The sequence below is a fragment of the Malaclemys terrapin genome, chromosome 2 (assembly GCF_027887155.1).
Source record: "Malaclemys terrapin pileata isolate rMalTer1 chromosome 2, rMalTer1.hap1, whole genome shotgun sequence".
In the NCBI taxonomy this organism is placed as follows: domain Eukaryota; kingdom Metazoa; phylum Chordata; order Testudines; family Emydidae; genus Malaclemys; species Malaclemys terrapin.
The window spans coordinates 93,170,124-93,314,302 of NC_071506.1; the positions used below are offsets into that span (position 1 = coordinate 93,170,124).

General features: G+C 41.0%; 1 protein-coding gene across 1 annotated transcript; it reads right to left on the reverse strand.

The window, feature by feature from the left end:
* Positions 1-5,767: 5,767 nt before the first annotated feature.
* CDH19 (cadherin 19) lies at positions 5,768-110,022 on the reverse strand. The gene is made up of 12 exons (XM_054020937.1): positions 109,903-110,022; positions 68,752-68,978; positions 57,273-57,567; positions 44,476-44,595; positions 42,857-43,021; positions 35,588-35,772; positions 33,979-34,232; positions 31,161-31,297; positions 22,396-22,517; positions 15,360-15,477; positions 13,121-13,372; positions 5,768-6,859 (listed from the first exon to the last, which is right to left on the reverse strand). Exons 2-12 carry the CDS (start codon positions 68,947-68,949, stop codon positions 6,447-6,449), a joined length of 2,259 nt encoding a protein of 752 aa, XP_053876912.1. The 5' UTR covers positions 68,950-68,978; positions 109,903-110,022; the 3' UTR covers positions 5,768-6,446.
* Between the last annotated feature and the right edge of the window lie 34,157 nt (positions 110,023-144,179).

The following is a 144,179-nucleotide window of genomic DNA, read 5'->3' on the forward strand; positions in this document are numbered from 1 at the left end:
TCTGGTACCACTGAGAACAGTCTAGATCCGTTCTCTTTGACACCCCCTTTCAGGTAGTTGAAAGCAGCTGTCAAATCCCCCCTTATTCTTCTCTTCTGCAGACTAAACGATCCCAATTCCCCCAGCCTCTCTTCATAAGTCATGTGCTCCAGCCCCCCAATCACCCCCGTTGCCCTCTGCTGGACTTTCTCCAATTTTTCCACATCCCTCATGCAGTGTGGGCCTAAAACTGGACACAGTAATCCAGATGAGGCCTCACCAATGTCGAAGAGAGGGGAATGATCACGTCCCTCGATCTGCTGGCAATCCCCCTGCTTATACAGCCCCAAATGCCGTTAGCTTTCTTGGCAACAAGGGGACACTGTTGACTCATATCCACCTTCTTGTCCACTGTAACCCCCAGGTCCTTTTCTGCAGAATTGCTGCCTAGCCATTCAGTCCCTAGTCTGTAGCAGTGCATGGGATTCTTCCATCCTCAGTGCAGGATTCTGCACTTGTCCTTGTTGAACCTCATCAGATTTCTTTTGGCCCAATCCTCTAATTTGTCTAGGTCCCTCTGTATCCTATCCCTACCCTCCAGCATATCTACCACTCTTCCCAGCTTAGTGTCACCTGCAAACTTGCTGAGGGTTCATTCCACGCCATCCTCCAGATCATTAATGAAGATATTGAACAAAACCAGCCCCAGGACCAACCCTTGGGGCACTCCGCTTGATATCGGCTGCTAACTAGACATGGAGCCATTGATCACTACCCGTTGATCCCAATGATCTGGCCAGCTTTCTATCCACCTTATAGACCATTCATCCAGCCCATACTTCTTTAACTTGCCAGCAAGAATACTGTGGGAGATCATATCAAAAGCTTTGCTAAAGTCAAGGAATAACTAGGCCACTGTTTCCCCCTCACCACAGAGCCAGTTATCTCATCATAGAAGGCAATTAGGTTAGTCAGGCATGACTTGCCCTTGGTGAATCCATGCTGACCATGATCACTTTCCTCTCCTCTAAGTGCATCAGAATTGATTCCTTGAGGACCTGCTCCATGGTTTTTTCCAGGGACTGAGGTGAGGCTGACGGGCCTGTAGTTCCCTGGATCCTCCTTCTTCCCTTTTTTAAAGATGGGCACTACATTATCCTTTATCCAGTCATCGTATCGCCATGAGTTTTCAAAGATATTGGCCAATGGCTCTGCAATCACATCCACTAACTCCTTTAGCACCCTCGGATGCAGCGCATCTGGCCCCATGGACTTTTGCTCGTCCAGCTTTTCTAAATAGTCCTGAACCACTTCTTTCTCCACAGAGGGCCGGTCACCTCCTCCCCATGCTGTGCTGCTCAGTGCAATAGTCTGGGAGCTGACCTTGTTCATGAAGACAGAGGCAAAAAAAGCATTGATTACATTAGCTTTTTCCACATCCTCTGCCACTAGGTTGTCTCCCTCATTCAGTAAGGGCCCACACTTTCCTTGATCTTCTTCATGTTGCTAACATATCTGAAGAAACCCTTCTTGCTACTCTTAACATCTCCTGCTAGCTGTGACTCCAAGTGTGATTTGGCCTTCCTGATTTCACTCCTGCATGCCTGAGCAATATTTTTATACTCCTCCCTGGTCATTTGTCCAATCTTCTACATCTTGTAAGCTTCTTTTTTGTGTTTAAGATCAGCAAGGATTTCACTGTTAAGCCAAGCTGATCACCTGCCATATTTACTATTCTTTCTACACATCTGGATGGTTTGTTCCTGCAACCTCAATAAGTATTCTTTAAAATACAGCCAGCTCTCCTGGACTCCTTTTCCCCCTCATGTTATTCTCCCCAGGGGATCCTACCCATCAGTTCCCTGAGGGAGTCAAAGTCTGCTTTTCTGAAATCCAGGACCCATATTTTGCTGCTCTCCTTTCTTCCTTGTGTCAGGATCCTGAACTTGACCATCTCATGGTCACTGCCTCCCAGGTTCCCATCCACTTTTGTTTCCCCTACTAATTCTTCTCTGTTTGTGAGCAGCAGGTCAAGAATAGCTCTGCCCCTAGTTGGTTCCTCCAGCACTTACACCAGGAAATTGTCCCCTACACTTTCCAAAAACTTCCTGGATTGTCTGTGCACCACTGTATTGATCTCTCAGCAGATATCGGGTGACTGAAGTCCCCCGTGAGAACCAGGTCCTGTGATCTAGTAACTTCTGTTAGTTGCTGGAAGAAAGCCTCGTCCATCTCATCCCTCTCATCCGGTGGTCTATAGCAGGCTCCCACCACGACATCACCCTTGTTACTTATACTTCTAAACATAATCCAGAGACTCTTGTTTTTTTCTGCAGTTTCATACTGGAGCTCTGAGCAGTCATACTTCTCTCTTACATACAATGCAACTCCTCCACCTTTTCTGCCCTGCCTGTCCTTCCTGAACAGTTTATATCCATCCATGACAGTTCTCCAGTCATGTGATTTATCCCACCACGTGAATTAGGTCCTCTAGTTTAGCAGTTCTCAACCTTTTCCAAATTGTTACTCTATGTTACAAAAGAATATATATATATTTGTCCTTTATAGACATGAAGAAGGGAAGAGTGGTCATGATTCCACTGACACATGTTTATAATTTTCCCATGGGTCATGAACCCCAGACTAGGAACTAACGACCCCCTGCCATTGAAGGATTGTTTGTTATAGCACCTATTTAACTGAATTGTCCAGTCTGAGTTTAGATGGCCTAAGTAATAGAGGTTTTCCTTAGGAGGACTATTCCATGTGGTGTTTTGATGACTAAGTTGGAATTGCAAGGTATCGTTTTAAAAATGGGGGTGATTTCCTGCTCATGCTTGCACAATAGGGGGCTCTATAAGAAAGCATGCAATCAAACTCATTATGCAAAGAGACAGCCTAGAAAATGGTGGGGTGAGTTGTCTATCTCTGCTGTAGGCGGAAGCCTGATCTCTCTGTTTGTTTTTTCATGTGTTATCGTTCTGAATTATAAGAAATAGTGTTAAGTTGCAACTTTTCCATCATATTTTTTATCCATTTATGTTTTTATCTAACTTCTCTTTGTTTATGCTGTGAATTTAATATTCCACAGAGTAAGAGATCTCACAATCAGGAATTATTGCCTGGTATTCAGCCTACACTTTCTTTTTATTAGTTGTATCCCATTATCCCTTATTATATATCCCTTTCATCTATTTAAGTAATTCCTGTCTCTTCTTGGTGTGTACATTCTTATATTTGTAGACATCTAACAATATCCCCTTTAGTCATTGCTTGGCCAAATTAAACTTGGTTTGCTCATATACTGTTTGATCATGTCAATGTAGGAACACAGGAATTGTTACATTTGATTGGACCAGTGATTTGCTGATTTTTTTTTATCATATATAAACATGAGTCCACAAGGTTGACATTGGGCCTGATTATCAGAAATCTTGCTGAAATCCACTGCAGTGCCAACTTACTATGACCCCTGCTTTCCATGGAATTTAACTGCAGGATCCTCACTACTAGAAGCATGGTCCTCTATCAGCTGAACTAAAGGAGTAATTTCTTTATCTGGTAACAGTAGTAGCCTCTTATCCTTTTATGTGGAGCAGCTACTAGAAGGAGATATACAACACAATGAACCAATAGGACACAGTTAAACTGGATGATATATGGAGCACAACCTCAAGCAGAATCAAAGGCAATATCAGCATAAACATGGATTGTATCCTACTCCTCTGTCTGAACAATTGAACAGTGATCATTTTGTCACAATCCATGTTGAGATACAATGGCTCACATCCTTCTTCATAATGAATGATATTCCATTCCACAGGGGGTTTAATTAAAGTCAATGGGACCAATTGTGGAGTATGGTACCTCTTACGGTTTCAGAATCTGGATGTAGATATGTACTCTCTGTAAAAGAGCCCCCTTTGATTTTTCTCCCAGATGGTGGAAGACACTCACCACACCCAGTTATTTACATTTATTTACACATGGATCATGCTCAGGGCCCAGTTTCTTACTTCTTGCAAGGGGACCCTCCCCTTTGTGGGCCTTCTTAAGTGCCTTCTAATGGAGGATCATAAGGAAAGTTAAACACCTCAGCATACCCCAAAATAACTTTTTACTGGGGCCCCTCAAATGGAAAAAGTCCAACAGTACAGCATCTGTGCAATGGTTTTCAAGGAGTCCCTCTGGTTGGCTCCTGTCATGCTTGGCCTGAGAGTTTGCTGGACTCTTGATAGGATAACAGTGGAGATTTTCTGGTTGGGAGTTCCCCCCTGTGGAGCTGCTCCAGCAGTTTCCTGCTGAGGGTGGTCTCTCTTCCCAGCTGACTGCAGTTTCTTCCTTTTTAAAGGTCTTGTCCCTCCAATACATGGTTGACAGGACCAAGGGATGGAACTAGCCCCCCACACAGGGACTCTGGTGCTTTCCTCATCTGTGTGAGTTGTATATAGCCCGTCACACTCCCATCTCACCAAACAAACAAGCTCATTTGTTGTCTGATTCCTATTCTTTTCCATGGAGCTAATGATTGATATGCACAATATTATCTAACTAGAAACCATTTTGTCACATCTGTCTGAGTGCCATTGAATACAAGCATTAGATCTATCATTGCAATGCTTCATTGACATGCATCTTTTAAAGTTACTCTGTGGCAACTCTTCTATCGAGGAACCTTAGCATTGTTGTCACCAAAAAACAACTTTTCCACATTATACATGTGTTGGTTCATTGGCTGCTAATCACATGCTTGTCAATATTGTTTCAAGAACAAATAGCATCCGTAGCTTTTCTTCTCTGGACACACCCCCCTTTGTGTCCTAATTCCCTTACTTTCTCGTGTGCTTTATTTTTAACTTGCAGGCATTTACAGTGTCTCTGTGCTGGCATCTTTCTGCTTAGCCAACATCCCTTGTTTTTCTTTAATAAACAAATAATTTTACAAGCTCTGTGATGTTTGCCAGGCTTCGTGCATTTTCATTTCTTGTATAAGATTTGTCTAGTCTTCTGTAATTCAGTGGAGCTTACCTGAGAGCTTAAATAAAAAAGCTAATTGCTCTGTTTTCCTTATCCTGATGCCAGCTTTCAGCTGTTGAAATGTTTCAATTGATTACATGTTGCAGATACTGTAAAATAAACAGCTAATGGAAAAATGGTGAATAAATATAAGGCAGAGCCTTCCATTTTTAGCCAGCCATTTGAATATATTTGATGATGTTTAGAACATTAATTTCTGTTGATCCGCCATACAGATAAGTGAAAGGGAATAGTTCTGAGACAATTTTATTTTCAGTACAGACTGTGTAAAAAAATACAGTGGGAAATTAATTTTGAAGTCTGACTCGATTCCTTCAGAATGATGTGGGATCATTTTCTGAAGAACTGGATTAACATTAAAGTGTTTTACTGTCTTATTATCTAATGTTATACATCAAGTTTTATATCCACCAGCTTAGCATTTTAAAGATTTTTAATACTGTTACAATAAAATTGAGTACTGCAGCTAATTTTATATTCCATAATAAAAAATATCTGTGCTGGGAAATCAGTCATCTTTTAAGCTCTTAATAAAAGGGAAAAAGCCCAGACGTGAACTGTATTTGACGCTGTGCACAGTAAAATGTAACATGGTTGATACTACTGTATTTAAGTTGAATATTCATTCAAACTTGAATCTAATACTTTTTGTCCTTTATAATTTTTGAATGCACTAACTGAGAAATTAATTAGGAATTTAACACACTTCCCAACAGTTTAATAAAAATTCGAATTTAATAGTGAATAAATGTTGACTGTAACAGGCCTTTATTTCTACATGGCTAAAAACTGCATTAGCTTTAGTTTTATCCTAAAAAAATAAATAGAAGACTTTGTAAGTGTTTTTGACAATCCTGTAAAAATATGTCTGGTGTCTACATTTTTTACACAATAGTATTTATATTATGAAACATAATACAAATATGCAAGCATTAACTTTGGTTAATTAATATGAACAAAAAACCCCAACCAAGTCAGCCTTAACTTTGGAAATAGTTGTAAAGCCTAAGCTAGGACAAATATTTCCAGGAACCATAGTTATTTTGTTTTGTTTTATCCTGTACTTGTGGGACCTGTTTTAAGCACCCACCATTGGAACTAGATTTTCAAAGGAGCGCAGCTTGTATTCAAGCACCTGAATAAGAGTTGACTTTCAAAAGGGCTGAGCATTCAGCACTTCTCAGAGTGACACTTACGGGCAAATTTTCAAAAGGTTTTCAGCATCCACCACCTTTTGAACTGCTCTTCTTGAAACCTGGCCACTTATTTTGATGCTTAAATTGGTCTCATTTTCAAATACAGACTTGATTTTGGCTGCTGAGTACTTTTGAAAATGCGGCCCCTAGTGGCTGCTAATCCCTTGCACTCTTATTGGGGTCATACATGAATACTAGTTGTTTAAAGTCCAGCCCCTGCTCAGTAAGGCAATCTTAATTCTCATCCACATCTGACATGCTTGATCCTAAAGAGCTGAGGGATCCAGCCAATGAGCCAGTCCCCTCAAATGCATATGTCTGAAGGGAATCGTATGGCAGAGCAGTAGGATCTGCATTAGCTTCTTTAAGCTTTTCTAAAATGAATTCCCTGAACACAGCACTGTCAGGACCAACTTGCAGAGATTGTCTGTAAAGGCTTTGGATTTCTGTTGTGATGTTTCTTCTAGACTTGTGCTCTCTCATGACAGTACGAGTCCTGAGTGCTGAAATATCAAAAGCCTCTGTGTCCTCCTCTCCCCCTCCTTCATCATCATACCTGACAATGTTCTCTCTGAACTCTTCAGGCTTGTCAGGAAATAAGGACTGCTTCCTCCTCTGCCTTAAAACCAGCATTGCCAAAAAAAACACTGACAAGAAAAAAGAAAAGAACCAGAGACTTTTTATGTGTTTGGAAAGTCTTAAGGGTGGTAAAACTTCCTAATGTTGAAGCACGTGCAAACTCAAGCAATCTAGGTGGATTTGTAGAGCTGTGATTTTTTTTGTGGATTTATGGTTGTAAGATACAGTATTTTTGGTGGGGAAATGGCTACAAAGGGACTTATAAAATGGGTTAAGGAAATGGAGCAATTTGTTTGGCCAATGAGAGTTTGGAGCAATGAGGGAATCACAGGTTATTTGTGCTGTTTGAAACTAATTTGTTTTATTACATAATATATCAATGCTCCATTCATACTTTCATTTCCCTCTCCCAGATCAAAACCACTGGAAGGGCTGGGAAATAAAAAAGGAATGTTATTGGGTTAGATCCTCCTCAGTTGGAGTCAATTGGTTCAACTCCTTTGACTTCAATGAAGCTAAGCTAAACAAGTGAGGAACTGGTCCAATAGTTTCTAGTAATTGGTTTTACACATTTGAGAATTTCTGGGGATGTTGTACCTCATATCTGTGCACCAACAAGCTCTATCTGTAAGAATACCTTGTTTGTAACTGACATAAAAGCTTGGATTGTAGAACGACTGGCTCAGATAGAAAGGATTTTTCATTTGTCTATTTTTTTTAATAAGCATTCATTCCCCCCTGCCACCTCCCCACACCAAACCCTGGCTCGCTTCATCCCAAACCGAAGTGTCCATTTCAAATACACAATGGGATCCAAAACGATGCATGATTTCAGTTTGTAACTAATTATAGCTGGAAACTGAAAACAGTTTTAAGCTTAAAAAATAAACCAAACAAATTTGATTGACAAATTTGATTCAAATATTAGAAAATATTTATCCATACAGGTTTGGGTTGTTAATTTAAAAAATGCATTGGAACTTTTTATAATTATTTTTCTCATTTCTGATGTTACATCTTTAGCGATAGTTTTCTTAGGAAGAATTCTGAAGGGTTGAAGAACAAGTACAATTCATGCCATGGCTGCATGATTTAGAATGGTAACACCTCTTCATTATCATGCCCTTTGTAACTGGTGGAATCAATTTTAAATTGAGATTCTACTCATTTTTTTAATTAAAATTTCACTTCCAGTGAAATAATTATGTTTGCCTAACTTATGACTTTTAAATCACACCATCTGTGAAATAACTCTAGTGCTGGTGAATTTATATAGTTCTGATAGCAGCTGATAAGGAGGCATTGAAAAAGTTGTCCTTGCTTTTGATGACCCACATCTTTAGATGATGGATGATGTTTTGCCCATGTCGTGCTATCAGAAAGTGTAGCATGTCAAATGGTGTGCTATGCCAATGTTACCATAAGAAACAAGCTCTTTAACAAGCTCACTGGGGTTGATGCATACCTCTAAGGGAATGCTAAATGAACACTCTAGAGCTAGCAGGGATTACTGTGCATTACATTTAGATGGCGGTGCAATGGCTGAGTGGTTAACACAGGGTTTCATAAATTATTTGCCTGTGTGAGCCTATTTTGAGGCTTATTGTGTCCTTTCACTCAAGATAGCAACAAAGCACCACAGCAGCCAAGGAATCCAAGGAATTTTCACATTAAGTACATTATTTAATGCTCTGTGTGATGCATGGGCTTGCATATTGTGACACAGCTTCTTCATGTCTGGCAGTGAGGTAGAAATTACACATCTCTGATGTGACATCAATGATAGATCGATACTGAGACTTGATGGACACAAGCGTGCTGAATCCAGCTTCACAGAAATACTCGCAAATGGCACTACCAGTTCTGAGGTGCATGTTGAGAATGCAGGATATTCATTCTTGACCATACATAAGAACATAAGAATGGCTATACTGGGTCAGCCCAGTATCCCGTCTTCTAATGGTGGCCAATGCCAGGTGTTACAGAGGGAATGAATAGAACAGGTAATCATCAAGTGATACATCCCCTGTCACCCATTCCCAGCTTCTGGCAAACAGAGGATAGGGACATGGTTTTGCATCTCTGCCCATCCTGACTAGTAGCCATTGACCGACCTAGCCTCCATGATTTATCTAGTTCTTTTTGAACCCTTTTATAATCTTGGTCTTCACAGCATCCTTTGGCAAAAAGTTCCACAGTTTGACTGTGTTGTGTGATGAAATACATCCTTTTGTTGTTTTAAACCTGCTGCCTATTAGTTTCATTGGGTGACCCCCAGTTCTTGTGTTATGAGAAGGAGTAAATAACACTTCCTTATTTACTTTCTCCACACCAGCCATGATTTTATAGACCTCTATCATATCCCCCCTTAGTTGTCTCTTTTCCAAGCTGAAAAGTCTCAGTCTTATTAATCTCTCCTCATATGGAATCTGTTCTATACCGTTAATCATTTTTGTTACTCTTTTCTGAACCTTTTCCAATTCCAATATATCTTTTTTTTTTTGAGATGCGGAGACCACACTTGCACGTAGTATTCAAGATGTGGGTGTACCATGGATTTATATAGAGGCAATATGATATTTTCTGTTTTATCTATCCCTTTCACAATGATTCCCAACATTCTGGTAGCTTTTTTGACTCCAGCTGCACATTGAGTGGATATTTTCAGAGTGCTATTCGCAATGCCTCCAAGATCTGTTTCTCTTTAGGCCCCATCATTTTGTCTGTGTAGTTGGGATTATGTTTTCCAATGTGCATTATTTTGTATTTATCAACATTGAATTTCATCTGCCATTTTGTTGCCAGTCACCCAGTTTTGAGAGATACTTTCGTAGCTCTTTGCAGCCTGCCTGGGACTTAACTATCTTGAGTAGTTTTGTATCATCTGCAATTTTTTCCACCTCACTATTTACCCCTTTTCCCAGATCATTTATGAATATGTTGAATAGGACTGGATCCAGTACAGACCCGTAGGGGACTATTTACCTCTCTCCATTCTGAAACCTGACCATTTATTCCTACCCTTTGTTTCCTATCTTTTAACCAGTTAACGTTCCATGAGAGGACCTTCCCTTTTATCTCATGACAGTGACACAGAACTCTGGGAAAGAACATTGAGTATATGTTCCTTGCAGGAATCGATCACAGAGAATTTCGGAGCTGTTTGATTTCAGCTGCTGGCAAACCAATGGCATCAGCCTTGCACTGAACGGGGCTTCATACCTAATCATACTTTGTCATGTCCAAGTCGGGGAAAAAGGATACAAACTGGTCCTTCTGTCATCTGAAATACTCAGCCATTACCTGTGTGTCAGCCAGTAACTTGCAAAGCTTCAGGAAGGATTCATAGTTTGTCTTCAGCAAATTATTCTTCCAGAAAACAATTTTCTTTGTGACTCCTGTGTTGTGATCACTCAGTTGAAGTATGTGGTGTTCTTTCCTTGCAGACATGAATTCAATTCATTCAGTTTCCAAAATATGTCTGTGACATAGGCAAGAAGGCATATCTTCCTTTGGTCACCCAGAAAAATCAATGAACTCAGGCTTTTTTTGCAATCCAGTACATAGGCACGCAGCTTGTCTCTCAGTTAAAAAAATCATCCCAGTACTTTTCCTCTCAAGAGCCAACAAGCTTCACTGTCAAAGAACAACACATCAGGATCAGATTCCATGTCTTCACACAGGTTTGCAAAGAGACACACATGAAGAGGCTGTCTTGATGTAGTTCACAATAGATGAGACCTTCTGCAAAACTTCACATAGCTCTGGACTCAGAGCTTTAGATGCTAGTTTTTCACTTTGAATCATGCAGTGAGTTCACACAGCAAATGGAGCTAATGTCTCTACCCAAGGCATGCACACCTGCTTTGTGGCTTGCCATAGACAGAGCTCCATGTGTGCAAAAGCCCACCAAGCAATCACACCGTAAATTTTTGTTTTGCATGTAGCTGGGTAGCACATTGAACCATCTTGCACCATCTTGTGTCCGGGAAGAGGAAGAACAGAATGTCTTCAAAAACTGCACCATCTCATGTGTATTTCACAAAAGCCAAGAAGTGTGCATCACAACCCTCAGTGTTCATATCAACTTGAAGAGCAAAAGAATCTGTGTTTTTCAGATACTCCATCAGTGTGTTTTATTGATCTGCTGCTGTCACTTTGATCCTTTATTTCACTGTGTTGTTGGAGAGTGGCTTTGAGCTTGTTTGCTTCAGTTGCCCCAAACATTATGTTCATCGCATCAATTGCAACTGGGAAAAACAAAGTGTCTCCAATTGTATGAAGCTGCTTGGCCTGTGCAGTGTGGTAACTCACCACAAATGATGCCTTTTGAGCATGGTCACAGATGGATATGGCTCTCTTGAATTGCAATTGTTGATGTGAAAGTTCTTCTTTCTGATACTGGAAAAATATTTTTCTGTGTGTTCCTTGTGAAAGGTTTTTCTATGTGTTCCTTGTGAAGAGTTTAAGTTTATTAGGCTTCATGCTTTCACTAGGTGACACCGTGTTATAGCAGGCATTTTGGCCTTTCATCTTTCTTGATGAAATCACTGGTGAAGTCATAATCAAAGAAAGCCTCATCATATTTTCAAGCAGGTTTCTTGCACTCTTGTTTTTTGTTCATAACTACACCATTAGATTCACTGCTGGAGGCTGAAGCAGATACTCTGGGTAAAAAATGAGTCTTCTGTGCCTCTTACCACAAATCTGAAAGAGGAATTCACTTTTCAGCAAATGAGGCCAGGATTTAGGAAGGCCCTGCGTGGTGATACTAGGACAGCAAAATGATTCTTTATCCTCAAATGACAAGGGTACTCAGGGTGGCATGAAAAAAAAATATGGACTTCGTCTTAGTGCAGATTCCCATCTCAGAAAAGACTAGCACAGGTTCCTACTAGCTCAAGCAGAGAGGAGGCTCTCTTGATGAGGCTGCTACCCACAGATAAGGATTTTCTGCATTCAAGTCCCTCAAATGGATACTTGCACAGCTGCATGGTGCAAATGGCCAAATTGGTGTCCGCACAGCAATCTCCACACAGCCAACGTGTCTGAACCTGCTCCACAAATGCTGCACCAAGAGGCCACTGTTTTGCCCTACAAAATGGTGGTCTCCACACCATGTGACCTCACACACATCATATATGCTAGGTTATGCTGCAAGGCTGCCATTCTGATCTACAAAATGGCAACCTCTGCACAGCATGACCCTGCATGCACTGTATGCATGAGGTTATGCTGTGTGAAGGCCTCCATTTTGTAGATCAAAATGGGGACTTCCTGATGCAGTGTTTTTGGAGCAAGTTCAGACATGTTTGGGGGCAGATGGCATCACAATTTGGCAACCTGTGAGTTAAGGCACTTGATTACAATCCTGAAGGTCTGGATTTGAGTCTTGCTCAAACTCACACTGAAAGTTTGGATGGACCAGATTGCTTCCCCTTGTGTTTTAGCTCTACTCTGAATGGGGATGGGCTGAGAAGAGAGCAGAAGCAAACAGTTTCTGCACTCAGAGTGCAAGGAGTGCACAGCCCGTTACTGTGAGCAGTCCTTTCACAGCAATGCCAAAGGAGAAGCTTCTTGCTTGAACCTTCATCCCTGTGCAGGCATAAGGGGTTAACTCATACTCTATCCCTATATTTATAGGGAATATATCTCAAACTAGTAGAATCTATCTAAATGGAGGAAACATTTTAGGTGCAAAGACTGCATGTGTGACAACAAGCCTAGCACTGTGCTTCCTAAATTTGTATCGACATGGGGAGGTCGCGGGGGTGGGAGGGAAAAGAGTAGCATAAGAGTGTTTGTATTTGAAGAAGTGACTATGTAAATATATCACTTTATTATTCAACAGATCAACTCTGTATTCAGAGTCATAGCTGCCTCCTTTATGACAAAAATAAATAAAAAGAAACAGTAACAAATTATCTTAGCTCTAGAGAACCACATAGTTATGATGGAGAGAATTGGATTCTATTCCTTCTCATGCATCATCAGTAGAACTGTCAGCTAAATTTCAACGGTAAGGCTAAATTCTGCTTTAGTTTTACGTGTGCTAAGACAAAATTTTAGCCTTCCACATCTTTATGACAGCTGATGATAGATGTGCATACAGGAATACACCTACACTTTGGCCAGATTTTCAGGGCTGGCAGTTACAAAGACATTTTTTTTTTACTTGTAAACAGAACCGATTTGATTTGTAATCAGTGAAACACAATAAATACAACAGCTTAAATAGCTCAGACAATCCAAGGAATCTCTATTCAAATGATCAAGTCTAGCATATAATAGAAGAGGGCAGTAGGACACATAAATATTTTTTTTCTTACCTAATATTACTAGTATGCAGGCCAAAACTGCAATTAATGCTTCTATGCTGAGACCCATGGAAAACATGAAAGCCCCAAATCGACAAGACTGGGCACTAGCTTCAGTATCACAATCACAGACGCTGACAGTTAGGGTGTTTGTGCTGGTAAGTGAGGGGGTTCCATTGTCCACAATTAAGACTGGCAGGAAGAAAGCAAACTGCTCTTGTCGACTGAAGCCATTTTTTGCTGTAAGAATTCCAGCCGTGTTATCTAGAAGATGAAGCATCTGTATCAGATATTTGTCACTTTAACAAAATTAAATAAATAAAAAATCTGGCTAATAACTTATCCTTATTTGCAATCAATGACATTCTGAAAGGGTGTATGTCATTGGAGAGGAAAGAGAAGTGTGGGGAGGAATATACTGATTTAAATGGGTGTTAAATCAGCAAAACCAGGTAAAATGCAGGATGTTCTGAGCGGAATGAGGCATTTCAGTTTTGATAGATTAAAAAAGCATCAGTTACAATACACCATGCATATCAGCTTCCAGGGACAACTCATGACTGTTTATACCGCATATTTTTTTAGTAAATTAATATAAACATGGGCCTAATACAGAGCCATTTATCCAAACCTTCTGAACTTTGGAATATTGATATGGTTCATCAAAACAACCCCCAGTTTCAATTTTGTAAAACCAGCTTTTCAATTAAGTATGCAAAACAAATGAACAACCCAACCCACTCCCCAACCCCCCCACACAAACATTCAGTTTTGTTTGTCCGCATATCTGTGTTTGTTGGTAACCTAACCGGGGGAGGGCAAATTCTGCTCTGTGTTACATCAGTAAATCCAGAGTAACTCCATTTACTTCAGTGAAAGTACTCCAGAAGTGATGGCAGAATTCGATCAAAGGACTTTGTTTTAATGTTCAAACCCGAAAGGGGAAAAAAACACCTAGCCCATATTCAAACTGATTAACTGATTCTTTGAAATGGACCCATGCAACCAGCTGCCATCCTATCCAGCTGTTTGTAGAGCATATTGTATAACTGGCTAATCAAAAGGTTCAACATTCAAAGGATGGCTTTCTGATAGATGTGTGTGTGCAGGGGGAGACAGACAAACTTGGTTGTGAGCATCCACAACCTCAAAACAGGAGCCAAGTGTGCTCCTGCTACTTTGGCCAGGGAACATTTCATCTTAGAAACACTTTAACTATGTAGCTTGTTGGAAAAAGATGTGGGGCAGGTGGCAGGGGGGCAGGGGTGTTTGGTTCTGTATGATTAGAAAGTTGGCAACCCTATATAGCATTCCACCTCCTGGCAGTGGGTCAGAGGTAAATGAAAACCAGGAATTTAAATACATATTAAAACGTTGCCTTTCCTTTTGGAGACATTAAAAAAACTAGTTTCCTATAGAGTGAACTTTCCAAAAGTTAGTCCCATTGATTTATTCACCTAGCCAGACCGTTAAAATAATTAGCAAAGCCAATGTAAGTAATGTGTATTTTAGTTGAGTTTGAAAAAGCTCTTCTTCTAAGTCTCAGAAGACTGACTTTAACTGGTCATCTTTCCTATAATATCACCAGCTGTTAAACTTAAGTTTTCCCTTCAGATTAGTTTCGATTGGTGACCCCCTAGACCATTCTTTTGAAGTATCTGGATCAATACCAAAATGGTCCAGCATTAGGATATGCAGAGAAGTCATTCATATCATGCCATCAGTAATCAATGCATACAGTTCTAAATGTATCAGGATGCAAAGTTACATAATTGTGAATTGTGCTTCTGTTTATAATTCTATTTTGCTGAACTGAGTAAAGGAGAGGACCCTTATTAACAGCATTTCTCTATTTTATTTGCAAAACATTCTTTTTTTCCCCTTAACACCAACATGTGACAATTTAGGAGTTAAAGTTATGTCCCATAACACATGCTATATTTAACTATCTATTAAGCAATATAAATCTATTTTTCTTGATTTTGTGCTAAGTATTTTTCTCTCTTCTGTAATACTATCTTTTGTTGATTAAAGTTATTTGGATTCTAAAAGAACTATTCTACATGAGGTTATTGAATTATTATTATTATTATTAAAGTTTGCTCATGATAACTCTTTTGCCCTATTTCAAACTTAACACCAAACATTTCTCTATATGGGTGGACAAGTATACAAAACTGGTGATGTGAGCACTATTAAAGCATGAATCTTTCATGAAGGGATTTTTAAAAAGCTACATGAATGACACTACCTTGATTATCTCTGACAGTAAAATTTGAGTTGTTTGTGGCCTCCCGAGCCAGAGTGAAGTAAAAATGATGGCCTTCTACTGAATCATCTTTATCCACTGCACTGATGGTCTGGATTAGCTGCAAACAAACATTGACATACATGACTGTTTAAGAATAAACACTATTTACTTTCTTTTAACATAATACATGTCAGACATTATAATGAATTGCTGAGGCTACAAATTCTGTAGCAAATAAATGTATATAATTGCAATCTTGTTGGGGTTATTGGTTTTCTAATGTATTTTTAGTGTCCTGCCATTATGCCATTTGATTTTATGTTGATTTGAGGGAGATTAAGCATTAAAGACCTAGGATAATGTAAATAGCTTCCAGAATCAAAATGCAAAGGGTAAATAAAGTTTTGATACGCAAACAAGAATCATATATAAAATATTTTGCCCTTTCCTTTTTCCCGCAAGGTGAAAAATATATCATTCTCCATTTGAACCAGCCCTCCAGTGCAAAAGCTATTTCCTTCCAGCCCACAAACACAGCAGCATCATTCAACTGATGTATTATAGTGGCAGTAAGTGATGGTGACAAATCCATGTGTTGAATTGTTGATTCTGGAAATTATGATAGACTGATTATGGAAGTTTTTGTTTTGGTTTTCAAGAAAACAAAATAGGCCTTATTTACAAATGTGTCAAAGCAGATTGTCATTTGCAAGAGAACAAAGTCAAAATTAACATCTTAGCCCTGAAAATAATATCTGCCATCTTCATGAATAAACAACCAAGATTAAGTTAATATAATGAGCAATATTTCTGCTTGCAAAGAGCAAATATTTATCACTATTATCAGTTCAGTGAATCATGCATCATCAAGTACAACATTCGATGAAGATCTTCACAGATCTCTACAAAAGCCAATTTGTTTCTTTCATTAGCAGAGACGGGTTTCTTAAAAGTATGTTTTAATTGGATAAGGACCCAAACCAAAAATCCAGACCTGAATCTTTGATACTTTGGAAAATGTCATGTCCATTTTGAATAACGTGACTCTATGTTATCAGTCATTATGTCTTCATGTTGTATATGGATTTGAGCCTCCAGGACTCTGAGTACACTCAACTCCCATTGAAGACAGTGAAGCTGAGAGACCCTCACTTGTTTGGGTGCTACAGTGGAGATTTTCAAAGTCACTTAGCCAATGGCACCTAACTGCCATTTGTCTTTGAAAATCTCCCCCCAAACAAATATTTTCCACTCAAAGTTCTAAGTAAACATAAATACCATTTCCTTTTAGGCAAGATAATAACCATGGGAGTATCATGATATCTGCCTTTTCTGCCACGATACTTAAGGAATGTACAATGAGGCAATTATAAAAGCAACAGGATATGCTGCTGTTGTGCGTGCCCCATATTCTTGGTACTCCCTCTTGTTCATGTGAGGAAGCCATCTTCCATCTGTGTAAAGATCCCATGGAGAAAGAGAAGTCCTATGTAGCCTTATTGTGGCAGTGCTAGAGCACTGATTGCTAATGCATCGGATGTCTCCCACATCAGACAAAAGGGTGTCCGCTACATATGTTTCCTCTTTTCTCAGAACTAGAGAGTATCCTGGGTGATTCAAATATGCAGAAAGGGGGGAGTGAGAACTAGCCCCAATCATAGCAGGGAAAGCTACTCCCTCAACACTACTATGAGAATAGATGCAAGATTATCTTCTGAAAAGTGAATGTAATTGTCACAGACAGTGCAATATTGACAGAACTAGAGAATGAAGCCCTTTGCTTCCCATGCTATTCTATCATGTACTCAACAAACTAAAGTGGCTTTTTCAGCAGGTTTGATGATAATGCCTATAGCTGACAAAACTATATGGCAGTGTGTATTCTGCAATATTTGCTTAAATTTAAAAGCAAATTACAATTCGGTTGTGTTCATGGCAGTTTCATGGTCATTTTCCATTGATTTTTGAACTTTACTAATGTGAGTTTCAAGAAAAATGAAAGTTGAGCCTCAATGTTTGACTATTTGATTGTAAAATTGATACCTCATAATTATCAACTTGTGCTTTATTAGTTAGTTATCATGTCATACGGCATTCTTTCAGTCCCATGATTGGCTAACTATATAGCTAACCAAGATACTGATACAGCGATGAGTCCACACAGACAATGCAGTCTGGTCACGTGGAGCTCATTGAAGATTGACAACATCACACAAACTATTAATTATATATTAGATTGTGATACTCTCAATTTGCAATTGCATTGTGCTGATTAGTAAAATAGCCATCTAATCAGGAACCAAAACATTACAAATCCATCATGTTTGGAATTCTCAAAATATCTGCAGTTTCAAATCAATGGAGCTGGTTTGCTATTTCACTATTAATTCATGTATAGATAACTAGATAAATAAATAATATATAAATAAATGTGTGCATCTGTATATATATTATTTTTCCCACACAATATCAGTTATAACTAATCAAAATTAATACTTCTTTGACAAGTTCATTTTCAGTCTGGAATAATAACAGGCTGACTTTGTCCTTGTTTATGTCTGTGCTATTTTAAAAAAAGGAGAGGGGAAAAAAGGTGTGGAAAATGGGAAACCTGCCTCTTTATGACTATTCTAAGCATATGCATGTACCTTGTGAGTTTCATCCTAGAACTGAAGGAATACTGTCAACATACAGGTAGGGAAATGTCTTAATCTTTATTTCTTATTGGGTCATTTCTACTAGGAATCAGCATAAACCATATAAGTCTATAAATGATTATGAGTGCAACAGACAGCTCTGATTTTTCTAAGTGTGAAGTAAAAATGATCCAGAAAGAAAAAAAAGATATCTTTTTCCCGTCTCCCCTAGACTTGTTTGCATCTAACCTGGGTCAGGCTGGCACCTCAGTAAAGGCAGTGTCACAGTTTTGCACTAACTGCTTGTGAATCAAGGTCTACAAAGCCTATGTGCTTGATGTGAGAAAAAAAGATAAGGAGGTTAGGTATTGCTTTTATAAGATTGTGTCATCTGATTGGATTTAAATCTAATTGCCATGAAATGTGTTACGTTGAGGCTCATTAATCTGGAAACTCTAATAGTCTAGGAGCCAATTTGAAAATGTGCATTTGTTATTAAACTGAGATGTATCCATTATTTCTTCCCCTAGAGATGTGGTTTGGGGTTTTCCTTGGAGTGGCCAAGCCCACTGATTCTTTACACATTTTTGCCAGATTTGTCGGAGGTAGATGAAGCTGTCAGTTTGGGAAAACCATGGGTATGCCGGAAGTTTGCTAAATGTTCACAACCAGTTATCCACTGAATTCATTGTTTGAAATTATTCACAAGTTGCATCCTTAAAATTCATTGAAATTCTTTCCACTTTTGGACAACTCTTCTATGAGCACACTCTACCGGATCAGCCTCAACTATGTGGTCAGGAAAACCTCACGCTTTAGCTAACTATAATTACAATACGGCCACTTGCGCCATAGTACACACCCTCTCAAAATACACCTCTACCCTGATATAACGTGACCTGATATAATATGAATTCGGATATAACGCAGTAAAGCAGCACTCCGGGGGGGGGGGGGGGGAGGAGAGGGAGGTTGTGCGCTCCAGCAGATCAAAGCAAGTTCAATATAACGCGGTTTCACCTATAATGCTGTAAGGTTATTTGGCTCCTGAGGACAGCATTATATCAGGGTAGAGGTGTATCAGAAGCTGGATTCCCATGCATCAGCAGATGCAGTTAGGGCAAGCGGAAATTTAAATCCCTACACACTACTTCCATTTTCTTTTATTCTCTATGGGGGTATCCCCGTTTCTCTTCCTCCCTGTTTTCTTATCACTGCTCTTTATGTGCTACTTGTACATGATCAATAGACATACCAAGGTAAAATAATAAATGTGGTCTTACTCATTAATTTCTTTCTCCTGATTTCAAAAATTCTTTTAAAACATAGTTTGTTATGTCTATTGCAAACTGCTCATTTTCAACCTGAATCATGTACATCCAGTTCTATATACAAGTTGGTATATATCTGTGAGGGTTTTTTTTATGTGTGTGTGTGTGTGTGTGTGTGTGTGTGTGTGTGTGTGTGTGTGTGCAACAATTCATATTATAGGGAGCTAATATCACATAAATTCTCTTCACTTGCACTGTAACTGCTGGCTATTTTATTATATGCTAAGTAGTTGGGTAAATGCATGGATTTTTTCTGATCTCTAATTCAAAGTGCAGATTACATAGTCTCTGCTTTTGGATCTAATAAGTAAAATTACAAAGTAAACTGCAACATCAAAGTCAGTTCATATGCAATCATAAAATTATAGGAATTCATGCAAAACAAATATACATTAGAGAAGACAGCACTAATTCAAAATGTAGATGAACTCAGTGCAGCTTGTCTTCAGCTGAAATCTGCTTCTTGCTTGATATGAAGAAAGACTAGGAGTCACATATAACTGGACACATTCTGGATGCTCAACTCACTTACGCTATCCCAGAAAGTCATTTGATGTAGTACATTTAAAGCTCTCAAGCTGCAGTTTGAGCTAGAGTCAATTCATTAATGCCCAGTAAATAATACTTGCTGGGCCAAATTCATTCTTGGTATGACATCTGTGGTCTTACACCAGGAATGCATTTGGTCCATTTTGCTTACTGGCCATTTCTATAGATTTTGGTATAGAATTCAACAGAGTTTGTAACTATTGTAATAAAAGCAACAAAGAAAAACTGTCACACTGTGGTCAACAAGTTCCTAAAACGGATGAGCCTATGATTCATATATATATAATTGTAAGGTCAAAGAGATCCAATGTGAATCCAAAGAGAATCCAATAGCTACATGGTTTACTAATATTGTTCTATTAGATCTGATGATAGAAATAGCTATAATAGGATAGTATTCTATTTTATATAGCACCTTTCATGCTCAAGTTATTTTGAAAGTAATGGATTTAATACTGGCAGTGCAGTGAAAGTGGTTTCTCAATGTGCAAAAGGAAGCCGCCTTCCTAGATACTATGCAGTTGATGTGTGGATTATAGGAAGGTGCAGAACTATAACATAAAATGGATAATGAAAAATCCATTCAAAATGTCTGATAAACCTGATGGATGGATTTGGACCATAGCCAAAAATATCCATCTTCTTTTACATTCATTTTTATTGTCAAGCTATCTTTTCAGATGATAGTCCCAAGGACCCAACTGCAATTCTTTTATTTGAACCACTTCCAGGGGCTAAACCAAAGATATCTGTAACTCTCACAAGGAAACAAAACATAACAAAGGAAAAATGAGAGCAAAAGTAATTTGCTAAAAATAGACTGAGAACTTTTTAATAATCGTGTGGGGGGGTGGTTTGGCGAAAAGAAAATGTAATTCAAGGTTAGCATTGTTCTTAGATATAAGCTATAGTATCATCCCATTGTCTTTGATTTTGGCTAAGCAAAAGGGCATTTTTATTTTATTTATTGTTATAGTTCCTTCATTTTCTAAAATATGGCCATTTTATGATCTTTAATCATTCACAAATAATGTATTGGTATATGTTTGCTTTTTGTTTTCACTTACGAACTGGACTGGCGTCAAAAATAAAATCCCCTAAATCCCACAGCATAAGGAACTTTTCCCCTTCAATAATTCCTCCCCATCTTGAAAAACCTGAGAATATAGATAAATTTTGCAGTGCCCCATGAAAGTAAACAAACTCCAGCTCTGCCAGGCTAAGGAAAGAAGCAATTTCCAGAGGTAGGAGCCCCTCACTGAAAATACCCCTTAACACCTTTTTCAGACATAATTAGGGGGGAAGATACCTCAAGCACTCCAGCTTATCATGACGGCCCCAGAAGTCCTGATCTACAATTGACAATGTGTGGACAACCCTGGGCCATCATAGAGTTAGTTGCAGAAAGATGGCCAAAAAGAGGGGTTGTATTTGACTGACTGATCAAACTCGACTGAAATCAGTGGAAACCTTTCCACTGATTTCAGTGGTCTATCTATCTATCCATCCATCTAGCTATCTATCTATCTGGAAAGCCTACAAAAACAGTCTGTTAAAAGTCAAGGAAGATAAAATTTATATTGCACATCAGCCATAACAATCTCTTTTTTATACCATTAAGCTAAGTAAAACATCATCATAATTGACTGTGATAATTATGCATTTCAGTAACAGTTTCTTATTATTCCTTCCAAGAGTGTTTGGTGTTGAGCAAGTGACTTAACAAATCTGTTCTATAGTTTTCCCATCTGTAAAATATGGCAAATAATATTTTCCTACTTCAGATAGGTGTGGTGAGATTTCACTCATTAATGTGTATTATTGCCTTTCTTCCTAGAGGATTCCAGATCACTGTAGAAATTATATGTAAATTCAGAGATTTCTTCACCTACTCCTGAAAAGAAGTAATCCTTGGGGCAAAACACAACAGCAATTCATCAGCACACAACATTATTATGCAACAGTAGTAACTTTAGAAAAGGAAACAAATGTCATTTTGAATTGTGAACAAACGAAAAAATTATTGATTATATAAATCTTTGTTTGTACATTGTATTATTTACTACAATTATATCATTACATTTTTAGTTAAAGCATTAAAATATGCTAACAGGACCTGAAGGACTTCAATTTACTTCAATGGGCTTTTGATCAGGGTTCATAATTAAAGATTTAGACCTAATTGTATTCCAAAAGACAATGAATAATCCTCTCAAAATGCTATATACAATTGCTGCGAATCTCAGTCCCAATAGGATTTTGTCTCTGTGACATTAAACTGTATTAAAATTGTGGTGTTTTTTTAGCAGTTTCCTTCTCTACCTATCTAAGATTATTTCCTTGTTTAGTTGCCAGGGATATTGCTCTTATTGTAAAGAAATATTATATTCTATACTATTACCCTGCATTTGTAATATAGAAACAAACTGGTTAAAGCAAATAGCAATACCCTATGCCAAATGTCTTAGATCACTGTAAAGGGAAACAATATGGTTACACAACAAATTTTCAGCCTCTTACCTGTCCAGATCTTGCATTTTCACACACATAAATCTCATAGTGTTTTGGAAATTCTGGAGCATGGTCATTAACATCAAGAACTTGAACATACACAATTACTTCAGAAACTTGTTCTGGATTTCCTAAATAAAAAGAGGAAAGGACATTAAGAATCAATAGTTACAGTCTAACCCATTGCATATTTTCAAGAAACAAGGCTATTAAAATTTTCTGTTAAGTGATGAAAATCTTCAGCTGAGAAGGAAATCCTTACTGATGCCCACAGATACTGCCCAAAATATTACATTGGTTGGGGTATTCCAATCCATTGTGCTGTAAAATTATTTTAGCAAGGTAACATTTCTGATTATAAGATTATAGCTGCAACCAAGAAGAATTTCTGATATCATAAGTCATTTGGAGAAGCAGCCAAAATTGTAAAGCAGAATCTCTTTTAATTATTATTATTATTATTATTTTATATTCTGTTAATTCATTGTCAAAAAAACACCCTCCCACAAACCACCATGTTTTTAAAAAAGGCAATTAACTCCAAAGCTCTTTTTAATCATCCACAATGCTTTCTATTTAAATGTTGGATTTGTTAATTCATCCATTGTATTATGAATTGTTTTATTTTTTAAAAGGAAACTATGGGACCTGATCCTACAAGCTGGTCAATGCACGCCAACAGTTGTACCAGCAGAGAGCTCCATAGAATGTAACAGGGCTTTGCCCATGCAGAACACCATAGAGTACTGGAGGCATGGATGCCATTAAAGCTGGTCTTATTTGACATTTCATAAGTTTGGGCAAAAACAAATTTCCCCAAAATTCCCACTGTTTCAAACATATCCAGCCAGCTCTAGCCATAAACCAATCAGGATGAATGCACCATCCTCTGGTTCATGCCCACAGGTTGAGAAACTGTATTCTAGAGAAATGAGGCCCGTGGGTAACAACATATCCAGAAGCCTCCAAGCACACATATGGGTGCAGAAACCTGAATATTTCCAAACTTTCCCAAACTAGCACCTTTGTCTCCCAATTCAGCTTTGTTCAAAATATGCATACATATAAAAGGATGAACTCTTAGGTCTTGTCTACATGCATACGTTGTACCATTTTAACTATATTGATACAACCCCCATAGTGTGAATACAGTTATACTGGTGTAACTGTTCTTATACCTTTTTCTGGTATGGAAAGGGGATTTAACTACACTTGTATAGGGCATCTTTTATTGGTATAACTTTGTCCACACTAGTGGGTTGTGATGCTTCCTAGGGGGTAACCAGGGTTGTGAGACACCTCGCTACCACTTGCCATTAGCATGAGGAAGCCTTGTCTGTGCCTGCCATGTGTCACCTCCCTGACTCCATCGGCCACAGGAAACACAAGCACTCCCCTCCTAGCCAAAGCAGGCTCTACTGTCTCCAAGTAGGTTAGTGATAGGGCTGCTACAACCCCTCTGAACATCTCCCTAGAATGTCCAAACTTTGGTCCATTAGAAACAGACTTCACAGATTTGCTATTTCCAAAGTAGCAGCTTACAATTTTCCTCTTAAGCTCTCCTTAACACACAGCACTTAGATATGTTCATAGTGAAAACAAGCAAAAGTTTATTTAACAAAAAATAAAGATTCAAATGATAGCAAGTAGAAATATTGGAAACAAATGATGATTACATATAAAATAAAATCATAACTCACATTCTGGAACTTAGATTTATTTAATTTCCCACTTTCATGTTTTACAGATCAATGCTCACCCCAAAGACCTTGCAGTGATTTTCAACCAGGGTTGATCTTCCATTCATGAGATAAGTCACACTGCCAGTTTGCCTCCTCAGTGAAATATGCTAGGGGGTGCCTCTGCTCCCCCGAAACACTCCAATAATCCACCGTCTTTACTCATAAACAATATTCCCTCCTGCTGCTTTATTTCTTCCTGTAAATATCCTCTCTCATATAGTTCACAATCTCTTGTTTCAAATTTTAGCTCAGTATGTAAATAGAGCTATAGTGTGAAGCAGACAATACACAATTCCCAGCCAGTGAGATAGTGTCTGTCATAAACAGATAGTTAAGGGTTAATGCCTCTTTTACCTGTAAAGGGTTAAGAAGTTCACCTAGCCTAGCTGACACTTGACCAGAGGAACCAATGAGAGGACAAGATGGTTCAAAGGGAAGGAGGGAAGTTCCCTTTGTCTGTTGAGTTTTCACTTTGGACTGGAGTGGGAAAGCTCCAGAATTCAGCCTCTTATTAAGTAGTGAGTATTAGTGAAAGAAAGAAATAGGTTTATGTTTATTTCTTTGTAACCTGTCTTGTGCAATTAGAGGAATAGTCAAACTGGGTATTTGGGTATTTTTTGTGTAAGTTTTTGCCCAGGGGAACATCCTCTGTGTTGGAATCTGTTGTCTGTGAGAGTAGCTGGTATGCTAATCTCTCCCAGAGGGTTTTCTTTTACCTTTCTTTTCTTTAATTAAAAGTCTTTTTAATAACCTGATTGATTTTTCCTTGTTTTAGATCCAAGGGGGTTGGATCTGGATCCACCAGGAGTTGGTGGGAGAAAGGAGCGGGGATGGTTCATTTCTCCTTGTTTTAAGATCCAAGGGGTTTGGATCTGTGTTCACCAGGAAATTGGTGAAGTCTCTCAAGGCTACCCAGGGAAGGGAATTAGTGCTTGGGAGTGGTGGCAGCCAGACCAGATCTAAGTTGTTAATTGAGCTTAGAGCTTCTCATGCAGGTCCCCCACATCTGTACCCTAAAGTTCAGAGTGGGGAAGGAACCTTGACAGCGTCTATTACCCTCTGCCTAGAAGGAACTGGTATGAGGCATGTCACCATGTTTACCTAAACTCCAAGGCATTGAGAACATAATTTCCAGTATAGATACCCAACTTCTTAGCTATTATCTGTACATTCGTTTTGAGATAATTATGATGCCAAGTGAGCTACTGGCTCTCAGTAGAAATCTCACATGTCATACTTTTGTGAATTATTGTGCATATATTTGACCCAGGGGATCCCTGTAAAACTCCATAGATCTGCCTCCCATTCCCTCACCCAGTTGGCACAAATAAGTTCCTGGGTCACAGGGTACTGGTATAACTATTCCAGCAAAAAAAATCACACCCTAATCAAAATAGTTATACTGGTACACAATCTGTATGCAAATCAGACCTAGACATATTCTTGCTCATTTATTAAAAGATTCACAGAATGTCTCCTATAGTCAATAAGAGCGGGGCAGTTGAGGGTGATCAACAACTTTTGGAAGCACTCTTCACATTACTGGATCAAACCTCTACTGAGAGAAAGAGATGTACTCAGAAACAGACATGTCACAGGCACCCTAATAAACATACCTAGTTTGGCCCCAATACAGCAAAGCATTTGAGCACATAAATAGTCCCACTGAAGTCAACAGGAATACTAAAATGCTTAAAGTCAGGTGCTTTATTGGATTAGGAGCTTAAGCATAATATTTTCCAGTTAATAGAACCATTGTAGTACATTCTTGTTGACGAATGGCACAACCTGGTCTGTCTATGCAGCATGATTGATATTGGCAAGACCCTTCACACAAGTTGACAATGCAAACTGTTGTGTGCTAGCATAAGCTGCCTGCTGACCAGCCTTCCCACCAGGCTGCTTCCTCTACTCAGGAAAATGGGTCAAATGGATCAACAGCAAAAACAAACAATCAAACAAAAACCTATTTTTAAATGTGCAGCTCACTAGTTTCTTACAACGAACATTGGAATCTGAGCTGATTACTTCTGAGTCTTCTGCAAGAGGGAATGGTATCAGAAATAACAACTGTAAATAAATTAGGTCTGATCTGGCGAGTAGAGGCAGAGACCCATTGAAACCAATGGAGCTGGGGTGATTTATGGTAAGCCTTAATTGGAGGCATCAAAGTTCATGATAACTCTTTATATTAATGCCTTCATATCTTTCTTGAAATATTTCTTTTTGAGATGAAATTTCTCATGCTTAATGTTAATAAGAATTGATCCAGAATGTATTAATAAAATTGGCTGGGCTATTTTTTTACATAATATAAGCATGGAAAAAAATAATCATGTATCTTAAATACAATTTTGACACTGCAGCCCTCACCCTATTTGCTACAGGGATGTGGTGAGGAGATTTGGTTGAGATGGCAGAGGAAATACATCTCTGAGTTCCTGGCTAGTTTGGGAGGGAATAGCCTCTCCCCACCCCCACCCCCATCCCTCCTGGCAGTTTCATGGGCAGAGCTTGAGTGGACTAGGGGAATTTTAGTTCCTGCCCTCAGAGCCTGATTTGCCCATTTATAGACTGCATGGGCACCTCATTGGCCTGCAAATGTGAGTGTGGGAAGTTTATATTGCTCCTCCTGGCCATGAACTACCATTCACACCTGTTTTCTTTTCCCAGTTAATTACCCTTCCATTGGGTGTTTTTAGGCATTTATCTGTTTCTACTGGTAGATTCCCAACTTTTCTCTGAGCTTTTGGCCAGCACCATCCCACTTTGCAGTTTGGCAGTGAGCCAGAACTAGTTAGCTAGCTGGTTCTCACATTCCTCAGAGAACAGAAGAGGTTTTTCCTGAGAGGAAGTATTGTACTATTGAATTATTTGTCACAGCTGTGTAATAGCTGTCCAGGACAAGTTAACTTAGGTAGCAGGGGGCACAGAGTTGCTTCTGCAGTCCCAGGCACTGGCCAGGTGGTATCTGGCTAGACCATTGAATGGTGAGGGAAAGGCTTCAATACCTATGCAGAAAGACACACCTCTTGTCTCACCACTTATCCCTTGCACAAGAAAATGAGGATATCTGGATCTGAGCATAGGTATATTACTCAGCTCCTATGATACGATAAGCAGAATATTAACTAAGCAGAACACAGTGTGCAGGAGAGAAAGAGAAAGCTGAGAGACAGCTAGATTCCAAGACAGTAGGCGATCCACAGTAACAGAGTGGCTGGGGTCCAGGAAGGTTCTTTAGGAAAAAAATAAGGTTGTAGCAGTAATTATTGGAGACAAAACTGGCCAAATCATGCAGAAATCAAAACAAAGTTTGCTAACATCATAATGTGATTGCCCCTAGTGATAAAATCCTATCCAATAGGTGCAGAGAACTAAAGAAATTCTGGACTCTCAAAGGCGAATCCAAAGTGAGGTAGGAGAAAAAAACCCTAGGACTAATCATGATGCCAAAAAGAATATGCACTTGGGAAGAAACAGAGGGCTCTCAGGAAAACAATAAGTCATTTATACTCAACATAACCAAGTAAAGGTACCTCAGTCATCTCTGTGTAAACCAAAAAGGATCTCAAAGTAATTAATTGCTATTAACAGAATCTGTAAGAAAGAGAGTGAAACAAAGTTGTGACACTGCTGATTCATTGGGAAGAGTATGTGATGGATTGTAACAATTTAGCAAAAGCAAAGGGAGTGGGCTTGCTTCAGAGTAGCACAGAGATGCACCACACCATGGCTGAAAGAGGATGTCCACTATTGTCCAGAGTCATTCCAGAGCCAGAAATAGTGTGAAAGAGAAGAGCAATATGGGTAAAACTTCCCAGAATCCTCTCTGTTGCTATGACTGACTGGAGTCATCCTATGTGTTAGCAGTGGCATTTTTTATCAGACTGGGAGGAGTGAGGTGTGTGTGTGTGTGTAAGTAATAGGAAGCAAACAGAACAGTGTTGGGCTAAAAGCATGAATAAAAAACAAAGAAAATGTTACAGATGGAATCCTGGCCTGACTGAAGTCAATGGCAAAATTCCCACTGACTATTATAGGGCCAGGTTTTCACGCTGAGTATTGGGCTGGAGGGAGCGGAGAGTGTTTCAAAGATAGAAGCATGATTTAAACAGAAAAAAAAATGTATTTGGAATTATAGGAAGATGCCTAAACTTAGTCTGAGTAGTTTGGCTTTTAGGAGTACTGAGCACCCAGCAGCTCCTATTGACTTCAATGGGAGCTGCTGCTTACTCAGCCTTTTTGAAAATCAGGCTATGCATTTAGGGGCCTAACTATGAACTTAGGAGCATATCTGTAAGCATCCATTTTTGAAAATATTGACCTAAATAATTATACTGTGTGTTGAATCAGGTAGTGAAATGTGAACATTGCTGGGAGAAATGCATTAAAGTGCACCATCAGGGAAAAGAATTCCTTGGAAACCTAAAAGACAAAAAGAGAGAAACCAGGCAGTGAGTATTTCCCCCCCCCACAATAAGCTCACTTGTAAATAAAATTTAAATGGAAAAAAAAATCATATCACTTGCTTGATTAGGCTGAGCGAGGTTGTGACTGTGTGTTCTCCCACCTCATTTCCTAGTGGAGATGAGCAGGAAGGAAGTATTGAATGGTAATGCTAAAAGGTAAAAAATATAAAAGAACTGTATATAAACTGAAAGGCTAATCGCGATAAAATCACACTTATCAGACAAAACTGGAGTGGTGAGTTAAATCCTTTAGCTTCCACGCTTAAGAGCTGAAGAGAGTTGTGAATTCTGTAGTCAAAAGAAGATTCTGAAGCTCAGTATAAAAGGTGTGGTGTGCTGAACTATTCAGGACAGATGGTCCTTTCTGCTATCTCTTACTGGTAACTACTTAGAGCTGGTAGTGAACCACACCTCTGGACATCCAAAGAAATAACAAATTAGAGTCAAAGTTGTCCCATGTTTCAGTCAGCTGTTACCATCAGAAGTACTTGATGGAGATTTATACTTCAATTGACAGAAAGAGGAGGCAGAAAACATTTTGGCCCCTAATGACCTTCCTTTTGTGAATGAACAAATCACCTTCAAGTCAGTCTGGTGGCTCAAGTTTTCTTGTTCTGTTTGCATTATTTGAGTGCTATTATTTCTGTTTGGATTGTGTACTCTATGTAGGCAGATTAACACCTACCAAGAGACAGATAATATTGGGTTTGATTCGCTCTTGAGTTGGAACTCCACTCAGCTCACGATAGAGGAAGCGTCATTAAGCAGCTGGTTTTGGCTCTGAGAATCTCAAGGTCAGACCTGATGGAGGCCTGACTATGGTGCAGATGCCAAGACACTTATGGGATTTGAAGCTGGATTTATGCCACCTAGTTGGTGCAAAGGAGCTGTAACCATACATGGTCCATATGGGATGAAATCCGGGTTCCACTGTCATCAATGGTAGTTTTGCCATTGGCATCAATGGAGCCAGAATTTCACGCATAGTTTCTTTGTTTTTCAAGCAAAGATTGCTAAGTACACAGGATAGACATGATGATTATATTTCACGTGTTAAATGTTATTGATTGATAAAGCAAATCATCTTCAAGCATATGCAAACCAATGTGAAACACCTCTGGATATCATCTTATTAAATGGTGACCTTATTATCATTAAAGAGCTGGAGAATAAATATAGCAAAATGAGAAGGGCTCCCTCCTCTTACAATACATATCTTAATATTTCTTGACATTGAAAGCCTGGGCATTTCTTCTGGTTCAGGAGACAATTATTCAATTGTAACATCTGGTTCTCTCCCTTTTTAGTGTTTAGCTAAACAGAAAAGTCACAATCCTAGACTGAAGTCATCCTGCAATGTTTCCATAGACCTATTCAAGGTATGACAAAAATATCCCAGAGATGCTTTCCATTCCACCATATCACCTACCAGCTGTCCAACAAAGTGAAAAAGAAGATACATTTGTGTTTAAAAACTCACAGATAAACCAAGAAGTCAAACAAGACTATCAATTCACAAATATAAAATGAGGATTGCAGTAAATATTGCTACCAACTTCACTATATTAAGCTCACTATTGCATCTACTATTCTGATATATATATATATATATATATATATATATATGGGGAATGCTTTCTTATGGGGAATATATTGGATTAACATATTTCTAAAGATTGTCTCTTTCACCAGAGATGAGAAGCTGGTCCAATAAAAGATATTACCTCACCCACCCTGTCTTACTCATAGTCTAAATAGTCTAAATAGTCATCATAAAAAACAAATGTATATGACACAATGTCTAAAACACATGCTAGTTGTTAAAAGTACATGGCAATAAGTAGTTGATCCATTGATATCCTCCTATTTTGTTGACCTTGTCTCTTCCTGTGGATGATGTGATTAATTTTAACTAAGAAGAAACACATTTTGTCACATCCAGTTCCAAATTAGCAAGCAAGCATTTTCCATAATGTTGTCCCAAAGATAGGGCAGCTGGATAACTGAAAGCACAAACAGAAGCAATTTGCATTTGACTTTCAGACAAAACTGACAGGTGAAATCTATATAAAGGATGCTTCCCAGATTTAATTGTCACTGTAGAGAAGTCTAGCTGATTTAGGCCTGACATTAACCATTAATTTGAAATACAGGTTTCTGACTGGTGTTAAATTAGACCCTGGCTAATTTTACACTAGTCAAAAATCTGGTGTGAAATTAACCAGGGTCTAATTTAACATAAGATCTTGCACCGGGGGAGCAATTCATATGCTTCAGTATAACTTGAAAGTGTTAAGAGTCTCCATCTCATTACAATTTCTTTTTTTTCTTCTTTTTTTATAAGGTCATCTTTTATGAAAGAGCACAAGACCTTGGAGCTCAAAAACATCCTGCTTCCACTGAACTCATCATTTTAATAATGCTCCTTAATGTAACAAGAAACAGCAATATAATGAGAAAGTAGCATGTATTCTCCATTTAAAAGAAGGGATGTTCAGATGATAATTACACTAAGTGCATGCAGGATATAAAACATAGTGTTCCTTAAATTCTTACTCACTCATTTCTGTGGCTGTAACAGTTATGTTGTGCCAAGCAGCTGTCTCTCGGTCCAGAAGCTTAGTTATAATGATTGTTCCATTGTGTGCATTGATGCTGAACAATCTCTTTAAATACGTGCTGTGGACAATAGAATACCTGCACCAAAAAAGTAAAGAGATTGCCTAATACTGAAATGTTCCATCTGAAACAAGGACATATAAAGCTATTGTCAGTCGAGAAAACAGAGCTGTGGATATATCCATATAAATGTGTGCAGCAGGAACTCAGAAATTATGAAAAATGTACACTTATAAACATTTAAAATTCACTGCTGCCAAGATCAAAGCTCTTCTTTTCATAAAACTAAATATGCCTCAGATCTATATTAATGTGAACTGAATCTAAAATGCATTATTCATTCTTATTTCTAAGTCGGTCTCACAGCAGGTGAATGACTTGGTTGAAAAGAAACAGCAAAAATGCCACTTGTGAAATGAATAACACTGGCAACTAAGTAGAGGTATAATGGTAAATCTATTTTATTGTTGCTGACATGTTATGATGTCGAAGGAATGAGCATTAGGGAAAAAGAGAGGCATCTGACTATCTATAATGAGATGTCTGCTAACCCCAGGTACAAAATCCAAAAGTGAGAAATGATTGCAATGAGCCCAACTTGGAGCTCTACCGCAATAACCATCATTTGAAAAGCTCTGCATGCCATGTTCATATGCACACATACAAAATGCAGGTGGAATGATAGTTAAATTCTTATCATTGGCCACATATGAGTGACTATGAAAAAGACAGAGAGTGAAGTCAAACATATAAATTAGAATGGCAGAGATTTTTAAATGATTGGATTTTTTTAAAAAATAAGATAAAACTAAATATGTGGCTTTATTCATAAGGCACAGTAGGTGGCTCTATCTTGGAAGTGAAATTTGCGCATACTCGGAAAGTCTGCATTGGTCCTGTTTAGAATACCTGTACTTAACAATTCCCTCTTCTTCTCCAGCTTTCATTTTGCTTGATAAAGCCTTTATATTACAAATTGACACTTAAGACTCTTCGCTGATAGCCCTTATTAAATGCCAGTGACTGGACCACTCTCTAACTTTTAATTTATAGTTACCATGCAGCCTGCGTGAAAAGCAGCAAGATACTAAATCCGAGAACTACTATAATAGATTGTCATCTGTTCACTTCAGTTTAGCAAGAGGCTTGTCAATGTCTCCTTTATAAACTCTTATTTCATGGATTTATAATTTAGCTTCCAACATATTTCATTTATGAAAGTATCCTCTCATCCCTCCTCCCCACACAATCTTTTCTTGTTGTTTCTGTTTTGTTTTGTTTTGTTTCTGATTTCAGACATTTGTTTGTTTTAAATAAACTGTATTTATTATAACATATATTGCTGTTTGCAAACTGGTGTCCATAATGGCAATCAGGCCTGGTTTTGTTTTGTTTTGTTTTTGTATGATAAGAAAACACTGACAGCTGAGTTATTGTTGAATAATTGGCTGCATATGCATATACTTTCCCCCAAACATACATATATATGTTTTAAAATCATAGTTGATGCATGCTGTGAAATGAAATGTTCCATCTTAAAGGAAGTCTATGGTGCAACAAACCTGCTTAAACATTGCTGGATTGGGCAATAGACACACATATACATCACAGCAACCCCTAGAGAAATATTTTATTTTGAAAAAATATACTATACAAATGTTATAAATATTCACAGTATTTACATGTTTTGGTACAGATGCTATAATTCTCTAAGCAAAAAAAAAAAAAAAACAAGTGTTTTGAAAAATTCTGTACATATATTTATACTTTTTAAACTTAATTTTACCCCAGGCTAAGTCAATATAATAGGAAACTAGTATTTAAAAAGACAAAAAAAAATGGAAATCTATAGTCTATTGAAGCATAGATGATATTAGAGTATATCAGATACTAAGAAATTGATAATTTAATCCACACTAGTGGATTATTTTGCACCACACTAGTTTGTCCTGTATCTTAGGTTGTCTAAATTAAGTGGTGTTCAATTATGTCAATTGACTCTACAAGCTATTTTAATTATATATCATAGCTAAAGATGAATCAACTGTGTCCTGCCTTAAGATACAGTGAAACTATTTTGTGAAATACATAGTTTGTAGAATTGTTGACTACAACATTTCACTGTGGGGCAAATACCAATCCTGGAAGGCTGAAAGAGAAGGGAACTGGTACAGTTATGTTACCCAGAGCTGGCTAGATTCCGGCTGTGGGAGTGGACACTGTTCCTACCCAAATCTAAAACATAGCCCTGCACTACAATATTTCCCTCTGCCCCTCTGTAAAGAAGATTTTGGGGAGCAGGCTGGAGTAGGGATAGGGGCATAGCCAGTGGATCAGCAGTTATGCAGAACACAGTGACATCTGTGCTACTGCAGACCTGAGGTTTTAGCTGTGGACATGGCACCACCGTTCTGCTGTTGCTCCATATACTCTACAGGGCCACTATTTGATCTATTTTTCCATCTGCTGGGTACTATGAAGAATTGATTTACAAAACCAGGCTTTGTGCAGGGTCAGGATTAAGCCCAGAGGGAGGGAAATGACATTTTACTATTCCAGACTATTTGCTTTAAGGATATCCAGGCTATCACAACGTAGGTGAACTTTAGTTCATTCATGAAGCACAGACCTGTGGAATGGAAAAGAGTCCCCTGGAAATTTTTCTCACTTAAATAGTCTTGGGGCCCCTTTGAAAATCTCAGCCCTGGTTTTTAAATCACTTTTTCCTAGCATACCTATTTACATTTTACAGTGTGTACCTGATGGGACTGTTGGCATTGTCTGGATCTCTGGCAGTTATAACACCAACAAAGGAGCCATTTGTGGCCCCTTCAGCGATTTCCATCACATAGTTCTGTGAGGTGAAAACTGGAGGCTCATCAGCATCTTCCACACTGATCTTGATAATGGTTGTGTCTTCAAAGGGCCCTTCTTTCATAAAATGGTCGTCCATTTGCCTGTTGATAGCTTTTACTCTAACACTGTATCTCCTTTTGCTCTCAAAATCCACTCTCTGTAGACAAACAAAGTGGGAAGTGGAATATTCCTTTTTTTTTTTTTTTTTAGAATTTGCAAATTAATAATACATTAATGACTGATGTAAGATTAAAGACAAGAAATAGTGGTACACTTCTTTTGGGAATGTTTTAAAAACAGTTACACACACATATATACACACTGCAATAACAGTTTAATTATTAATCTGTATCTTACTTTAATTTGCTTTTACTATTAAGGATTGATTTCCTTGGTTTGCTCTGATGTTATGATTTAATAGTATTGTAATGGATACTTTACTTTATTTTATCACTTATGTTTAATGTAGGTTATGCTCTTAATGCCTTTATTTCACATGTAGAGTTAACACTATACAATATACCATATGAATTTTCATGTAGAATAAGGGGAATTAGTTACTTTTCAGATGTTCAAACTGAGTTTATTACAGTTTAGTCTTCAGAAAAAATAACTCTGCCTCCCCTTTAAGAAAACCAATGAAAATAACTCACTGATCACACTGTCTGTCTTACCATTTGTTTAGTCAGGATTAGTAATACAAACTACAGCAGGAAATATTAGCGAAATAGCTTCCTTTCCTTGTAACTGTTCCAAATGGGCAAAAGACAGCAACATCAAATTCTTTAGTCTCCCATACTTCACTGAAGTGCTGACATTTTCTGAGTAAATACCCTGTGCTCTCTAGCTCCATCACAGAATATTGTTTTGGCTTCCCATACCAACTGAGAACATAGGTAACCAACTGAATGAACTTACTTTCTGTCTTTTCCCTCCCCTGCAAGGTTTAAATGAAACCTTGTCATCAGTTCAGTTCTAGTAGCTAACTCTTTTTCTCCCGATGTGATGCTAAAATAAGTCCTATATACACCTGAAGCTTCCTGAGTGTGTTTCACGAAAGAAATCATAACACTTTTCACTTATACACAGAAGTACCTTCCATCTCAAGATCTTAACATTCTTTACTAACAGTGTGTTATGCCTCAGAACACTCCTCTCCCATTATTCTTCCCATTTTACAGGTGAGGAAACAAGGCACAGAGAGGCTAAGACATTTTCCCACAATCACATAAGGAGACAAGTGCAAAGCTGGAAATAAAACCCAGATATCCTGACCCCGATTGCTTGAGCCACAAACCAAAAATATCAATTTACTTTCTAAGCTAGTGAGGTTGTTTTTCCCCACACCATTCCAGATCCTATTTTCAGTCAGATTATTAGTGCTTAAAGAAGCCAGATAGAAAAAAACATGGAAACAACAACATGAAGTGCTGTTGTTTTAGTAGCAGTTGTTGTTATTATTTTAAAACATTAATTATATGTTTCATTTTAGTGGGTTTCTTAATGTCTCACCTCTTTTAATATAACAATTCCTTCTTGGGTCTCATTGTTAGTAATGATGTCAAAAACAAGTGATTCCTCTCCTTCGATGACATAATTCATGGCTGCATTCTCCCCTATGTCACTGTCCTCTGCCATGATTTTGCCTATGGTAGAGCCTGGTGGTGCTGCCTCAGAGATATTCATGTAGTAGAACTCTTAAAGAAACAGCCAAGTACCATCACATTAAACATCAACTTTGTCAATGATCTATAACAGTTGAAAGCAGTGGTGTGCAACCTATGGCCAGGGGAATAGTAGTGGCCTTTGAAACACTCACCTGAAGCCATGGGGGTGGGGGGGTTGTGACTATTTAAGAAAAAATGTTTGCCTGAATATAAACTGAAAATATGTTTCCTGAGCTGGGTAATGTGAGTATCAAAGGGAAGTGTTTGAACCAACCTCATTCCTGTGAGGAGGCACTAGGGGGCAGCACCTCCATAACTGCATCACAACTGCTCCCCTGCTGCCTGAGAAACAGCTCTGAGGTGAGCTGGGAGCTCTCTGAGCAGATACTGTCATATTCCTGCTACAGCTGCTCAGCAGTGACCCTATTGGTAGCCTGCTACTTTGCAAGGGTAGGGATAGGGTATCAGGATAAGGCCCTGTCGCTGCACCTACTCAATATTCCTGACACCCTAATGAGCCAGCTAGGCTGCCTGATGGACTGCCCTGTCCTGCCCTGCCCTGATTGTCTGAGGAAGCCAGCAGGCCAGTTCTTAAGCTCAGCAGCTGCAGTAGCTCGCTGGCTGCTCAACGCCCACACCCTCACTGCCTCCCTGTTCTTGCATCTCACCAAGTCCTGCTCTGCTCATCCATAGCTCCTGCCCTTCACCCAGCCTTGTTCCCACCCAGTCCCAATCTTGCTCCTGCCTCAGAACCAGCCCTACTCCTGCTTTCCCTGTCTCCTGGTAATCTGGTTCCAACCCTCGGCTGTGATTCCTGACTCCAACTGTGTCTCAACCCTGGGCTCTGGCATTCAGATTCTGATTCCATTTCGGAACTTCAGCCCTGCTTCTGTCTCGATCCCTGGCATTTGGACACCGACCACGAGGCCAGACTGCCTACACCCATTCTCCTGACAGTTTGAGCAGCCTGAAACTAAAACAGAGGGAAACTGGGCTGACAAGGGGTCCAGAGCACTGGGTAGTAAGGATCCCTCCCCAGCCAATCTTTCCCTGCTAAAGATAGGTGTTGCCTTACAGATCCTGGAAGCCCAAATTGCTAACCTGCAAGCCAACGTCACTGTCCTGCAGGCACAGAATGTAGCACTGCACAGGCAGGCAATGCCACCCCTGACTCTGCCTCCCACTTGGTGTGAGCCAAAGATTCTCCTGCCTGATAAGTTTAACGGTGATCGGGGCATGGTTCAGGGGATCCTCAGTCTATGCTGGCTCCTCTTTTTGCTGTGCCTGCAGTCATTCCCCACTGATCAATTCAGGGTACAACTGATTCTCAGCTTGCTGACTGGGGAGGCTCTGGAGAGGACATCCACACTCCTAGAGAAAACAAGCCCAATCCTGGGCCAGCTTGAAGACTTCATTCAAATCATGGATGTGGGTCCTCAGTGACTCTAATCATAAGTGTACAGCTGAGGCCACCCTGGGAGTGTTGCACCAGGACAGATACTGAATGGAATAAGACTTCACAGCATTATCATTTCCACTTCGACCTAAATGATGACATCAAGAAGAGCTGGCACAAGTGGACTGTCCACCGACTCTGGATGCCTTGATGCCTTGATTGACCTAAAGCATAAAAACTGTCAACCATCTGATGGAACGCTGCCAAGAAAAAAGGTCAGCTTCCCCACTCCTGCCAGCCCTGCCATCTCTGGCTCACCAACCTTCAGCACCTTCCCCACAGCCCAACCCACACAGCTCAACACAGAGAAAAAGCAGCGTTGGGCATTGGGGATATGCCTATACTGTCGAAGACCAGGACACTTTGTGTCAGGCTGCCCTGCTAAGGTCCAATTGGCACCCTGGTCAGGGAATGCCAAACCCCAGCCGCTGATAGCAGGGTCTGGGTTGGGGTGTTGCTCTCTGCCTCTCTTTGGTACCCAACATTAGTATATGTCTGCTGGTATCTTGGCAATGAGCAAGCGATCCCAACATGTCTCCAGCTTCCTCTACAAGTCTGACACCTCTCCATCTCCGAGGTCCACCTGGAGTCACTTGTGGATTTGAGTGTCTCAGGTAACTTCATGGATCAGGACTTTGCATGAATACACCATATTCCCACCTAACGCAAGGACATCCTGGAGTTGGTGGAGTCTATCGATGGCTTGCTTCTTTCATCAGGCCTGGTTACTCACTACTGAATCACATCCACACCCTGGATCTGTTCTGGACATTTCACAGAAACCAGGCCTGGGGTACCTAGAAGATGCCCTTAATGAGAGGTACTGTTAGAGTAAGTCCCTGTAGCTGCAGCTGCACCTGCTCAGCACTCCTGACATCCTAACAAGCCAGCTGGACTGCCTGATGGACTGCCCTGCCTGATTTGTTGAGGAAGTCAACAGGCCAGTTCTTAAGCTCAGCAGCAGCAGTAGCTCACTGGCTGCTCAATGCCCACACCCTCTCTCTCTCTCCCAGGGCTTGTCTCTCGCCAAGCCTTGCTCCTCCTCTGCTCCTCCACAGCTCCAGTCCAGATCCTGCCCTGCAGTAAGCCTTGTTCCCCTCCTCTCCCCCTCCTGTCTCAGAACCAATCCTGCTCCTGCATTCCCTTACTCCTAGTAAGTCAGTTCTGACCTTTGACTCTGCTTCCTGGTCCTGGCATTCAGACTCTGACCACTAGACCTGACTCCCACTCCAACCACTAGGCTAACTGACTACAGCTCAGTCTCCTGGCAAAGGGAAGGGAGGAGAGAGAAAATTAAGGTTCTACACTGCCTGTTTCCTTGCTAGATTGAGGGATCCATAGGGAGGCCAGCATAGCAGCTCAATTTCCTGTGCCTGAGCACAGGGAAATAGAAGATTGATTGGTTTCAGAGTAGCAGCCGTGTTAGTCTGTATCCGCAAAAAGAAGAACAGGAGTACTTGTGGCACCTTAGAGACTAACAAATGTATTAGAACATAAGCTTTCGTGGACTACAGCCCACTTCTTCGGATGCATATAGAATGGAACATATATTGAGGAGATATATATACACACATACAGAGAGCATAAACAGGTTTTTTTTCTCTTAATTAATTGGCCTCTCAGAGTTGGTAAGACAACTCCCACCTGTTTATGCTCTCTGTATGTGTGTATATATATCTCCTCAATATATGTTCCATTCTATATGCATCCGAAGAAGTGGGCTGTAGTCCATGAAAGCTTATGCTCCAATAAATTTGTTAGTCTCTAAGGTGCCACAAGTACTCCTGTTCTTCTTTTTGCGGATACAGACTAACACGGCTGCTACTCTGAAACCTGTCATTATGCAAGGCACTGCATTTAGCCGTATGGAATGGAAATCCATCAACCTCATGAAAAAACTCGTACAGATACAGACAGACATCATCTTCCTTTCCAAATGCAAGCAGATGGACATCATACCAAAAGGACTAAAGGTAAAAAATCCATTAAAATCTACATATCACACAGACTATGCTGAGAGACTGTGTCACACACTCTCAAAGAAACTGAGAAACCACCTGATCAGCATCCTATACAGCAAACAGGGAAAGATTAAGAATGAGCTCTCAGAACTGGATATTCTCATAAGAAACCAACCTTCCACACAAACTTCCTCATGGATAGACTTTACAAAAACTAGACAAGCCATTTACAAGACAAACTTTGCCTCTCTACAAAGGAAAAAGGACACTAAACTATCTAAACTGCTACATGCCACAAGCAGCCACAACAGTAGTTCCCTTAACCCACCCAGCAATATTGTTAATCTTTCCAGCTATACTCTTAGCCCAGCAGAAGAGTCTGTCCTATCTCGGGCCCTCTCCTTTTGTCCCTCCAGACCCATGAATATGATACAGTTCTGCGGTGACCTAGAATCCTACTTTCGACGTCTCCAACTCAAAGAATATTTCCAACATACCTCTGAACAGCATACTAACCCACAGAATCCTCCCTACCAGCACTACAAAAAAAAGGATTCTGCATGGACTCCTCCGGACGGTCGAAACAACAGACTGGATTTCTACATAGATTGCTTCCGTCGACGTGCAAAGGCTGAAATTGTGGAAAAGCAACATCACTTGCCACATAACCTCAGCCATGCAGAACACAATGCCATCTACAGCCTCAGAAACAACCCTGACATCATAATCAAAAAGGCTGACAAAGGAGGTGCTGTTGTCATCATGAATAAATTGGAATATGACCAGGAGGCTGCTAGACAGCTCTCTAACACCACATTCTACAAGCCATTATCCTCTGATCCCACTGAGGATTACCTAAAGAAACTACACCATCTGCTAAAAAAACTCCCTGACAAAGCACAGGAACAAATCTGTACAGACACATGCCTAGAACCCCGACCAGGGGTATTCTATTTGCTACCCAAGATCCATAAACCTGGATATCCTGGACACCCCATCATCTCAGGCATTGGCACCCTAACATCAGGCTTGTCTGGTTATGTAGACTCTCTCCTCAGACCCTACGCTACCAGCACTCCCAGCTATCTTCAAGACACCACTGACTTCCTGAGGAAACTACAATCCATCGGTGATCTTCCAGAAAACACCATCCTGGCCACTATGGACGTAGAAGCCCTCTACACCAATATTCCACACAAAGATGGACTACAAGCTATCAGGAACAGTATCCCTGATAATGTCACAGCTAACCTGGTGGCTGAACTTTGTGATTTTGTCCTCACCCACAACTATTTCACATTTGGGGACAATATATACCTTCAAGTCAGCGGCACTGCTATGGGTACCCGCATGGCCCCACAATATGCCAACATTTTTATGGCTGACTTAGAACAACGCTTCCTTAGCTCTCGTCCCCTAACGCCCCTACTCTACTTGCGCTACATTGATGACATCTTCATCATCTGGACCCATGGAAAAGAAGCCCTTGAGGAATTTCACCATGATTTCAATAATTTCCATCCCACCATCAACCTCAGCCTAGATCAATCCACACAAGCGGTCCATTTCCTGGACACTACTGTGCTAATAAGTGATGGTCACATAAATACCACCCTATACCGGAAACCTACTGACTGCTACACTTACCTACATGCCTCCAGCTTCCATCCAGGACACACCACACGATCCATTGTCTACAGCCAAGCTCTAAGATATAACCGCATTTGCTCCAATCCCTCGGATAGAGACAAGCACCTACAAGATCTCTATCAAGCATTCTTAAAACTACAATACCCACCTGCTGAAGTGAAAAAACAGATTGACAGAGCCAGACGAGTACCCAGAAGTCACCTCCTACAAGACAGGCCCAACAAAGAAAATAACAGAACACCACTAGCTGTCACCTTCAGCCCCGAACTAAAACCTCTCCAGGGCATCATCAGAGATCTACAACCTATCCTGAAAGATGATCCTTTACTCTCACAGATTTTGGGAGACAGACCTGTCCTTGCTTACAGACAACCCCCCAACCTAAAGCAAATACTCACCAGCAACCACACATCACTGGACAAAACCACTAACCCAGGAACCTATCCTTGTAACAAACCTCGATGCCAACTCTGTCCACATATCTATTCAAGTGACATCATCATAGGACCTAATCACATCAGCCATACCATCAGGGGCTCGTTCACCTGCACATCTACCAATGTGATATATGCCATCATGTGCCAGCAATGCCTCTCTGCCAGGTACATTGGCCAAACCGGACAGTCTCTACGCAAAAGAATTAATGGACACAAATCTGACATCAGGAATCAAAATACTCAAAAACCAGTGGGAGAACACTTTAACCTGTCTGGTCATTCAGTGACAGACCTGCGGGTGGCTATATTACAACAGAAAAACTTCAAAAACAGACTCCAACGAGAGACTGCTGAGCTAGAATTGATATGCAAACTAGACACAATCAACTCCAGTTTGAATAAGGACTGGGAATGGCTGAGCCATTACAAACATTGAATCTATCTCCCCTTGTAAGTATTCTCACACTTCTTATCAAACTGTCTGTACTGGGCTAGCTTGATTATCACTTCAAAAGTTTTTTTTCTCTTAATTAATTGGCCTCTCAGAGTTGGTAAGACAACTCCCACCTGTTTATGCTCTCTGTATGTGTGTATATATATCTCCTCAATATATGTTCCATTCTATATGCATCCGAAGAAGTGGGCTGTAGTCCACGAAAGCTTATGCTCTAATAAATTTGTTAGTCTCTAAGGTGCCACGAGTACTCCTGTTCTTCTTTTTTTAGAAGATTGATTGTGGCTCTTTGGCTTTTTTAAACTATTGGATGAAACCTTAGCTTAGTTGAAATCAATAGCAAAGCTCACAATAACTTCAGTGGGACTAGGAATTCATCTGTTAAATTTAATTCTACTGCTGAATAGTTGGACCCAACTGATTTACAGCATTTGTATGGTGTGCACTTGCAACATTATTATTATTTACGGTAGGTTTCTGAATAAAAAATATCTAAATCCGAATTATTTCCCACCACTTCATTCTGAAACCACCTTTGTTTTCCACACTTTTATAATTAATCTTTATTTCAGATTAGTGACCACAGTATGCAGAAAACCAGTGGTGTGAAACCTCCTCTCTACAGATGCACACTTTGGGAAGACTGCCATTAAAATATAGATTTCTGTATTAAACCAGCATAGTGTGATTATTTCTCCTGAATGCAGCTGCATGCTAGATAGCAGTGGCAATGCATGGCTTCCCTACTAGTTCAGTTTGTATTTATCGTTTAATTAGTAAGTCCTGAAAGAGAATTTTTATCCTTTGAGAAACATAATTTTACAGTTGTCAATATATTAACAGTAATAAAGAAAAATTATGCTCTAAACCCCAAGAGAGAAAATATACTTTTTTTGTATTTAACTTCCCTAAAGTAGGTATCTTGTTAGCTCAAAACTATAACAAAACATAGCACTTGCTTAAGCTCTCTAGCTATTTAGTCCAGGCTTTTTTTGTGTGGAAAAGTTATTGGTTTATCAATCTTTTATTTGATATAAAAGGCAAAATGTAGATCTGATGTAAATGGGTATACCACTGAACTCACTGACATTGCACTAGTACTAAATTTTCCCCACAGTCTCATGTGTAATAATAAAACTTCTTGCCATTTACTCACTTTGTTGAAATATGGGTTTGTTGTCATTGATGTCAGAGAGGTTGATGGTTACAGTTGCTGTTCCTGAAAATCCACCCATTTGCCCAACCATATCTTTGGCTTGGATAATGACAAAGTATTGCTCCTTAGTTTCTCTGTCCATTTGGGAAGAAATTCTAATGACCCCTGGAAGATACAGTTAGCTAAGCACATTATTTACAATAACTGACCAGACATTAAGAGTACAAAAAGAAGCATCAGATTTAGTACCACTAAGAGGTTTCACAATTCATAACATCTGTAGGCTGAGCTTATTCTTCCATTCCCACACTCCCACCCATGTGACACCCTCCCATTGTCATTTATTGCAGGGGTTCCCTGCACCCTCCATCCTTTCGCTCATGCCACGGGCTCTGTGTGACTCCTTCCCACCATGCCAGAGTTTCCTATTACACCATGTCCTGGCTCTATATGCATCCCCATTACCCCATGCTAGGGATTCTATGTGCCCCTCCCATTTGCCCTTTTCCCACACAATGCCCCGCATCCTCTGCTCATGCCATGTTAAAATTTATTGGGAGGATGGACAGAAATGGGATATTGTTATGCTCAAAGGCATTAATTGGTGCTATCAACCAGTGGTTTAATCATTATACAGTTGCATAGGTACTTGAAGCTGGGTTAAACGGAGTAAAGGGAGCTACACATGTCCCCCATGATCCCCCAAATCAATAGGGTTCTGCTCATTGGTTCCTAGAATATTCCCTGAAGTTTTGGAATTGATCAGATGCTGTTTTGAAAGGTTGTTTTGTTACATACAAATTGACAGACAGACAAACAGACAAATGCCATCGAGTTTTAAGTCTTTGGCCACAACCAATAATATACACACTGATTAGTTCATAGCACATGTGGCCTTGTGCTGGAAGTTAGGATTTCTTGTTTTATATGTTCCTGGGTATCCCACTGTCTCACTTTCACCTTTAGCAAGTCCTTTAACTTTCTGTGCTTCAGCTTACTCATCTCTGAAATGAGAATAATAATATTCCCTACTTCAGAGAAGTACTGAGGTATAAATAAATTATGTTGATTAAATTTTGTTTGAGGTGTTAAACATAAAATCTTATAGACTTGGGAGTATTATTATTATATGTCCTGGAATTTAATGTTTGCATCGTGACTATTATTTGAACCAGTTTTATATATGTCTTAAAAATAGGGAGATATCTGAAATGTCTCACAGGCTGAAATTTTCTTAGATTTATGTGAAATATATTCCATTGAATTTAATGAAGTGACTATGGGCGCCATCCAAAAACAACTGAAGTAAATATGACTCATTCTATTGACTTAAATGGTCTCCAAATTGGGCCCTAAGGGCTTGATCCTGCACTAGTCAAGTCAATGGGAGTTTTTTCCATTGACTTGAGCAGGAGCAGGATCAAGCCCTAAATCAGGAGACATTCAGATACTACAGGTGTGGGTACTAGATAGGTAGGTAGATTGTTTGATCTGAGGACATTATACTTGTGCTGTCTTGAGAAAATAAGATTACAATCTATTGTAATTTTTACCTGACACACAGATATTTTAGGAGAGTTCATGAATGAAGCTCGGGTTATAGGAAGACCTAACAATACCTGTCTTTGGCTCCACTGAGAAGTAGGGCTGTCCTTGCAAAATACTATAAAGCAGTCGGGCACTATTGCCATAAGCAGGATCATCTCCATCTGTAGCTGTAACCTGTATCACCGAAGTACCTGAAAAGAAAAAAAGTGCAATAAGAAATTTCTTATATATATTTGTTTAAAATGAAATGACTGTTTGCCATCTAAATAACATATAACTCTCTCTTGGCATATCTATAGCTTTTAACCAGTGTCAGATTCTCTCTTCTTGTCTCGTCTTTGTCTACATCTATTTTTTTACCCATTTCATTTAATATAAATCAACTCATACTGTATGAATATATTCAGTACTGGCCAACTACCACCCAGTGTCAAACGTCTCATTCTCGAGCAAGCCAACTAAATGCTCATGTAACTAAAGCTAACATTCTAAACCCTGCATAATCTGGATTCACGCAAGGACTTGGGACTGAAACTGCCTTAATTGCACTGATGGTTGATCTTCTGCTGTCCATGGATAGAGGACAGACATCCATTCTCATCCTCCTGGATCTCTCCGCGGCATTCAACACTGTTGACCACAAGATTCTGCTATCTTACCTGAGAGAGGTGGCAATTGTTCAGGGTAATGCACTAAGATGGTTTGAGTCCTTCCTGGAGGGATGCACCTAATGAGTAATGATGGGAAACTGTACCTTCACCACTAGACCTGTTACTTGTGCAGTCCCAGAAGGATCAATTTTTTCTCTGGTTATTTTCAGGATTTACACACAACCACTAGGTCAGGGGTCTCAAACTCAATTTACCTTAGGGCCAGTGCCAGTCCTCCTAGCAGGCCAATAATGTCACTGAAGATGGTGTTCAGAAAATAAAATGTTTATATTATATTTTTTATTTTGAATTTCTTAGAAATAATAAAACTGTCATACAACTTTATACAATCCTTCGCCTGCCAGAGAGTTTTAAATCTTTACCATACACCTGGCAACGCTTCAGTTCTGTCAATTTGTTGATGTTTGGCCGCAGTTAAAACCTTTCAGATTGCAGCAAGGTGTGCATCAGATAGTTGTATTTGGTATTTTGACTTGTTTATATTCATTGTGGAAAAAGGTGATGCTGCCTCCATGGCTGACTCTGCCCGGCAACTAATGATGCTGCCTCCATGGCTGTCTCTGCCCAGCAACTAATGATGGTATCTCTTTCCCTCTTCCCCAACCAATGGGAGCTGCGCAGTGGGGTGGGGTGGCGCTTACAGCAGACATTGCCAGCAATGTGGCTGCATGTGTCTCTCCTCCGCGGGCCACAGTGGGGAGGTTCCCGGGCCGCAGATTGCCCAAGGGCCGGGACTTTGAGACCCCTGCACTACGTGAATTGGTCAGATCAAAAGTTAAATGACAGCAATATGCTGATGATACACAACTGTACCTATCCTTCAACAAATATGACCACATCGCAAACCACCAAAAAGGCCCAGTGCTTGGAAAAGATCAGTTCTTTGATGAAAAAAAGCTGGCTGAAGCTGAGGCGGATCAAGACAGAGGTGATGCTGGTGGGCAGAGGACAGGATTTGGAAGAGTTTGCAACCATAGTGCACTCACAATTGGTCAATCAGTCCGTAGTCAATTCTGTCTGTAAAGGAGAACTCTTATATTCCTTTCTGAAGTTGAGCTCTTACATATCAGCATCTACAAATAAGATTTTCTACCATCTCCATCTGGCTTGGAAACTCCATTCCATCTTGGTGACCTGGCCTTTGTCACCACTCCGCTGGATTACAGCAATTCACTATAACTGGTCATGCATCCTTCAACACTTAGGAAACTCCAAGTAGTTCAGAATGTTGTACCACATCTCCTCAGCAACACAGGCTGCTACAAATACATCAAACCCACCTTCCACTCTCTATAGGCTTCCCACATAATTTAAAAACAAGTTAAAGGTCTCTCTTATCTTCAAAGCACTACATGGCCTGGGCCCAGGGTGTCTAAGACTGTGGTTAAGTATCAGAGGGGTAGCCGTGTTAGTCTGAATCTGTAAAAAGCAACAGAGGGTCCTGTGGCACCTTTGAGACTAACAGAAGTATTGGGAGCATAAGCTTTCGTGGGTAAGAACCTCACTTCTTCAGATGCAAGTAAGACTGTGGTTGACAACTATGTTCCTGTGACACAGTTGAACTCTCAAGATTAAGAGTAAATCTTGTCTGTGCAGGAGACAACATCTTCTCCAGAGACTGTCTAAGGCTGTGGAATTAACTCTCTGAGGAAGTAGTGACCATTACAACCTCATCACTTTTTTTACTCCAAGTTCAAGGCTCATTTCTTTGATCTTGCCTTCTCCTAACAGAACTACATAGCAGCAGTATGTGTATATATAAGCCACACACTGCCAAAACAAGACATTCCACTGCACATATTTCTCTCACTGGAGAGAAAATGAGAAAACAAACCTGTGATAGATATGTAGTCATGCTGATTAATGCACTACTGGAAGGTACTCAGGTACTATGGTGATGAGTGTGGTATAAAAACCTCATAAGCCGGTTCATTTATAAGCTGACCCCCTCCCCCCAAGATGGATAAGTAAAAATTTTTATAACCCATTTATAAACCGACACTATAATTCAGGGGTCAGCAAACTTTGGCTCCCGGGCCATCAGGATAAGCCACTAGTGGTCTGAGTTTGTTTATCTCGAGCATCCACAGGCACGGAGGTAAACCTAAGTAAACAAAGTGTCCCGGCACGCCAGCTGCTTACCCTGACAGGCCGGGACAGCAACTGGTGGGGAAATTTTTTTGGGGGGAGAAGCTGGGAGTCAGGGGAGTAACTCCACATGATCCCACCCCTAGCCTGGGACCCACACACTCGCCCAATCCCATCCCTTCCCATCTTATCTGGGGAGGGCCAGGGAAGGATGTCTCTAACCTGGCTGAAGCTGCTCCGGCAGACGGGGCAGCATGGCTGCAACCTGCTCCGGCGGGCCAGACCGGGCGGCACAGCTGCAGCGTGTTCCAGTGGGCTGGGCTGGGCCGAAGCGTTCTCCAGCACCCGGGCGGCGCGGCCACAGCCTGCTCTGGGGGGGGCGGGGCTGAGCAGCACGGCTGCAGCCTGCCAGCCCCAGAGCTGGAGCTGCTTTGGAGGCTGAGGGGAGAGCAGCGTGGCCAGAAGTGGAGAGACTCTGGCCTCGCCTCTTCCCTTCTGTCTCTGCTGGCTGTGCTGCCTCTCCTTGCTCCCTCTGTTGTGGGGGAGGGGCTGTGTCCCACCTCTCCCTCTCTGTACCTGTTCATAAGCCGACCCCCGTCTCTGGTGCTTCCCTTTTTACTAAAGAAATTCAGCTTATGAACGAGTATATATGGTAACTTAGAATAGAATAGTACACTGTACCTGACTTCTAACCATTTCATGTACCCAGCTATGTCATCCTACAGTGCAGAGAGAGAATGGTAGAGTGTATGTTCCAAAAATAGGCTCAATAGAAGGCTTAATATTTCTTCTTTTCTTCCGCCTCTGTACTGGTTCCATTCTCCTTTTCAATTTATATTAAAACAAAAGATTAACTTGGGACTTTCCAGTGGGATTTTATCTCTATATTGGCAAATACTGTATATTGTCCTCAGTTTTTCTAATTTATGATATGTGAATGGGCTACTTTCAGATTTATTTTCCATTGAATATGCTTTAAGATGTTTTATTAAAGTGCTCCATATAAAAAACAAACCAAAACAAAAGACGAATATTGTATGAACCTCTAATTTAAAACCTACAGAGGAGCTGATAGAAATAAACTGTTAACAAGCAAAGCAGCCAGGAAATAGAACAAGACTCTAATAGCATTTTATATCCTTGAGGCCTTTAATGAGCCTTTCCTACTGCAAAAGAGATAGCAAAATCAATCTGCAGAACATGATTTCATCTCTAGTTGGGAGTCAGTCATGTCCTAGATCCAAAATTGACAACATCCCCATGGGCCATCCATGAGGATATCCTTGCAAAGAAATATTCCTCAGCATCATCATTTTATAATAAAATGGTTATTTTTATCTTATTTCTTACCTGACTTCTATATAAGAATACAAATAGCTACCTCTCTTGAGGAAAAACAAGACCCAGAGCCACTTTCCATGACTTTCTGACATATGATCACATTATAACATCTTATCATAAGACAGTCTCTTCTGTTGCATGTTTTCTCTGATAATTAAGTCAGCAACACCCTGAAGGTTTGGGGTCACTAGTGTAAAATACAGTATCTTCTCAAAATATCTTGATCCGAGTTGAGGCCACTCTCTGGATATTAAAATACTCTTTTAGAAACTTCTCAGACTAAAGACTCAGTAGTCTGGAAAAAACAGTAGTCTGGAGCGAAATGCTGTTCCTTTGCTGGTAACTTCAAGAGCAGTTCTATGTCTAGAGCAAGTATAGAATACCACCCTCAGAACATGCCTATAATAGTCTCAGAGTGAAACTAATGGGAGTGGGGAGTGGAGAGAAGAGAGAGTCCCCCCCACACACACACACACTCGTGGCCTTTAGGTGTATATGTGGCACTTTTTCGAGCATGTTATGTAGAATCCACTCTACCTATAGGCAGAATAAGCAGCTGCCTAGGGCTGCAAATTTTGGGGGCCGCCGATGGGCAGAAATGGTATAAGTGGCAGTGGTGATGGCGGGGTATGAAGATGGTGGGGCTGCCCAGTGCAGGGGGTGGCTGGGGCTCTGAACAGCAAAAAATGACCCTCTACTGCACTAGTGGGGAAGTGCTCCTGCCTCTTTCTCAGGGGCTGCTCATTGGAGCAGGAAGCATCCCCCAAATAGGCTGTGCCTGATGGGGAAGCACTCTCGCCCCACCCCCAGCGAATAAGATCACGGGTACTACCAGGAGCAGCCCCGAGCTGTTCAGCACCTGTGTCTGAGGGTGGGGCTTTGGTTACAAGTGCAGTGATTCACCCGGCTCTATGTTGGTGCCAGCCTGCACCTACTGCTCCGCACCAGTCTCTGTGGATATTGCTGCCCCAGCTGCTGCTGCCACCACTCTGGGCGCATGCTACTGCTGCTGGGGGGCCAGGCAGGGGAGGGGGGCCAGGGGTGTGGAGTATGGGTAGACAGACAGGGGGCCCCATTATGATTGAACTGAGCAGCTCCAGGGGCAGGGTTGCAAGGGCTCGATGTGGAGTGTGTCCCTAGTCCCAGGGGATGGAGGAAACCATGAAGCATTGCAGGGAACAGATGGGGAGCACTATAATGGTGCAAGGCAGAGGGGAGGTGCAGTCAAAATCAAGGGATGCATCAAACACACTTTTTCAACCCATTATCCCCCTAGTTGCAAAATCTGGCTCTGCCGCTGATCAAACTGGTGATATATACATCTCTCTATTGCTGGCAAGAAATTTCAAAGATAAATTGACAGGTTAATCTTCAACAACCACAAACATTTGAGGCTTACAACTTCAGAAGCAACACTGTTCTCAAATATGACTGATGAGTAAGTACACTCAAGTACATAAATGTTAACTCAAAACAAACTGTGATCTAGAAACAGAAGGTCACCAGAGATCAGTCTCACTGAACCACTCCTGCCATACGAAAATCACTGTTAAGCATGAAAATAATGCAGCCCTTTTGAAGTAACTGAGTATTAATATTGACAAAAGCTACCACTGTGGATAATCCAATGGATACAGTGTATGATTGATGCCATCTCTGAAACAGGAACCAAAATACAAACAGTAAAGCTCAGAAATGTGCTGTTTTATGGGATTATATTTAATAGATCAGGGATATAGATACACAGAAAAAGAGATTGCTTATGTGACTGCAATATGATGATTGCAGCCTATTGGGTCTCATTCAGTTAAAGCCATGTTTTATTTTCTACTCATTTTATTAAAAAATGAATACTTGAAGCTGTGATTGGTAGTGCTGCCCATTTGAGCAGCTCCAGTCCAATCCCTCTGGTTCTGTGTTGGCTCTGCTGAGGTATAGAACCAAACAAGGAAAGGTTAATGAGCATGGAGCTCCTACAGGTGGGCTCTGCCAGGCCCTGGTGCAGGGTATAAAAGGAGAAGTAAGCAAGTAGTGGTAATCTGGTAAAGAGAGTCCAGTCTCAAGGTTAAGGTAAATGCTCCTCTCCTGCTTGAACCTCAGTTGGAAGAGAACTTCCATTTTAAAATTTGGAACATATTTTTGAAAGGGGTGAGCTTTATTTTGAGGGGATTGTCTTCTCACATCTCCCAAGGAATGAGATTCCACATCATGGGTTAAATATGGATGTGGTACTAGGTAGCTCAACACTACACATTCTCCAAGGAGAGATTCCTTTCCAATTTTGAATTTCTCACCTCAGATGGAAGATTTTTCTGTATGAGTATTACCTGTGTTAGCAAAAGCAAGAAGTTACCTCAGTGGAATAGTGTTTCATTAAACATGTCAACGTGGGCAGTTATGCCTGAATAATAAAAAGTTGCAACTGCTAATATGCTCTTAGCATCCCTGAAACAATAGTATAAACGATTTTTGCAGCTTCCTGCTTGGAATTAAAAATATAAATCAGCAAATACAAATGTTATACTTTATACTAGTGGGCTCACACATTTTTAAGCCATTTTCTAAAGTTCCAGAAGAAAAATGACATAATAGATGGCCTAATTGGTATTGTTCAGAATTATGATACCATTTATGGAAGTATTTTTTATGCAGGAATGGAAGTTTGGAAAGGACAATGAACTTGACCTTGGTATGCCAAAGATGCAAGTTACTCAAACGTACCCATCAGCTTTCACACACTTGTGTCTTTGAATACAGTACAGTTGGATTACACAATACTTATAAAACAGTTCAGACCCAAATATGTGTTTTATATGTTCAAACATAGATCTAGATAATAAATCTATTTACACTTTCTTTATGATACTACGCTAACATTTAACTTGGGTACACTGCTTTCTGGTACATTCTCTTTAAAGGTAAAATTGTTCTCTTTATTATTGGAGCCTCCTATGGTGCAAACATCAGTCTCATTTACCTGTTATAACATATTAGGTAGCTACAGGACAGTCATATGGGAAATATCCTTTTGTTTTTCTAACTAGGGCCCCAAATAGATAAAACATGTTACATACTGATATATCATTGCATCTGACTCCTACCCATTCCATAAGATGTACTGCATTTGTAGAAGTCTAATAGCACTATGGGAAGCACTTTATATAAAATCATACCAAATGCCTAAGGGAAAACCATAGTCTTGTACTCCCAGAAGAGTCCATTTACAGATACATGTTTCATTTACTATGACACTTGCATATAAAATCCTAATAAAATTTAAATGCAGCAGATAAGGGAGAGCTTAGAAAGCATACTAACTCTTATACTCATTTGCATTTATGTTAATATAAATATTGGTATTTGAACCTAATTTTGAGCTAAATTTTCCAATGTGTGTGGGGGGTCAGAGGATTCTGTGTGCACACTAGGGAAAGCAATGCATTATTGTCTTTGACTATGCAGTGCTTGCTGTCACCTTATTTTCCTTGGTCTGTGCTTGTCTGCCAGCAGAGAACTCTTTCCCAGAGGCAGAAGATGAGCACAGAGCCTTGTAGTGCTGATTGCTCACTAGGTGATGCCCAGATCTGAAGGGAACCTAAGCTAGAAGATAAAAGCAAACTGACATGCTTAACTCAGCCAAGGGGAATTCTGTCTGCTGGCAGAGAAGAAAGAACTGGTGTGCTGAACTGGCATGGGGTTGACGTCACAAAGCTTTGCTGTTTCCAGTCTCCATCTGCTGGTAGGTTAGAGGACCCTCTACTGGAATTGATGTTTTAGGAGGCCGAGAAACTAAGGTCTTTGGCCTGTCTCTACTTGCTTTGTCCAGATTCAGGGTGCAGTCTCTACACACAATGCAGCACTGGTAGCCAGTATTTAACACCACTCTAAGAGTATGACTACACTACCCGCCGGATCGGCGGGCAGCGATCGATCCAGCGGGGATCGATTTATCGCGTCTAGTCTAGACGTGATAAATAGTGAAGACACCATGGTGAGTAGGTCTAAATACGTTGACTTCAGCCATGTTATTCACATAACTGAAGTCATGTAACTTCGATCAATTTCCCCCTCCTGCCCTCCAGTGTAGACCAGGCCTCTGTTCTAATGACAGTATGAGTGAGGGTAAAGGGGCATGTTCAGCCAGTGTGGGTATGGGAGTTGTCTGTAGCAGTATAACTTTTTAAATGACCATGTTGTCAGTGCTGCAGGGGTTCCCGCACCCTGGTGCACCCAGAGAAAGCTGCTTTATATGGGTGTCTCAAGATCTGCAGGCTTTCACCTAGATTTATATTAATGACTTGGGATGATCAGAAGACCATGAATCTATCACTTCTGTAAACCAAGTGTCCCTCCAAGAGGGAAGCATGCAGAGAGTCTTCTGAGAGATCACTCATTCAGGTAAGGCTGAGGGAATTTTACTACTTTCTGTGCTAAGGGGAGGATATAGGCACTAGATCTGTAATTGTCGAAGTACAAGTACCTCTTACATGATTTTAGAAGAATATCTTAGATTAAAATAAACCTTTAACCAGATGGAATATTGAAGTCATATTATTCTGGACTTCTCTGATATATTAAAATGGAAATAAATAACAAATGATTCAGGGGATTGGATATAGGGCTTTGAGCCTTTCATTTTACGTGGTCAATTTCTATCCCCGGTCACTAATTATTTTAGCATCATCTAAAAGCAGTTTGCTGGAGTATTTGAAATAAGCTGATGGTTTCAAAAAAGTTCCTAGGGAACAGGTCTACACACACACACACACACACACACACACATCGCCAATACAATTGGCCCTAACTGGCACCCTTGTTGGCAGGCTCAGCCAAGAGGTCAAGGCCCGAGTTTATTCCTGTGGAGATGTAACTACCTTATAAACCTCAGGGTTGAGGTTTATAGGCAGGACAGAGCAAGAAAGCTTTCACAACTGTACCCCATGTTGTAGCTCTTTGAAGGATTATAGAAAAATATTGATCCGAAACTCAGATGATGTAAAGTGGCCCTGCTCCACTGAGCGGAGGATCTGCCCTACAATCTCTTGAGCTGTCAAGTCAGCACTTTTCATGGATAAGAATTTAATTGTCACATAATTAAAGGAAACAAATATATAAGTAACACACAAAATATTAATGTATAAATGTAAATTCGGAAAACAGAGGGAAGTGAAACATTTTTGATTAGCCATTATTTCCTTATTAATTCATCTTCCACTGTGGTATTTGCTAGAAGGTTAACATTTTAAAACCATTTTTCATGGGTTACTGATGCCTGTTTATGCTCCTATTTTTATGTTAATTCAATGTTCGTATCATGTGTATAGTCAATTCTAAACATCAATTACATAGACTAAGGGCCAATTCTAGATTTATGCCTGTCTCCATGCAAACCTAAATGGAAGGGTTTTAAGGCCAAAATGTCTGCCAAGACAGAATTCTGTGGCAGTGGAGGGCCCAGAACAGGCCCCAAAGTGGTCATCACTGTCAGGACGTGGGTATAGCCTGGTGGTAGTAGATATGCTGATTAAGTGGATCTGCAAGTGGCATTTGCTAGTGCAGTCTTATGGATCCCTGGCTGCAGAATGAACATGCTCCATCTATGGCAGGGGTCAGCAACCTCTGGCATGCAGCTCGCCAGGGTAAGAACCCTGGCAGGCCGGGCCAGTTTGTTTACCTGCCGCGTCCGCAGGTTCGGCTGATGGCAGCTCCCACTGGCTGCAGTTCGCTGCTCCAGACCAATGGGGGCTCTGGGAAGCCGTGGCCAGCACACCTCTCGGCCTGCGCTGCTTCCCGCAGCCCCCATTGGCCTGGAGCAGCGAACCGCAGCCAGTGGGAGGCGCAACTGGCTGAACCTGTGGATGTGGCAGGCAAACAAATTGGCCCGGCCCACCAGGGTGCTTACCCTGGTGAGCCACGTGCCAAAGGTTGCCGACCCCTGCTCTATGGGAAGCCCAAATGAGTGTAAACTGGCCTCTCGGAGTAATTTATCATGTTATAATTTGAAACACAACCAAACATCACCCTATCCCAAAATCACTGACCATGATTTAGTAATGATCCATCATAGTGATGGTATAATTTATTCAACAGATGAGAGATGGAGGCAGGGTGTGGGTGTTACACCATGATAAATGGTTATTTAATGATAGATAAGATGGTTGTCAAAAAAAAAAAACACAACAGGGATTTTATTTAAATTGAAACAAATGGAACTGGTTTCCATCTACTTACAATAACATTAAATATATGAAGAACATATATAATAAAAATAACTGTTTGAATAAACACACACACTTTAACTTACTACTAAGTGTACTTAACTAAATATAACTCTCTAAATAGAGAAAAAACCTATATCTATCTCAGTATGTACAGGCTATTATCTTATAGGTTATTATTATTGTTATTATTAGTAGTAGTAGTAGTTCTAGGTTCCCCTCTCCCCAGATATCTCACTGGGTGCTGTCTAATACCCAAGTTAATCTTTGAGCCCCAAGTGCCTCTTGTGACTTCCTGAAAAGATGGACTTGACTCCAGTGGTGCTTACTTGCCGGGTGCACATTAAACCAGACCCATGGGATCTGAAGGACCTTTGGTTCTCCTGTTCTAGATCTCTGGGACATTATGAATCAATGACAGGAGGTGACCAGGTCCGATGCTCAGGAGCCTACAGGAATGGTTGCTCAGGAACATGTCATCAAATACACACTGACTTGACCAGCCAGCATTGAATTCAGGGGACCCTCTCCTGCACTTTTGTCTGTCCTGCTCAACTTCAGCTTCTCCACTCACTCACGGTTTCTCTCAGTCCTGGTTTCCCTCTGTCCATGTGGCCATTCTTCCTCTCAGCCTGTTTCTCTCAGTTTACTCACTGACTTTGTTTCTGTCTCTCTCTTAGGTTCCCCCCAGCCTGCCTCTGTCCCTCCACCATCCCCCTCTTCCCCTTCAACTGTCACTTCCTCACCTCCCACTTTATTAGAGAGAGGGGATAGGAACAATGACAGTGCACTCACCCTGAACACACTCTAAATCATATATCCAAATACTGGGTCGAATCCCTTTACTATATGTATATGAGGGAAGCACTGCCTCCTGGCCTCTGGACTAAATCTCTCCTGCTTGGTAGCTGAGATCCAGACCAGCACAGGAAGTTGTAGTTTACATCTCTCTGTGAGGCTGTGACAAATTCAGTGAAGCTGCCCTAACAGTAAATGGGTAATGCTGAATGATACATAGTTTTTATTAGCTTTTATGATCACTGATGTTATTGAGGTAATGAGCTTATTAATTCACACAGTTTTAACTGGCACAATGTTTGACTTTCTTTTCAGTATTATTTGCAATGGAAATAACTGAAGTAGATGAAAGTAGTAATTAAAGAGACTAGAGGGATCTGTTGAGTAAATTTTAAAGGATCCATTTTTTCCTGTCTTTCAGGACAATTTGGACATGAGAGTTATCTATAACCTGCTCATTTATGCCAGTTGCTTTCTTTTCCTAATTTTCCTTTTTTGACAGGAGGGTATCTTTACTTGTTACCTTCAGTACCAACCTTCCAGACATATTCCAAATCATGGTCCAAATTCTGTCTGGCCCTAACATAAGGATGCAGGGTCAGAGAGGGAATACAAATTACCTTCAAGACTCCTCTCCTCTAGTGCAACCTATCCAAGGGGCAGGGAAAATTTCCGTCTCCATGCTTAAGGAATACAGGGGTGTTTCCCTTATTGCACCTCCAGAGCATAATTCATCCCGAATGGAGGGAAACTGACTGGGCGAGGATTAGGGAACAAGTGTCACCAGTCTAAAGGATGGTGAAGTGTGAACACTCTCACTGCATGCCAGAAAGAAGGAATTGTATCTTTGGTCAGTGCAGTGCCACGCCACCCTATTGCATCCCCACACAATTCCCAACAAAGACCAGATTATTAAACTTGAAATCTGGAACTAAATTAGGGGGAAAATACTGACTACCCATGATGTGAATGGCACTCTTCTGTTCCATTTACAGTACATGGTGTATTACATGGAGTATAATAAAAGCTTATGATTTAATCATCATACACACTCAGAATAGCCTGAAAGAGGTTATTAAGTAATTTTCATTTAGTTTGAGCTCACATTTATGTACTTAGAAGAGTCAATAGGGGTTATAGATCCTTGCTGTTTAAATGTATAGTGTTAGTTTTCCATGGATATAAGCCTGAAGAACAGACAGGTTGTGACCAGTAAACATGATATGTGAGACTTTTTGAGAGATTAGAGGAGTGGAGTCTTAGCCAACTTTAAATTTGAATGTTACATTCTGTTTCCCTCACTTCTCCTTTGCAACCTCAACTTGATACAATATTCTGCCTGTCTTGAAATGCAACATTGCTGTATCCTGATATTTAACAGCTACTATTTTCAAGCCTAGAAGTTGGCTGGGTTTCATTGGTGTATGAAGGGATGTATCCATAATGTGTATGAAGGGATGTAGCCATAATTATATATCTGCTCATTTTGACCCTGATTTTACAGAGACTTATGCACATGGAACTACCCACATGCTTAAAGGTAAACATGCCCATGGGTTCAGTAGGACTACTCACATATTAAAGTTAAGCCTGCATTGTAAGTCTTTGCAGGGTTAGAGCTCCCCTTTGGGATAATGCTCTGGAGCCCTTCTGAATGAAAGGCACTCTATAAAATAGGATATAAATATTTTAAAATAATATAATGGTCCAGCAAGGTGGGAAAAAAGAGTTTGGTTCTTGACTTTCTTTTACCTTCAGGAGACATCTCTGGAACAGTGGCTTCATAAGGTCCATCCAAGAACTTTGGTTCCTGATCATTGATATCCTGAACTTTGATGATAAATTCTGACTCAGGTTCAACAGGCAGCTGGGTATTCCTGTTAATTGCCTGTGCTCTTAGAGTGTAGAAAGGTTTCTCTTCTCGATCAAGCTTCTGTGTCACATGAATTGTACCTGTATACTCATCGATAGTAAAAATGCTTCCCGCTCCATCCCCCGTCAAAATGTATTTGAAAGTGCCATCAAGTTTGTCGGAATCAGACTTCAGCTACAAGGGAAAAAGATAACTATTTATTTTCTGGATAACAAATCAAAAGAATTATATCTTTTTTTGTTCAGACCTATATGAGTCTGGTCAACAGTAAGCATTCTTAGGGTCTTATACTAAGCTGAGGCTACAGGGTATTGTGATATATCCATCCAACCATGCAGTAGTTGTTGTTGATTTATGGCCACAATTGAGCTAAACATTTAAGCACCTGCTTAACTTTAAGCACATGATTCAGTTCAATTGACATCACTGTTTGATGTTTGAGTGCTTTGCCGAATCAGGGCCTATATACCTATGTAACGGGATAGTGAAGGGGTGAAAAACTGTTCAACTTTTTTTTTCATATATATATATATTACAATAATATAAGAGTACATAGATAAACATATAATATATAATATATTATATATTATATATATAGAGAGAGAGATGTTCTCTCTCTATATATTATATATATTTATCTATATACTCTTATATTATATTATACTATTATACTATACTATTAACCATAGTAAATCTACATCTGAGCAAGTGTGGCACTGTACCTATACAGTAATAGTAAATGTATACAAAGCCATTTGGAGGAGGGTGGGAGGAGTAATTCTGTGCTGTTTATTTTGAAATAATTGATTGCTATTTCCCATTTCTTTACAAGGTGGTGGTCTATGTTCCTGTAGCTAAGACTAGGTTTATGATGAGGTTTACTCTAACCAGGCTGAGCCACAGAGATCATTTTGGTCCAGTCGGATTTGTTCATGCTGTCATTATTATTGTCTTAGTATTAACACCAGTTAACAGCACTTTTGTCACCATTTATGCAGTTATAACATGCCAAAGATCTATAATTATGGTATTATGAGAACAACAATTTCCAACATGTCTTTTATTTTATAGTGCTCCATTTATTTCCTTTTGATTTTGAATCATAAACAGTGCCCATACACAATCTCTGAGCACACTGCCAATTATATAAAATTAAAAATCCAGTCTCAGTCATTTCATTCTTTCTATCAAGCGGAAGCTCCCTCCAATACAAATCTCAGCCCATTAGCTAGTGCTTCACTGTTCCCTGCTTCCTTGTAAAAGCCAGTGAAACAAATGGGCTCTATATCACTCCCTGAAAGTTGGCAGAACCACGCTATTTGGGACCAGGGAAAAGAAAGCATGTCAGAGTTCCATCATGGCCTTGTGAAGAATGAACTGCCAGCCATCCCCCTCTCTTTTCTATCAAGGGAGATATTGAATCAGGGCCTCTGTTGACTGCTACTGTGGCCGTGTACCACAGGGCCACCCAGAGGATTCAGGGGCCTAGGGTCTTTGGCGGTGGGGAATTGCCGCCAAAGACCCGGCACTTCGGCGGTGGGTCCCAGGGCAGAAGGACCCCCCACCACCGAATTGCCACCGAAAACCCGGAGCGGAAGAAGCTCCGGGGGTCCTGGAGTGAGTGAAGGACCCGGCCCCAAAAAACTTTCATGGGGGCCCTTGCGGGGCCCGGGGCAAATTGCCCCACTTGCCCTCCCCCCCTCCCCCCCCGGGCAGCACTGGTGTACCATGAGCAGAGAGATAGTTCCTCATGTGGGCTGTAATTGTGGGTATTCACAGCCCAAAAAACTTCATTAACGCAGAGTTACCGTTAACTGGCAATGTCTCATAGCATTCCAGAATGTCACGTGCACCCATATTTAAACCTCTAAAAACCAGGATACAGAGTTAAGGTACACACCAGCCTGGTCCTTTCTCACAACCTAAACTCTGCCCCCTCTGGAGCTGGAGAGAGCCACTGGGGTAATACTGTAAGTATGTTTCAGCCAGGGGTGCCCTATGATTAGGATCCTACCAAATTCATGGTCCATTCTGGTTAATTTCACAGTATTAGGATATGAAAATTAGTCAGTTTAATGTTTTCAGATGTTTACATTTGAAATTTCACTGTATTGTAATGTGGGGGTCCCAACCCAAAAGGATGTCATGGGAGCAGTTGCAAAGCTGTTGTAAGGGGGAGATCACAGGATTGCCACCCTCACTTCTGCACTGACTTTAAACCTGGGCTCTGAATGCAGCACCCCCAGAATTTTCCTGGAGGTTCCTGGAGGTGGAGGTGGGTCTGATCTACCTCATGCTGCTGGGAGCACCACAGCCGGAGGCTCCTAGCTGCTAGTCCTGGCCAGCCTGAGGAGGCACAGGACTTGCTCTTCCCCTGAATGGCCATGCTTGGGGGGAAATCAGACCCACCTCCAGGTACCTCCCACAGCTGCAGGAAGTTCCGGGATTGGGAAGCAGCCTGCAGCCAGAGCTTCCTGCAGCTACAGGAGGTTGCCAGAGTAGGAGGTGGGTCTGATCTCCCCCCAAGAGAAGCCATGCAGGGGAAGAGCAAATCCTGTGCCTCCCCAGCCCAGCCGGGACTAGCAGCTAGGAGCCCCTGACAGGGGCGCTCCCGCAGCATGGGGAAGATCAGACCCACCTCCTGCAAGTTCCTGCAGCTGGGGTAGGTACCCAGAAGTGGGTCTGATCTGTTTAGGGGAAGAGTAAGTCAGGATGGACTGTCCATCCCCAGTCCAGAAGGGACTAGCAGTTGGAGCTGGGGGCCCTCCTCTAACCTCCTTCCAATAGCTAGATTTCATGGGAGGGGAAGGTATGATTTCACGGTCCGTGACATGTTTTTCACGGCTGTGAATTTAGTAGGGCCCTATCTATAATAAGAAGACATGAGAAATGACTAAGTAAATGTGCCACTTTATGTGATGTGTTGTGTCCCACACAATTGTATTTCTTCATTTATCTGCAGGCACTTGATCTGCCTTTTGCTGAGTTAGGGACAGCTCTTTTGACTGGTTCAGGGATTACTTGCAGCAGGATGACATAGTTCATGTTGTGATATGAGAGGAGCAAATGTTCCCAAAGGGATCACAATCCCCTGGTTTCAGTGGTGAGTTATGTTGGCTGTGCAAGCAGAGAAGCACAATAGTTAGTTCTAATCATGGGAATTTGTAACATTCTGGTTGTGTATGTAACAGTGCACTACAAGGCAGACATAAGTACAGGTGATGTTCCAGAAAGTCCTTAATACAGTGGCCAAAGGGTGGTAACATCTGGTGACTAATGGGTGGTTTGTTCAGTGTAGGGAAGTGGTCGAGTGCAGGCCAGGCAGAGCCAGTTGGTTTTCACTAAGCTAGCTTTAAATGTGACTTTTGCCGTAGTGTGGATGTGGTCTGACAGTTTCTCCTACTGTACCCACATGCTGTGTGCTCTGCAATGTTCCGTATCATATGGAAGGATAGAATGCTACAATGTCTGTTGGGGCAGATTGTGGCATCACTCAAAGAGGACAGAGTTAAGCAGGTGGGAATAATGTGAACCTTAATTCTGTATTTTCTGGTTTTCAGAGCTTTGTTTTGTGAATTTCCTTTGTTTCGGGGGGAAGCAGTGGAAATGAGAAGGGTATGACTGAGGTGCACCTGTGGGGTGCACATGGACATTTTCTGAGAACAGTTCACTGCAACTCAGCTATCAGATGGGCCTTTCTCCTTGCCTCTCTATGGCTCCAATAGAGCTGAAGGACTATGGGGAGGAAGAAAGACAGTAACTGAAGGGCTGTGAGTAGATATGTGCAAATAACCAATCTGTCAGTTCAGTGGCTGACCTGGAAAAAAAAAAAAAAGTTTTGGGCCAACCTACATTTTTTTTTAAATTTTCAGCAAAACAGATTCAAAAAAATGTTTAAGGTCAAACTAAACATTTTCTTTGATCCAAAATTAAACATTTTGACTTTTTTTATGTTTAAAAAATAAAATCCAAGTAAAATTCAAAATGAAAAGCCCTTTTGAATTGAAAAATCATTTTAACTTTTTCAGATTTTTCTTTTTTTTTCAGCCACAGCAATTATGCAAATTCAACATGAATTCATGAAATGTTTCATCAAACCAAATCTGCATTTTTAGGAAAAAAAAAAAAAAAAGATGTCCAATTTTTTTTACCTAGCTCTAGCTGTGAGGAGCACATCTACCAGCTGTAGTCAGCAAGGAGAAAAGGAGGGAAGTCTTAAACTCTATACTTCTCTCCAGGAGCAGTGCAAAACCCTCTGTGGTTCTTAGATGAATCAGAACACCCCCTGGAGATGAATACAGCCTGACACAACAGCTCTGAGAGATGTGAACTTGACCCATTCATCAAAATGTGTGTTTTCCTTCCTCCTCTCCCAAAGTCCACCTGTTGTGAAATACCAATTTTCAAGATAATCTCAGTATGCATGTGGGTTTGACTTCAATTTGAAACTAAAATCAACAACTTATTGTGGGGGCTATATCTGAGAAAGCCCTTGATCAAATGACCACAATTTACACTAACAACTTTAATGTTGGCTCTAATGTGGCACAACAAATATTATGGATGGGTAGAGTGGCACAAGGATTTCTATTTTAATAGGGAAGAAGAAGATATACTAAAAGTCTGTCTTTTTGGTTAGAATAGCATTTTTGAGTGTTGATTGTCATTTTCACACTGCTTGTTTTTTCTATAGGGAGGGAGAATATAATTTGAGATTTGCTACAACTGTTTTTAAAAAGGCTGTGATTTTTTTTCTATTTGATATTTGCTTTGGACCCCTTTACAAAAACCACATCACGTTGAAGAGTGAAATTGATAGGCATGAAACTTAGGTTTGTGTACATTGGATGAATTCTTGTAGAGGTTGAAATTTAGTTTTTATGTTTATTTTTATTATAAACACAAATTACTGTTTTAACTGATGGCAATGACCTGTCACTGTCAAGCTTATTCCAGTCCTTGGAATATGGCTCTCTATTATGAACAGGGATCCTAGTTTTCCATTATTAAAAAAAAATTCCAATAAAAAAAACATAAAAACCCAAATTTTTCCATGATTAAAATGAAACACTGAACTTTAGTTTTCCTATCCACAATATATACTGGTATCAGTTTAACACAATATTTTACTGATATCAGGGAACTCTGTTTATCTGATCTAAGTGGTACTGGGGCCAGATCAGATAATCAAAAATTCAGATAATCTGGAGAACTTCAGACCTGGGCAACAGGGCTCCCGCTGTCAGCCCCAGTTCAGTTAATATGGAAAAATGGATAATGGAGGCTCAGATAAATGGGATTCTATTGTATCTTTTTTAAATTTTTTCACAGCATATAAAAAATTAAACATTCTCTCTAAAAATGCAAATTCCAATTTTTCCTGCATTTTCACATGAATATAAATACATTTCCTGATTCTCAACAACCTCTTTTATCATGCTGACATTGATGAAAGTCACAGCTATTTACTTTCCTTTGATCACACTCAGTCCCCTTGTTCACAAAATGACTGAGGAGCATACGCCATGATTACATTACCCTAATGCTGCTGCTTACTAGAGTCTTTCATTTTCTTTCTGTTTACATAATGGTACTTTCCTTGACAATACTTCTAAAGTAAAATCTGAGTGTGCATGTGGATTTCAGAATATTTAGATAATTAGTTGTTAAATTGGAAACTTTGCTCTCAGGTCCAGAAGGAGCCCTGCAGGTTGCAGATATGCACACAATACACATTCTCAGAAAGCTGCCAAGTGTAAGATTCAACCTCACAGTATATAAGAATGACCATAATGAGCCACATCAGTGGTCCATCTAGCCCCGTATCCTGTCTTCTGACAGTTACCAGTGCCAGATGCTTCAGCAGGACTGAACAGAACAGGATAATTATCAATTGATCCATCCCCTGTCATCCACTCCCAGATTCTGGCAGTCAGAGGTTCAGGGAGATCAAGATCAAGGGCTTGCATCATTGATGGATCTAACTTCCATGAACTTCTCATTCTTTTTTTAACTCAGTCATACTTTTAGCCTTTACTACATCTCCTAAGAACAAGTTCCACAGGGTGGCTGTGCATTGTGTGAAGAAGTACTTCCTTATGTTTGTTTTAAAGCTGCTGCCTATTAATTTCATTGACCCCTGGTTCTTGTGTTATGTGAAGGGGTAAATAACACTTCCCCCAAACCATTCATGACTTTATAAATCTCTGTCATATTCTTTTTTATCTGTCCTCATATGCTGTTCCAAACACCGAATAATTTTTGTTGCCTTTCTCTGTACTTTTTCCAATTCTAATTATCTTTTTTGAGATGGGGTGACCAAAACTGCATGCAGTATTCAAGGGTGTTGGGGTACCATGGAATTATATAATGGTGTTATGGTATTTTGTGTCCTATTATCTATCCCTTTCCTAATGGTTCCTAACATTTTGCTAGCTTTTTTGAATGCTACTACACATTGAGCAGATGTTTTAAGAGAACTATTCACAATGACCCCAAGATTTCTTTCTTGTGTGGTAACAGATCATTTAGACCACATCATTTTATATGTATAGTTGGGACTATGTTTTCCAGTGTGCACTACTTTGCATTTATCAACATTAAATTTCATCTGCCATTTTGTTGCCCAGTCACGCAGTTTTATGAGTTCTCTTTGTAACTCTTCTTGGTCAGCTTTGGACTTTACTATCATGAGTAATTTTGTATTGTCTGCTAACTTTGCTACCTCACTGTTTACCCCTTTTTCCAGGTCATTTATGAATATGTTGAAGTGCACTGATCCCAGTACCGATCCTTAGGGGACCCTGCTATTTACCTCCCTCCACTGTGAAAACTGACTCTTAACTGAATCATAACATTCAAAAACAAGCAGGAGAACACTTCAACCTCTCTGGTTACTCAGTAACAGACTTAAAGGTGGTAATCTTGCAACAGAAAAGCTTCAAAAACAGACTCCAATGAGAAACTGCTGACCTTGAATTAATATGCAGACTGGATACCTTCAATTTAGGCTTGAATAGAGACTGGGAATGTCTGAGCCATTACTCACATTGAATCTATTTCCCCATGTTAAATATCCTCACACCTTGTCATTATCACTACAAAAGTTTTCTTTTCTCCTGCTGATAATTGCTCATCTTAATTAATTAGCTTCTTAGAGTTGGTAGGGCAACTCCCACCTTTTCATGTTCTCTGTATGTGTATATATATCTCCTTACTATATGTTCCATTCTATACAACCGATGAAGTGTGCTGTAGCCCACGAAAGCTTATGCTCAAATAAATGTGTTAGTCTCTAAGGTGCCACAAGTATTCCTGTTCTTTTTGAGGATACAGACTAACATGACTGCTACTTTGAAACCTGACTCTTCATTCTTACTCTTTCCCCCCATCTGTTAACCAGTTACTGATCCATGAGAGGACCTTCCCTCTTATCCCATGTCCTAATGAGGTTAATTTGAGTAATATGTTACATACCACAGTTAGTAGTTCTGCAATTTTATATTTGAGTTCTCTCACAACTCTTTTGTGAATACCAACTGTTTCTGGTGACGTATTACTGTTAATTTATCAGTTTGATCCAAAACTTCTTCTACTGTTCTGTGATGACATATACACAATCAATATGGGAATAGTTGAAATCCCCCATTATTACTGGGTTTTCTGCTTTTATAACGTCTCTAATCAACCTGAGAATTTCACAGTCACCATAACCATCCTGGTCAGATGGTAGGTATATTCCTAGAGCTATACTCTCATTACACAAGCATGTGATTTCCATCCATAGCGATTGAGTCATTTAAGGTTTCACAACTTTTAACTCAATGCTTCCTTTCACATTTAGTGCCACTCCCACACCAGCACGACTCTACTCTGTCATTCCTATATATTTTGAACCCTAGAATTACTGTGACCCATTGATTACAATTGTTCTCCTAAGTTTCTATTATGCCTTTTATATCAATATATTCATTTAATACCAGGCAGTCAAGTTTATCCCATTTTGGTATTAAGACTTCCACTATTTGCATATAAGCACTTAAAAAAATGTCAATATCTAGTGGTCTGCTTTCATGTGGTATAACTGAGTGGGTCTCTTTTTCATTTGACTGTTTCTCTTCAGGTTCCTTCCTGTACTTTATCAGCTTCTGTCCTTTCTCTTTACTTCGATATAGAGTATCCCCTTAATAAGCCAACCCCTAATGGATGTCTCTGTCCAAAATGTGTGCTCGTGTGTACCTATTGGCTTTACTCCAGCCATTAATGTAAAAAACTCTATCATGACCTTTTATAATTTACATTCAAGGACTCTGGTTCCATTTTGGTTTAGGTGGAACCCATCCTTCCTGCATAGGATCTTCTTTTCCCCAAAGGCTCCCCAGTTCTTAATAAATGCAAATCTCTTCTCTGAACACCACCATCTCATCCACACATTGTGACCCTGCAGTTCTGCTGGTCTAACTGGCCTTGCATATGGAATAGGTTTCAAGGTAGTTGCTCAGGTTCAGTGACTACAGCAGGTCACCTTGATCCACACACTTACTCTGAGATCAGGTTACCTACAAACACTAACTTGCAACAGAATAACAGCACTGTTGCACATGTACAAATAACTCTGGAGCATAACCTTGGCTCTAGCCACAGTGTACACCCAACCTTTACCTGGAATGACTTTTTAAATATTGCTTCCCCACAAGGACAGCAGGTGCCAGACACTAGCTGAGATCAGTCCTGGGTAGGTGATATCAGTGTGAAGAAGATCAGCATAATAGTTTGAGCTCCAGGTGTGTGCAAAAAATGTGTTATAAGAACCAAAACATTTTGATGTCACATGATTATTTTAGCAGGGGCTGTATCTTGCTTACATAACCTCACATTTAGACCATTAACTTGACATGATCACAGGATGAAAATTGTGTTTTGTGGCAACTTTTGAGGTTTAACAATTTGTTTTCATTCCACCTTGGAACAAATCCAAAACTTTAAAAATATTTTTATGAAATGTAATTGATTCAAAATGTCTGGTTTTGGACCACAACCAAATCTTGTTGATAATGGTTTGAGATATGGGAGACTCAGTTTTAAGTGCCTGTTCTGCCTGTTTCTGAGCAGAATCCTTCATCCCAGATCAGTCTGAGCCTTATAGAGACTTGGACCTAGATTTCTTACATCCCAGGCTAGTACCGTAACCACCAAGCTATAGAGTGTGAGAGACTCTTTCTCTCTCTTCTCCTCTCGCATTCCCAACAAATACTTAATCAAAATCAGAATATCGCTATGAAATTCTTCAGCTTTCGTGAAATTAAATTTCAATGAAAATGTTCCAACCAGCTCTACCACTAACCTTACCCCCAGATGCCCATGGGATACATTGATTTTCAAGACAAACCACGTAAGCAGGTGGATTTTATACCATTTAGAAAAATCATCTGTGAAACAGTCAGCTGGTCTCAACCTTAACCAATATTGTACTACCATCCTTGTAACCAAAAGATTGTGTTAGGTGACATGACCATATTACATAAAAATAGGAGACTTCTTATATTGAACATTTATTGCAGATACATAAAAGGACCTAATTCTTATTTACACTAAGATCTCTTTGCACTACCCTGGTGATGTAAAAGGACTTTAGAGTACGTGTAAATTATATTAAGTCAGAGGGGCATAACAGCAAAATAAATGGTCCTGTATTACAAATGAGAATTAGGCCCAAAAGGTTTTATGTACTTGGTTTAAGAATATATCAAGGGTTATAGATACATAGATTCCAAGGCCAGAAGGAACCATTGTGATCATCTAGTCTGACCTCTGCATAAAACAGCCATAGAACATCCCCAAAATAGTTCCAAATGTGATGTTGATCGACACATATCTTTTCACAAATGTGATCACTGCAAAGAGATTCATCAGATTCATTTACATTTGGAAATCTAGGAGGGACCGATTCAAAATTGAAATTACAGAAACATAAGCTCTGATTGTACAATCAGAGTGTGCAGGGGAGTTGTGAGCTGGAATAAGTGACAGTTAATAACAGAGACAGTCTGTTTTTGGACTCTTGTTGATGCAATTCCCTGCAGGGCCTTATTTACTAAGAAGTCACTGGCTGATCTTAGATTGTCACTTCCCTACTGACAACAGAGCATATGCTTCTTGGTGGAAAATCACAAGTAAATGTGGCTGATTTAATCAGCAATAAATTAATCATAATCCTCAATTAAAACTCCATATCAATTTACCTGTAGCACTGTGAAGAACAAAAAGGAAAGAATATAAGAATTATATTAAGGATCAGGGAAATCATAGCATTTTTTTGGCATGAAACTAAATTCCTAGCCACGAAAGCATATGCGGTATCTACACTTGCTTCTTTAGAAGTGAGACATCATACTTCCACAGTAGTTACTTTGAAAGAGCTGTGAAAAAGTAATTAATGAATTTTGAGTACTTCACCCTTTGGGCCCAATTAAATTTTAGTGCTAGTTAATTAGTGGTTAAACTTATTTCAGTTCATTCATCTAGAAAGTGCCTTACAGAAAAGGACACCAGATCTAGAGATTACAATTATTTCTGTTTTTTTTAAAGGCAAATAAATTAATAATAATAATAATTATTAATTATAATTTATTAATAATAAATAAAAATAAATAAGCAGAGAGGGAGATCTTATTAAGAAAATTATCTTAATGCACAATTTTAAAAGAGGTTGAAAAATAATTGCTCATTGTGCGAAAGCTACATTAATCTAATGAACCATGCAGGTTCCTATAGCTTCTCAGTGGTAAAAGGATTTAGTATTAATCTGCTTCATTAAAAATTAATGAGGGGTAAATCACCTGCTACTTAGTGTAATAGAAAATCATGCTAAATACTGTTTGTAAACTGCATTGCACTCAGTATGTCTGCCTCCATACAGTGCCAAAAATAGCATAAGCAAATTGCCAGATGTTGATAAATGAGTCCTTAACTTTCATTCAGAAGATAAAAGGGAAATTTAAAGTCTCATGTCAACATCTACTGTGTGTGATTTTACTTTTAATTGCATAATGAATTTGGTGTTGAGGAAGGTGAAGGACTTATATTATTGCACTGGTAAAAGCCTGGCATATGTTGGGCTCCGACCCTCCAATGATCTTCCTGATTGTAAGATTAGGTCCATAATAAGGGCAAATGTGCAGACATCTGACAAACCTTTTTGCCAGTGCACTTTCCCTCCTGCTTCTGAGCACAGTCTTCCAAATCTCTGGAGGTGATTGCTCTGTCCAGGGCCAGATTTATGTGATGCAAACAGTTGTTAATCAACTTGTTAAGTCAAAGCATTGCACTTTATGTTACTGTATCTCCCACAGAACGTACCTGGCCAACAGACAAAGGCTCTGTTAAAATCTGTTCTTCCAGCACAAAAAACTGGCTCCATACCCAGCCACGTTTCACTCTCTGAAGTGTTGCAAAAGGTTGGTTCATTTTGTGGATGTTATGGTTCTGCATACTTGGAAGGCAAGGCCATAGCTGACCAAGTGTTAGCAGAAGAGATAGCCAAGTATAACAATTCATACTGAAACCTCCTTTCAATCAATATTCATCTGTGGAAGGGAAAAAAAAAGAAAAGCTTTTACAAAGTAGCACTTCCCCAGCCCCTTACAAATATTGATTCTATGTTAATCTAACAGATCATTTTTACTATTAAAAATTCCTCCTATTCCTAAAAGAGAAGAACCAGAACAAAATCAACTTCTAATTAAAAAAGAGAAGTATTTTATTAGGGATTCAAAGGTATAAAAGTCAAGCATTCAATTTTCTGTTTATGAAATCCCTTCAGAGGGACCTTCTATGCAAAATAGAAAATCATCCTTCAATTAATTCATCCTCCAAATTAAGCTGGATAATTGTATTGTGTAGACCGGCAATCATTTGATTGGTATAATTGTACATTTCTGCTTAGACAAGGCTCATTTTGAGCTGCAGTCACAGAACTGCCTGAAGGGTGAATAAGTAGCCTCCGTGATCCTAATGACTGACAGCTAAAATGGAGGAGTGCATACAATTGTTTTTAACCTCCTCATTCCCTCCCTCCTATCACAACAAAATCACCCTGCTGAAAATGCCGAAGGAGCTAGCGTGGTAAGAAGAAGCAGCTAAAATGTGCACATCTCTTCTTTCCTGATCAATAGAAATTAACTGTCTCATCCGATTCTATCTCCTCTGACATTTCATGTTTTCAATTAAACAGACAAAAGGAAAATACAGCCTAGAAGCCCTTGCGTTCTACCAGTCAGTTTAACTGATCACACAAATTATTCTTTAGGTAAGCCAAGTCTTTGCACAAGATGTATGCTATTATCATTTGTTGTGAGTGGTTCCTGCATTGACAGAATTAACAGAACAGTCAGTTTGAAATAAAGTGCAATGCTTGACTGAGAATGGCCATCCTTTATGAGGTGAAATAAAGGATTCTGTAATACTTGGCCACACACACACGTGTTAAAACCTTACTCGGAAATCCAGTCTCTGGGGATGATGAGGTTATCTAGGTATGAGAAAAATGTGTTTTATGAGTTGACTCCATGTCAGTCGGCTCTTAGAATATAAGGGAGGTTGCCAGCACTGCAGACAAATCTGGCTATACATCCAAATTTTAACCATGAACTGTCATGTATCCTTACCTACCCAGGCACAACATCTATTCACCTACCCTTCACCATGATGATATTAATAACAATAGTAATGAATACCAACACAAACTAAAGACACTTGGCCTGGCACATACTTGCCCTGGAGGAATGGAATCTCACAAGGCTGCATTACTTGGAGAGAAACTGTAACGTCTCTCACTTATAATGCAAAGTGTCATATACTCATTTTTAGGTGGGTGTAAAGGAATTTAAGTTGAAGAAATTTACATGCTGAGGGACAAGAAGAGAAAAAGTGCTAATAGGAAGGTATCAAGAGTTGTATGTTTCAGCTTTTAAATTTGTACACATTCTTCTGTTTCTTCCATATTAAAGCTGTAGTATCATAGGGGAGATTTTGAAAGGAAGGAATTGAAGTTAGGGATTCCATTGCCATCAACTTTCAGTGGGAGTTGGATGCCTACCCACTCTGTACATTTGAAAATCTCCCCCTTATATTCCTTAACACCCACTAAGGATTAATTTCATGGCATGTGAGAAGGCCAGAGAGAGGTACACTTTAGCTCTGAAAATAAAGCTACAGAGGAATTAAGTCGTGCATAGGCCTTGGGCTGTTCTTCTTCACAGAGGGTGAATTTCACCCTTAGTGATGTGTGACTTACAATATCTCTCAAAGAAGCCATTGGAATCTGACATATACAGTTCATTGTATTGTATTTCATAGCAAAGGGAAAACACGCTGAAGAAAATCAAAACCAAGTGGCCTTTTCAGATAATTCATAAAGAAAATTATTTCAATCATGACGTAAATCAACTGACAGGTGTTCAGCTTGGGCTTAGGCTACTTCTGGCTTAGCCTGCTTCTGGCTACACATTAGCTTGTGTTTCAACCATCTATTCTGATGCTACCCACCTTACCCATCCAGTTTAATAGACTCCTTCAAGCATGTTATAAACTAGTATTTCAAGCAGAAGGAAACAGAAGCTTGTTAGTAAACTCATCTGACAAACACTGTATGTATACACATCAACTTAATAACTATACAAAATAAGACTATGTTGCTCTCCTATTGCTCACCCATTAAGAATGCACTCAACAGCTAGCCATCAATGACAGACAATTGAAAGAATATAATTAAAACATTTCTCCTGTATTTCTTATTTGTGATGATGGCTATGATACTCATGGCATAGTATCATATCTACAGTATGCTGCAGTTACTTCCATTGAAAACCTCCAATTTAAGGGGAATAAAAATTGTTCTTGGCTTCAGGTGTTGCATACTGTTCACTAAATATGTAAAAAATATTAGTCCAGTTTCAAAAAACAAACTAAGGAAATGAAAAAAAAAAATTGTGAGATTTTTGAGGGTGAGTGGTTGTAGTATTTAAACTCACAAGTGATCCTCTTTTATAAGGAAAAAAAAGAAACAGAAGCCAATTTATTGTCAAGTGGGGGTTGTATTTGGGAAGGGGTTGGGTGGATAAGCAAAAGGGCTGGCACATGGAGCCACATGGAGCAAGAGAGAAACAGGAACCAGATTGTGCATCTCAACTTAATAGTCTGGTCTCTGCCCTACTCTTCAGACAATACAGCTACATGTTGCCCCGTACTTGGGTTGGATTGCACTGTTACATTGACAAGAATAATAGGAATATCAACTGCAATAATACTAGACAGGCTAAAAAATTTTAGGGGCCCATGATGATTAACTTGCTATGGATTAGGAAGAAATTTGCCCCACGGACAACATATTGCACAGTAGTCATATTCCTGGGGTTTGTGATACAGAGACTCCTTAGCAAAGGGTCCCCCTTCTTTGGAAACAACTCTCATGTCAGATCTGACAAACTCACTACACCAAACTTTCACTACCCTAAACACGTCTTACAGGATATGTATTATATAGAGTAATGCAGAGGTTCCCTAACTATTCTTATTGCATGCACCCTTCCAGAGCTAGCAGCTGCCTGCCTACCCTTACCCTTCTCATGACTGATACTTTGTGTGTTCTTAACACTAACTGTCTTTAGCCAACTGTCCATATTTCACTGTTACGTACAGATATAGTTATAGTGCAACACATACAACCAAAAAGAAAACCCTAAGTTCTGAGCTCAGTTACACTGAACAGTTGCTGGGCAACTAAACCCACGCGGTACAGTGATTGGAGGTGAGGGCTCTGTATGTCAGCGTCTCTGTGTAACTGTTCTCATTGGTATATCTTGAAGTAAATAATGTACTGTATTTTATATAACAAATGCCCAAAGTGTTATAAAGCTTATGAAAATTATGAAAATTCAATAAAGAAAGAAATTAATACATAGAATTCACCATTACACAATTTATCCGACGTTTCCCCCAGAGATGTCTTGCATACTCCCAAGGGTACACATACCACAGTTTGGGAACCCCAATGTAATGTATATATAGAAATCTCGTAACTTGTCACGATTCCTAACAATTGTGAAATACATATATGGGTATTATTTAAGTATTTATATTGAAAGGACTTGGAGTAAAAAATAGTAACCAGGGCATAAAGTATCTCAGTGATGACCCATTCAGGCAGAAGAGAGTTGTTACCCACTATGGTTACCTGGTGATGCATTGCAAGGCTCATTTGTTTCGCCTTGCACAATACTAAAACTTTCAATGGAAAACCATCAGAGGGAACTGCAAACAATCAAAACCACTTAAAGTTAAAAAAAAAGGAATTTTTACAACAAGACAGGGATTTGTTCTGTCTATAAATAGAAACAAAAGACTGTTTCAGTAAAACACAGAGAAGGGAAAGGACCTCTGGATCTATTTACTAAAGCCGTGTTTCCCAAACTTGGGACGCTGCTTCTTTAGGGAAAGCCCCTGGCGGGCTGGGCCAGTTTGTTTACCTGCCACATCCACAGGTCCGGCCGATTGCAGCTCCCATTGGCTGCTGTTCGCTGCTCCAGGCCAATGGGAGCTGCTGGAAGTGGCACGGGCCGAGGGATGTGCTGGCCACCGCTTCCAGCAGCTCCCATTGGCCTGGAGCAGCGAACTGCAGCCACTGGGAGTCGCGATCGGCCAAACCTGTGGACGCGGCAGGTAAACAAACCAGCCCGGTCCCCCAGGGGGTCTCCCTAATCAAGCGGCGTCACAAGTTTGGGAAACACTATTTTATATGATAAGCTAGTGATAATTTTACTATATTAAAATATAAGCTGTTATATGTTTCTTTGAAAAAAGATTACCTCTGCAAATGTGCTACTGTATACCACCAGCTACTTAGGATTCAACCAGTAAGGATGGAATTTATTTGAAATGTTATCTTCATTATTTCTGTAATTCCCAATGGAGGACTCATACATAGATCAAACTATATAATTAATGTGTGTGGTTTGTTGTTTTTCTTTGTAACTTGTTTTTTGAAGGAAAAAAACCACATCTGTGCAATAATAGGTGTGAAATTATTAATTCTCTTCCTGTGTGCCAAGTGGTGGACACCCTACTAGATGGCCAAAAAGCCACAATCCCATAAAAGGTCATACTGGTTAAAAACTGATCCGGTTTAGTGGAAAAAATGAAGACAGTGCATTCTCTCTCTCTCTCTCTCTCTCTCAACACAGATGGGAGAAAGGAGAAGTTGATGAAAATGAATGTAAATCATAAGTTAGGAATAAGTGAAAATTGATAAGTGAAGCAAAGTGACACAAGTGGCAATCTAGCATAGATAGATAGATAGATAGATAGATATATGTTCATTACTAAATGGAGTTGGTAGAGTTGTCAATAATAATTCAGAAAAGGCAAAAGTGTTAAATAGTTGTGTACTGTATTTTCAATGGATGATATAGTCTCATTATATGATGATAACACTCTTTCCATTCCACTGGTATTGCTGAAGAATATTAAACAGAAGATACTCAAGTTAGACACTTTTAAATCAGCAAGTCCAGATGACTTGCATCTAAGAGTTTTAAAAGAGCTAGTTTAGGAAATGGACCATGAATGTTGATTTTCAGTATGTCTTTCAACACGGGGGAAGTTCCAGAAGACTGGAAGAAAGCTAATGTTATGACAATTTTTAAAAAGGGTAAATGTGATGTCCCAGGTAATTAAAGGCAAGTCAGTCTAACATTGATTCCTGCAAGATAATTGAGCAGCTGATATGGGACTTGATTAATCAAGAACTAAGAGGGTAATGCAACTAACACAAATCAACAAGGGTTTATGGAAAATAGATCTTTCAAACTAACTTGATACTTTTTTTATGAGATTACAAGTTTGGTTGATAAAGGTAGAAATGTTGATGTAATATTTTTAGACTTCTTTAAGGTGTTTGATTTGGTACCACATAATATTTTGATGAAAAACTAGAAAGAGATAAAATGAACACAGCACACATTAAATGGATTAAAAATTGTCTAACGGACAGGTCTAAATGTAATTGTAAATGCAGAATCATCACAGAGCAGGCGTGTTACTTGGAGTCTATGAATAATCCCATTCTTACTACTTCTGTTGTTGAATTCCACCGAGATGGTAAATAGAGACCAATTACTGCAGGCTTGGTGTGATAGAACCTCTTTATTATTATTCGCTGCTTTTTAATTATAGCTTTATATTTTTGGAACCTATGTGAAGGATAGTCTGATGTAACTTTTTTACTCTTTAGTTCTTTTAATAATACTGTGCATACTACACTAGAAAAAGGAATACACTAGGTCTAGTGGAATGAGTATGACATTGGCAATAAGGAATTCCTTAATTCTAATCTTGGCTCCACTGAACTTTCTTTTTGGACTTATGTAATTCACGTCAGTGATTAATAGGCCTTATTAGAGCTACCCCCCCCCAAAGGGGGGGATGCATTAGAAATTTTGCAGAAGTTTACAACTTTTTTTACTGAAATTTAATTTTTGACTAAACTTCCCAAACAGCTCTAATATCTACCTTCCAGGAGTGTTCCGTGGATTAATTAGTTAATAGTTGTAAGGTGGTTTGAGCAAGTGAATTGTAATATTCACTGCCAAAAACTTTGTTAACACAGAGTTAAGGTTGACCTTGTACCTGCCAGAATATCAATATATTTAAACCTCTGAAAACCAGGAAATACAGAATCAAGTTACACGCCAGCCTGCCCCACAACCTTAATTCTGCCCTCTGGAGCTGGCAAGAGCTATTGGAGATACGTTTCAACCAGGGCTGCCCTATGATAAGCAGACCTACGGAATGAGTAGGTAAATGTGCCATTTTATATGGCATATTGTTGTGTCTCATTGTATTCTCTCATTTATCTGCATGCACTTAGTCCGCCCTTTGCTGTGTTATGATCAGCTGAAATGGCTGAGTAAAAACTAGGTGTAGCCAGATGGAGTTTACTTAACCCTCCCTAAATGCAACTTTTGCTTCAATGAGGACACAGTCTCTTCTACTCTACTCAGGTGCTGTGTCCTTGCAGAGCTTGATATCATCCGGGATAATATAGGGTGATACAATGTCTGTCATGGGTGGATTCGGGCATCATTCAAAGGGTGCTATCAGGCTGACTTGTGAGTTGTCAGAGAGGAGCATTGTTTTTGAAAGATGTAAGGTATCTTCCCCTGTTTTTTTTTTCTGTAACAAAGCTGAAGAGGCCTATCTCATTTAGCTTATGAAATGTTTGCATAATATTACTAGATTTATACCATTTCTCCTGTTTTCCACTTTGACATTCTCTTTTAAAAAAAAATAAACTATTGTATGGATAACTCTTATGCATCTCTTCCTCAAGAGAATGAATCCTGCCACCTCTACGGAGAGGTATACCAGTATCCATAAGCCTTTTGTCAACCTGAGAATGACAAATGTTGATGTTTGTATTCATGTAATTTGTTTCCTATGCACACTGCCATATCTGAATGATTGTCTGACGACTGTGTCACAATCTCTGTATACCTCCAGTTATCATTAACTACTGTCATGTTTTATTTCCCACCAATAAATCTAATTTCTGAGATCTTAGTTAGGTGCAACATGTGTTTTATAACTAATTTATCTGGGTCCAAATCAACCTTTATTTAAATAGGCACAAATCTGAAGTAGCTACTTTGATTCCAGCTGTCTGGATTTGCATCTGCTTACGTGATAACAAAACGTAGACCATTCCTGAGGCCTAGAATTCAATCACTGCCCTACAGCTTAGGATAGTGCAAACAACTACAGTGTGCTGGAGCCCAGAACTTCCATCTCTTTCACTCCGCTGCAAGAACACGCATAGCAGCAATGGGGGACAGGATCACAGTGCATGATTAGGGGGAGGAGTGGGAGAAAGAGGCTAGGCACAACATAACCCTGAAAAGGGGTTACTAGTCCCTTCTAACCAGTCCCAAAATGTATGTTTGCAGGGTAGCCTATTGATAATTACTTCTTACCTACCCCTCCGTGAACAGATCATTAAAAATACACAAGGAATTGGTCACAATAGCAAAAGCTAAAGGACCTGATTTAAATGTTAGATATGATAGAAGAATCAGCATCTTTGTTGTCAGGCTGCATTTCCTACTGAATCCTACATGTGGAAGTGTTGAGAATAAAAGCAAATTTGGAAAACTACTAAAAGACAATATGGTGTGGTGTTGTAAGAGCGGACACTTCCTCCTCAAAATCTTGCTTGGACATTGCTTTTTCAAAACATAAAGAAAGGCATAGGACACTTCTTGGGACTAGAATCAGGACTCAGGGAGACTAATATTGTCAGGAGCAAATCACTATCAAATACAATTGCCTTTTAGTGCAACCATTTACATTTTATTCCTCTTGTTGTCATTTCTATCACATAGCCAGGTGTGTTAACACTTCAATTTAACTCAATAAATGCTCAAGTCCCTAAGATCCTCCTCAGGCAAGGACTACACATCCAGAGACTGCTTCCCTCCAAAATACTGCCCAGTATCTCTCCCTCATTCCCTGGTATCTCCTGCAGGAGGGAGATTCCACAGAGCTCGGAAGAGCGTGGGGGGGGCCGGGAGAGAAATTTTCAGAAGTACTTATGCCCTGTTTTCAACGTTGACTTAAGCAGTTAAGTTCCTAAGTCCCATAGACTTTCAAAGAGTTAAGCCCTTAATTCATTTAAATACTTTGGAAACATTTATTCTCAGGCTTCAGTCATTTGCGATGGTGTTGGTCTATATGGTAATATGCTGCATAAAGTAGCTGGCCCCTTGTGCCCCTCCCCTCCAACCCAAATTCCAAATTTTGGCTAACATATTTTTTGGTACAGAGCAACTGGTCTGTTGGTCTTCTGGTTCCTGGGGCTATATGTTCCTGAGACTGGATTAAGTCCTAGGCTCAGAGTTGTTAGGCACAGAAGCAGTATCAGCTTCACACCTAAAGTATGGGAGCATTAGCCTATCTCTGATGCCTGTCTTCCACTGAGCCAAGGCCACTGCCTCTACTGCCATTGCTGTGGCTCTGGGGAGGGCAAGTGAGGATGCAGATCCTGGGTGTTCTGGAAGGGTAGGACTTCTCTACAGATTGGCCTGTCACTCACAGTTTGAGCCACAGTCTTTCCTCCTCCCCAACTTGCCTCAATGGCAAATGCCACGATTATAGCTTTTCTGTCAACTTGCAGGAGAACAGGATCCAGTAGCCCACCAATGCCATTCTTTTCAGCCTTCACCTGAACAGAGAGCTCTATGAAGACTGCCTTCCCCATCCAAACAGAGAGTGATGGGACAGACATGTCATTCATACCACACCCGCCACATGGGTAGAGGGCTCTGTATGTGGGAGAGGGACATTGAGAGGACATCACCAAATCCAAGGGCTCGGTGAGGGTGCTCTCCTTCCCCCACAGACAGTGGGTTCTATGGCAATAATGGTTCTTCTACTCTAGCAGTAGTTCCTATGCATCCTGGTTGCATATAGAGTAGATATAGAGAGAGTTGCAGGGGGGTGAGGCTGTGTTAAGGCTGGATCCCCACTTTGAACTTTAGGGTACAAATGTAGGGGCCTGCATGAAAACTTTTAAGCTTAACTACCAGCTTAGCTCTGATCCGCTGCCACCATCCCAAGGCTAATTTCCTTCCCTGGATAGCCTTGAGAGACCTTCACCAATTCCCTGGTGAATACAGATCCAAACCCCTTGGATCTTAAAACAAGGAGAAATTAACCATTCCCCTCCTTCCTCCCACCAACTCCTGGTGAACACAGATCCAATCCCCTTGGATCTAAAACAAGGAGAAATTAACCTTTCCCCCTCTTTCCTTTCACCAACTCCTGGTGAATCAAGATCCAAACCCCTTGGATCTTAAACAAGGAAAAATCAATCAGGTTCTTAAAAAGAAGGTTTTTAATTAAAGAAAAAAAGTAAAAATCATTTCTGTAAAATCAGTATGGAAATTAACCTTACAGGGTAATCAAACTTAAAGAGCTCAGAGGACTCCCCTCTAGTTTCAGGTTCAAAGTACAGCAAACAAAGATAAACACTCTAGTAAAAGGTACATTTACAAGTTGAGAAAACAAAGGAAAACTAACACGCCTTGCCTGGCTATTTACTTACAAGTTTGAAATAGGAGAGACTTGTTTAGAAAGATGTGGAGAACCTGGATTGATGTCTGGTCCCTCTCAGTCCCGAGAACGAACACACTCCCAAACAAAGAACACAAACAAAAGCCTCCCCCCTCCCCCAAGATTTGAAAGTATCTTGTCCCCTTATTGGTCCTTTAGGTCAGATGCCAGCCAGGTTACCTGAGCTTCTTAACCCTTTACAGGTAAAAGGATTTTGGAGTCTCTGGCCAGGAGGGATTTTATAGTACTGTACACAGGACAGCTGTTACCCTTCCCTTTATAGTTATGACAGGCTGAAAGCAGGCTTATATTTGGGTCAGGCCAAATAGGGCCCAACATTTCCGTAATTCTTCCCTGTTAGTTCCTAGAACTATTGGTCTTTCAACTGAAACCAACAGAGACTATTTAAAAAAAATGAATAGAGATCAGAAGAAATGAATAGAGGACAATTGAATGAGTGTGATGGAGTCTACTGAAATTCCCAGTAGGGCTCTGCATGGAACAACTAGGGAGGAGCTTACACAGGTTCTAGGGAAGTGCTGTGGAGGCTGCCCCTCCTTCTGCATTTCCTAGCCCAAGCAATGCCAGTGTCATACTGTCTGCTTGCAGCAGCAGAGGAGAGCCTGGGCCCTCAGACTGAAATAAGCAATTTAAATAATCTAATTTGAATGAAGTTGCTTGGGGGTTTTATATATATATATATATATATATTATTGTTTAATATATACGGTCTGATTTTAATAAAAAAAGAAATAATACTATTTTTGGCTCATTATCAGGATTATTTTCATACTGTAATTAAAGAACTGTTGCTCCAATGATTTCAAATACTTGTTTTAAGGAGTTTAAACCTGAAAACTAAAAGGTTGTTCCAAGCTATCACCATGATCGGAGCAATACATCATTGCAGTTACACAAAGGAGATTATGCACAGAGTATATGATATACCTGTAGAAGAGCTCAATCCCAAATCCCCTTGGATTACTTAGCATTTGCCAGCAGATATTAAAATATGGGTAAGAAGTTTAATGCATCTGATTAAACTTCTGATTAAAAATAGTGTTTATCTCTAACACTGACTAATAAATAATTATCTCCTGCTCTCCTTCAGAGATTACACTAGTATAAAACCAAATCCTATTTAAATCAAATTGCAGCTGGATGCTACCAAGCTGAAGAAAAATTGAAATCTTTACCTGCAAATTGAATATTATGACAAACTACATTCACTTTTACAGTCATTCAGTAAATACAGCAATTTTATTTAGAGATCTCAAATCAAGAAATCAATTTAGCAAACATGCTTGGACTCTAAAGATTCAATTATGTTAATGATTGAAATACAATCTACAAACTAAAGTAAGAAAATGTTATATTTGAATTGTAGCTTCTTCTAAGTATTCTGTTAACTAGATATTTTTGAAGATAGTTTGTGCATTGTGTATTTAAAAAAAGACCTGCCACCATGTCCTTAACATAAATGTTTTGATGATTAAAAAACAAACAAACACAGTGGCAACATCAAAAATCACTCCCTTCAGTACCCAATTTCTATTGTTGAGAAATGGCAAATCTAATTACAAAATATTTGACTCACTGGACAAATCCTGCAGGAACACTGTCAACTCTTCAGGATATGACTTTGTACTGTAACACCACTTGTCAGCATAACTATGTGAAGGGCCACATTCTGTGACTTAACACGCTTGAATCTGTTTGTCAGATGATTTTCAGGAAAGCACTTCCTGAGACATTCCACTATGTTTTTTTAGGGTTTGGTTCCTTTTTGTCTTCATTCAAATTTGTCTTCTCATGTAAAAACTAACATCATAAATGCCTGAATCTTGCTCACATTGAAATCAATGAGATAGGCTCAAAGATGTCTGAAGCTTTAGTATCCTCAGCTAGGTCTGTCTTTTCTGCCTTATTTGATGAATCATGATGGGATGATTTTTCTCTCACTTACATTGGTGTAAATCAGGAATAACTCTGATGGAGTTAACAATGGGAAACAACAACAACATATAAGTGAGTAATATTTCATTCCATAGTCATGTAACAAAAGCCCTCAGGTAAACATAAAAAGCAACCATAACAGAGGGTGAGATTTTGGAAAATGCCAGTAGGATAATAGGAGCAACAAGAGGGAAATCAGTGGCAGAATCTGTTGAACACCTTAAGATGCCTATTATATAAATGCAAGGAGTACGGGGAATAGTCAGGAAGAACTGAAAGTATTAGTACATAAAATAAACTATGACTTAATTGGCATCACAGAAACTTGGGATAACTCTCATGACTGGAACATTAGTGTAGAGGGGTATAGCTTGTTCAGGAAGAGAGGTAGTGGTGCATTTTACATCAAGAATATACAAACTTGTTCTCAGGTCCTGAGGAGATGAGAAGCAGAATTGTTGAGTCTCTGTGTAAAGATAAAAGGGGTAAAACAATAGGGTTTATGTCATGGAATCCGGAAGACGAGGTGGATGAGTCATTTCTAGAACAAATAAAAAATATCAAAAAATCAAGACCTGGTAATCATGGAGGACTTTAACTAGCCAGACATATGTTGGAAAAGTAATAGGGCAAAACACAAAATTTCCAATAAGTTCTTGGAATATACTGGGGACACCTTTTTGTTTCAGAAAGTGGAGGAAGTAACTAGGGGAACAGCCATTTTAGACTTGATTCTGACTGTACCTATTGAGCTTCAGGAAGTGGGCGGGTGTAAGCCCCCCCACTACTAGAGGGTCCCCCCCCCAGCCTAAGGAGAGGATCCACAGGGCCTGAAACTCAAATAATTATGGGGGACAACTAATGTAACAACAGGAACAGGAGTGCAGTCAAAGGGTCAAAAGAAGGGAATCTGACGGGGACACCAAGCAGAAAACCCCGGACAGTGCCCACTGCTCCTCAAAGGTGTCAAGGGAGCCAGTGGACGCTGCCCAGAGGAACTCTGCCCGGATATGTGAACGGACAGAGGACCAGAAAAACAGGCCCTACAGTCACAGGAACCTCCATCAGCCAACCTCCTCTCCCTCGTTTTATAGATGGCCTGTTTAGCCAGGGCCAAGAGGAAGTTGACCAGGAGGTCCCGTGACTTTGTGGGGCCACAGATAGGGAGTGCATAAATGAGAAGGTGAGGGGAAGAGTGCAACCAAAAATGCAACATAATGTAGGTGAGGAGCCAGTGTAGGGGCTGCAACCTGGCACACTCTAAGTAAACGTGAGCCAGGGTCTCCCTCACGCTGCAGAAAGGACAGGTGTCTGGGACAGGGGTAAACCGCGCCATGTACACGCCCGTGCTCACGGCCTCATGAAGGAGCCACCAGCTGATATCCCTGGTGGGCCTCGGGACCAGGGTGGAATAGAGGCTGGCCCACCGGGGCTTCTCACCCTCAACAGGTGGCAGGAGGTCCCGCCACTTCGTATCGGGGCAGGACACGAGGGTGAGGAAGTGAAGAGTGTGGAGCACGAGCATGTATAGATGTTTCCTTGGCGCGGTCAGGAAATGACCCGGTTGCAAGTCGTGCAGCCGGCTCACGGAGAAGGGGCGGGAGAGCCGGTTGGGTCCACGGGGCAGGGGCCCGATAAAAAGGTCCGGAGGACCAGGGGTGGAGGGTGGGTGGGGCGTGCCCTCGCGCAGGACCTGGTTGAGGTAGACCTGAGCAGTGGGTGGCAAAGCGGCCCTCACCTCCTGAAGTACGCACTGGGGAGTACAAGGCCTGGAGAGCCCCATGCACCGAGCGAGTGTCAGGGGATCCAGCCAGACTCCCCGGTCATAGTCCAGGAGGTCTCCGACCCTAGTGACGTCTGCCAGGACCAACCTCTGGCGCACCACGGGGGATTCCGCCACCTGCACACGAAGCTGGGGGTTGTGTAGCAGGGGCTCCGCGAGGAGTTCTGCCCCCCCGGTGAACACCCGCTCCAGCCCTGAAGGGGTTGGAAAAGCCCTGCAGAGGGCTGGGGCTGGGCAAGGGAGTAAAACCCCAGCTGATTGGGGGAAGTGGCTGCAACTGGGGCCACGCCCCAAACTAAGCAACTGGGCCTTATAAGGCCAGTGAAGCCAGAGGGAGCAGTCTCACTCTGACTCGAGAGGGAGACAGGCCTGGCTGCTGGGGAACTCACCCAGGGAACCTAGAGGGAGGCAGGGCTGGGGAAAGGCCTTAGGAGCTGGGACACCCTAGGCCAGCAACTCCCCAGGCTGCAGGGCCTAGTTCTAAGCCTCCTAGGTATTGGGCTTGCAGAGGGGCAGCCGGAGGGTGGGTAAAGGCAGCCAGTCCAAACCCCTTGTTGCCTGTGATGATCGGCTGATAGACTGCATTCTGCCCTAGGGCGCGGGGGCTAAACAGAGACTGGCGGTAGCCACGACTGAGGCACTGCAGGGGTGAGTCCTGCACTGCTACACTGACCAACAGGGAAGAACTGGTAGTGAATCAGAAGGCAATTTACATGGAAATGATCATGACATGATAGACTTCATGACTATAAGGAAAGGAAGAAGTAAGAACAGGAGAATAATGGCAATGGAGTTCAAAAAAGCAGATTAACAAACTCAGACATCTGGTAGGTAAAGACTTGTGGGAAGAAAATCTAAGGGGAAAAAGGAGTTCAAAGGAGATGGTAACTTCAAAGGAGACAATATTAAAGATGCAACTGCAAACTATCCTGAAAAGGAAAGATAATAAGAGGCCAATAGGGCTCCATGAGGAGGTCTTTAAATATCCGAAAGGGTCAAAAAGGGATCCTATGAAAAATGGTAATATGGACAAATTGCTAAGGAGGTGCACAAAAGAATAACACAAGCATATAGGGACAGTCAGAAAGGTTAAGGCACAAAATGAGTTACACTTAGAAAGAGACATAAAAAGCAATAAGAAGTAGTTTTTTAAATAGCTTAGGAGCAAGAGGAAAGAAAGTGTAGGTCCTCTATTTAAAGGGGAAAGAGAGCTGATAACTGATGACATCAAGAAGGCTGTGGTGTTTCATATATGTTTTGTTTCAATCTTCACTAAAAAAGATAATGGTGACCAGATACTCAGCACAATTAATATTAACAATAAGGGGGAAGGAACACAAGCAAAAATAGGGAAAGAACTGGTTAATTGTTTAGATAAATTGGCAGGGCCTTATGAAATTCAAGCTAGGGTACTTAAGGAACTAGATAAAGCAATCTCAGAAGCATTAGTAATCTTCATGAATTCATGGATAGGTGAGGTTCCGGAAGAATAGAGAAGAGCAGTCATAGATCCTATCTTTAAAAAGGGGAACAAAGAGGACTTGGGGAATTATAGACCAGTCAGGCTTACTTTAATACATGGAAAAATACTGCAGGAAGTTATTAAACAACCAATTTGTAAACACTTAGAGGCAGGGCCGGCTCTAGCTTTTTTGCTGCCCCAAGCAGCAAAAAAAAGCGCCCCCCCCAGCCGAGCGCCGCACCGCCCCCCCCCAGCCGAGCGCCGCCCCTCCCCCCCCAGCCGAGCACCGCCGGAACCCCCCCAGAGCGCCTCCCCCCGCACCGCCCCCCCGCCGAGCGCCGTGCGCCGGAGCCCACCCCCCCCTGCGCCGAGCGCCGCCGGAACTCCCCCCCCGAGTGCCGAGCCCTGCGATGCCCCCCCCCGCCGCTGAGCGCCACGCCACCGGAGCCCGCCCCAGCCCCCTGCAAGTGCCACCGGAACCCCCCTCCAGCGCTGCGCCCGCGCCACACCCCCACCGAGCGCCGCACGCTGGAACCCCCCCCCCCCGAGCGCCGAGCCCCGCACTGTGCCGCGCCACCAGAGCCCGCCCCCGCCGGAACCCCCTTCCAGCGCCGCGCCCTCGCCGAGCCCTGCTCAACCGGAACCCGCCCCCCCAGCGCCGTGACGCCGGAGCGCCCCCCCCCGCGGAATGCCGCGCCGCGCTCCCCCCGCCGCCCCTTACCAGGTGCCGCCCCAAGCATGTACTTGGGTGCCTGGTGCCTGGAGCCGGCCCTGCTTAGAGGATAATGTGGTTAAATAATATCCAGACTCGATTTGTCAAGAGCAAATCATACCAAACCAACCTAATTTCCTTTTTTGACAGGGTTAGTGGCCCAGTGGCTAGGGGGAAAGCAGTATATGTGATCCAGCTTGATTTTAGTAAGGCTTTTGACACAGTCCCACATAACATTCTCATAAGCAAATTAGGGAAATTAGATTAAATTACTCTAAGGTAGGTGCATATCTAGTTAAAGAGTATACCCAAAGAGCAGTTACCAATTTTTCACTGTCAAACTGGGAAGGAATATCTAATGAAGTCCATCAATCTTGGGTCAGATACTATTCAATACTTTTGCCAATGACTTGGATAATGAAATGGAGAGTGTGTGTACAAAATCTGCAGATGGCATTAAGATGGGAGCCGTTGCAAGCACTTTGGAAGACCGGATTAGAATTCAGAAGGATCTGGACAAATTGGAGAATTTGTCTGAAATCAACAAGATGAAATTCAATAAAAAGAAGTGCAAAATACTTCTCAAAGGATGGAAAATTCAAATGCACAACTGCAAACTGGGAAATAACTGGCTAGGCCAGTGGTGGGCAACCTGCGGGCCGCATGTATGGTAGCATTTTATATTTCCCATTTGCACTTACTCTGCATTTGTATTAAATGGGAAAATCAGTTCCAAAAAGTCAATACAGCCAGAGGCCTCATGGCACAAATGCCTCAGAAATTAAAAGCTATTGTTATTGCTATTGTTGTTATTAGTAAAATAATCAATTTCCTTCTGGGTTATTGTGTTTTTCTGGAGGCAGGTTTAATCCGTCTAAATCCCTACTCTCTAAACTTCATGGTATCCTGGATGCTGGCAGAGTATTGTGTATCTAAAGAAACAGGACTATATCAACCCCATGCTCATCTCTATGATATGCTCTCTACCCTTCTTCTTTGACCTCACATCCAGTAAATTCCCTGCCCACTTTCTCTGTCTGTCCAATTTATCTTCCTTGACTCACTGCAATGCTGAATCACTTTTTTACTTCCTCTCCCCAGCCTACACAGAATTCTCCCTCCCCTCTCATAAAGATATTAAATCAATTTATTTCTTCCAATCTTAATTTAAAACCTGCCTGTTTGTTTGAGCCTAAGATTGATCATCTACCTGCTCACTAAAGCACCTGTCAGTTCTATCTCCACTACTGTAACTTATCTGCCAGAATACTTTATTGCATCTTGATCCAAGTTTCCTAACTCTCTTCAATCTTTGTATGTCATTATTCCCTCTTTACCTACATGAGTCTCTGTAGCTAACTCTGTTAAATTTTATCTCTCAATCATAGCTCTCTGTACAGTGTTTTTGATATTTTACTTCATAGAACACTATTGTAAAAAAAATAAACCGTGCTGTATTATATTGTTGAACCAAAGTCTCTGTGACTCATTCAGAAGGTAATTTGGTCTACCTCAAGAGCTACTACAACTTTGTAGTCTCATTTTTCATATCTCAAACTGGATAGTGTTTGATATCTTCAGTGCTTTCCATGTTACTGTAGTGTTAAATGCATAATCAAACTGTAGATTTTTAAACTTTATTACATACTTTTCTCTTTCCCCAAGAGATACAACTCAAGCTAAGAAGCCAGCAGAGGGAAAAGATAGAAACAGAATGAGTCCACATTAAAAAATAAATCCTGGCCAGTTTGAGAGAGCGTGAGAGGATTAATGGAGCTGGAATCTGAATTAGAGGCAAATGACAAAGAAAAGTGAGTGACTGCTAGAGGCTGTCGTTCAGAATGCAAAACAAAATAAAGTTTGCTTAATTCTCCTGCAGTGGTTGGGAAAGTAGCCAGGCACTGAGTTAGAGGGAAACAATAGCAATAGCGGGTCTCCAGCAGTTTATTCCACATAGAGCAGTGTCCTGTGCCAACCGTCATATACTAGGTTACCAGAAATCAGGATGGAATGTTGCCAAAAGCTGCAGTTTTCTTCCCCATTTATAAGACTCATTTGAGATTTTAGACAAAATCTGCAAGGAGTTTCCATTTAGTTTTTGGCTCTGGTAGCGTAATTCAAAAATATTATTGTTAAAGTAATCTTCTGTTGCTGGGCTGAACTTTGCAGAAACCAGGCAAGCTCCACTAGAAGAGTCCCATCTTTTGTAGATGGCAGAAGTGTGTTCTAAATTTTAAGGCCTGTCACAATTGTCTCAAATTAATAAGCAAAACACTATATAATAGGGATGGCCTGTGCGGTTAGTGTATAATATTGCAGGGTCTGAGATGAGATCTACCTTCCAGACCCAAGTTAGTAAGAGATTGGAGCAGGAAATAAAAGTATTATAGATGCTGTGTGATCAGACCTTGTTAAAAAGGGAGACTATTCTGTAGTTCTGAAATAAATCATGTAGCTGAACAACAAGCAGAGTTAATGGGATGCAAAGGAAATCACAGCCTTCCTTCAAAGACCAGGAATATCACTGGGACAGGAGAGATTTGGACACTGGGTTATCAAGTTGGGGAAATAACATGAGGCTCTGGAAGATGACAGGATTGTCCTGGGATGTAGGAAGTTTCGGCAGCTAATAAACAATTAGACAATTTATAGCTGATCTTAAGCCTATGTCCTGGAATGGGGGAGGGTTATTTCTTTAAATAGCTGCTCAAAATGTGCAATGGAGATGTGCGGATACATAAAGAATCAAAGTAACGAGGCAAAATTTAAAAGAATTATGTGAATCTTGTAAATATATTATTGCTAAAGTAGAGTTTGTGCATCTGCATTTTTCACATTATCTAGGTTACTGAATAGAAGCTATTGCAGGGATTGGCAAACTTTTTGGCCTCAGGGCCACATCTGGGAATGGAAATTGTATGATTGGCCATGAATGCTCACAAAATTGGGGTTGGGATGTGGGAGGGGGTGAGGGCTCTGATTGGGGGTGAGGGCTCTGGGGTCGGGCCAGATGAGGAGTTCAGGGTGCGGGAGGGGGCTCCGGGCTGGGACAGGGGGATGTGGTGACGGGGGAGGTGAGGGCTCTGGCTGGGTGTGTGCGGGCTCTGGGGTGGGGTTGGGGATGAGTGATTTGGGGTGCAGGAGGGTGCTCCAGGCTGGGACCGAGGGGTTCAGAGGGCAGGAGGCGGATCAGGACTGGGGCACGGGGTTGCAGTGCAGGGAGTGGCTCAGGGGCGCAGGCTCCGTGCAGCGCTTACCTCAAGCAGCTCCTGGAAGCAATGGCATGTCCTTTCTCCAGCTCCTACGCAAAGGCATGGCCAGGTGGCTCTCCACCCTTCCCCATCCACAGGCACCGCCCCTGCAACTCCCATTGGCTGCGGTTCCAATGGGAGCTGCAGGGTCGGCACTTGGGGCGGGGGAAGCATGCAGAGCGAAGCCCCCTGGCTGGCCCTATGCATAGGAGCTGGAGAGGGGTGATGCTGCTGCTTCTGGGAGCTACATGGAATGGTCCCCAACCCTGCTCCCTGGCTGGAGCGCTGGAGCAGGGCAAGCCCCAGACCCCCTCCCCAGTGGGGGTTCGAGGACCAGATTAAAACGGCTCATGGGCAAATCCAGCCAACAGGGCCGTAGTTTGCCCACCCCTGAGCTATTGTATCATGTGATTGAGAGAACCTAAATCAATACATGGTTTTGGTAACTTTGTCAGAAAATAATTAAGGAGACTCAGACTAGCTATGACCTGGCTTGCTTTCTCCCATACCGATCTGTAAAGTCCATTTAATTACTATCGTTATTAATAACATATTTATATAACACCAGAGTGTTCAATCAACAGTGAACAATAATAATATTTAGAAAAGGACTCTGCCTCCCCCAAATCCTGCATGTGCAGGGCTTTGCTCCAGAAAATATTTCAAACTCTTAAAATATATCCTATCAGAGAGACAGTGTTTATGAGCAAGCCTACAGAAACACACTGGTCTTTTTGGGGAGGTAGGTAAATCCTGCATGAGGAAACTGATTTAATTTTCAAAGGAGTTATTATAAGCAATAGTCGGAAGAAAATGTTTTCACAAGTATGAAAAATATTTTGTGTCCACTAAATGGTTTGATATTACTGGTCATTATGAAAAATGCTATTTGTGTGCTGATATTGATTTTTTTTATATAAAAATGGGATCTGTTATATAAGGAGTCCTTAAATTCCCTCTCTCTTGTACATTCACTTCTTCCACACTCTGCACAAAGTTCAAAGTGGACTTTGTGTAAGGAGCTATGGAGAACTAGATGAATAGAAATTATTTCCCAGTGTTGGGCAGGATTGTAGGAGGTAGTTCTTCAGCCCTGCTATGTCTACAACTGCACCCTGAGCTGAATAGAATGGTGGTTATGAACTTCGGCAGCCCTCTATATTTTTCTGACAACTGGATTTGTGTAATTGTGGACTCAGTGGTCACACCTCTCCAAGCTCCACCACTACTCCTGACACATTGACCTATGCAAAGCTGCATTGAAGGAGACCCTGCTCCTGTCAGGATCCTGGGTAAAGGTAGGCACGACTAGTGGTAGGAGCTCGGTAGGTAGGATCAACCATTGGGGTTTGAAGTTAGTATCAGGGCAAATAGTCAGGCCCATGATCAAACCCAGGTTCAGACAGAAGGTCAGAACTGGAGACAGGTCGAGGATCAGGCCAAGGGTCTGTACCAGGTATCAGGTCAATTGGGTGTTGTTTGGAAAGCCAGTTAGGCACCATGAGGATGCTGTCTATTGAATTCCTTGAGGCAGGATTGTCTGTGGTCAATAACTGCAGTGGGGTATGGGTAGGTAAGTGTGATCTGGTTATAGCTGCCACTGGGTGTCAGTGTTTGCCTGGCAACTCTACAGGCCTGGGTTTGAGACCTTCTGAGCCTTACAGCTCCAAAGTCCGTTGAAGCAAATGGGCATTTTCGATCAATTTCAAAGGCCTTGGGTCAAGCTCAAAGTATAACATCTTCCTGTGCTCCTGTCTTGTAACTATTTCTGTCCCCTTTCAGCTACCCTGCTGCATTGGGACATTCTCTGGCCTCTACGCTGATGGCTGAATGTCATCCAAAAATCTTTGACACAGACAAAGGTGTATGTAAATATATATGTATAAAACATACAAACACGGTTTTAATTTTCATTGCCTTTTAGAATTGCTTACAATTGACTACAAAAAGGAAACCCTTACAACAACAACAACTGAAATCAATTTCTCCATGTAATCTTTCTCCTTTAAAGTTGGTTTTCCACACATAATTCTCCTTCTTTCAGAAATCAGGGATACTGACCATTGAATACAATTCATCCTGAGCCGGAAAAAATTGGGTAGGCCATAATGTTGCCATAGTAACTGATTGGACAAAGAGTTAATTCAGTGGTCTGGCTGAGCCAGAACTCAGATTCAGTAGACAGTAAAGGTTTTTAATTATTTATGTATTATCTATAAAGTACACTGCTAATGAAATGTGTATATATATTTAATAAATAGGTGCTAGTTCCTTAATAGTAAGAGAAGTGCTTTGATTGCCCCATACTGGCACAAAAGCACTTTGTGTTTGATATTCAGGCAGTCAGGAAGTCAAGGTGGATGAATAGGAATAGGAGAACACAATTCAGTAACACTAATTCTTTTCATGTTAAGGTACAAAATGTGATATATATTATTAATTTATTAGACATTTATTTTGATAAGCATAGTAAAAAAGAGCTCAAAGTGCAACAGCTAAGCTCTGTAAAAATAGCGTGGACAATGCAGTAGCAGGGGGCAAAGTGCTTCTGGTTTCGCAAGCTAATGAAAATTGGTGGGCCAGTCCTCTGTTCTGCTTGCTCCAGTTCACAAATATAATTTGTGAAGAGCACTGTTTGCCCAAATAATGAGCAAGCTGTGCAACCAGACAGGGGAAAAGGCTTTTGGAAAATATTTGATCCATTACATCAGTATGTCATGAGATGTGGCATTTATTTTGATGTATTGAATTCTGTTATGTTGGAATATGTGTGATGCGATGCAGTCATCTGTTATATTCTGTGATGTCAAGATGGAATGTGTCAAAATTAAGTAATAAAAAATCACACATTACCATTAGTTCAGAGAAGTGGCCTGCTTCTCTATGTGTTTGTCTCTGTGATGAGCAGAGAAACTGCCCACCAGCATGGCAGGAGTTAGAGAGTCCCTGCTAGCCTGCCCTGGTACACATACAGCCAATGCCATGTCTGGAGGGGGAGAAAAGGAGAGAGCTTGGCTTAGTTCACAGCTGACTGGTAAAGAGGTAGGAGCTAGCTGCCTGAGCACATACTGTCCCCCTAGCCAAAGGTGACTGAGGAGGATACCTAGGAGTCTCTGTAACTGACGCCCAGAGACATTGTGGGGTTTGGCCTCACTAAACTTGCAGCTGCCCTGCCCAAAGGAGCCTATCCCACATCTGGAACACAGGCCTGGGATCCTCAGACAGTTGCCACATCCTAGCTTCCACCCAATGGCTGCTGAAATCACGTTGGCTGGGAAGCTACTAAGGCTATAGTCCCAGCTAAGACACCACCCACGGGAGCTCCGATTGGAGGATTGCCCTGCTCCACCGATCAGTCCAACTATGCCATTTATACCAGAAGGAGGAACAGGAAATTTGAGCAACAAAGTGGTGTCCTGGTGTGGCTGCATTGGACTTTGCTTGTACCTGCCTCTTGCACTCAACCTGCTCTGCTCCTGCCTTACTCCCGCCTGTGCTCCTGTTTCCATTGTGCTCCTGCTCCATAGTTGATCCTTGCCTCTCCTCCTGTCTTTATGACTCACGTCCAATCCTCAGTGACCAGTCTTGGCTCCGACTCTGAGTTCTGACCTTGACTCTGTCTTGACTCTTGGCTCTGACATTTGATATCTGACCTCGGCTCTGACCCTCATTATCGATTCCTGGTTCTGACTCTGGCTTCACCCCTGGCTCTGGTAACTGGCAGTTGACTCTGGCACTGACCCTTGGCTTCATTCCCAACCTGGATTCCGGCTCTCCCTACTACATAGGACTCCTGCTTTGATTATTAGACCAGATAACCTCCCTCCCAATCCATAACACCATGGCAGGGTGCCACCAAAGATCCATGAGAGGGTGCTACAGGAGGCAAGCCACCCCAGAAAATTGGACTATAGGGGCCATGCCCCAAACTGAAGAGATATTGGAAGGAAGTAGCCCAGGGCAGTGGATTTAGACTCCTTGTTGAGAGGGCTCCCTGTTCAAAGGTTCACTCATACAGGGCCCTGGGCAGGGACCCAGAGGAGAGGGTGGGCCTGGATCCTCTACCCCACCACCTAAAAAAATTAGGCAAGTCAAGGAGGAAAACAAGGGGCCAGAGGTCAGGCATGCCAATTGCTAGGCAGCCTGGCCTTCCAAGCAGCCTGTTACAGTCTCTAATACCAGATCTTTGACTATTAATTGTATGGAGGCCACTTATCACTTATGAGTGTGTTCTTCGATCAGTGCATAATTTCATATGTGAGAACTGGGCTTACTTCCCTGCTGTCATTTATAACTGTGATACGCTTAAAATGCTACCATTCTGATTGGCTAGCACAGGGGTCGGCAACATTCGGCACGCGGCTCGCCAGGGTAAGCACCCTGGTGGGCCGGGCCAGTTTATTTACCTGCTGACATGTCAGGTTCATCCGATTGCGGCCCCCACTGGCCACGGTTCGCCGTCCCAGGCCAATAGGGGCGGCGGGAAGCGGTGCGGGTGAGGGATCTGCTGGCCGCGGCTTCCTGCCGCCCCATTGGCCTGGGATGGTGAACTGCGGCCAGTGGAGGCCACGATCGGCCGAACCTGCCGCGTCAGCAGGTAAATAAACTGACCCGGCCCGCCAGGGTGTTTACCCTGGAGAGCCGCATGCCAGAGGTTGCTAACCCCTGGGCTAGCATGTGAAACCTATTTCCCATAGTGTAAATCAGTGGTTTTCAATCTTTTTTTCATTTGCCAACCCCTAAAAAATTTCAAAGAGAGGTGTGAATCCCTTTGGAAATCTTAGACATAGTCTGTGGACCCCCAGGGGTCTGCGGCCCACAGGTTGAAAACCACGAGTGTACATGATTACACTAGGTTCAAAAGCAGTGGAGAATATAGGCCACTGTGTTTTAATTGCCCTAACTCATTCTAACTATCCATAATCCTTGAACATAAGATTAATAAATGTATGATTGGAACCAACCCTACACCGGCAGGGAGATGGACTAGATGATCTATTAAGTCTTTTCCTATCTCAAGCTTTCATCATTTTATATAACCCATACTATAAAATCTCATAGCCTAGATATATCATTTCATGGGACCACTAGATTCTCCCATGGTGCTACGTCACTTTCTATTGGGGTTCCTGAGGCCTCCACTTACATTAATATGGCTTGCTTGATATGGGTAGGACAGGTGGGAACCTGAGACCTATGCTTTCGTTATTTTAAATATTCTAACCTTACTGTCACCTTGTGTTTACAGTTCAGGGGTGAGTTATACTTGTGACATCTCTCTCCATTCCCCGCCCCCACCCATGGGAACTTCTTACAGTTGACAGACCAACACCTATACTATATTCTTAGAGTGGAATCCCATGATTCACCCCAGTTTAAGGCTGGATCACAAGGAGATAGCACCCTCTGTTTTCCAAACATATTCCCTCCAGCAGGCACGACTGGGTTTAGCCCCTGCTACAGAATCCTCTTTAGGAGCTGTGACCAACCAGTAAATGCAATAATAGAAAACAGTTTGTTCAAAACAAAGTATAATTCATTTACCCCTGTGAACCTGATAAGCAGAGAGAAAAGGATTAAAAATACCAAAAGCCAAAACACAAATTGTCTCACCTAAACTTAACGTTTCCTTGCAAGTTTAAGAAGGTTCCACTTAGCCTAGATACCCTCCACACTGCATCTCTAACAGTCTGACCCCCCACTCACTCCCAGTTAGTGTGTCTTCTTCAGGACATTAGATGTCTTTTATCCATTTCAAGGTCCTTTGTATGAAAGTTCCCATGCAAAAATCTCCTGAGGTTTGGAGCTCTTGATTAGACCTGGTTTATGCATTTCTCCAGAGGGACTGGAGGTAGTCTTCCAACAGTAGATTACCAGTATTGTCCCTTTGAGCACCAGCAATAGGGCTCTGACTACAGCCATTATTTTGGGTTCCTGCAGGATTTAACCCTTAACTACCTTTTAGCCGGCAATGCAATAACCTCCAAACACACTGAGATAGAATATACCTAAAAATGAAATCGGATACCTCCCACGTTTCTTCCCCTTACTGCTGTAGGCTGTCTATTGCATCCTCCTGCTACATGGTATCATAATGCTAGATTGTAAGATGACTAGAGCAGGGGTTGTTTCTTTCACTACATTTTTACTGTCCCTAGCACAATACAGCCCTTATCTTTGATTGGAGCTTAGTCACTGCTATAATGCTAATATGATAAAAAATAGTGATAACACTCAGCTTTCCTCTGAATAAATGTGTTACTCTCAGAAGCATGCCCATCTTTGATTTTTATCATCAGAATATTTAGAACAGCCTCAAAGTGTCAGTAGACTCAAGAATTAAGACATAATCCGGCTGTTTGATGCAAAGCAGGTGGCAAGCCAGTTTAAGTAACTACCTGGGAATTCTCTTTTCATAAGAAGAGTTTGTGGGTGGCATAAAGACACCAAACCAGCTCTTTGCTGCCACGATTTAGGAAGCATGGATAGAGTAAAGGGAGGCTTACACTATGGCAATCCTCAATTGGTGGAATGGACTTTTGGGGTCATGTGAAATGGAAATCAATTAGAGAAGACCTTACAATGCTTTAATGTACACCAGTGTCCCCAGCCACCCTGAGAACCAAGGGGCAACAAAGGTGCTGTACAGCCACCTTACCCCTAGCACAGCTTATATGGACTAGTTGTTGGCTTCCAGTTTTGGGTGCCTCTTATTTTGGGTGCCTAACTTTAGATATGTACAGCTGATTTTGTGAGCACCCACAAATACAACTCAAGTCAGCATCTCCTAGTGAAGGTCCTAAGGATTAGATTCTGTTCTATACCCCTTCCTCATTCCCTCCCATCCACTGCATGCTTTCTATGCTGGAAACTGCAGGAGATGGTGTGCTCCTTATACTGGCTCTGTGCCCACTCAGGGCTACACCGTTGTGTAGGAATTCCTATCTGGGGAAATCTCTTAGACATGTGCTGTAGGTCCTTCTATATTTCTGATCCCGTTTCACCATCAGAGTTGATCTCAAAGGAAGATCTGGCCCAGGGTATCCACAGTTGGATGCTCAAAATTAGAGGGCACTTTTGAAAATTTTGACAGGGATTTTCCCAACCATGCAGCATTGGCCTGACCACTCCTACTGACATCCGGGGAACTACAGGCCAGTCAGCCTCACCTCAGTCCCTGGAAAAATCATGGAGCAGGTCCTCAAGGAATCAATTATGAAACACTTAGAGGAGAGGAAAGTGATCAGGAACAGTCAGCATGGATTCACCAAGGGGAAGTCGTGCTTGACTAACCTAATTGCCTTCTATGATGAGATAACTGGCTCTGAGGATGAGGGGAAAGCAGTGGATGTGTTATTCCTTGACTTTAGCAAAGCTTTTGATATGGTCTCCCACAGTATTCTTGCCGCCAAGTTAAAGAAGTATGGGCTGGATGAGTGGACTGTAAGGTGGATAGAAAGCTGGCTAGATCGTCGGGCTCAATGGGTAGTGATCAATGGCTCCATGTCTAGTTGGCAGCCGGTTTCAACCGAAGTGCCCCAAGGGTCGGTCCTGTGGCCGGTTTTGTTCAACATAGATTCATAGATTCATAGATTCTAGGACTGGAAGGGACCTCGAGAGGTCATCGAGTCCAGTCCCCTGCCCGCATGGCAGGACCAAGTACTGCCTAGACCATCCCTAGACATCTTCATTAATGATCTGGAGGACGGTGTGGACTGCACTCTCAGCAAGTTTGCAGATGACACTAAACTAGAAGGCGTGGTAAATACACTAGAGGGTAGGGATCGGATACAGAGGGACCTAGACAAATTAGAGGATTGGGCCAAAAAAAACTGATGAGGTTCAACAAGGACAAGTGCAGAGTCCTGCATTTAGGACAGAAGAATCCCATGCACTGTAACAGACTAGGGACCGAATGGCTAGGTAGCAGTTGTGCAGCAAAGGACCTAGGGGTCACAGTGGACGAGAAGCTGGATATGAGTCAACAGTGTGCTCTTGTTGCCAAGAAGGCTAACGGCATTTTGGGCTGTATAAGTAGGGGCATTGCCAACAGATCGAGGAACGTGATCGTTCCCCTTTATTCGACATTAGTGAGGCCTCATCTGGAGTACTGTATCCAGTTTTGGGCCCCACACTACAAGAAGGATGTGGAAAAATTGGAAAGAGTCCAGCGGAGGGCAACAAAAATGATTAGGGGTCTGGAGCACATGACTTATGAGGAGAGGCTGAGGGAATGGGATTGTTTAGTCTCTAGAAGAGAAGAATGAGCGGGGATTTGATAGCAGCCTTCAAGTACGTGAAGGGGGGTTCCAAAAAGGATGGAGCTCGACTGTTCTCAGTTGTGGCAGATGACAGAACAAGGAGCAATGGTCTCAAGTTGCAGTGGGGGAGGTCCAGGTTGGATATTAGGAAACACTGTTTCACTAGGAGGGTGGTGAAGCACTGGAATGTGTTACCTAGGGAGGTGGTGGAGTCTCCTTCCTTGGAGGTTTTTAAGGCCCGGCTTGACAAAGCCCTGGCTAGGATGATTTAGTTGGGAATTGGTCCTGCTTTGAGCATGGGGTTGGACTAGATGACCTCCTGAGGTCCCTTCCAACCCTGATATTCTATGATTCTATGATTCTATGTATCAGAGGGGTAGCCGTGTTAGTCTGAGTCTGTAAAAAGCAACAGAGGGTCCTGTGGCACCTTTAAGACTAACAGAAGTATTGGGAGCATAAGCTTTCGTGGGTAAGAACCTCACTTCTTCAGATGCAAGTAATGGAAATTTCCAGAGGCAGGTATAAATCAGTATAGAGATAACGAGGTTAGTTCAATCAGGGAGGGTGAGGTGCTCTGCTAGCAGTTGAGGTGTGAACACCAAGGGAGGAGAAACTGCTTCTGTAGTTGGATAGCCATTCACAGTCTTTGTTTAATCCTGATCTGATGGTGTCAAATTTGCAAATGAACTGGAGCTCAGCAGTTTCTCTTTGGAGTCTGGTCCTGAAGTTTTTTTGCTGTAAGATGGCTACTTTTACATCTGCTATTGTGTGGCCAGGGAGGTTGAAGTGTTCTCCGACAGGTTTTTGTATATTGCCATTCCTGATATCTGACTTGTGTCCATTTATCCTCTTGCGTAGTGACTGTCCAGTTTGGCCAATGTACATAGCAGAGGGGCATTGCTGGCACATGATGGCATATATAACATAGGTGGACATGCAGGTGAATGAGCTGGTGATGTTGTACCTGTTTTTTTCCATTGGTCCAAAAACACATGGAAGATGTGCAGATTTTTATTTCTGTGGGCCAAACCACCCTATGTAGAAATGTAAATGTCAGAGCTAGAAAAGCTCTGCAAGGGTAAGGGTCCTTTCAGGAAATTGTCCTCAAGTCATTAATTCTTCTGGAAATTCCATTCTATTGTTCCCTCCTATGGTGATAGTGATCAGTGTTTACACACACAGGGGAGAGGCAGAAGACTGGGTTAATCCTGCAGCGACTCTGCCCCTACCCTTATTCTCTGTGCGCTCCCTCTACCAGCCCCTTTGGCCTCCCTAGGATTCCCCCTACCATTACTCCCTTGGGTCTTCTTTCTCTGGAGCTTCTCATGAAGTAAAGTCTGTCATTACAGGTTCTTATCTCTGTAATGTATTTAATTGTGATGTATTGATTAAGTGTTAATTAATGCACTATGGGAGTCCCCCTACAGCCCTCTGTATAAATTGATCCCCTTCTTTCCATATATTTTGCCCAAAGGGTTTTTTGCAGCCCTAGGGCAGCCAGCAATAACCCCTGTGCCTTTGCAACGGGTTGAGGGAAGGGGACCATGGGTTCCCTATTTATGTGATTTCCAAGAAGTGTTGTTATTACTCAGGGTACCAAATGTGTTTAAATGATATAAGTGCCTTGTAAAATCCCAACGCAAGCTCATTTTCATTTCTCATGTAATAATCTCATATACAGTATACACACATTTTTCATTAATTATATGACTTAAATTTATTACTAATTATTATTATTATTAGGTTACTATTTTTGGGGGGGGTTTTCAGTGTGGAAAATTGAGTGCTATTTTACAGGTTGAATGACTGAATGACATAATACCCCCCCCAACACACAATGTCCGTCACTAGGTCTGGTAATTTTGTCAAGTGTCTGTTGTGCAACATGGTGGTGCCTACCCCTGCCCTGCGCTTCAGGGGGACGCAGGCTCCAGGGGGACCTTGGGGGCTACCAGGGGGGCCCGGTGCCAGCAGCAGCAAGTGACCCGGCCCCAGCCCGCTCCGCTCCGCCCCACCCCACTGGCTCCTGGCATTGCTCAGGGGTGGGAGTTTGGGGGACGGGTGGAGTGGGTGCAGGATGGAGTGGGTTGGGGCCAGGTTGCTCACTGCTGCTGGTGCCATGTCCCCCGCTAACGCCTGAGGCTGCCCTGGACCCAGCATCCCCCTGAAGTGCGGGGGCCCCCAAAGCACAACTCCTGGAGCAGTTGCCCCGGTTTGTCCTATGGACAGGATGGCACTGCTTGGGCACCACCAAAAATTATACAAACCTGGTGCCCATGCACACAGAGAATCTGTGGTGGATCAGGGACTTGAACCCAGGTCTCCCAAATCCAGGCTAGTGCACTACCCAAGAGATCATTGTTCCTCTCTCATATCATGCATTTTTGCCATGCCTTTAAAACAGATTAAAATGGACTTTCTGAATATGGAAGACAGAGACATACTGATTGCTAAGAGGCTCTTAAAATTGTTTCAGTGGAAAGGAACAGTGAGATACCATTTACAGTACATATTTATCAGGAGAACAGAAAGACACTGGGAATGGACAATCTGCTAAGTGGGTTCTGTAAGAATGTGGCTTGCCAGTGGACTGGAGAGCCTCAGGCTAAACCAACCCTCATTACAAGATGAGCCCAACCTGAAAGGTATGACCTGATTATATCAAAGGCAGTTGCAGGGAAGGGTGTGGATGAGAGAGTAGCTGAGACTGTAGGCGGCAGGAAGCTGGGAAAGCTCAGGAAACAAGCCTGAAAGGCGGCAGCTGGTTTGAAGAAGCAGCTTCATGGGGCAAGACATTGAGCTGTGACCCACCTTTGGGAAAGAGGGCTTGGAACAGCCCTATACACACCCCTGCCTAAGGCAGAAAGACATGGGACGGGAGCCTGAAAGGCCAGTGTGTACCTGAGGACTGAATACATTGAACCCAGGTAGGGAAAGTTTTAGTTTTCCTTTGGACTGTGTAGAATTTGTTTAAGGAGCCCGGGGAAGGTAGGGCACTGCAGAGGTACGCTTGGCCATAAGGGTATGCTCAGTAATTGGCCACTATGCTACAGGCTGTAATAGGCATACAATATGGAGTAGGTACATGAATATAAGAGTTCGCTAATACTCTTTTGTTAACCTTGTCCTGTTTGTTAAGGATTTTTGGGGTAAGGAATTTAATTGTTTATCTGACTTAAAACAAAACAAAGTCTGATATAAACTAACATATGCGGGGTAGCGGAAATGTGAATAGAGATACCCAGACATGATGACTGAAATGCACAATCTTGGAAATACATCTTGGAGAGGAAAATTATACATTATATTTACTTAGTCAGCGTTCATTCTTCAGGAAAAAATCTTATGCTTGTCATCTGCCAATCTCTACATAAGGGCCCAGCTTCTGCACTGCAAAAAAATCTAGCTTGCAAAAAATACCCCTACATCTGGTGCAAATAGTCTCAGACTGATCACCCCAATGTAAGAAGTTTCTTAGGTGGTACAGGAATGCTCCTAAGCCAGCCTTTATGCCCCCAATACTATTGGAGGGGCTTTCTGTCTAGCTGACATATATCTCGCTTGATCACTTGGATAGATGGTATAAAGTAGAGCAGACTACAGACACTGTGTCCGCATCCACCCAGCCCAAGATCAGTCAAGCAAAAATATGAGCTTTATGCCAACTTTGCACCCCTCCTTTCTCTTGTTGCCAATATTTATGCTAATTATGCCAAAATACTGGCAATCAAATAACTGATACCTAAAGATCAGATATCAAATAGGATTTTCCAGAACACAATATTCAAATAATTTTATGGATGGTGGAAATGAGATCTAGGTTCAATTCCCCCTTCTCTGCCAGAAGGGGAAAAAAGAATTGAACCACCTCTCCAAGGGGTACTCTAAGCATTGAGTTATGGGATATTCTGAGCTGGGGTTCCCCTGCTGAAGGTGTTCCACTGTGGATAAATAATGAAAGAGTGACTGGAACAGAGGGACTGGGCCCAGGGTCTCCCATCTCCCAGGAGGGTACTCTAACCATTGGACCGCAGAGTCATATTTTCTCTCCCCTCCCCCCCGGATAAATACTTAAATAGTCATCTAGTCTATCCCCATGCTAGTGAAAGATTTCCTCCATTATATTACCTAATGCTTTATCCAGTCCTACTTTAAATGACTCAACTATTTTTTAGCATCTGATTCCGATCTCCTTCCTCAAACTGCATATCTTTTTATTATTTAAGTAGTCCCACTTACCTCAGTGTTTATAATAATATTAAAGAAGACCATCTTTTTAAAGAATGTTACTGTGAAATTAAAGTTTAATTCTGGGTGTTCCATATATATATGGTATAAACTATCTCAGGTAAAGACGGATGAATCTGTTCAGACAAATAAGAACGGGACAAAAATGTTACCCAAATCCAACTTTTTTTTTCCAGCTTGGGAGAATGTTTGGTGATTTTATATATATCTATATATATCTATATATCTATATATCTATATATATATATTATGTTGGCTACATTATTTCCTAGCTTGGTCTAGTATCAAATGGGATAGTGCTACAATGAAAGAACTGCAGCGTTTCCAGTTGGCTGAAATCAATGGAAATTCCTCTATGAAGCCTGTTCTCAGAAGATTTCTAGCTCAGTTTTAAAACTGAAGATGTTCAGATAAGATTGGGATAAACAGCTGATCTCTTGGATGTTTTTTCCTGAATTGAAACTCTAAAAAAATCAACGCTTCGCTTTTCTCAAGTATCACAAGAATTGAAAAATGTCTTTTTGGACAAGACTAAAAATCCTTTAAGTCTCTGTCTTTTCATGTTCTTATTTTTCAGCGTGTGAAAGAGTTTATTATGTTAGTGTCTCATGCCTGTTTATTGCAATATTTCCAGTGAATCACAGCAGATTGTTATGCTTTGGGAACTTGCTGCTCAGACTTGTGCTGGTGGTTAGTTCAACCCCCTGCCCCAGCAGTCCCCAAGATCAGGAGTATGTGAAAGGAAATATATCCCTCTCTTTGCAGAGGTATATATGGAAATATCCAAAAAATTCAACAATGTGTCCTCAACACAAAGTTCCTCACCATAAAAATTCCTGCTTTCCAAAATTCAGTTATCAAATTATCTTCATAAAGTCACGGGAGTTGGGCCAGCAGATAATTTAGTCACAGCTATCTTTATGTAAAGTGTATACTTGCTACTTTGACATTTGTATTTGAACATTTATGATTAACTAAATTGGACCCCATAGTGATATAGACTATAATTTTTTTTTAATGCAACACTTTGTGCTGCCTTGTTTTGGTTTGGAACAAAACGGACTTAAACAGGTAAGACACACTGTTTCTTTGGTTGACAACCTGCTGTCATTTTGGAGAGACTATCTGATCCAAACTATAGCTGAAAAGGAAAGCAAGAATCCGTAGTTTATGGCAACTTGACAGTTATTCACACTTCCACATTATTTTCATGTCCAGTTTGTATCATGTGTATCGAGACATTATTTTAAAGATTCCTTGGACACTTCATATATCCTGCAAGCCCAATACTTGCAAATGATGTATCTCACATGGTGTGAGACCTCACTTTATATTCTCTCTTATCTCCAGGATGAACTGTTTTATTTGCTGGGGGAAAAAACATATTGCCTTCAGCTTAATTTCAGACTGTGGGATTAAACCAAGGACACAAATGTAATTGGAAATGTCACTTAAAATCCCTCGGTGCAGTGACGTTCTTTAAAATTCCATTATATTCTTATGTCTGAATGGGAAATTGCAGGTTCAGGGAACTCCTACTATTGCTAGAGACCACTGGAAATTTTTCATGGAGATATAAGAGTTGCTGTAAAAATGCCTCTTGCATCAGTTTACATAGTGATGTTACAGCTGTGTTATTCACATTATTGCTTAGGTGTTCCAGTCATATATTTTGTATAAGTAAAATAATTCAGGTCAAAAATATATGCAATGTACCTAGAAAGACTTGGGGAAAATATGTGGAGGGGTTTTCTATAAATTATGAGACCTCTAGTATTGTCCAAGTGTAAACAGTTTGCTAACTGGGATCAAACTGCCACCACATTATTCCTAAGAGTGAGCAGTTACTTGCAAAGATAGTCCCATTGACAGTAACAGAACAATTTAGGTAAGTAACTGCTCACAAATGTGAAAAAAGGGCTCGCAACCTGACCCCCCGGATAAGCATCTCAGGGTTCACTGAGCTTTCATTAAAGATATGGTTACATGCAGCTTAGAACACCACTATCTATTATCATATTTTTATATACCTTTCTTACAATACTCCCTATTTTTATATAACTGTACTTCAGGTTCATGTCTCATTTTCCCTTAAGCTTTCAAAGGAGAAAAGCCTTTCACAAAAGGAAAACTAAATGATTAAAGACTGAGCTAAGGAACTGAAAAGCATAATATTTTATACACAAAGCCCTACTTATCTTATGCTGTTCAAAAAGGCCTTATTTTATAGCATTAGCATATTTCTCAAATGTACACATGAAAAGTTGAACCATCATCACAGTCTATCTCCATGTGACATTTCCAAATGCTTTTTATATATTTCATGGGTCAGTTTCTTTATGAAAATAACCCTGCACATCAGCTATCTAATGATCTGGCCTTTTGAAACCAATTCATTTTATATGTTACATTTGTTGTTGGGGGGAAAAACAGATACACTCACCCATATTTTCTTTATGTATACTGGTTATCATCTTCTTAATTTGTTTGGAACTCTTTTTATTTTCCAGAGCTGTACCATGGAATACCATGAATGAAATAAACAATGCTAGGTTGCCCACCTTATGGGGTTACCCTTAGGGCCAAAATATGGCCTAGCTAACATGGTTTCACTGGTGAGTGTTAAGAGTTTAAGGAGGGTGGAAGGAAGGAAGGGATAGCTCAGTGATTTGCGCATTGGCCTGCTAAACTGAGGGTTGTGAGCTCAATCCTTGAGCGGGCCATTTAGGGATCTGGGGCAAAAATCTGTCTGGGGATTGGTCCTGCTTTGAGCAGGGGGTTGGACTAGATGACCTACTGAAGTCCCTTCCAACCCTGACCTTCTATGATTCTAAGTGTAACCTCTGCCGCTGGACAGGGAGTGGGTGGAACTTTTAGCACTGCCTCCCAACATGCTGCCATTATGGGAATATAATCTGCACTAGGAGGACTAGTACAGATTACTTCCCCAGACCTCATGCATGCTAAAGTGCATGGGGGGGGGGACTTGGAACTAGACTGTGTCACAAGTTGGTACCTGGACTGCTTCTTGTGGAGCTTGGAGACAAAGCCACAATTTAGCCCTCAATCACTAATATGGAATTTTTGAAAACATGAAATTATGTATGCTACAAGTGGGCCTTAATAAGAAATGTTGGGATCCTTATTTTAAAGCATTATTGAGAATTCAACAAAAAGAAAGTATAAGAACTTAAAAGCAGGAGAAGCAGCAGCAGAAATCCAGTCATTGAAAAAATGTTGGTACTTTAATTGATAATGTTTTCTATCTCCTCCAAGTAAAGAGTCATTTTGTATAAAGAGATTGTGGCCATTTCTAGTGTTCTAACACTCTGGGAAAAGAGTTCAATTTTCCACAGGCCTAGAAGACATATTGTAGCTGAATCAATTTCATAGTGTCAGAAGAGGTAAAATGAAAACTCTTCATCTTTCAACATTCAAAAGGGAACTCTTTTTGCTGTTTTGTGAATAACCATGTTAATGTTTCTAGTGGTATTTTTTAGGGATCAATCCTGTTACTACTGAACTCAGTTTTGCTACTGACTTCAATGCGAACTTCTACTAGTATCCCTGGAATTCAATGTATTGGCAGGATTTCCATAGACTCATAGTTTTATTTATTTTTTTAAGGCCAGAAGGGACCATAGTGATGATCTAATCTGCAGAACAAAGATCAAAGAACATCACCCAATAATTTCCCCATCAAATCCATAACTTCTGTTTCAAATATAGCATCTCTTTTAGAAAGACATTCAGCCTTGACTTAAACACTGAAAGTGATGGAGAATCCACCACATCCTTAGCTAAGCTGTTCCAACGATTAATTCCCTTCACATTTTTCAGTCTCCATTCTGTAAAGTGGCTGTGTTGGAAAGGTGTGCTGGTACCCTATGCTATACTTGTGCAGTTTTGTTCCTTGCAGTCTAGAGGATTTAAAAACTGCAGATTGTATGGTGGTAGGTGCTATATAAATACCTGCAGTGAATAATTAAATTAAATATGGCCTATACAATCTATATGACTGAGGGGAAAAAGATTACAGTGCCATTTTACATTTAGGGTTGTTACTCATTTTTAATACATTTGTAGGAATAAAATGTTCAGTTGAAATGACCATGAGGAATCTAACTTCAAGATAAAAGGACTTACAATTGTTATCCGCACCAAAAGTAAAATCCCTGCAAACTGCATGGAAACTTTTTAAAGACACCATAATAGAGGCTTAACTTAAATGTATACCCCAAATTAAAAAACATAGTAAGAGAACCAAAAAAGAGCCACCGTGGCTAAACAACAAAGTAAAAGAAGCAGTGAGAGGCAAAAATGCATCCTTTAAAAAGGGGAAGTTAAATCCTAGTGAGGAAAATAGAAAGAAGCATAAACTCTGCCAAATGAAGTGTAAAAATATAATTAGGAAGGCCAAAAAAGAATTTGAAGAACAGCTAGCCAAAGACTCAAAAAGTAATAGCAAGTTTTTTTTTAAGTACATCAGAAGCAGGAAGCCTGCTAAACAACCAGTGGGATCACTGGACAATCGAGATGCTAAAGGAGCACTCAAGGATGATAAGGATGATAAGGTGGAGAAACTAAATGAATTCCTTGCATCAATCTTTACAGTTGAGGATGTGAGGGAGATTTCCAAGCCTGAGCCATTATTTTTAGGTGACAAATCTGAGGAATGGTCCCAGATAGAGGTGTCATTAGAGGACGTTTTGGAATGAATTGATAAACTAAACAGTAAGTCACCAGGACCAGATGGTATTCCTCCAAGCGTTCTGAAGGAACTCAAATGTGAAATTTCAGAACTACAAACTGTAGTCTGTAACCGATCATTTACATCAGCTTCTGAACCAAATGACTGGAGGATAGCTAATGTGCTGCCAGTTTTTAAAAAGGGCTCCAGAGGTGACCCAGACAATTACAGGCCGGTAAGCCTGACTTCAGTACGAGGCAAACTGGTTGAAACTATAGTAAAGAACAAAATTGTCAGACACATAGATGAACATAATTTGTTAGGGAATAGTCAACATGGTTTTTGTAAAGGGAAATCATGCCTCACCAATCTACTAGAATGCTTGAGGGGGTCAACAAGCATGTGGACAAGGGGGATCCAGTGGATATCGTGTACTTAGATTTTCAGAAAGCCTTTGATAAGGTCCCTCACCAAAGGCTCTTAAGCAAAGTAAGCTGTCATGGGATAAGAGGGAAGGTCTGCTCAGGGATTGGTAATTGGTTAAAAGATGGAAACAAAGGGTAGGAATAAATGGTAAGTTTTCAGAATGGAGAGAGGTGTCCTCCACGGCTCTGTACTGGGACCAGTCCTATTCAACATATTCATAAATGATCTGGAAAAAAGGGGTAAACAGTGAGGTGGCAAAATTTGGATATGATACAAAACTACTCAAGATAGTTAAGTCCCAGGCAGACTGCAAAGAGCTACAAAAGGATCTCTCAAAACTGGGTGACTGGGCAACAAAATGGCAGATGAAATTCAGTGTTGATAAATGCAAAGTAATGCACATTGGAAAACATAATCCCAACTATACATATAAAATGAGGGGTCTAAATTAGCTGTTACCACTCAAGAAAGAGATTTGGAGTCATTATGGATAGTTCTCTGAAAACATCCACTCAATGTGCAGCGGCAGTCAAAAAAACAAACAGAATGTTGCGAATTATTAAGAAAGGGATAGATAATAAGACAGAAAATATCATATTTCCTCTATATAAATCCCTGTTATGCCCACATCTTGAATACTGTGTGCACAGGTGGTGACCCCATCTAAAAAAGGATATATTGGACTTGGAAAAGGTTCAGAAAGGGCAACAAAAATTATCAGGGGTATGGAGCATCTGCCATACGAGGAGAGATTAATAAAACTGGGACTTTTCAGCTTGGAAAAAAGATGACTAAGGGGGGATGTGATAGAGGTCTATAAAATCACAACTGGTATGGAGAAAGTAAATAAGGAAGTGTTATTTACTCCTTCTCATAACATAAGAACTAGGGGTCACCAAATGAAATTAATAGGCAGCAGGTTTAAAACAAACAAAAGGAAGTAATTTTTCACACAACGCACAGTGGAACCCCTTGCCAGATGATGGTGTAAAGGCCAAGACTATAAGAGAGTTCAAAAAGAACTAGATAAGTTCATGGAGGATAAGTCCATCAATGGCTATTAGCCAGAATGGGCAGGGATGGTGTCACTAGCCTCCGTTTGCTAGAAGCTGGGAATGGGCGACAGGGGATGGATCACTTGATGATTACCTGTTCTGTTCATTCCCTCTGGGGCACCTAGCATTGGTCACTGTCGGAAGACAGGATGCTGGGCTAGATGGACCTTTGGTCTGACCCAGTATGGCTGTTCTTATGTTCTTATCTTATTTACCCAGAGCAGCAGGATGTGAGCTGTTCCTTAAGGGGATTAGGAAACAATAGAACAAAGTTGAGTTAGCAGAGGAATTTTAGCCTTGATAGAATTGAATTTTCCTAATAATAAATGCATAGGGCTAACGCTTCTTCACACCAAAGTCAAATATTGTGTTTCTATTGACTTTAATGGGAATTGGATTTGACTTATAGCATGCAATAATTCCATATCAAACACAAAAACATTTTTAAGTTACAACGTCAAACATTCAAAAGTGAGAAAATGCCAAAACTAAAGTTGCCTCTGCAAAAAGAGTTTGTGAGCAAATAATTAAGGATTGTATCATAATGTACAAGGGGACAGAATTGAGGTTGTTTGGGCAACCTTATTTCTGGCATTTCTTAACTTGATTTTGCATCCTTAAAGACAAACCAAAAAAAAAAAAATGTAGATTTTTAAAATTCCTTACGCGATTTGAAAAAAAATCACTTGGTAACAACTTCCCACATGAGTCATTAGGAGGGTTTGATTTACCACTTGACCTAAATGAGTAATAACTCAATCAACTGATAGAAATAGTATGTTATGATCTGTGTACATCAGTCATTTGAAGGGGAAATGACACATATTTTGCCAGTTGGTCACACAGTTGTTCGCTAGACACCAGCACAATGCTGAGAATCTGGATTCCTGGAGTCTATTCCTGGTGCCTAAGGAGTGATATAGTGGTTAGAGCATAGAGTGAGAGTTATGGATTTTATAAGCTTCATTAACAAAAAGCATTCATTTACTCAGGCCTTATTCATTTGTGTCTTTCAAAGGAAGTATGTAGGAGTAATCCCCTTTTAAAGACACCAGAGCTAATTGCATATATTTCTCATATTCATTCCTATAGGCAATATGTTTAAAGGAATGACATATAAGTCTGCCATATTAGAAACTTGGGTTGTATTTCCAATTCTGCCCAGTGCAAGATCTTCTGCAAGCTCTCTAATCCTCAGCTACTTTCTCTGTAAAATGGGGAATGTGATGTTATTCCTAATATAGGGGCATGAGGCCCTATCCAGTAATAAGTGTTGTGATTAATGCTAGTAACCTGGGGTCTTGGCTCCAAGTCCAGTGCATCTTCTTCTAGGCCAAAGATTATTTTCTTGGGATAAAGGTGTTGGGAGAATAGCAGTAAGTGGAGAAGGAGGTAATATTTGGTTGAACTGTCCTCCTGGCTAGAGCTCTAGCTTTGTGTAGTGTACATATTCACTAAGGAAGGCTCCGTGAGGTCTGGGAACAAGGTGCAGTGCAGTTGTAACATTCACAAAATGAAGGGACAAGTGTGGAACAAGCTCTACTGCACATGTGGAAATGAGATTTTCTGTGGCATATAACCCTGACAGATCTCCATGGTCTTTCTTGGGGACAGAATGAATCTCTCCAGTCTCAGCATTGCCCCCTTGTAAATTTCAAATTCCTGCTTCAAACCACATAGGCTCTAAAGAGGTTTGCAAAACTCCTTATATTGTACTAATCACATTCTTGGTAATGGCCAAACAGTTTTTGATCAAACCTAATAAAATAAAGTAAAATTGAACTTGAGACAGAGACTACACATGGAAAATGTCAGCCCAAATAGTTAAAATGTGTTAAAGTTACACGCAACTGAAAGCACAGCATTAAAATGAAAAGTGGCAACCTTAACTATAAGCATCAATCCAGCTCCAACTATTAAACATAACATATATTGACTTTTTATTGAATATCAGTGAATATCAAGATTTATTGATCTTGGTCAATATTTACTGAGAATTTATTGATCTGAGTGGTAGTCACTGAAATAGGAAGTCATTATTGTGAGATAGTTTCTGAAAACTCTAAACATTGGTCTGCGCAGATACGAAATCAATACTAGCATTTCATAGAATATCTGACATAGCTAAAAATAGTTTAAATTGCAGTTCTAATAGTAATCCAAATGTACTGATTTGTTTTATCCTATTCTATCATGTATGGCTCTCCTCAGTGTATTGTGATACCCCAAGTGATATTAAACTCTTTCCACTCCTCCCTTAATTAAAAACATCTCCATGCATGGATTTCATTGTCCATTAGTTGGTCATAATTCTGATGAATTAATTAATGTCAGAAAAGGCAATAAAAACAGAGCTCTATAGGCACACATACACCACAATATCTGTCTGGTTCAATCACGTTCAACAGAGATATGCCAAACTTTTAAAAATACATCTCTGCAATCATAGTTGGTTGAGTGCACAGACCAAATTCTGTATTTAGTTATACTAGTGTGCATCTTAAATGATTTCACTGAAACTAAGTGAATTTTTGTATATGAGAGCAGAATTTGTCTCCAAGTTACCATATATTACAGTGGTGAAATAATCACCCATATCTGTTTCATAGAACAAGGATGTTTAAAGTTCAACACACTGGTATATATTTTGCATTGAAATGATAATTTTTCAACTGTTAAATACCTCTTTTTTTCTGATTGTTTTCTTTAGTCCAGTCTAATCTCAGAAATGTTGTACATGAAAGAGAAACAAAATACCCACCAACATTCTTGGAAATTTTACTTCTCCTGGCTAATAGTAGATTTACAAAGGAAAGCTCAGTTACAATATATTTATGGTATACTGCACTAATGTTTGAACAATCTTATTTTTCTGGCAAGCACCGTTTTACATGTGAGATCTAATAAAAGCACAGGAATAACTTTCTGCAGCCTGAAAGGCATTCTGATTGTCAGATATAGGATTATAAAGTGAAATAGGATCAGATATGTGCATGTACAGCATAAGAAACTTAAAAGTTTCTTATTGCTGCAGTAGGATGCTGAATTGTGGAACCGATAACACTTCTCAGTCTTTCTGCAAGACAACAGGAAGCTTTTCTCTCATCTCTATAGGGTCACAAAAATTGTGAACACATTAAATGAAAATCTCCTGGATGACTATGGAGTAGATGATGTTTTCATAAATTGTCAGGAGAGGATGCCTTGCAGGAACACAGATTGATAATCAGCAGGAGAATTCTAACATGCAAGGTACGCAAAACAAGTGTAGTAAATGATTCAATCAGGTGAATCAGAGTAAATAAAGTCAAGTTTCCAACAATTACAAGATTTCAAGTATGTTTTGAGAAAACAGTACCGAAGCAGAGCCCTGCTACTGAAGGGTTTTTGAGTGGCTTCTGGTTTTGCCTTTATAGGTCTTTCAAATGTACACTAGAGGCACCCAGTTGAACCTTTTTTATTTGATTGGTACAGATAATGAAGAAAAAATATCACAAACTTACCTGTGAGACCTCTGGGCCCTCCTAGCCTTAAAGGAATGGGTAGTATAAAATCAGTTTAAACATCTGATGGAGAAAAGGAAGGAGTTCTTTTTTAACTTCTCAGCCTCCTCCTCAGAAAATTTGAGAAGTTACAGCTTCCTGCCAGTAAAAGACACTTGTGCTTTTAGTTTTGAAAACTCACAGTATGTCACTGCTTACTGCGTGCTATTTTCAGTGCCGGGAGTAAAACTATGAACACAGGCACTTTTGTGCTAAACATCATAAGGCCCCTCTGAAGTTCACCCAGAGTCCAGAATTAAAATGCAGAAGGATCCAGCAAGTAAAATACAAGCTTGTTATTTTCTATTTTCTAGTGGAAAAATAAAGTACTTCTTGGCATGTAACTGAAGTGGTAAGAAGGTAATTCATCTTGCATCAGAGTATTTCACAAGTGAAAGGGACATGCTGTCTGTTTAGAGAGTAATCGGGAAGCAAATGATAAATTTAGAGCAGTCACAAAAATTATATAAAAGAGGAGAGGGTTTCAGCAGTCTGTGTTTTGCTCTCCAGCAATGACTTTACTGAATCTTTTCCTTATTTCTGAACAGATATGGTACTGTAAGGAAACCATATCCATAGTATAGCTTTATGTCTTGTCTCATGTTTTCTGACACTTTATGAACTGACTCATTTTATCCTCCTTGTAACTGACTAATAAAGCTAATTTTGACCCTTAGTTTTCACAAAAAAGAAACAAAAACAAACCCTAGTCTACCATAAAAGAGAATATAATTTGGGATGTTAAATTATAAAAAAAAATAATTGCACTTAATTGTGAGATTAAAATATAGTAGTGATTAATCAGTTTTAATTGTACTATTAAACAATAACAGAATACCAATTTCAATTTATTATGCATGTTTTTGGATGTTTTCTACATTTGCAAATATATTGATGTCATGGCAGGGGTCTACTGTAAAGCACCTAACCAGGAAGATGAGGAGCCTGAGGCTTTTCTTAAATCAACTAACAAAATCATCCAAAGCACAGGACTTGGTGTTGATAGGGTATTTTAACTGCACAGACAGCTGATACGGCAGGGCAGATTATCCAAACCAGCTCTTGGAATGCATTGGAGATAACTTTTTTTATTACAGATGATGGAGAAAGTGACTATGGGTGAGGCTCTTCTAGATTTGATTCTGACAAAAAGGAGGAACTAGTTGAGAATTTAAGGGTGGAAGGCAGCTTGGGTGAAAGTGATCACGAAATGATAGTGTTAATGATGCTACGGTATGGTAAGAGGGAAAGCCGCAGAATACAAACAATGGACTTCATGGATGCAGACTTTAGAAAACTCAGAGAATTGGTAAGTTCCTGTGTGAATCAAGTCTAAAGAAAAAAGTTCTGGAGAGTTGGCATTTTTTAAAGAGACATATTATTAAGGGAATAAAAGCAAACTATCCCAATGTGTAAGAAAGATAGGTTATATGGTAAGAGACCACCCTAGCTTCACCAGGAGATCTTCAACCACCTGAAATACAAAAAAGAGTTATACAAAAAAATTGAAACTAGGTCAAATTATGAAGGATGAATATAAAGAAACCCACCCCCTGAAGCATGTAGGGACAAAATTAGAAAGGTGATTAAATTAGCTAGGGACATATGAGATAAAATTAGCTAGGGACATAAAATGTAACATGAAAACATTTTACAAATACATTAGAAGCAAGAAGAAGACCAAGGGCAGGGTAGGCCATTAGTATGAGGAGAGAAAGACGATAACAGAAGACATAGCAATGGCCGAAGTGTTAAATGCCTTTTTTTGTTTCAGTTTTCACCAAAAACTTTAGCAGTGATCAGATGATAGTGCAGTGAACATCAGTGTAAAAGGTGTAGAATCTGAAGCTGAGATAGGGCAGGAACAATTTAAGAATTACTTAGACAAGTTAGATGTGTTCAACTCGGCAGGGCCTGATTAAATACTTCCTAGAATACTTAATGACCTGGCTGAAGAGATCTCTGAGCCATTACTGATTATCTTTGAGAAATTGTGGAGGACAGGAGAGATACCAGAGAACTGAAAAAGGGCAATCTCATACCCTATCTATAGAAAGGGGAATAAGGACAACCCAGGGAATTATTGGTACCCATAAACATAATGGAGCAAATAATCAATCAATTTGTAATAACCTAGAATATAAGGTGATGAGTAACAGTCAACATGGTTTTGTCAAGAACAAATCATGTCAAACCAACCTAATATCCTTCTCTGACAAGGGTAACAAGCCTCGTGGATGGGGGGGGGAGGAAGCAATAGATGTGTTATATCTCAGCTTTAGAAAGGTTTTTGATACTGTCTCACTTGAACTTCTCATAAACAAACTAGGGAAATACACCCTAGATGAACCTACAATAATGTGGGTACACAGCTGGTTGGAAAACTGTACTCAGAGTAGTTATTAATGATTCACAGTCAAGATGATTTTGTCTAGTTTAATTCAATACCTGCATCAATGATTTGGATAATGACACAGTACACTCATAGATCCTGTGGATAATGCCACGTTTGGAAGGGTTGCAAGTGCTTTGGAGGACAGGATTAGAATTCAAAATGATCTTAAACTTGAGAAATGGTTTGAAATAAATAAGATGAAATTCAGTAAGGACAAGTACAAAGTACTGTACTTAGGAAGGAATAATCAATTGCACCAATATAAAATAGGAAATGATGCCTAGGAAGGAGTACTGCAGAAAAGGATGTGGGGGTCGGGTGACCAGATGTCCCAATTTTATAGGGACAGTCCCGATATTTGGGACTTTGTCTTGTATAGGTGCTTATTACCCCTCATGCCCTGTCCAAATTTTTCACATGTACTATCTGGTCACCGTATCTGGGGTTATAGTGGATCACAAACTAAACTAATCATGAGTCAACAATGTCACACTTGCCACACACACACACAAAAAGGCGAACATCATTCTAGGATGTTATACCAGGAATGCTGTGAGCACATATAAGGCCTCAACTGGAGTACTGTGTCCAGTTCTGGGCACCACACTTCAGGAAAGATGTGGGCAAATTGACAGTCCAGAGGAGAGCAACAAAAATGATTAGAGGTCTAGAAAACATAACCAAAAAGGGAAGAATTGAAAATATTGGATTTGTTTAGTCAGAATAAGAGAAGACTGAAGGGGGAATATAACAGTCTTCAAGTAAGTTATAAAGAGGAGCGTGATAAATTGTACTTCTTAACCATTGAGGACAGGACAAGAAGTAATGTTCTTAAACTGCAGCAAGGGAGATAAAGGTTAGACATTAGGCAAAACTTCCTTATTGTTAATCATTGGAACCAAATATTGTGGAATGTCATTTATATTACATTTTTATGGACAAGTTAGACAAATAGCTTTCAGGGATGGTCTAGATTAGTGTTTCACAAACTTGGGATGCCACCTGTGTAAGGAAAGCCCCTGGTGGGCTGGGCCGGATTGTTTACCTGCCCCGTCCGCAGGTTCGGCCAATTGCGGCTCCCACTGGACGCGGTTCGCTGCTCCACACCAATGGGAGCTGCTCGAAGCGGCGGTCAGTATGTCCCTTGACCTGCGCCACTTCCCACAGCCCCCATTGGCCAGGAGCAGCAAACCGTGGCCAGTGGGAGCCGTGATCGGCCAAATTTGCGGACAGGACAGGTAAACAAACCGGCCTGGCCTGCCAGGGGCTTTCCCTACACAAGCGGCATCCCAAGTTTGGGAAACACTGGTCTAGATAATACTTAGTCCTGTCTCAGTGCAGGAGACTGGACTATATGACTTATCAATCTCCCTTGCTGTCGTACATTTCTATAGTTTCTATGATTGTTTAATTTGACCGATATAGTTATTTGGCCATTTGATGCATTGGATGAGGTACACCAAATGTTGTGACAGGCACATGTCAGATGCATAAATCTTGAAAGGTGTGTGGTAGGGGGTACTGATCATAGTAGCAGTGGAGATTAGGGCTGTCAATTAATTGCAGTTAACTCACGCAATTAATTCAAAACAAATAATCATGATTAAAAAAAATAATCCTGGTTTATCACACTGTTAAACAATAGAATATCAATTGAAATGTATTAAATATTTTTGGATGTTTTCTACATTTTCAAATATATTGATTTCAATTACAACACAGAATACAAAGTGTACAGTGCTCACTTTATATTTATTTCTGATTACAAATATTTGCACTGTAAAAAACGAAAGAAATAGTATTTTTCAATTCACCTAATACAAGTACTGTAGCACAATCTCGTTATCATGAAAGTTGAACTTACAAATGTAGAATTATGTACAAAAAAAAACCTGCATTCAAAAATAAAACAAAAATAAAACTTTAGAGCCTACAAGTCTACTCAATCCTACTTCAACCAATCGCTCAGTAAAACAAGTTTGGTTAAAATTTGCAGGAGATAATGCTGCCCACTTCTTGTTTACAATGTCACCTGAAAGTGAGAACAGATGTTCGAATGGCACTTTTGTAGCCAGCGTTGTAAGGTATTTACATGTTGGATATGCTAACATTTGTACACCCCTTCATTCTTCGGCCACCATTCCAGAGGACATGCTTCCGTGCTCATGATACTCGTTAAAAAAAGAATGCATTAATTACATTTGTGACTGAACTCCTTGGGGGAGAATTGTATGTCTCCTGATCTGTTTTATCTGCATTCTGCCATATATTTCATGTCATAGCAGTCTCAGATGATGACCAGCACATGTTTATTTTAAGAACACTTTCACAGCAGATTTGACAAAACATAAAGAAGGTACCAATGTGAGAATTCTAAAAATAGCAATATCACTCGACCCAAGGTTTAAGAATCTGAAGTGCCATCCAAAATCTGAAAGGGACAAAGTGTGGAGCATGATTTCGGAAGACTTAAAAGAGCAACACTCAGATATGGAAACTACAGAACCTGAACCACCAAAAAAGAAAATCAACCTTCTGCTGGTGTGTCAAGGCTGGATCCCCACTTTGAACTTTAGGGTACAAATGTAGGGGCCTGCATGAAAACTTCTAAGCTTAACTACCAGCTTAGCTCTGGTTCCGCTGCCACCATCAATTTTCCCTCCCGGGGAAGCCTTGAAAAACCTTCACCAATTCCCTGGTGAATACAGATCCAAACCCCTTGGATTTTAAAACAAGGAGAAATTAACCATCCCCCCCCCTTCCTCCCACCAACTCCTGGTGAATCAAGATCCAAACCCCTTGGATCTTAAAACAAGGAAAAATCAATCAGGTTCTAAAAAGAAAGCTTTTAATTAAAGAAAAAGGTAAAAATCATCTCTGTAAAATCAGTATGGAAATTAACCTTACAGGGTAATCAAACTTAAAGAGCTCAGAGGACTCCCCTCTAGTCTCAGGTTCAAAGTACAGCAAACAAAGATAAACACTCTAGTAAAAGGTACATTTACAAGTTGAGAAAAACAAAGGAAAACTAACACGCCTTGCCTGGCTATTTACTTACAAGTTTGAAATAGGAGAGACTTGTTTAGAAAGATGTGGAGAACCTGGATTGATGTCTGGTCCCTCTCAGTCCCGAGAACGAACACACTCCCAAACAAAGAACACAAACAAAAGCCTCCCCCCCCCCAAGATTTGAAAGTATCTTGTCCCCTTATTGGTCCTTTAGGTCAGATGCCAGCCAGGTTACCTGAGCTTCTTAACCCTTTACAGGGAAAAGGATTTTGGAGTCTCTGGCCAGGAGGGATTTTATAGTACTGTACACAGGACAGCTGTTACCCTTCCCTTTATAGTTATGACATGGTGGCATCGGACTCAGATGATGAAAATGAATATGCATCGGTCTGCTCTGCTTTGGATCATTATCGAGCTGAACCCGTCATCAGCATGTCCTCTGGAATGGTGGTTGAAGCATGAAGGGACTGATAATCTGATATTTGCACTATGAGATTACTCACTTAAATCACATGGGACTGTTTTTATTTCCTGATCAAATGACCTGACTTTTACATGTCCTCCTTGAAAAAAGGTAGGGACATGTCTGTGGATTTTTTACATTAACTAGTTAATTGCTAACTCTTCATCTGAGGACCAAGAAGTTGCTCTGGATTTAATAGATTTCTTCTTGAATTTGGCAATCCCATATTTTGCAGGTTCCTCATTAGAAAATGAGATTACAGGATGCCTACGCTGGACTTGGCATAAGATTTCTTCTTCACCATGTAGCTCAGAAAAGTTACTTTTGACTGATGTCTCGCTTGAAGATGATCAGGAGGTTACAGGTTTTCTGTTGATATGCTTAGGTTCCTCTCTAGAGTTTAATTTGACCCATTGAGCACATGCTAAAATACAACTTGCTTTGTCCGAACTAGAATTCAGAGCACGTTAGAGTAAGTTAAGTAACATTATCTAACATCACACCTTTAAATCCTGGTCTAGCCTAAGTTTTAAAGTCAGATTTTCCTTCTTACCTCTGAAGTGGTAATTCTCGGAAGGAGTTGTAACTTCCTAAGAAATGTGAATCTGCATGAGGGTCAGAGCATGTGAATAGGTGCTAAATACCATCTGACAACACAGACTTTTTGGAAATTAAGATGTCTGTCTCCAGAACTATCTGTCAGATCACAGCACTTTCTTAAAGAATAAAGTGAGAGGTCTAGCCTCTAGCAGAGGACCTGAAGGGCAACACATGTAAGACTATGCTTTGAAAGCCCTCTTTCTGTATCTGCGAAGAGTGGAGATATATGGATGGCACTACAGTGGGATGATTAGATTTGTGACAATAGAAATACTTTTGCTCTTATTATTTGTGTCATCCTTCATTATTTCTCCAATGGAGATGAAGCTTAACTCAGCAGGACAGAACCAGCAATAACAACATAGAAGTAGGCAGAACACAGCAATATGCTCACTCACTGAGGAGATGGGAAACGGCTGTGGACAGAATCTGGTGATGGGAAATTACCTAAGCTATCTACACAGACCTGCAGCCAGGAGCCTAAGTTGCTGTGCACTGTTGCAGTTCAGGGCACCTATATCTGTATTTCCTCTTTGTGGTTCAGCAAGGGCACCCAGTCTGTCTTCCGGCTCCCTAGTCATTGCCTTTCTTGGGTAGAGACCCATGTGTCTCTTCCTAGACACTACAGTGCTAATAAGTGATGGTCACATAACCACCACCCTATACCGGAAATCTACTGACCACTATACTTAACTACATGCCTCCAGCTTTATCCAGACCACATCACACGATCCATTGTCTACAGCCAAGCTCTAAGATACAACCGCATTTGCTAAGATCCCTCAGACAGAGACAAACACCTACAGAATCTCTATCAAGCGTTCTTAAAACTGCAATACCCACCTGGTAAAGCGAAGAAACAGACTGACAGAGCCAGAAGGGTACTGAGAAGTCACCTACTACAAGACAGGCCCCAAAAAGAAAGTAACAGAATGCCATTAGCTGTCACCTACAGCCCCCAACTAAAACCTCTCCAGCGCATCATCAAGGATCTACAACCTATCCTGAAGGATGATCCCTCACTCTCACAGACCTTGGGAGACAGGCCAGTCCTCGCCTACAGATAGCCCCCCAACCTGAAACAAATACTCACCAGCAACTACACACCACACAACAAAAACACCAGCCCAGGAACCAAACCCTGCTACAAATCCAACTCTGTCCACATATCTATTCAAGGGACACCAGCATTGGACCTAACCACATCAGCCACACCATCTGGGGCTCATTCACCTGCACATCTACCAATGTGATATATGCCATCACGTGCCAGCAATGCCCCTCTGCCATGTACATTGGCCAAAGCAGACAGTCTCTATGTGCAAAAGAATAAATGGACACAAATCTGACATCAGGAATCATAACATTCAAAAACCACTAGGAGAACACTTCAATCTCTCTGGTCAATAACAGACCTAAAAGCGGCAATTCATCAACCAAAAACTTCAAAAACAGACTCCATTGTGAAACTGCAGAACTGGAATTAATTTGCAAACTGGATACCATCAGATTAGGCCTGAATAAAAAAATGGGAGTGGTTGGGTCATTACAAAACCTAAACGTAATTTCCCCATTACTAATTTCTCCCTACTGTTACTCACACCTTCTTATCAACTGTCTGTAATGGGCCACTATCTTACCACTTCAAAAGTTATTTTTCCTCCCTTGGTATCCTGCTGTTAATTGATTTATCTCGTTAGACTGACCTCACACATTTCATGTATTTATACCTCCTCCTGTATTTTTCACTTCATGCATCTGATGAAGTGGGCTCTAGCCCACGAAAGCTTATGCCCACATACATTTGTTAAGTCTCTAAGGTGTTTTTGATACCACTCTGAAACTTCTGACCAGAGTATTTTCAGAATGAGTGGTTCCTTGCCTTCACTGTGTTACTCTGAGCTAAAGATAGGGAGCCTAAACAGATACTAATTATAGAGTAATTGCCAACAGTTATCACAAAGTACTTCCTATGCATGCATATTTACTCTTAGGATAAAAGCATTACAGAGAAAATATATTAAAAACAATAAAAGAAGGCACACACCTGCTAATAAGCTTACCAGAATTCCCTGCAACTGTCTCCAATATGAGTTCTTCGACCCCATGCCCCTCAAAGGGATCTTTTCTATGGTCACAAGTCCATAACACCCTCAGATCAGAACTACAATACTCATGAAAAATTTAGCCCATCATTTACAAAGTTCAGGGATCCTTTATTTGGAGTTTTCAGAAGCATGTAAACAGTAGGCAATGATTTGTTCTCAATGTGCAGCTTCAAAATTTGGAGGTGGGTCATTTGCATTGACTTCAACCCAAATATTTCTTAGGAAATCCACTTAACATCTATCGTTCCAAAATCCTTTGACGTTCCTAATCCTTCCCAGAGATTGGATTAGTCAATCTCCAAGAGAAGTTACATACACTTTCACAATAAAATACACACAATTGTGTTTTTAATACAATGGATCCCAAAAGTATGAAACTTAATTAAATAATGTTTATCTTAATTCCCTAATGTTTGTCCAGGACACTGCAGAATATTGTCATATCTGTTACATGTGCATCAAAGTTGTATCTGCCTTGTGTAAACCCTGCTGCTGTAGTGCTGCTGTGTTGAACTGCTAGGACTATGTTAATGCAACTAGGTACCTTTAAATTTGCTCTAGCAGGGTCTACATGGGGCAGTTTCAACACACTTTAGTGCATGCTGCAATTCACACTCCCATAGTCATGGCAGTGGGGCCATGTAGATAAGTCCTAAGTAGGGCATGCTAAGTTCATACAGAAGAGAAAAGAACAATAGGAGGCTACTGGAAGTTAGAGGTTGACAAAAAGGACAGTAGAACTGATTAAATGGACTGGATGCTAAGCACACCCATCACGTGAAATGGGAAACCATTGGCCAGAAGCAGATGAGCTTACAGCAATAAATGGCACTGAAAGGTGGGGTAGGGTGGGCTGCACTGTGCACACACACCTTTCAAAGCTATGAAAAAGTTAAGCAAGGTTTTTTGCTGCCTTAAAATGGCCATATTGGGGGGGGGGGGGAGCTTCCAGTGACTGTGAGAGGAAATCTCCCAACTAATTTCTTCTGAGGAGAACAGAACATCAGCTCTCAGACTGTGGTCATAGCGAATTACCTCTGTGGTGACCACCAGATTGGGGGATGTATGAGAAAATAAATGGAACATTTAAGTAAGTTCTTGGCAATAAAGGATAATACATACAAACACCCTGGGATTGTGTTATTTGGCTAGTGGTGCACATCCCAATGTGTTTTACTGATGTGTAGATAGATGAAACAATGATTTTTAATACATGTACTAATTACCACCATAACTTTTTGTTATTAACTTTCAAAGTAAATAATTAGGACTGTCATATATTGACAAATAAAATTACCCAAATATTTCTTCCCTGAATCTCACAGGTCACAGTCCATGTTACTTCCAACAGAGAGGTATCTGACAGAAAGATGGTACCTTTCAGCAGCCACTGTCACCTTGACTGTTGTCACAGCTTTCCTCCAAGACATGTGAAAGGCCTAACATCAGCTATCTCTACAGGGGAGAACCTCTGCTTGCTGACAGTAAAATCTGTATCACAATCAAAAGGAATGAGCAAACCAGTTCAGGTACAGTTAAGCAACAACCTGAACATTTGTCCATCACTTTGGAAAGGTTGGAAGAAGCTGAGTTTAAAAAAAATGAAATTTTAATTTTCATACTAGTGAATATTACCTGGGGAATTATTATGATTTTTTTTGTGGGGGGGGAGGAATGCTAGAATTCCAGCTGATTTTTTTTGCATATTACGTTTACCTTGCCAGAAGAAGAAATTTTGTATAGCCAAGAGTGCTGGATACTTCCAATAGGTGCTTATCTGGATAGTTAAAATAAGATGCCAAAAATGGGTACTGAATAAAATCACTAAATAATTTTGAGGATTTGCCCATTAACCAATCCTTCTAAACAAACTGCAATTCAACCTCATTTCACCCTTTTCCCAGGAATTTAGTCTTGCATTACTGTTTAAATATAATTAAATGAGACTTTTAAAATGTTTTTATTGTGATGGCTTAGTGGAAGAGAATTGCAGTTGAAGTTTGTTTAAATACCCAGAAAATAATAATGAATTACTCTGTATGAAGAACTCAAGTTGTTTTTTCTCCAGTTAAACAAGCGTTGGCTAAAACACTTCCTTTTAATGAAAGAAAATGACAACTGGCAACCTTAAAAAAAATAAGATTTTAAAATAAAACAAATCAGAGCAGGGCAAGCTCTCAATTTTGCACAACAGAGGACTGGCTTCACTGAAAATTGCTTTCTAATGATACCACTCTGGTGGATTCATCCAGATGTATTAGTGGCTGTGATGTTTGTATTCCCCACGCTGGAGAACAAGGGGCTAAGGAGGAGCTCGGGTTCAGGCAGTGCTGCTCTGCCACACCTGCAGAGACTGCACAAGCTGGAGGTGGGGTTCAAAAAGAGAAGCAGAGCCACTCGGAGAAGGCAGGGGGTGAAAGGAAGCAGATCTCTCCTCTGAGCTCTGGGGAAGTACGGCCTGGAGTTCTCATTGCCTGAGGCCTGGAACTCTCATTGCCTGAGACCTGGCAACACAAACCTGATATAGCTTGCAGAGGAGAGACTAGTGAGACTGATTGTGAAGGTCAGAAACTTTCTTTGTGGTTCTTTAATTTGCTGTGGGAGAAAAAGTTATTCTGCAGGTCTGGAGGGTCTGAGCCCCTGTTAAGCTGGGACCTAAGGCTCTGAGCCCAATTGCTTTCCTGTGTGCCCAGGGCCCCAGCTTGATTAGGGTTCTGGAATTCCTCTGGATGTTCCCAGTGGCAGAGGAGCAGCACTGCAGGCAGCCAGCACAGTTGGCCGGAAGCGCCGTTACTGCCTAGCTGAGCATGTTCCCCGTTCCTGCCTCTCTCGTGGTAGCAACAGTTCCAGCTTCATCTCTTCCCCACTGCTGTGCAGAGCTTGCCTAGAGCAGGGAGCAATGCTGACAGGTGGGAGGCAGCCCCCAGCTGGGCCGAGCCAGTAGCCCTGCCACTCCCCTTTCCTGCAAGGCAGCTGCTTGCCGCCTGCTCTGCTCTCTGGCCCTTGCTCCCAGCTTTCCCCTGCCCCTCTTGGGGATGCACGTGCAGAAGCCCTTGGGCTGTCAGGGCAGTAAATGTGAATCAGCCCCAGTTTTGGGGCTTGTTCACACTTGCCACCCTGACAGTACACGCAGCCTGGGTATCCCTGCACATACACCCCCAGTGAGGGTGGAGGGAGCCAGAGAGCATAGTGTGGACCAAGCAGCTGCCCTGTAGGGAGGGGGAGCAGAAAGGGTGTTGGGGATTATCCCTCTCCTGGCTGTGCTGAGCTGGGAGCTCTGCCACTTCTCCTTCCTGCAGGGCAGCCACTTAGTCCATGCTCTGCAGGAGCTGGCCCTAAAACTTCCCTGCAGCCACGCAGGGATTTTTTATCCTTGCCTTCTGGGGTATGGCAGAGGCAGAGAGCTGGGATCCCAGGGGGCTTTGCGGTGCACTGTACCCCAAGCCCTGGGGATGCACTTCACCTCTCTTCAGCCAGCAGCCCCCAGGCTGGGGTGTGTATGTTTATCCTCTGAAATCTACATTTTTTGCCAAACTTCAAAACAAACAGAAAAAAATAAATAATCAAGCAAATGAAACCACCTTCATCCAACACTCCATTTTCAGAATGAAGAACTGCAAAGTTTCATTGTAATAGTCTGACATCCCTAGAGACTGATGTCCCCATTATCCTCAGAACAGGTGCACATGGACATCTTCCTGTCATGGGACTCAGCCTAGAGGTGGAGAGCCCAATTCCTAGTAGATGGTAGTTCAGTATAAAGCCTTCTCAAACTGCACTCATTCTACTGAGACAGCCACCAAAGGAGCTAATTATGCAGTTTATGTGCTCATGTGCTACTTATGGGCACTGTCACAGTTAGGACACAGGGTGGGCAGTAAAGTTTTCCCACAGTGCAACACCTTTGTAGGGCTTGACACTGGGTGGGGCAGTGCTCTCAGATGGGGTTACTTTGACTCAGATCTATGACTGCACTGCAGTGTAGATGCCAGAGCCCTAGTTTCGAGCATAGGTCAGACAATCAATCCTTAACCTAGGGTTAAAATGCAGTGTGGATGCTCAAGCACAGAGTTCCCTGACGTGGGTCAGCTGACTCGAGTCCCACTAACCTTAGGTTTACATTATTGTTAGACAAACCCTGAATGTGCAATGGCCTAGACCCGAAGTCCACAAACTAAGGCGCAAGCCCTGAAGACCTTGTGGCTGCTGAAATGCTTCTCCGTGATTGGTTTTCTTTTGGTATATATACCCTGAAAGGAGTGGACAGGGATGTGTGACCCAGCCAGTTAGGGGATGGGGGCTGAGCCATAAAAAGAAGAGAAAGACCCCAGAAGACAGGATATAACTGTAAAGGGGAGTTCATCAAGGAGGGAGACAACTTTCTGCACCCTCGCCTGACCACTAGGCAACAAGCGTTTTCTCAAGCGTTTTCCCTTGAGAAAAATCTGTATCCATTCCTTGCCCATTATGTGGAGCTTTCACCATAGTGAAGGATGTCTTAGAGTGATCAAACCAAGGGGAAAATGTGGGACTTGGCATCCCAAGGGGTGGGGGGGGGGTCAGAAAAACCTTTTTTTCCCTTCAAGGCAAAACATGTGATTCAAACCTTATAATTTTTCTTCTTGCCTTGTTTGTTTAAAATTATCCTTCTAAAGTACAGACTGGGCTGACAAGACAGAGAGAGGCTTAAATGGGATTTCAGTGTTGGATAAGCTTTGTGCTGGGCCTCTGCACAGAGTTGAATTTTACACACTGAGCATCAGAACCCTGAAACTAGAGCCGAGTATGAAAAAGAATGAGTATTGCACCAGAAACAAAGCTTCCTTTTTATTTTAGAAAGATTTATGGATCTTAGAGAAGGTGAAAAAATAAATCACAAGTGCAGCATGGTCATTAGACTAGAGAGAGAGAGAAAGAGAGGGAAAGAAAATAGTCACTTTGTAAAACAACTGAACGTTTTGGCAAGAGGTTAATGGAAACTAGTCAAATGGCTTCCAAGTTGCCACATTGCTGGCAAATTGATGTGTTTTATGGGAGTGCTCGAAAAATGAGATCTGTCTCTAGAAATGCAAATAGTTAGCTAATAGATACATTGCCAATAGATGGTACTCCAGAATATATTAGCATCTTTTCTGGATTTTGAACAGGGCCAACAGAATGGGAAGGTGGTGTGCTCTGGAATTGGCTTCTTGTGTGTATCTCTTTATATGGTGCTTTTATCAATGTGCAGTTTATAACTTTTCAAAATTGTACAGTGCTGATGAGCAGTCTGACGGAAGGTTATCCCTAAGAGTTTCATTCTTATGAAAGGGCTTTAATCTGATGAATTCTCAGTTCATCAGTAATAACCTACAATATTTATAAGCTTACATATTTATTTAACCTACAGTTTATAGAAATAGTATAAGAAATTGAAGGATATTTAAGTACTGACCTAATATTCAGTGCAGGTTCAACGTTTTTCAGTCCCAGATGGATGCAGAATAAAAGGTAATACACACACATACACACACAAACATTCCTGTTTCATGTATTGCAGGCAGTGGACAAAGTGGCAGTCTATAAGTGTAAGGATTACTTCAGGCTAGAGAAGCAGCCAATGCTTCCCAAGGGTAGGTAGGAAGAGGACCATACATTCATACCAGCCAATGGGTCCTAGCAGAAGTAGTGGGAGGGTGCATTACAACCTCTCTAACGGTTGTGTAGTGCCTGTTTTCCCCTGGATTCTGGTAGATGTTGGGCCTGACCCTAAGTCAATGAAAATCTCTTTCATTTCCTGATGTACTTAAGAATGGCCATATTGGGTGAGAGCAGTGATCTGTCTAGCCCAGTATCCTATCCTCTGACAGTGGCCGGTGCCAGAAGCTTCAGAGGGAATGAACGGAACAGGACAATTATTGAGTGATCCATCCAATCATGCAGTTGCAGCTTCTGGCAATCAGAGGCTTAGGGACACCCAGGGTTCCATCCTCTAATCATTTTTGTTTTCCTTCTTTGTACTTTTTCCAGTTCTAATACATTTTTTGAGATGGTTCGACTAAAACTGCACACAGTGTTCAAGGTATGGGCATACCATGGATTTATATAGCGGCATTATGATATTTTCTATCTTATTATTTATACATTTCCTATTCATTCCTAACATTTGTTAGCTTTTTTGATTGCCAGTGAACACTGACCAGATGTTTTTAGAGATTTACCCATGATGACTCCAAGATCTCCTGAGTGGTAACAGTTAATATAGATCCTATCATTTTGTATATATAGTTGGGATTTGTTTTCCAATATGCATTATTTTGCATGTATCAACATTGAATTTCATCTGCCATTTTGTAGCCCAGTCACCCAGTTTTGTGAGAGCCCTTTGTAATTCTTTTCAGTCAGATTTGGACCTAACTATATTGAGTAATTTTGTGTTGTCTGCAAACTTGTTCATCTCACTGTTGACCCCTTTTTCCAGATTGTCTGAGTAGGTTGAATATCACTGGTCCCAATATAGATCCTTGGGGGACCCTGCTATTTACCTCTCTCCATTCTGAAAAGGAACCATTTATTCCTACTCTTTGTTTTCTGTCTTTTAGCCAGTCACTGATCCATGAGAGGATCTTTCCTCTTATCCCATAACTGCCTACTTTGCTTAAGAGCCTTTGATGTGGGACCTTGTCAAAGGTTTTCTGAAAGTTCAAGCACACTATATCCACTGGATCACCCTTGCCTGTATGTTTGTTGACCGCCTAAAAGAATTCTAATAGATTGACGAAGTATGATTTCCCTTCACAAAAGCTGTGTTGCCTCTTCGCCAACATTTTATATTTATCAATGTGTCTGATAATTCCATTCTTTACTATAGTTTCAACCAATTTGTCTAGTACTGAAGTTTGGCTTATTGGTCTGTAATGGCCAGGATTGCCTCTAGAGCTTTTTTCAAAAAATTGCTGTTACATTAACTATCATCCAGTCATCTTATATAGAGGCTGATTTCAGTGATAAGTTATATACCATAGTTAGTTGTTCTGCAATTTCAAATCTTGGATGAATACCATCTGGTCCTGGTCACTTATTACTGTTTAAGTTATCAATTTGTTCCAAAACCTCCTTTACTGACACCTCAATGTGGGACAATTCCTCAGATTTGTCACCTAAAAAGAATGGCTCCAATGTGAGCATCTCCCTCATATACTTTGCAGTGCAGATCGATACAAAGAATTCACTGAGTTTCTCCTCAACTGCTTTGTCTTTCTTGAGTATTCCTTTTGCACCTTGATCATTCAGTGGCCCCACTGGTTGTTTGGCAGTCTTCCTACTTCTGATATATTTAAAAAAATGTTTGCTCTAAGTTTTTATGTCTTTTGCTAGTTGTTCTTGAAATTCTTTTTTGGCCTGCTTAATTATACTTATAAACTTAACTTGCCAGAGTTTATGTTCCTTTCTATTTTCCTCAGTAGGATTTGACTTCCAATTTTGAAGGATGCCTTTTTTGCCTCTAACCACTCTTTTAGTTTGTTTAGCGATTGTGTTTTGGATTATGGCCATTGTGCTTATCTGAGATACACCATCACAGTGCAATCTCTCAGCCCTTGTGTTGAATACAAATATTTCTCTTTTTGCCTTTCTGTTGGTAATGATATCAACACAGCCAAATCCTACCTCCCCCATTAAAACTATTATAAGCAACAAGTATTAAAATTAATCCAGAAACCAGAAACTGGTCAATTATCTTTAGCCAAAAGGTGTGCATACAATATGCAATATCAATGGATGAATAACATGACAATCCCATTTCCTTATATATAGGATAATTGCTTTAAGTAGCCACCACATGCTGTAACTTCCCTTATGACAAATAAGACCCCTTCCCTTGGTAATCTTGACAATCAATGTCATTATCTGTTTTTTTTTAATATTGCTCTTTAATGATGGATTTTGTGCATTCACGTACTATTCATGTTTTTCCTCCTCCATCTTTGACTCTTCATTACCATATTGTGGAATCCTTTTTGAATGGGGATAGGAGTTTAATGAATCGCAACAAAACATAATTACTTTGGGAAAAGTGTAGACTTAGTAAATGTGTGAAAATGTTGTGGAAATGGTGCATAACCTTCTTAATGAAAAGAATCTGAACATTATAGTGTAGTCATGCCTTTCCAAAGGTGAATCTTTCTTTTTTCTAAATGGTGCACTCAATATTCTTATTATGGAATGCATTGTGTCAGAAAGAGAACATACTCAAACTCCATCACTCTTTCCATTCATTGCACAGGCTAAAACCCAGGGGAATGGGCTCAGGATGAGGGAATCTCCTGAAGAATCCCCTTTCAGAGGCGATCCCCTTCCACATTTTTCTGCCGGGGTTGACCCCACCCCTCCATGGAATATGTCACAGATCCCATTCAGGACCCCTGTATATCCTAAGAGAGGCACCAGAGATTAGAGTAATTCTGTTCTACCACAAAAGTTCTGGCTCCTGGTTGTTCCACTGCTTCCTGGTAGAATTGAGTCATGCTGCCATGAACTCCCTCTGGCTGCAGCTGCACCTGCAACCAGGTCCCTCCTTAAATAAGGATCCCTGCTGAGTTGTTTACTAACTTGGACCAATTGTAGTTTTATTTTCTTCACAAAGGTTACCACAATGAGTTAACTGAAACTGGATTTATTTGATTTTACAAGAATTAGTATAGTATAGTAATTATGGTAGTTTGTGTGTAAATAATCCCAGTCACACTTGAAAGCTGGGATTTCATTTTGTTTTTACCCAGAAGGTACATCTTTAAGTTGCTGCATTCTTCATACCTAGTTCAAACTGAAAAGATTACTAGTTGAAAGCAAAGAAAATAAAGGTTGAAGTAAGCCTGTTTCCAATAGGGGAAACAGGCTAAGTTGTATTATTTCAAAGGAAAGAGTTAACTCTCTCACACTCTTTCTGCCGTAAGCTACCTCCTACACTTGGAGCTAGGAGGTTGATTCCCACCTTGTGTAGACATCTTCACATTAGCTTTCATTGAACTAGCATGCTAAAAATAGTAGCATAGCTGGGGTAGCATGGGCAGCAAGTGGTGGCACAGGCTACCTGTGAGAAGCACACACCCATGAGGTTCAGGTGGGCTTGTACTCAGCATGACTAGCTCATGCCACTGCTTACGGCTGCCTGTACTACACTTGCTACAGTACTATCTTATCACCCTAGCTCAGTAAGAGCTATCATGAGTATGTCTACACCAGCTGGGAATCACACCCTTATATCCAATAGGGAGTTGGGGGGACGGGAGGAAGCCGGGCTCTCTGTCCACTCCGGGTTCCAGCCCAGGGCTCTGTGGATTGCAGCTGTCTTTAGTGTCTCCTGTAACGACTGTGTGACAGCTATAACTCCCTGGGCTACTTTCCCATGGCCTCCTCCCAACACCTTCTTTGTCCTCGCCACCGGACCTCCTGATGTCTGATAACGCTTGTACTTCTCAGTCCTCCAGCAGTACGCCTACTACTCTCAGCTTCTTGCGCGTCTCTTGCTCCCAGCCCCTCGCATGCCCCTCACTGACTGCAGTGAGGTCCTTTTTCAACCAGGTGCCCTGATTAGCCTGCCGGTCTTAATGGATTCTAGCAAGTTCCTGATTGTTCTGGAACCGCCCCGTTACCTTACCCAGGGAAAAGAGATCTGCTTAATCTGAGGCTAATATATCTGCCTTCTATCACGCTCCTGTAGCCATCTGGCTTGACCCTGTCACATATCCCCTGCCCTCTGCTCAACACCATGGGGTTGGGCAATTTGGGATGTCAGGCGGTGTACCCGTGACAAGCCATCTGCATTGCCATGGTGGCTTCCAGACCAGTATTGTACGGTGAATTGAAAAGGTTGTAGGGACAGGAACCATCTGGTCACCCTTGCATTCTTCTCTTTATTTCACTGCATCCACTGGAGGGGTGCATGGTCAGTCACAATGATAAACCATCGTCCCAGCAGGTAATAACATAGTGTTTCCATGGCCCATGTTCTGGTCATTCAATGACAGACCTGCGGGTGGCTATATTACAACAGAAAAACTTCAAAAACAGACTCCAATGAGAGACTGCTGAGCTGGAATTGATATGCAAACTAGACACAATCAACTCAGGATTGAATAAGGACTGGGAAAGGCTGAGCCATTACAAACATTGAATCTATCTCCCCTTGTAAGTATTCTCACACTTCTTATCAAACTGTCTGTACTGGGCTATCTTGATTATCACTTCAAAAGTTTTTTTTCTCTTACTTAATTGGCCTCTCAGAGTTGGTAAGACAACTCCCACCTGTTTATGCTCTCTGTATGTGTGTAGATATATCTCCTCAATATTTATTCCACTCTATATGCATCCGAAGAAGTGGGCTGTAGTCCACGAAAGCTTATGCTCTAATAAATGTGTTAGTCTCTAAGGTGCCACAAGTACTCCTGCTCTTTCTGTGATAGGACAGTTCCCAATCCTACTTCAGATTCATCTGTTTGTAAAATGAACTTTTGTTGAAGTCCAGGGCTATAAGCATGGAGTTACTGCAGAGGGCTGTCCGTAGATCCGTGAATGCTTTCTCTGCGGCATCTGTCCACTTCACCGTGTCTGGACCCCAGGCTTTTATCAGGTCCGTTAGGGAACTTGCTCTGGTGGCGAAATGGGGAATAAATCGCCGGTAGTACCACACCATACCTGGACTTGCTTTTTCTGATTTGTCCGGGGCCAATTTTGGATAGCCTCCAGTTTGCTTAGTTGGGGCTTGACCACGCCCCTTCCTACAATGTGGCCAAGGTATTTAGCCTTGGCTTGCCCTATAGTGCACTTGGCTGGGTTAGCTGTAAGGCTGGCCCGTCTTAGCATGTCCAGTACCACTTTCATCTCTTCCAAGTGGGTCTCCCAGTTGGGGGTGTGAATAATCACATCATCCAGGTACGCAGCTGCATAACTGGAATGGGGCCACAGGAGCTTGTCCATAAGACGCTGGAAGGTGGCAGGTGCCCCATGCAGTCGAAAAGGAAGAACAGTATATTGAAACAGACCCTCTGGGGTAGAGAATGCTGTCTTTTCTTTCGCATCTTTGGCAAGGGGAATCTGCCAGTATCCCAAGGGTATTCAAAAATTGGTCATTGCCCAGGCGGTCAACTAACTCATCAATACGGGGCATGGGGTATGCACCAAATCTGGATATTTTTCAGCCGGCAAAAGTCATTACAAAACCTAGTGGTGCCATCGGGTTTGGGCACCAACACAATCGGGCTCGACCATTGACTGTGGGACTCTTTGATGACTCCCTGCTCCAACATCCTTTTTACCTCTGTCTTGATCTCCTCCCTTTTTGCTGCTGGGACCCGGTTGGGCCTTAAAGTTACCTTTGCCCCAGGGTCTGTGATAATGTGGTGATATGCTTCAGTCATCCGACCTGGTTTGGTTGAAAACACATCCTGGCATTGGTTGATCATCTCAGTTACTGCCTTCTTCTGGTTCGGTGTCAGATCAGTGGATATCCTGATCTGCTCCTGCAGGTTATTTCCCTGGATCAGGGTCTCTTGGGCCACTACACATGCCTCTTGCTGGTGCCAAGGCTTTAAGAGGTTAATGTGATAAATCTGTTCTTGTTTCTTGTGTCCTGGTTGCCACACCCACAGGTTCAACCACCTCATAGGGCCCCTGCCATTGGGCCAAAAGCTTGCTTTCTGTTGTGGGTACCAACACCATCACTCAAGCCCCTGGTTGGAATTGTCAGAGTTTTGCCTGGAAATTGTAATGGGTTAGCTGGGTCTCCTGCGCCTTTTCCAAATGTTCCTGTACAATAGGAGAGTAGTGAGGCGCCTCCTGCTGGTCTTTCAGGAAATTAGCTTTTCCAGCCTCCGGAGCACCCTCTGCAGGCCAATGCCCCACTTGCCACTGGCCCCCGTGTCCCTCCTGGACCCCAATGGCCCTTTGCCTAGAGGTTCTGCCCCCTGGCAGTACCCCCCACAACTCTGGGTCTCCCCTCCTGGGGGGACCCCCAACCCACTGTTCCCCACCTCGCCTCAATCTATAGCTACTGCTAGTTTCGATCTAGTCCCTGTTCCCTGAGGCAGACTGCACTTTAAATGCCACTCATCACCGGCAAGTGGGGTTTGGACCTGCTGCCTCTGCCTACCCTTGGGCTGCCCCTTTGCAACCCCAGTACCCTTTCTGGCCTTTAACAAGGCCTGCAGCCTGGGGGGTTTCCAGGCTGGAGCTCCCCCAGCTCCTCTAGCCTTCCCCCAGCCCTGCTCCACTTTAGGTACTCTTTCTCAGCTCCCAGGCAGACAGGTCCTTCTCCCTCAAGAGCTACAGGGAGAGTCCTCTCAGCTCCTGGCTTCACTGGCTTTTATAGGGCCAGCTGCAGTCTGATTGGGGTATGGCCCAGCTGTGGCTGCTTCCCCAATCAGCGAGCCTTTAGCTTCAAGGCTGGCTTCAAGCCCTTTCAGGGCAGGAGCGGGTGACCATCCCACTACAAGGGGTGACCCGGGCAATCCGGTCTCGCATCTGCAATACATGTTCAATTATACTTCTCCCCTCATTGGATTCCTCTTCCCAAATCCCTTTGGCAATATCTAATATGCCACGGGGGTGGCGCCCATATACTAATTCAAAGTGGGAAAGCCCAGTTGAGGCCTGAGGTACTTCTCGGATGGCGAACATAAGGTAAGGTAATAGGGTGTCCCAATCTTTCCAGTCCTGACTTACCACCTTCCTTATCAGAGCCTTGAGGGTTTGGTTAAACCTTTCTACCAGCCCATTGGTCTGCTGATCATAGACTGAAGTTCTCAGGGTATGTATATGGAGTAGGGTACAGAGATCCTTCATTAACTTCCACATGAATGGGGTTCCTTGGTCTGTTAATATCTCCTTTGGTAGCCCCACTCGAGCAAAGATCTCTACCAGCTCTTTGAAATAAATGTGTATATAGTACAGTTGAGATGCAGCAACCTTAAAAGTTCCAGAAATAGATGTCCAAATATACAACACTGTACAATAGGAGTAGGGCGGGAACATTCTGTGGCAAACCCAGGTGAGATGGGATCTGTAGTAATAAAATAATCATCTACATCATCTATATAGTGTTTTGCATTTACAAAATATTACATAATCATGAACTATTTCCTGTCAATCCAAAGGAGACAAGACTTTGGGTTTAAAGATATCATTCTCTTTTCTGGAGTTGGAATGGCTGGAGTCTGTTCTCATGTAATGCTTACAAAGTGAATGTGCTGTTATAATAGGCAGTATTTTACCCACAGAGGGGGAAAACAAACAAATGAACAAATAAAACAGGTGTATAAGGCTGATATGGATGTTTTGGAAAAGACCATGAAGATGCAATTACAATATAAGACAGATTCTGTAGCTGGTTTGCAAAGGACTATAGCAGACTGTTAATGGAACACTGCATAAGTGAGGAAAGTGACAGTGAAGACGGGAGATTGTTAGCGAGCTTTCTGCCAGCTAGTGCAGAACTGAAGAAACAGAAGAAGAGGCACAGAAAAATAGATTCAGTCTCTGCATTAGGCAGAAATCAAGCCAAAAATGAGTGAGGATATACAGTAGCAAGGCTGTAGGAAGGGTGTGTGGGGTGACTATATTAAATTAGCAACAGATGGTAAATCATTCCAAGAATAAACCAGATGGAGAAGTTGCAACTGGGTCATCTTGGCCACCAGCCAGATGGAGAACCAGCTAGCGTGGCAGCCAGGAGTGGAGGAAACCAGGCTAGAAGCAAGACAGCAAGGTCCCAATCAGATTAAGAGCTAGCTAGCCCAGCAGCAAGGTCACTCCTGTCTTGGGAGACAGCCAACTAACCACCAGCCAGCTGGAGAACCAGCTAATGCATCAGCTCAGCCTACTCAGTTCCACAGTCAGTCAGTCTACTTTGCAAACAACAAGGTCAAGGGATTTCAAATAGTGGAGAAGCCTGAAATGAAAAGATGACTATTATTATTATTAAGCAGGTCTACTCCAAGATGTCTGAAAGGTCATAGGGATCCAGTTAGCTGAATACAGTATGATGCTAGAGAGGAATTATAGTGTGTTGGTTAGAGCAAGAAATTGGATATCAGGAGTCCTGGGCTCTATTGCTTATTCTTCCAATGATTTACTGTTTGGCCCTTTTCAGGTTACTTCTCTGCCTTAGGACTCCTGAACTGTAAAAGAAGGGCAATTATATTTACTCATTCTGTAAAGTACTTTGAGAATCTCAGATAAAATTCTTTGTGGGCTCAATCCAAAGCCTGAAGTCAGTGGAAGTCAGCCCTGCATAACTGCAAAGTATTATTGTTGTTGAGATTTTTTTGCTATTCTAATAAAGAGTCTGGACTTCACTAGAAAGAATAGATTAACATAAGAATTTATATCCATTTTTCCTTAAAGACAAAAGGGTCTGATTCTGCTCTCACTTGTTGTATATCAAGGTAATGCAGTGGAGTTACTGTTGTTGTTTTACACCAGTGCAACAGAGCAGAATAAGGCTGAAAAAATAGCTCTAAAAATAGAAAACTTCACATTTTCTTCCTAGAGGAACAGTGTTCTCTCTTTCTATTTAATAGCTTATAAAATATTCACACTTAAAGATAAAAACTTTTCCTTACACACACGTGCGCACACACACACATTGGGGTCCACTTAACTTCGACAGGAATTTCTGCTCATATCCAAAGGCAGAATTTGCACTCAGTGGCTCACATTGATGCAATTTTGTACACACATTGGTTCCGTTTTTTGCTTTAAATTGTTACTATCACTGATTTGCAGCAGGTTTCTTATGAGGGAGGTAGTGGTTTATAGATTTAAAGCCTCAATTACATTGCCTATCACAGAGAACAAAATGGAATGGCAGGTGCCAGTCTAAACTCTGCCTTACAAATATACCTTAAGCCTGACCTGGAGAAAACACAGCTATAATGTCAGTCTATTTGCTTGTTCAAAAGTACCGTAGTTTCCTGGATAGGGTCTAGACTGGAAGACTAGCAACCTGGATTCTGTTCCTCTCCCGCTGACTTGCTGAATGGCATTGGACAAATGAATCTGTCTTGTCTTGATTTGGCTAAGCAATTGCTTAACTTTAAGCATATGCTTAAGGCCATCCCTATTTAGGGAAGTATTTGAGCATGTTTTAGTTTAAGTGCTTTGCCTCTGTGCTTCAGTATCCCAGTCTACAAAATGAAGACAATATGTCCCTCTTTTGTGAAGTATTGTGAGATATATGGATGAGAAGTGTTATACAAGTGCTTAAGTTTTGTTTGTTTGGTATTCTAGCAAGGTTGTTAAAATTATATACACATGCATGCACTCCCCTTCCTGCCCACTGCCCCAATTTCAAAAGAGATGATTAGTCTCTAATTTCTGTTCAGTTAAGAGATTCAACAGGAAAAATTGGAGATATTTATAGGGACAGTGCTGTAAGCACTTGTTACATTAAATCATACAGGCCATATCTTCAGTGAGAAAAAGTGTAATTAAATCATACAGGCCACATCTTCAGTGAGAAAAAGTGTAATTTCTTTGCTAATGTTTAATACCTGGATTATAAACTAAATTCTCTGAAATACAGAACATAAACATTTTTTCTCATGTCAAGTGATTGATGTATAAAAGTGTCGTCCCCCCCACACACACCCCGATTCATGAAGCTTTTCTGCACATCCCTAAAGGAACATTAACAACTTTTAAATATTTCTGCTTTAATCTAATCAATCAATCAATAAAGGCAGCTTTCACTGTTAAACTGACATCTCCAATGAAAATTAGGCTATTTTTGTCCCTGTACATTCATGTTAAAGAATCTCTGCAGCAATGCAGCAAATGACTACACAAATAACTTGGATCATTTAAAAATCTACTGTGTCTATGTAAAGAAATTTACTTCAGTAAAACCATTTCTAAAAAACCTGTAATACACGGTGTTTGTGTGCTGTTCCCCAGGGGTACACAGAGTCACCTCACAACTACCAGCCCTTGGAGTGAAGTATTCTTGTCTGTGTCTGCTGCAGATCAGCTCCCCAAAACTAACAGCCTCTTGCAGCACAGCACTCCCTTACAAGACTCTGTTGACCTTGCACTCTTTCTGTACAGGTAGTAACAGGCTACTAACCTCCCAAACACTCAGAGTATTTCCTGTAATATCCAGCCCCTTATCTAGGGTTGCCAACTTTCTAGTTGCACAAAACCAAACACCCTAGCCCGTCCCTTCCTAGAAGCCCTGCTCCCTGCATTCCCCCTCCTTTGGTGGCTCGCTCTCCGCCACCCTTACTCACTTTCACTGGGTTGGGGTGCAGAAGGGGATGAGGGCTCTGGCCTGGGGTTACTGGCTCTGGGGTGGGGCCGGGAATGAGGGGTTTGGGGTTCAGGAGGGGGCTCCATGCTGGGGGGGTTGGGGCTGAGAGATTTGGAGTCTGGGAGGGGGCTGTGGGTTGAGGTAAGGGGTTGGTGTGAGGGCCAGGGATGAGGGGTTCAGGGTGTGGGAGGGGGCTCTGGGCTGGGGCAGGGGGTTAGGCTGCAGGGGATGAGGGCTCTGGGCTGGGAGTGCAGGATCTGGGCTGGGGATGAGGGGTTTGGGGTGCAGGAGGGTGCTCTGGGTTGGGGGGGGGCTCAGGGCTGGGGCAGGGGGTTGGTGCGTGAGTGGGCTTACCTCAGGCGCCTCCCGGTCAGTGACGCAGCAGGGGGGCTAAGGCAGGCTGCCTGCCTGTCTTGGTGCTGTGCTGTGTGCATCCCGGAATCAGCCAGCAGGTCTGGGTCCTACGTAGGGGGGTCATAGCTTATTCTGAAAAAGAACTTTGCATCCAGGACACTCAAGCTCATGGAATTTCTGCTTGATAGCATATTGTGATAGACTGTTTCTCAGCATTACAGTCATTTACAAGAACACAGAAATGGCCATATTGGATGAGGTGAGTGGTCCATTTAATACAGTCCTTGGTCTCTAACAGTGGCCAGTACCGGGTGTTGCAGAGGAAGGTACAAGGTAAACCCTTTAGTAGGTAGATGTGGGATAACCTGGCCTCTGTTTCTTCCTAATCCTCAATAGTTAAGAGTTGGCTGAAGCACAAAGCCCTTCCAGGTTTCATAGGCCTGGGCCTGAACAGAATGCATGATAGAAATTCTTCATAGAGAGTGGGATAGATCAACTGATTAATAATGGACCCCTTCCAATAATGGTTAAGTTGTCAGTTCAAATCCCACCTACAGTAAATCAGTAGTATCCTAAAGTCATTGTTACAATCTGATGGCTTCTGAAGTGAAATAGTGAATAGATGGTCAGTTCCAGGGCCGGCTCTAACTTTTTGCCACCCCAAGCCAAAAAAAAACAAAAAACGCCACCCCGGCATAACAACCCCACCTCGCCCCGCGAGCGCCGCCTTGCCAAAACAACAACAAAACCCCGAGCGCTGCCCCGCTGAAACAACCTTTCCCCCCCCCGAAGCACCGCCCTGCCGATACAACCCCCCGAGCGCTGCCTCGCCAAAACAAAAACAAAACAAAAAAACGAGTGCCCCTCCACTGAAACAACCGCCCCCTGAGCACCGCCCCGCTGAAACAAAAACAAAACCCCCTGAGCGCTGCCCCACCGAACCAAAAAAAACAACAACTGAGCACCGCCCCGCTGAAACAAAACAAAACAGATAAAACGGAGCACTGCCCCACCACCCCAAGATTGGCCGTCCCTTAGAAGGTGTTGTCCCAATCATGTGCTTGGTCGGCTGGTGCCTGGAGCCAGCCCTGGTCAGTTCATAAAGATTAACACCACAATTGTATCTTTGTTTGTTGCCTCAGGAGAAAGCCCAAGGCTGAAGTGGGCATTAAGAATCTCATCACTTGGGAACTGCCTCTAAGACAGGATTGACATGGACATACTACAAAAACTTTACATTTGTTGAATGTTCACTTCCTTTTTTTTCTTTGAGCCATACTGGGGCATCCATTGCCAGCCACCAGAAGTAGATTTCTCAAACTTTGACAACATGGTACACTGAGTAGGTGATTGTGGTTAAGGCTCTTCAGCAGACTGAAGAGTGAATGTCAAGATACTTGGAATCAGAAGTGGGAGAGGAAGCTCTGCTCCAGTACCATCTCTTTTCCTTGTGGCTTCTGACCACGTTTCCTCTTACTGCACTTGAGTCTCCAGCCCATCTGCCCCCTACATAGTGATTTTCCCTGCCTTTTGTTGTGCTTCCAGTTCTCAAGGGATAGCCAGAGTTCCAGAACTAGGGTAAGAACTGGATTACTGACAGCAAAATAACTACCTTCCCAACCCCAAATATCTAATGCACAAGATTAATGGGAGCTTTTTTATTTGTTTCAATAGGGTCTTGAACAGACCCTGGGATAGCTAGATAAATGGAGAATCAATAAAAATACATTAGTGATTTCTGCAAGGAAAACCATGAAGAGCCTTACTAATGTCAATGGGATTCTGTATGGGCACAGGGACGTGCTATGCAGTAATCTTGGAAGCTACTGACTTCAACAATAACCTTCAAGGTTTGGGTTCAAAATTACTCTAGTCTGTGTTGATGGATCAGGTGCCACATTAGTCCCGGGGGACTGAAAAGTTGTCAAGTCCAATGTACATAAAGTACTGAAAATGTCCCTTACCTTGAGCTATAAGCTCTCTGCAACTAGAAACTACAGCAGAGGTGCTGTTGAATTTTAACTTACTTACACAATTACAAAAAATGAGAGCAGTCAAGTTGGCCACATGTCTGTGTCAAATCCATAACAAGACCCCATAACTAGGAAATTAATTACTTTTGCACAGCACAAGAAACAGAGACATCAGTGTGGCTATAGTATGACTAAATGCAATACTGATACCCCAAATTCCATTAGAACCAAACTCCACATAGTATTTGGGGATTGCTTATTTCTTATTTTGCAAGGCTTGAAAAGGTCTGTATAAGGGGTTAAAGAACCAACTATACAATACTAAGAAACAAAGTCAACTGGTGGGCCCTAACCTGGTGAAATGCTCTGATGTTAAATATACCCTGATACTGAATTGGAATGTTGACAATAGACTTCTTTTTTAATTTTGTAATGAATTAGGAAACAGTTGGTATATAAAATGAACAGATGTTAAATATCATTATTATAACCATGGTAATGTTGTATCTTGTAATAAGCAATATATCAATAAAGAGTACTGCCAGAGCGAGAGAGGATCGGTGCAGAAAATGGTCTGATTCTTAAGAATAGAGAAAAAAGTTCTAGATTAATATTAATTCAGATTTTTTTTAAATGGTATGTGCCCATAAATCATTAAAAGACACACCCAGGCTTTCCTCGTTAAAAGGGAAAGTAGAGATTGGTACCATTAGAACAGAGAAGTGGGTCTTAAGTACATAAATCAATACAAAAGTCCACTGAACACTCTGAATGTAGAATTAAGAATTAAGAGCTGTGCGAATGAAGAGTTATTGCATAGTGCTAAATGGGGGAGAGCAGATCCCATTTGCAATGGAGTAGATGACAAACATCATTATTGTGAACATCAGTATCATCATGCAAGTTATATACACATTCTAACAGTGAAAAGGTAAAACTCCCCCCTCCCCCCCCAAAAAAAACAATCACACTCTTCTGCTTGCCAAGAAGGGGTAAAGAGCTACATTTCCCATATTCAACTGTAAATGTATTGTTTTGGATTCAGTGTCCAATTTAATAGAGACTTCAAAGGAGCTATGCCAGTTTACATTAGCTGAGGATCTGACCCAGTGCAGGACTAATAGCAAAAAAAAAAGATAAAATTCTCCTGTAGAAGAAATGTTCTCAGTAGAAACTCAGAACAGAAGGAGTGATATCCTATTGAAGTCAATTATATTTTTTCCAGTGACTTCAATGGGGCTAGGATTTCATCCAACCTCTCAATATGGCAATTCTACAATAGAAAAATTGACAAAACAGGTGGGACTCCACACAAGCCTTGAGAAACAACATACAAAAATGTTTTGTCTTGATTCTTCAGCCAGCTATTCATTATTCTTACATACACTGCAGTGACCTGTTCTGCTAGTATAACAACATTGGCAACAAAAGAGAATATTTTACAGGAAGAGATTATTTTAGGGAACATGCAGGGTAATAATATATTTTGGTAAAGATGATCAGGTGACAGGAAAAACAACTTACTGTAGTTACTTTATTAATAAGGCTTTAAAAAAAAGAAATGCATGGCATTCAAATTTATTGTAGCACTATAGTCCATTTTTGGAGCACAATGTATCCGATGTAAATCAGCCCCATTTACTTCAGTGCAGCTTAGTCAATTTACACCATCTGAGGATCTGACCTATTTTTCCAAGGATTAAATATCCCTGAAAACCTTCAGCATATTATATGCTCATGCTTTGGTGTGATAGGCCAATATTTGTATTTCTTCCCATAATTTTTAATTATTCTGGGTAATACAGTTTTTTATTTAACTTTTGATGAAAGGACAATACTTTACTTTTGATGAAGAAGCCAAATCTGTAAAGGGAAAAATATGGCTGTGGAGGGGAGAAGAGACTTATATAATGTATTTCACACTAAAGTACTGTAAGTGGCTCATTTAGATATAGTTTTGACATATGGGCTAAATTAAGGCTCTAAATAGTGCAATACATCTTTTAATGAAAAAGGAACAGCATAAATGGGGACTCAATTAATGAGGAGAAAATATAAAAGATATCTGGAAAAAGATATAAATTGCTTACTAAAATAAACCACTAAAATTAATACATAGCAACTCCTGTAGCTCACTATCATGTCCTCCAAACCACAACATTGATCAGAAAAAACAAAACAAAACATGATTATACCTCAGGTTGTGGATTGGATTTTTTGTTTGTTTGTTTTTTTGCACTTGCTGAAGCCACCAGGGTGAAAACAATGATGGTTCAGTGTGCTGGGGACAAATTAAAAAAAGCTTTTAAATTGCCAACTCAGACGTACATCAGAACAGTGTGTGGAGAACGTTAATGCTTTCAATCCCACCATCGCAGGCCTCCTTTCCTCCCTCCCTCTCTCTGAAGTGCAAGTAGCCATTCATCAGGCTGCTCTGAAGTCTTCAGTGTGGAGAGTTGGCTTTTGCCCTCTCCTGTTATAAAGACTGACTGCCTCTCAATTTCCAGCTCCTGCAAGCGCAGTCTGTTCTGCCATTGGCAGGCAATGCAAAGCAGACAGTTGAGCCGGGGGGTGATGAAGGCCACAATGAGGCGGGGAAGGGCCTGGCTTCTGTCAGAAACCAAACAATGGCAATTTGACAATTTGTTACCTTTTTCCCATGGTGTGGGGGCTCTTAATCACAAGGTAGGAAATTACATAATTATCTGTTTAACCACAGTAAGATTACTACAACTTCAGGTTTCATTTCCTGCCTGTAAGTGTTAACAGTGCGGCACATTATCACTTTGAGTTAAATAATCCACTTCATGCTTCAGCGATTTTACTTGACATTTAAGAAGGAAAAAAAAATAATGCTAAATCATGATTCACATCAGTGAGATTAACAATCCACCACTATCACCCCAAACCAACAATTTTACTGGCTTGTGGGAGACGCTCAGTCCTCCAGATGTGATAGCAGCTAACTCCCTTTTTTAAAATAATCAAATATCATTTTAGTGCCTCACAAAGCCAACACACACTACTAATTTTATTGGACTGACACAAACTTATACAACATAAAATTGCAATATATTTCATTTAACTGTCCTTTCCCTTCTATCCACTTGCCTGAAATGTTTTTGTGCACCTTATTAATCTCTCATCACGATATTTGTAATATCCCCCATTTAGTCAAAACTCTGCACCCAACACTTCATCACCCTCAGCCTTGAATCCTGACATGGCTTCTTAGATTTTATTGCATCAAATTCAATATCTTAATCTTTAAAGCCTCACCTAATTTCACCCCACCTATATCTCTGCTCTCATTTCCTCCTGTTCCCTATGGACCTCACAACCCTCTTTCCTTATTGCTCTATGTGACAGTCTCTGTAATGCTGCTTCCTATGGCTGTAGAAGTGTCTCATTTCTTGCCCATCAAGGGCCTTCTCTTCACCCAATACTCTCCTTAAAGCACATTTCTTCTTTGAATTCTTCTTCCATTGCTCTTCTCTGCACGGCCCATCTACTGAAATCCCAGGGGCCAGAAACTGCAATTCTAGAGGGTCAGGGGAGGCTAAGTCTGTCTCTGTCTACCATACCTGGGACTCTAGAGGAACCATATTGGTCTGGAGCTCTATCATCCTGACAGAGACATTGGCAGAATCCTACTGGGGCAAAGGAAGACTCTAGTTGCTACATAATATTGCAGCCTCACAGTCCTGGATTCTACCCTGAGACATGAGCGTATAATATGGTGATCTGCTCATTTGTGACTGCTTGGAGGGAGGCGAATGAAGGAGCAATTGCAGCACTGATATCAGTCAAAAGAGATCTACTGCTATGACCTTTAAAAAATGGGAATTACTCTATCCCATTTTTGGGGGTGTTTTTTGAGGCTCAACAAAATCCAGTATGGTTATTTTTATACCTGTCTAGAAGATGATAATTCCATGACAACTTTTGCGGTGTAGAAATTTGTTTTTGTTCTGCATGGAGCAAAACCAAAATGTTTTTGATGTTTTCATGAAATGGAATTATCTCAGCAGAGCTGTTTTCTGGTCAGAAAGCTCAGGGTTTTGATTCAGGTCTCTCTCTATCTCTATCTCTCTGTGTTCAGAAGTGATCAGAATGCCCTGGATCTCAAAAACCTTCCTGATTAAATATTCATCATAACTGGTACCTCTTCTCAAAATAGCACATTTCAATGAAATTCCATTTGGTCTAAAAAGTTCCAATCACCTCTATTCATTTTCTAACTACTGTTACCCAGCTACAGTGAACTTTGCCACTGCTTTAAAATGATGGTGTCATTCTCTTAGAAGTATACCCCTGTAGTAATATTGGAGTTGGTTTACAGTTTGGGGACAGACACAGGAAATATTAGTGCTGTACTGATATTCCTGGAAGTGTCACCTACCTGAGGCAGCACTTCCAGTAACGAAGTCACTCAAGATAAACCTTCAGATATGTGAGCATTTGGGGGACTTATGCACGGGTACTGTTACATACTCAGTATTTCAGTGACAACCTTTAGTCTATGCTGGTTTCTGGTACTGTTATATTCTGGGCAACAAATCAGACACAAATTTACAATATGACGTGACAGCAAAAAATGCTAATGCAATTTTGGGCTACCTACATATTGTTCTGAACTGGGAGAGAATGTAACCATACCTGGAGTATGGTGGGAACTGCATTACTAGGGAGATAGTCACAAAGTGGAAGCGGTTCAGAGAAAGGCAAAATAAATTATTAGGGGGCTTTGAGAAATAATTTGCAAGAAAAAATTATGGGACAGATTGTCATTCCAATTAAGGACCCTTTATATCACGCTGAACCTCTTTACATTGACAGACTGATGTAAAACAACCTTATAAAGGAGAATCTGGGACTAAGAGGGTTAAGTCTATACAACCTGCTTAAGTGCTGATAAAGGGAAGGGACAAGATAGCAATCTAAAACTCTATGAAGGGTTTTAATACAAAGGAAATGGAATAATTATTTTGGCTAATCCAAGATATATAAATAGGAGTAATAGGTTGAAAATAAAATATAGAATATTAAAGCTGAATACCAGAAAAACATCCAGACAATAAGATTATGTTAGACTCTAGGACAGTCTTCCCAAAGAATTGGTGGAAGATTTACTGCTTGGGACATTTAAAAATAGACTGGTCCAAACAAAAGCAACATTTAATAAGGAACAACCCAACAGTGGCAGGGCAATAGACTGAAATACTTGACTTTGCAGCTAGGGAAATATAGGCTGGGTATTAGGAATAACTGTCTAACTATAACAGGGGTCAGCAACCTCTGGCATGCAGCTTGCCAAGGTAAGCACCCTGGCGGGCCGGGTCAGTTTGTGTACCTGCCGCGTCTGCAGGGTCAGCCAATCGCAGCTCCCACTGGCCGCGGTTCACTTCTCCAGGCCAATGGGGGTGGCAGGAAGCCGCGGCCAGCACATCCCTTGGCCCGTGCTGCTTCCCGCAGCCCCCATTGGCCTGGAGTGGTGAACCGCGGCCAGTGGGAGCCACAATCGGCCGAACCTGCGGACACAGCAGTTAAACAAATTGACCTGGCCTGCCAGGGTGCTTACCCTGGCGAGCCACGTGCCAGAGGTTGACGACCCATGAACTATAAGGATAGTTAAGCACTGAAACAGGTTACCTAGGCAGGTTGTAGAGTCCCTGTCACTGGAGATTTTTAAGAACTGGATAGATGATCATCTGTCGGGGATAGATTAAGTAGACTTAATCCTGTTTTAACACAAGGGGATGGACTAAATAGGGTGACCAGACAGCAAATCTGAAAAATCGGGATGGGGGTGGGGGTGGGGGTAATAGGAGCCTATATAAGAAAAAGACCCCAAAATCGGGACTGTCCCAATAAAATTAGGACATCTGCTCACCCTAGGACTAAATAACCTCTTGAGTTCCCTTCCAGCCTGACATTTCTATGATTCTATGACTTCAAAGGACTTTTTGAAAGCTTATACTTAGTTAGGAAAATGGGAATGGTCATATGGGATCAGTCCAGTGACGCATCTACTCTAATACCCTGTGTCTGACAGAACGTAAAAAATACTCCATATTGGTCTACTATGGAGCAACCTGTCCATAAAGGTTTCTGCCTAACTTGCCATCAGTTAGATGTTGACTTAGACCCAAGGGATGAAGGCTTATAACCCTTCTAATATTTTTAAACTATCTAATGAAACTGTGAATGTTCTTATTGTCCATATAAATGCCTAATCTTTTTTTTTTTTAATCTTTCTATGCTCTTGGCCTCAACTGTATTTTGTGGCAATGAAATTAAGCATGTGCTTAAGTCATTTGCTGGGTCAGAGTCAGAAAGTTTAGTTTATTTAGCTGTCTATCCTTCTTCTGGGAACATCAACTGCTTAAGGATATATTTCTTCTCTTGTCTCTATTCTTTTCCTCTTGCTGTGTCCTATCACCACCAGATAATATGATGCCATGTCATCATGTAATGTGACATCAAGACCTGTGAGGACAACCACTAAAGTTGGTGATGTCTTCCTCCCATTTTAATCTATGTTAGCCACTTTAGGGGCTGGATCTCATTTGAAAATCTGACTCATTATATTCTAATTCTCAGTTTTATAACATCGAGTATATTTACTGTTTTTTCTAGATCATGTCAAGGGCTCATGACTTCAGAGGATTTCACAGCCTCTCACCTTTATTCCCTAGGGACCAGGGAATCAGAACAATCAACAGTATTGCTTTCTTCAGAACAAGTTATTTCACTATCGAACTTGAATATTTTAGAAGCATTCTTGAGGCTTATACTGTTGTCAGACAGAAATTATGGCTGTAGCAACCTATCAGTGAATGTGCTGTTCACTCCTACACAAAGTTAGCTATGCCAGATTTATGAGAGGAAAGAGAATGCTGAGAAAGTGAAGTATGTTTCACATGCTCATATATATATTGTATTAAATACTTTTGAGCCAAAAAGAAATACCTAAATCCTAAGCTTATTTGTGCTACACAAGTTTATCCTGGTTAAATAAAAGACCTTGCATAACTGCTGAAAGCTCTTTTGC

Coding starts and splice junctions, on each gene's coding strand:
- CDH19 (XM_054020937.1), bottom strand. CDS start 68,949: ATGAATTGTTATACTTGGCTATCTCTTCTGCTAACACTTGGTCAGCTA. Junction 44,596..57,272: donor TCCAGAGATGTCTCCTGAAG/GTAAAAGAAAGT, acceptor TTTTCTTTTCAG/GTACTTCGGTGATACAGGTT. Junction 31,298..33,978: donor AATGCCAACAGTCCCATCAG/GTACACACTGTA, acceptor TTTTTGGTGCAG/GTATTCTATTGTCCACAGCA.